Source organism: Pollicipes pollicipes, unplaced genomic scaffold (genome assembly GCF_011947565.3).
Source record: "Pollicipes pollicipes isolate AB1234 unplaced genomic scaffold, Ppol_2.1 Scaffold_3447;HRSCAF=4054_pilon_pilon_pilon, whole genome shotgun sequence".
NCBI lineage: Eukaryota > Metazoa > Arthropoda > Thecostraca > Pollicipedomorpha > Pollicipedidae > Pollicipes > Pollicipes pollicipes.
The window spans coordinates 29,381,003-29,521,733 of record NW_023596297.1 but is presented as its reverse complement, the minus strand read 5'-3'; the positions used below and the strand labels follow the sequence as shown (position 1 = coordinate 29,521,733).

At 57.8% G+C, this 140,731-nt stretch overlaps 5 protein-coding genes, 1 long non-coding RNA gene and 1 other non-coding gene across 11 annotated transcripts in view; 3 read left to right on the top strand and 4 right to left on the bottom strand.

Annotated features, from left to right (window-relative positions):
- toy (paired box 6 protein twin of eyeless) overlaps positions 1–16,680 on the top strand; it is a 49,846-nt gene extending 33,166 nt beyond the window's left edge. For 4 of the 5 annotated variants that reach the window (XM_037213872.1, XM_037213868.1, XM_037213873.1 and 1 more), the window contains exons 5-10: positions 366–591; positions 7,251–7,400; positions 9,258–9,340; positions 11,008–11,189; positions 11,571–11,845; positions 16,192–16,680. In XM_037213872.1, coding sequence (XP_037069767.1) covers positions 366–591; positions 7,251–7,400; positions 9,258–9,340; positions 11,008–11,189; positions 11,571–11,845; positions 16,192–16,283 — 1,008 coding nt within the window. In that variant the 3' untranslated portion in view covers positions 16,284–16,680. The remainder of the gene's footprint in view (positions 1–365; positions 592–7,250; positions 7,401–9,257; positions 9,341–11,007; positions 11,190–11,570; positions 11,846–16,191) is intronic. The other variant, XM_037213871.1, reaches the window with a different exon arrangement.
- Positions 16,681–22,324: 5,644 nt separating this feature from the next.
- Positions 22,325–22,395, bottom strand: TRNAG-CCC (transfer RNA glycine (anticodon CCC)). The gene has a single exon. It is a non-coding gene; the product is annotated as a tRNA-Gly (tRNA).
- Positions 22,396–28,175: 5,780 nt separating this feature from the next.
- On the bottom strand, positions 28,176–38,727 carry LOC119091225 (uncharacterized). The gene is made up of 11 exons (XM_037213867.1): positions 38,600–38,727; positions 36,814–36,912; positions 35,677–36,000; positions 35,181–35,305; positions 34,728–34,884; positions 33,994–34,177; positions 33,266–33,433; positions 32,493–32,648; positions 31,942–32,042; positions 31,153–31,315; positions 28,176–30,205 (listed from the first exon to the last, which is right to left on the bottom strand). Exons 4-11 carry the CDS (start codon positions 35,234–35,236, stop codon positions 30,015–30,017), a joined length of 1,176 nt encoding a protein of 391 aa, XP_037069762.1. The 5' UTR covers positions 35,237–35,305; positions 35,677–36,000; positions 36,814–36,912; positions 38,600–38,727; the 3' UTR covers positions 28,176–30,014.
- Positions 38,728–39,681: 954 nt separating this feature from the next.
- Positions 39,682–75,763, top strand: LOC119092405 (ankyrin repeat and sterile alpha motif domain-containing protein 1B). Its single transcript, XM_037215368.1, has 10 exons — positions 39,682–39,940; positions 41,921–42,001; positions 46,225–46,381; positions 53,575–53,849; positions 56,142–56,241; positions 56,940–57,066; positions 70,159–70,387; positions 74,519–74,852; positions 75,079–75,359; positions 75,751–75,763. Exons 1-10 carry the CDS (start codon positions 39,837–39,839, stop codon positions 75,761–75,763), a joined length of 1,701 nt encoding a protein of 566 aa, XP_037071263.1. The 5' UTR covers positions 39,682–39,836.
- A 612-nt stretch (positions 75,764–76,375) lies between these two features.
- On the top strand, positions 76,376–96,849 carry LOC119092404 (ankyrin repeat and SAM domain-containing protein 1A). Its single transcript, XM_037215367.1, has 8 exons — positions 76,376–76,485; positions 89,227–89,562; positions 91,898–92,406; positions 93,562–93,735; positions 94,175–94,308; positions 94,814–94,985; positions 95,349–95,486; positions 95,768–96,849. The coding sequence occupies exons 2-8, from the start codon at positions 89,337–89,339 to the stop codon at positions 96,020–96,022; spliced, it is 1,608 nt and encodes a 535-aa protein (XP_037071262.1). The 5' UTR covers positions 76,376–76,485; positions 89,227–89,336; the 3' UTR covers positions 96,023–96,849.
- Positions 96,850–132,521: 35,672 nt separating this feature from the next.
- Positions 132,522–139,487, bottom strand: LOC119092403 (prolyl 4-hydroxylase subunit alpha-1). The gene is made up of 4 exons (XM_037215366.1): positions 139,428–139,487; positions 134,079–134,150; positions 133,098–133,160; positions 132,522–132,758 (listed from the first exon to the last, which is right to left on the bottom strand). The coding sequence occupies exons 1-4, from the start codon at positions 139,434–139,436 to the stop codon at positions 132,522–132,524; spliced, it is 381 nt and encodes a 126-aa protein (XP_037071261.1). The 5' UTR covers positions 139,437–139,487.
- A 41-nt stretch (positions 139,488–139,528) lies between these two features.
- Positions 139,529–140,731, bottom strand: part of LOC119092648 (uncharacterized) — a 1,456-nt gene continuing 253 nt past the window's right edge. The window contains exons 2-3 of the long non-coding RNA XR_005093518.1: positions 140,279–140,454; positions 139,529–139,607 (exon numbers count right to left, since the gene is read on the bottom strand). This is a non-coding gene — a long non-coding RNA (uncharacterized LOC119092648). The remainder of the gene's footprint in view (positions 139,608–140,278; positions 140,455–140,731) is intronic.

The window sequence follows — 140,731 nt, the reverse complement described above, 5'->3', positions numbered from 1 at the left end:
GAAACCAGTCGTGGATGATGCCGGACTTTGACCATGACATTAGGAGCCTACGGACAGAAGGCTTGACTGGGTCCACCTCCCCGGAATCAAAGCTGGCCACCACGCCACCTCCTCCGGCCCTTCAACGCAGGCAGGCCGGGCGGCGGCCGCGGCCCGCGAGCTGCCCGACCCCGACCCGCGCCCCACGAGCTGTCCGACCCCGACCCGCGGCCCACGAGCTGCCAGACCCTGACCCGCGCCTCGCGTGCTAACCGACCCTAACCCACGCCCCACGAGCGAACCGACCCTGATCCGCGCCCCACGAGATGCCCGACCTTGACCCGCGCCCTACAACCTGCCTGACTCTGACCCTCGCCCGCCGGCAGGTCTCCTCCATCAACCGGGTGCTGCGCAACCTGGCCACGCAGAAGGACCAGCAGCAGCATCAGCACCAGGAGAGCGTGTACGACAAGCTGCGTATGTTCAACGGGCCGACGGCGGCCGGCTGGGCCTGGTACCCGGGTGGACCGCCGCCCTCGCACCTCTCTCTGCCGCAGACGCCCGGCCACGGCCTGCCCAGTCAGCTGCCGTCCAGGGAGGACATCAAACGAGGTCAGTGCCCGCGGGGTGGCCGCGATTGGCCGTGTCTGGCCACGCCTGACATCGGTTGACCCCGTCTGACCCGGTCTGATCCCATTTGGTTCCATCGGACACTATGTGACCCCGTCTGACCCCGTCCGACTTTTTCCAACCCCAAATAGCCCGTATGACTCCATCTGACACATCCGGCCCCATCTGACCCCGCCCGACACTGGATAGCCCGCGGATAGTGGGCTACTCGTTAGAGGGTTTGGAGCGTGTTCGTGGGCGTGGTGAGTCGCCGTGCGGTAGTCTGATTTGTTGGGATTCATGCTTTCAGCATTGATGAAGCTTTTTTCCTCCACCCTGATTCTTCAGTAGGCAGGAAACACGCTGCTTTATAGATTGACTGGATTTTTTAAGGCAGCCTTGAATGATGAACCAACGACCGGGAGACGGAACAGGTGGTGAGTGAATAAGGAATGCGTAGGAAAAAGGAATGCCACCTACCCCATCATTTTTTTGTACTTGAAAAAGTGAACAGTAGTAGATTCCCATACCATGGATAAATGTAGTGGAAACGTGAGTTGCTACGCACATATGTAGCCAGAAAATGCTCTTTTTTGATAATTTCGCTTCAAAGAACAGGTACCAGATTTGTGGCCGACGGAGAACCATTCTTGAACGTTTTGCTATTGTTCGGCAGCAGGTCAGTGAAGTGTTTTCAAACCTTTTTCAGCAAGTTTTATAAAAAAAGGTGGCGAGCAGATGATGAGCAGATAGCGAGCACAAGAATGCTCTGGCCCTAATTGAAAACAGCAGCCAATTCGCAAGCACACCTTACATGGTAATGTTTGACATTACCTCGTGTTGTGTACCTATGCTACTTGCATTTGATAGCTTGGTTGACTAGAAAGGCTTTGCAAGTTAAGTTCAACTGGAACGAATGTAAAATTGTGGTGCGTGTTAAGGGTGTGCTCTCAATATCATCGCTTACCAAAAGATAACTTAACAACGTAACTTCTGGCTACTTTTACGTTTTTCAGACTTGACAATGTGGCCTAAACTCCACGACAATTGGGTGCCAATACGTGATACTCGCCCCCTCCCCTATCATAGGGTTAATCTTCAAGCCAAAAAATCTCCTGAACTTTGGAATGTAAGCTGACGGCTGGAAGTCAATTTGACCGCCAGTGCTCATAATCATAACTTTGAATTTGTGCGGCATGCTATGTTTGTCACGCGTGATGCAAACCTGCCTTGTGTCGAACAGTATACGATACTGTGCAGATTCGCGATTCTATCGCCTCACGATGGCACACCAAAGACAGTTTCTTGGAATTACCAGGGAACCAAATGTGACCTAGTGCTCTCTGTCTGCTATCGCTGTGTAAAAAGCCACTTCATCATCGATGGTAATCATAAAATCAAACAATTGAGCGCTTCAAAAAATATTCGGCTAGTTGTTGTGATCAAACAGCGATTTCAATATGAAAGTTTCGCAAAGAAATGACCAACTTATTCCGCCATGCTGCACATGCCGTTAAACTCCAACCAATCACATCGAAGTGTGCAGGCGCCGCGGCCGTCGCACATATCATCCATCAGCCAATCAGAGCGTCACCCGCCGCTGGGTGATTTCATCGCTAATTGCAAACTTAAAACATACTTCAAACTAATGGCTTCAAAGTTTAGCAGTAGATCAATCTAGGTACTGCAAACAACACAGTAGCCCCACGCTGTTCACGGTAAGACTACCTCAGCTTAAATCTTGATATAATGCCCTTGGGTACCTATTTGTACCATTGCTGCCGCTATTTGATTTCACCGCAGCATGCGTACGCATTTGCAGTATGTCAAAGCTATGCGATGACTTTGATATCTCTTATCTGGATCAAATGTACGAGACGCCAATTTTTCCGTATGTGACCAACCAAAATTATTGATTATCATATGTCCTGTAGCATATATTTGCTACGTAAATGTTTTACGTGAATCGAATGGTTCTTATTTTGAAAGTGTTATGCACAACAGTGCTGGGATGCCTCTTCAGAACAGTGGAATAACCTTTTCAGCTCCCAAATGTGTAGTGTATGTCATTGATCTAACCTTCATTTTAGTGTGCTTTGACCTTTGGTTGATTTTCGACCATGATGCACTTGAGAACAAAAGGTTACCGACCCGAAACTTACGTACCTCCCAAAACTGCCTTTGATTGAGCCTTCGGTATAGAAAAGTGCACAAAATATATTATGCTAGGCCACTGTAATACCTTTGCCGATAGCAACAAGCCAACATTTCCCATTTCCACCAGCAATCCCGCCGTCTGTGTGATAATCTCTGCCCTGCCGAGCGCTGTTTGCCTTGTTGCTCTCAACGTTGGCGCATGTATATTGGGGCATTACCATCGAGGCGCACGGCAGCCATCCATTGCTGCGCGCTCGGCTGTCGTCGGCGGCGGCCGGGAACGCCCCCGGCACCCCGTGGCCGCCGCCGCGCGCGCCCACATCAATCTCCGATAAAACAGAGCAAAAAATCGCCGCCGCGCCGACCGCTCTCGTTTGCATTGGAAGCGCGCTCCGTGGGGCGGAATTGACGTCATCAGAGTTGCAGATGAGGCGGCGCGCCGCCGCCCTGCGCGCCATGATGAAGTGAAGACAAATCCGGCGCATGATTGATCCGGCTCATTACTGCGGCGCACACACAGGCCGCGCGCCGCCTGACAGACGGAGACGGCCGCGACGCGGCGGAGGCAAACACGCCGCAGAAGGGCGCCGCGTAATCCCGGGCCGAGTGGTCGCGGAGAGCCGTCACCATTGTGTCCGAGCGGCCGGTAAACAGGGCGCCGCGCGGGGGTGCGGGAGGTGTTTGGCTGGGAGCGCGGACCGACGGGAGGGCCGCCGAACACGGCCGGCCGTCACGGCGAATTTGGGCTCCGCTTGCAGGCGCAGCTTTCCAGCGAGCTTGTGTGATCGGCAGATACCAGATGCGCTTTAGGATAGCCGCCTTCCGCGGCCCGCCAATCGAGAGACCACGCCGGCCCAGATAACCAGGAGTGCCCTTTGATGAACGGCAGATAGACCGCCGCCGGGAAACAGCCGGCCATGATTTGATCCTTTCAACTAGAAATTGCTTTGAAAACTTCAATTTCCGATGCGGCGGTTTGGGAATTGGCGGCGCTGTTTTCGGTCGTGTCGTCGCCGCGCCGCCGGCGCCGCGCCGCGTCCGTTCACTCGGGTGCGGCGCTCCGGCGGGGGTCATCAAACGGAGGCCCGGCCGCCGCCGCCGCCGCCGCTGCCCCGACTATTGAGTTAACGACAATCCCATTCTAGTCACTCGTTGGCTGATTACGCCGTGGTTGTATTGTGGTTAAACTAAGCGCGCCGCGATCGTCAAATGAAATCATCTCTCCCAATGACGGAAATAACCACTCGTCCCGCTCGAAATTAGCTCCCCCGCGGTCGCCACGCGTCCCGCGGCGGTGACAGCGGCGACAGCGGCGGCGCGGCGGCGGCGGCGCGGCGGCGGCGGCGGCGGCGGCGGCGCGCGGGCCGTCGCCGTGCCGGTGCAGTGGGCCGGCCTTGGCAGGTAGCAGGCGGTCGGCATGCAGCGATGGCTGCCCGCGCGCCCCGCCCCCGGCCGCCGCTGCACCATCAGATAGCGGCGCGCGCCGTCACGGGATGTGTCACCGGCCGGCTGTTTGTCGCCGGGCGGCGCCCTCTGATCCGCCGCCGCCACCGCACGTATCGCGCCCATCTGCCGGCTGCACAAAGGGCGCGCTCGACAACAGCGCGCGGCGCCACCGCGGCCGCCGCGGCCGGCCAGCGGCCACGAGCTGCGCGTCCCGCGGCTCTCCTCGAGCGCCGGCAGCCCAGCACCAACGGCTGCACAGCTGGCGACGTTTTTGCAGGGCGCGGTATTTTTGGGTCGGCCACGTTTGCAGACGCGCTTTTGTGTGGCCGTACGTGGCTTCTGTTGGCCTTTTGTTCGCGACGCTGGCGCCATTGTTTGCAGCTCCTTTCGGGTGTGTGTTCCACTCGTGTGCTGTGATGAACAGAGGCGTATCAGGTATTCGCTGGAGGCGGTGCACCGCCAAGAAACTCCTGACAGCGGCACAACCAATCATTTTGAGAACCATTTGTCGTGTTTCAGATCACTAATGTAATATGGCGGCAGTAGGGGCGTGATATTTCCGGACATTTTTCGGCTTGTTTTAGTAATTTTGTACAACAGTATTCCAGGCTTATGCTGAAATGGTCAGAATTAATAATTTATTTCCTTATTTTTCTTGTGGCGCTAACGAATTTGTCTCGTAGAAACGAATACAACTAAGAATTGTAAGCCTCTTGTCGTGTTTAGACGTTTATATCTGTGTTGGTCGCCTACTCTTGTAGAACGGCGATGTTGGTGAAGATGGAACACGCAGTCTATATTTCGGTTTCATTATGTCCACAGCACTGTTCATGCCTGACAGTATGTAGCGCCGACTGCATTGTACACGCGCACCTACCATACGCCCGCCGCGAGCTTGTCTGCCGTTCTTTGTTGACACGCGGCTGCGCTGTATTTCGTCCTCCACTCCTGTCCGGCGGAGCTGTCTGCCACTCGGTGTTACTGTCCGACTGCGTTGTTCACCTCTCGCCACCACTGTCCGATCGCGATGTCTGGTGCTCTCTAGCGGCGAATTCCTTTCAGCAGACCTGACCGGCGGCACCCTTTGACAAACAGCGCTAATCGTAATACTTCTGTTGGCATGGCTCACGCATTATCATTGGAGGTGAAGTTATCCGGGAAAATACCGAACAAAACAGCCCTTAGCCATTCACGGCCGCGAACAATGCTGCTGGCTCGGCCATTGAGCCGTGGCAAGAGTTCCCAATCGAGTTTAGATGGCCAGCCCGCCCCTTTCTCAATGCCATCAATAGGTGTAGCTTTGATACGAGAAGCCTTCCAAAGGCTGCCGCTATCCGAGATTATTTGGGGATTATATGCCGGGGTTCAATAGGCCGGCGGCAGGGCGTCCAGTGAATGAGAGAGAGGCGTGGAGCCTAAGAGTAAGCAGAATTGGAAACATTTCAGAGTTCACTTGGTGGCTTGTTATCTTCGCCGTGAGTTTGCACTAGGGATGCCGTTTCTTATGCAGTTAGCGGTCCATCACCCAGCTTTGGCTCCAGCCCCCTTCATTTTTGCGTCATTTTTTACTGCTCAGCATCTGCGAGACTGCATCTCTGGTTCCGACATCGTCTGATAAACTATCGCTCCTGCTCTGAAGCCAGAGACGCTAGGGACACATTTTGTGCGTCAAAACACGCCAATAAATGCTCCATGTATGGGTTGCTGATTATTTGGGTGCGATTGCACGGTATGCTGGAGAGATATCCTCTTAAAACCTTAGACGATCACATCAACCCCTCATCAGGATAAGGGTTGAGTTTATTCAGCACGAATGTTTGACATCTTTGTTCTAATCCATGCTGGTGAAAATTCACGATGGTATGCTACACAATGCAATCATGCGCTAGATAACATGAAAACCGTCTCGCAAAAACGAGTAGCGCGGTAAAAATTACGGGTTCTTAGGTTGCAAACAACAGACCTTCAATGTGCCCAGTTATCTGTTATCTGGCAATCATTGCAAAAACTTGGCGCTTAAAGGCAGTGTTCATGGGCAGAAGGTCTTTCTCGCCCACATCACGTTCAAAACTTCGCCTTTTGCACTGATACACGAAGAACAGTTTCCCCCAAACCGCAAACACGTGTGGCGCAACTACCTCGAGGTGAACGCCCGCTGCATAGGCTGTCCCGCGCGACATGGCCCGCGGACACGCCCGGTACCGGCCTGGTCCGGTTCAGCCCGGCTTGGCTCGTGTGCCAGGCTTGTCGAAGCATGTCGTCGTGAGGGTCTAGTAAACTCCGTCTGCTATGTAGGTTAGTGCGAACTGCGCTCAAAGACGTAATTGTGGACCTGTATTTTGTTGCCGGTCACATATGACCGCTGGAGGCCCCTCGCTGCGCCGCCAGTCGAGGCAGGCTGTCAGGCCCGGGGCTGCCGGTACTGCTGAAAAGGTGGAGCATGTGTCGGAACTTGGCAACAGCTTGTCAGCATTACTTCATCGGTTCGTATTCGTGTGTCCGACTCACCAAAGCCTCTCGCAAAGCTTTCTGCTCGAGTTATCTTGAAATGCATCGAGCACCCCGGCGCTAGAGCCCTGGTGTCATGTGCCTGATTTTAATCCAGCTTAGAGCGTTTTGGCCGGCATCTGCAGCCTCGTGGACACTGAATCCGCATCGTTTTCATTCTCGTCTCAGAGGCGTAAACACGTACCTAAGAGTGGATGGGAAGACCTTTATCTAGGCCTGTTCTTAACGATCATGACCGTGGGGCTAATATGGAACCTTCGCGAAAGTCGAAATAGCCCCGGCCCGCCCGCCTCCCTCTGCCCCTTCCTCCGCCTCGCATCCATTCCCACGTTACTGTCTTGCCCGATAGCTTTGTACCACAACCTGCTGCAGCTGTTGTCCCAAAAAGCTGCAACACACATGAGTGGAGGGCTGCAATCCTAGAAATATTGTACTTGCTACTGCTGCCGCCAGGAAAAGCTGGCCGCCGTCCAGTTTGTCCGTTTCTACTTGGTTGTACTTTGTCCGTTTGCTGAGCGAGCAGCGCGTGCAAAGGTTCTTGATTTTGTCAGCAGATGGCGCCAGCGAGCCGACCTCGGACGGAAACTCGGAGCACAACTCCTCGGCGGAAGAGGACTCGCAACTTCGGCTGCGGCTTAAGCGAAAGCTGCAGCGAAATCGCACGTCTTTCACTAACGAACAAATCGAGTCATTAGAAAAAGGTGAGCCTACGCGGCGGTAAAAGTCCGTGATGTTCGCGACTCGGCCGTAGAGACGAGCCTTGTGTGTTAGCCTTTCGCTGCTCTACGGGGCCATGTCCTCTCCTTATCATCATTTTATTAAGCATGGAGCCTTTGAGCGTATTGCGAGAGACAGCATTAGCAAACGAGGCAATGACGTTTGTATTTAGTTGTTAATTGTACCCCACCTAAAAGGAGTGTCATCTTGTATGGAGCATACCGATGTTGGGATATGCTAGGGTACATACCAAGAAGTACCAGTGTACACGCCTTGACAATGGAATCATATCCGTGTGTTGTTTTTGTTCAAAATGCAGTAGCGTTTATATGGTTTTGTTTCTTACGGCAACCTCGCACTTACATTATCTTAAACTGAGACCCTAGCGAGTCTGATTCATTCGTCGCAACTGAGCTCGAAAGCTGTCACGGCGTGCAATTATTTCTAGTTAATATATGGCCAAAAGACCAATGCCCAATAAACCTTATCGCATCTACCTCATTAGCGTTCGCTGATTGGCCACACCATGATAGCACATGCAGGAGATCTCTATGCGGGTGAACATAACGGATTAACATCACTAAAAACATCTTTGCACGCTGCGGGCGCACTCAGCTTTTTGGAAGGTTCTGAACATGAGCACGTGTTTTCAACTTCTTTCTTTTTACCTGTCTATGCCAATTTTCTAGCTGTAGACAAATACTTCCATGCTTAAATCCCTATATACATACATGCATGTATATGTACATATATATATATAGGCATACATATGTAGACAAATACTTTCATGCTTAAATTCCTATATACACGCATGCATGCAAACCTATGCTGATCAACCACTGCATTTCAAATTACTTCGCGCCGCATTTCACGAAACAAATGTTGCATCATCAGGCAGCAAAAACACACACGTACAGTGCGTACGTACGTACGTACACCATAATGGTTCAAAACACGCCAAGATACAGACAAATTAAGAATACCACACAAGTGAGTGCAATAGCTCACGACCCACCCCGAATTTCACAGCCATATTTCATTTCATCACAGTTTCTAATGGAAATGAATACATCATGTTATTTGGCGCTGGACGGGCCTTAAGAATGTACAAAAACTCTGTTTCATCATTTTATTCTCCAAACAAGCGAGGAATCTTATCATGCCCAGATTCTAAGATTGGAAACCAAAACTGAAGCTTCACATGTAAATAAACATTCTCACATGTGAGCGGGGTCAAGTTTTACAACTAGTTTTCCCGTCCGGGTAAGTTTACCTAGTGCTGCTGAATGCGACTATGCAAGCTCCGAAGTGCGGAACGTTTGTAGGATGTTCCACACGAGATACAACGAAACTGGCGTGCTACTGTCAATTGACGGCATTTCGGTAATCCATCCCAATGTTTGAAGAAGGAACCTCCTAACAACGAACTCACCAAATTAATCTTAGAACCTTAGAATGGATATAATTTTGATAGCAGGTTGATCAACTCACGTTTGAGACTTTTAGAATGTGAGCCAAATTGATGCAAGGTGTGCTTTTATACGTAAATATAACACACACACACACACACACACACACACACACACACACACACACACACACACACACACACACACACACACACACACACACACACACACACACACACACACATATGCATATATATATATATATATATATATATATATATATATATATATATATAGCATACACGCGGGTAAAAATTTGACAAGGGGAACCTGTCTCCAGCGCCCCCTCCCCTAGCTACGCCCTGCCACACGGTGCTGACGCGGGCTGTCCCCAGTACCCACCCCCAGCTGACGCGATATGTGTCTCGGCAGAATTCGAGCGGACGCACTACCCGGACGTGTTCGCCCGCGAACGGCTGGCCGAGAAGATAGGACTGCCTGAGGCCCGCATCCAGGTAATGATGACCCTGACAGGGCTTCGGGACGAGACCTTCAGTGGTAGCGGGACGGGAGCTTCAGTGATCGTGGGCCAGGAGCTCAGCGGCAGTGGGCGGCGGGATGGGAGCTCAGTGGCGGTGGGACGGGAGCCTCAGTAGTGACAGGACGGGCGTCTGTGGACACTTCTCCGGCGGAATGTGCGGCTCAAGCTGGGCGGTGTTCAGAGCCCGCCCAGAGCCATGCTTTGCATACGTGTGTAAATTGGGCTGAAGGTCAAGGTCGCGCGTCGTCGCGAGCACCAGCCGGTTGCCGTTTTCCCCGCGGAAGTAGGAAGCGACGCGAACGACTGGGCTACGCATTAAATAGCTCAGGAAGTGACCTTCCAGGTCGAACAACGCAAAACTTTCGCCTTGAAGAATATTTAAGTAGCTTGCCCGGCACGTGCCTGGTTCAACGCACGACAGGAAGCGTCCAGGCGACGGGCCGCGGAGTTTAGTAACAGCGCGCGAGCTGCCTGAGGGGCGCGACCGGCAGTGGTCGGACCGACGAGCCGACCTTGGTCGCCGCCGCAGGCGCCGTCTTGAGCCGCGGCTCCTGCTGGAGATGGGGGTTGTCGTCAAGCTCTGTCTCGAGGCGCAGTCCCCGGTGTTCGGCGGGCCGGCATACCATTGCAGACCGACGCGTCTGCAGGGCTACTGTTTTGGCTGCCGGCGACTGCAACGCCTCATGACGGCGGGGCTTCGCTGCAGGCTTGTGGTCGCAGTGACGCGGACGCGACAGGGGTTGTTCAGAGCAGTTAGAGAAGAGCTGCGGAAACAGAAGTGCGGCCAGGCATGCAACACATGCGGCACGCCGTCCAGGGCTTCTGCTGAGCTCGAGTGTCATGCTTTCTTTGTTCAAGATGTTTGCATGAAATGAAATGGTATTTGGGTGTTTGTTACGGTATTGCGATCACTTAACGGACTAAATTGGTATCAAGCCTAGCTGCATAAGAAGTTTGAATTTCAGGACAACGTAGTACAAATCAGCATAACTTTACTTGCAAGCTCGTTCAGTTTCCTAATGTGATCATTTTTTAAACTAAATTTGAGCCATGTTTTCTGAAGTAACTAGCTTTATCCATTTGTGTCGTATTTGGACGCGTTCCATTTCAGCTTTCAACTGTATGCACTGAAAAAATAATTGCATGTCGCTCTTTGTGGCATGCACGGCTCAACTGTGAGCACACCATAGGCCTCGTAGAGCTTAAGTTGTAAGGAACTGATGCGATTTAAAAGACTTTTATAAAAACGAAGGAGTTACTTCTTGACGTAAAAAGAACAAAGTGAAAAATAAATCGCTCAGGACACATGCACATGCATAGTTACATGGATTAGAGACATCACCACCTTTGATCTGCGCATGAGGTGGAAAACTAGGTCGAAGTTCCGCCCTTGGGCGCCATTTTTGCCTCTATAAAACTCGTTGCAGCTTCACGCTACCTGGCATGGCCATTGTTCAAATCATTTAATTAGACCCTCCTTGGCTACCGGAGCTAAGCCAGGCGCCTTCCAATTCCATTAGAGCCGCATGCGATGTGACCAGCGGTAGCGTGACTGTTATGCTCCCTCTGATTGGCTGGCCGTCTGCGTCGGCGGCCCTCATTTGTTCGCGTCACTAGTGTCTGACCGTGATTGGTTAACAGGTGTGGTTCAGCAACCGGCGAGCCAAGTGGCGGCGCGAAGAAAAGCTGAGGAACCAGAGGCGTGGCATCGAATCTGTGGGCGTGTCGCACCACGCCTCGCCCGGCCGCCTGCCCATCCAGTCGGGCTTCAACGCAATGTACCCCTCGATACCGCAGCCCATCAGCATGGCCGATACGTACAGGTGAGCCGGCACTGAGGGCCGGCTGAGGCAGGAGAAGGAACGGCAATGCCCAGTACCTCAGGCAGCCGGTGGGTCTGTTGTGTGGAAGTGTCCCGCTGGATAGGTCATGCCTGCCACATGAGCTGCCGGAAATGCGACCGGTTAGATTTTGAAGCACTGCTACATAAATCGATAAGCACATAGAGACTCGTTTGGTGAAGTTATTGCCAGCACTTTTCTGTAATGGCCTCTCGAACGGCCCAAGGCATTTGTCACCACGCTGCGTGCTGCCGCTTATTGGTCGTGTGGGAACGCAGTCGTGTCCTGATGCTTGAATCCGGCTGTGAGCCGAGTCTGCGAACATCGGGTGACCTCTGTTTGACCTCCGCCCCCCTCGCCCAGCTCCATGTCCCAGTCGCTGGGCGGCATGACGTCGGCGGCTGCGGCTGCGGCGGCGGCGGCCGGCGCCGGCTGCCTGCAGCAGCGGGACACCGCCTACCCGTACATGTTCGACCACCTGAGCTCGCTGGGCAGCATGTCGTCCGGCTACGGCCGCTCCTCGTGCAACATGACGCCGCAGAGCTCCGGCCACGTCGGCTACCACGGCTCGGCGGCGGCGGCGGCGGCGGCGGCGGCGGCAGCGGCAGCAGCCGCGCCCTCGTCCAACAGTGGCACCGGTCAGTAGCCCGGGCGTCGATTGGGGTGCCTCCAATCCGCTCTCAGAGAAGCGCCAACAAACTGATATGAAACGCCAGGCGCATGAGGTTTGGACGCGTCGGGTGTTCTTATAACCGAATTTGCCTCAGGTTTTGATTTGAAGACCTGCCGCCTACACTGGTAGACACATTAGGCAACTGTGCTGCCAGGGTGTTGTTCTCTGGACTTCTTATGGCGTCACACGACGACAGTCAATGTCTGCGCACACCCACGCAGCAGTCGTCAGCTCAGGATGGCTGTTGAATTGTTCGGTAGATCAATTTCAGCGCTAAAATCCAGCAAGTAAGTGTGATGGAGGCTGCACACATGCCTGACGCATCGCAAAGGTTATATCGACCATACAACTAGTATTATTGTGAGGTAATGACTTCACGACACTACAGCACCTGGGTGCTATTCCGGGTTCTATTGTTTATTGGAAGGTATCAACGAAATCTTCCGAATGCTCTCTTTATGATAGCTGTCCTTGTTTGGTCTCAGTTCCGTGCTTGAGAACCACGGCTGACCGAGCAAATCTAACTCGAATAAGGAAAACACTCTTTTCCTAAGCGTTCCGGCGTCATTCGGACAAACCCGGACAGGCCCGGGCAGACCAGAATATATTCAGGCTGACCCGAACAGACCCGGACAGACCTGGACAGACCCGAACACGTCTGGATAGATTCGGAATGAACCGGACAGATCCGGACAGACCCGAATAAACTTGAACAGACCCAGTAAGGCCCGGACGGACCTGGACGGACTCAGGCAGGTCCAGGAAGACCTGGACAGACCCGAGCAGGCCTGGACAGACCTTGTCAGACCTTGAAAGACTTGGGCAGATCCGGACAGACTGGGGCAATCCGGCCTGACCTGGATGGACTTGGACCGATCCAGACAGACCTGGGCTGACGACCTAACCTGGACAGACCCAGACCGATCCAGACAGACCTGGGCAGACGGCCTAACCTGGACAGACCCAGACCGATCTGGACGACCATCACGCCTTCTGGAAGCTGATCTCCTTGCAATCGCTGATCGCGGCTTCAAGAAGTTTCAGTGAAAAAAGAAGTATTTCCGTGGTATTGTGCTGCATTAATTTGATGACATTTGCATGAAGAAGATTGATTAGGCTTGATCTTCCTTCTTGGTTGTGATATAAGCAATAAGCATCGTCCCATTCGATTTATATCCGAAAAGTAAACTGGCTGATGGCAAAAACGCTGCACAAAGCGGGCCAAACCTGGGCCCCGACATCGACGGCCCTTCGTCGCGGCGATGCGAGACCAACACCGTTCGATGCAGGAAATGACGGCAATCACACCAGCAAAGGCGTGACCTGTTGTGCCCAACCGGTCACACGTCATCAAACGCAAGCCATGGATCGGCCCATTTTGAGAGCTTTTGAGGACTGGTGCTCGATCTCGGCCACCAGAGCAGATGTAACATGAAGCCGACCCCATGAGGTGCCGCCCACATGTCGCGGGACAAGTTAAACACCGCCTTTTCCTCGGGACGCCGGTAACTGACTGGGAGACTGACGATGACATCTTTTGAGAATTAGTCTGGTCTCGCGCTCGCTGCGACCTGAGAGGGAGGGGCGGATGGGGGGGGGGGGGTCATCATGGAGAGCCAGGAGGGCGCGAGAGGGCCGAACGGCATGCAAACTGCGCAGGAATGAAGACAGTACACTATGACCCTCTTTCGCCCGAGTTGTTTGCGTGATTTTTTTCCGTACTTTGGTTTAAATCATGGAGAACATAGATCATTTCAAACTCATCGATCGACTCGGCTGAGATGATGAAGCCTGGCCTAATCCACAGTCAGCCAATCTTCACCTTGAGTTCTGAGCTAGTGCGCGAACGCTGCATCGGCGTTCTTTGCATGCTGAGCTCTCCTGAAAGACACATTCCGAAGCATTCCTAACGCCCATTTGTGAGGCTTTCCAAAGGCGTCTGGGCTCAAAAAAGCGTACAGATGTCCAGCGGCGTCCGGTGTCTGGATTTGTGCATTATCTGGTCGACTGCAGCTTTCCTACCTGTGCTCATTTCGCGCCACCTGGACGTCGCACGAGGTACCTCGCTGCTTTGTTGGCAATAAGCCACTCCAAAAGGGCAGACACTTTGGAGGCCCCTGCAGGCCACGGCGATGAGGTGATATAAGTACGACTTTAACTGGAGACAAAAGTGCCTGGGAAATGTGCAAGAAACTCGGAGGAAACGACGTCACTTCAAAGGAAACCGTACTCGGTAGCCAAACGTGCCGACCTCACTGACCGTCAAATCTGCGCCGATCGCCCGGGCGCGGCGTGCACCGGACCATGGCCGCCGGTGAGCTTTTGAAACGCCGCATGACAGCGCCGCCAACATCCGGCTTCAGCTGACATCACCATGGGAACAATGGCCGTCGGTTTGCAGCCAGGCCGAGCCGAGCGCAAAAACTGTGCACGGTAGCTCTTTTGACAAGTGGCGTTCGTGAGACCACACGTTGTTAGCGGCCAACTTCAAAGTGCAGGGGCCGTTCATCAAAGGGCGGTGCTTCGCCCGGTGCCTTACTGAGCGTCACGCGCTCTTTAGTAATTAATATCCGAGCACATGGGCGGGACGATCGATCCCCCAGTGCGTCGTCAAAAGACCCCGCCAGGGGGCTCCACAAGTGGACTCCTGAGGTGCTGTTGGGGCGATTTGGGTGGTCCAACAGCACGTAATTGTGGGGTTTGTTAGATGGTTGGCTGTTGCTAGAGAAGTGCCGTGGAAGGACCTCATTAACCTATGCAACGAAAACACTTAGCGGGATTCCAACGATAATTATTATCCGGGTACAACTGTTAACCATGGTTTTTATCAAATGTATCATGCAACTCGTTAAGTATATTATATTCGCATGCAATACCACGTCAGGGTTTGATCCATGTCAACGATATGCACAAACATAGCTATATCGAGGCAGATACATTTTAAAACTGTCTGCCACAAGTCAGGCGACGCGTGGTCAAAACTGTAGGAGCCTGGCCTCCCGATAACCCAAACACGGGAGCAAGGACGACAGGGACATAGTCAGTCGGGCGGCGAACACCGCCAGCACGCCAGTGAAAGCCCAAACCGGCGGCGATGCACGGACGCGATTGCCGAGCGGCGGCGCGCGCCCGGGTCGTGGCTGGCCGCTCCGGCCGCCCCAGTCCCGGTCGCCCGGTGGCCGTCCGGCCGCAGCAGATGCGAGGTCGCACATCGATCTGACCGCGTCAGGTGCGCGCTCGACGGGCCGCCGGTCCTCCCGGGCCCCGCTCGGCCTGGCGGAGAGGGCCGGCCGGCCGCCGGACCGGGCGGCCTTGTCCGGCGCCGGGAGGAGCAGACCGGCCCGGCCCGGCGACCGGCCGCGGCCCCCGCCGGCCCGTCACAAAAACATCAAACATGACGATCTCGCTGTCATTCGTCATTTACAGTCATTTTGATCACAAAGGGACTGCACACATAATTATGTCGATGCGTTTATCGCGTGGGGTTGGGGGCCTCCGCGATCACGATCAGCCGAGCGAACAGCGGCGGGCCCCTTCGTCAGGGATATCCGATTATCATCGTATTGTTCCCAACTGCTCACATCTGCTGTCGCTGAAGGCTTTGTCCAACACCCCCCGGACATGCAGGCGACACGTAAAATTGGGGACACGTTTTTGGCGAGCCGGCGTTGATGATGTAGCGCCGCAGACGTGGCGAATCGCAGCATGCAGCGGAGTGGCGTGAATGACCGAGCATCGCCCGGCGGGCAGGCGATCGATCGTCTCGGATCATGTCGACGCGGCGATGTGAACATCAAAAGGACGTTAAAAAGCGCCTTTACTGGACGGAAGTCCAGTCGTGTCAGTTGCGCGGTTGATTTCTCAACGCATGTTTAAGGAGCTTAAAGAACAGAGAGAACTAAGAGTCTTAAGGACTTCTTAAGCATTGGTGACGTAGAGCGCACGTTTCCAAAAAGTGCGAAATCCCCTTTTGAAGCCAACTAGTGCTGTTAAAGCTAACTAGTGCTAACACTTCAGTGTCTGCCATCTGTACTTGGTAGCCACCACCTGTGTCTAATATTATACCTGACAAATGAGGGCACTGGTAGTGCTTCATTCCTACGCATGTAATACACGATAACAAATCACAAGCTTCACTCATCCAACGCCAGAATGCTCTACCTCCCCAGCAATTACCAGCAATTACACCTCAGCCCGCGACGTGTGACCTTGCCATGCGGATGTCGTGTGACCTTGTGCGTGCCGCGCGCGTGACCCGCGCACAGCCCCGGCGTGTCCTCCGCATGAGTAACCGATGCGTGTTGTCCGCAGGCGTGCTGTCGGCCGGCCTGTCAGTGCCGCTGCAGATCCACAGTCAGAGCCAGCACGACCTGGCCGCCAACTACTGGTCTCGCCTGCAGTGACCGGACCTGCAGTGACGGGATCTGCAGTGACCGGACCTGCAGTGACGGGACCTGCAGTGACCGGAGCGGAGCTGCAGTGACGGGATCTTCAATGACCGTGCTGCAGTGACGGGATCTACAGTGACCGGAGCTGTAATGACGAGATCTGCAGGAACGGGATCTGCAGTGACGGGAGCGTCCTGGAACTTGGTCGCCATACCTCTGGCCACCATAGTCTGACCTCTGTCCAGGACGGGTGCTCGACAGCCCGGCCGCCTGCCTGACCTCAGGCCAGAGCAAGCACGGGTCAGCGCCGGAGGCTCACCCGCGGTGCGCCGCCCCCCGTCACCGTCGGTCGCGCCGCCTCTGCCGGCAGCGGCCGCGCGGCCGGCGGCGCCGTGTGATCTAGATATGGCCGCCCCGCCGCCCGCCCGCCCTCTCGCCCGGCCGGCCGGCCGGCCGCCACGACCGGCCGTCCACGGTCTCTGACCATCGGCGGCCATGCTTGTCGCCGGGCGGGGCCGCGCAGGTGGCGACACCTGTCTGACGGCGGCGGCCGCCCGGCCGGCGGCGTCATGTGGCCGTTTGGCGTTCCGCTGACCCGTCGGTGGCCCCTGGCGATCGCGGCCGGCCCGCGCAGGGCCGTAGATGTACCGGCGCCGCGCGGGAGGGGAGCGCCGGAAATGGCGGGGTCGGCAACAGCTGGCGAGGGACATGCGTTGCCCGAGGGTAAACTGCCTGCCGGCTCCAACTTTCAACGGATGATATTCTCGCGTCTTACTGTTACCGGCCGCAAGTGTGAGAGGCCGCCGGAGCTAGTGCTTGCGTGAGCGCAAGTGTGCCAGTGTAGCTGTGTGTTCTGGTGTGTATTTGCGTATGAATATGTAGGTAGATTTATTGTTGCGTGTCGTTATTGTTCCTATACCGTGCGCAATAGCATGAATGCTACTTCACAACATAACTAGGCCTTATCCAAAACGCTGTAAGCCGCAGCTAGTGTAATGAGGGTAGGGAAGTAGATATCACACCAAACACAACAATGACATCCGAGCATGCTTTTCTTCTATTATTGATAATTGTGATTGATGACGTGGAGAGGATCGCATTAACTGGGAAGATGATTGTGCGAATTCGTAATTGGTAGAGGCACAGTTCGTAGCATGTTTACACGCTGTTGTCCTGTAATATACACATGTTCACAACAAACTGATGTGCTGTTATAGATAGGAAAGTTGTGTACATATACCAGAGCCTGTGAATCAACTGTAATATACTGGGACTCGACAAGGTCATTTCGATTCCACGTTTTGCTCTTGCCTTGAGCTGATGCTCTGATCTGATCTGATCATGCGTCGAAGTGTAAAGTCCATCCATGAACGACACACTGTGCTTTTTTGTATTCGCTTAGCATGTTTATACGTGCGATTGACAGTAATGTCTATGCTGGATGCAATTTGCTAGCCGTCGATACGGCAGGATCGCAGTACGGCTTATTTGTTAGCCGTCAATGTGGCAGAATCGCAATGCGGCTTATTGCAATACGGCTTACTGCAATACGGCTTATTTGCTAGCAGTCGATACGGCAGAATTGCAATACGGCTTGTTTGCTAGTCGTCAATATGGCAGAATCGCAATGCACCCATCAGCGTACGTATGGCCAATCCAAATATCCGACCCACCATACGTCATCAGACATGCCATAAAACAGAAAAATGACACCTTACCAGCCAAGTTGGCGTCGAACAGCACTTCTTTGCCCTTGATAAGCATTCTGACGCACTCCGCAGTAGATGATCACTTTTCGGCGCATTGGTGCAAAGGCATAAAAAACAACACATCTTTTACCGTCACATGTCGCTGAAAAACATCTTATCCGTCACCCTTACTCTCGCTTGGGTCCTGGAGACACGGGCCCGCGAGTGATCTCGTCCATCTCCGCCCCAAGACGACAGAATCGGACCGATGATCATGTCGCAAGTGATTTCAAGCACGTTCTCCTTGCCTATTTGTCTGTCGTATCCATACACCGTGTGAAGATAGCTGTCACAACAGCGACGGATGCAAGTGGGCAGCAGGAAACGCGACGGCCTGAGCATAATTTGTCGCTTACCGCGGTCCTCAGCACATCAGAACCAAAGGGTCCTCGAGGTGAAACATTGAGGGCTCCAAGGAGAGTGCAGCGCTATTCCAAGGTGTTAACCGTCATATCAGCTGGGCTGCCCCGCCACTGAGGCCACCAGCTCTCTTTATCGGCCATCGCCGGCTGTCAAATGCAGAGAGCAGCTATTTCTGAACGGCCGTGATGGCGTCACCGGAACCACGGCTCGGGACTGATGGTGCGGAGATCCTCCGATTCAGTGCCGGCAGGAGCAGTGATGGCCACACACCACAACATGCCGTAATGGCGTCACCTGATCCACGGCTCGGGACTGATGGTGCGGAGATCCTCCGATTCAGTGCCGGCGGGAGCAGTGATGGCCACACACCACAACATGCCGTAATGGCGTCACCTGATCCACGGCTCGGGACTGATGGCACGGAGATCCTCCGATTGAGCGCCGGCGAGAGCAGTGATGGTTGCACACCACAGGCCGTGATGGTGTCACCTGATTCACGGCTCAGGACTGATGGCACGGAGATCCTGCGATTGAGCGCCGGCGAGAGCAGTGACGGTCGCCACCACAACGTGTGTTACGGACAAACGTCGGTGATGTGGACACAGGTGATTTTTGTACGAAAATAGGCCGTCTAAAAATACAGAGTATCCTTTCGCACAGTATGCTATCCATTGCTTTGGTTTTAACAAATGTTAGCTGATGTATTGATTTCCTTACCTGAAACCACTCATTGTGAAGATACGCAATTTTGGTGTTGAGGGCTTTACGATACTTCTGAATTTCTATCACCAGACGCTGCGGATTTTACAAAGGCTGTTCAACTGATAATGCATGAACAGCTACGCAATGTAGTGGGCCACATAAACAATGTCGGATATCATGTTTGATAGCAATAACTTTTTGAGAGGCTTGCGTGAATTTAAACAAAACATTAGGATTCTGGGCAACAGGAAAACAATACGGACAATTTCATAACAAACACAGATGATCTGGAAGCACCAAGACCATTTTATCTTAATTTTGACGACCCGCATGGTTGCAGAATGCGGCCATTGCGACCCGCTGGCTATACCACTGTCTTCGCCAGCCGCGGTCTGACTCCCAGGCCCAGTTGATAGCTAAGGAATACAGTGTTCCAAAGCACCATCACATCTACACCGTAATGACCTTGAGGCAGCGCCCACACTGGTCACGCTCAGCCACCCAGCCGCAAACTCGTGCATTGTGCTGCTACCTGGGTTGCCACGTCACCTCCCATCTGGCCTAGGCCTAACCTACCGTGCCTGCCACTCCTCCAGCGGGGCATCAAAGTGTCCACACTCGGCAGACACGAGGTACCTTGCGGGAGACGGGAAGTCACCTCCCCGTTCTGCAGTATTCACAGTGAGCAAGCGCTTCCACTTCTCTGCAAGCGGCTAGTGCACGACATTTTGCCGCTTTGAGCCGTGCCCATACTTATGACAAGCTGTGCTCTGTCCGGCAGCCTGTACCTCCCTTTTCTGCCATAAAATGCGTTGTCAAGGCCAGATTTCCTTGCAGACGTTTTTTTCGGCTCTGAAGCCCGGCTCCGATAGCGCGCGGCATGAACCACCGTCATGCCATTTTCCTTGTTGCCTTAGTTGATTCTGTTTTTTATTTCTACACCGAGTTTTAAGTGATGTCCGCCAGCAGACTGCAAGGATCCTGCACATAAAACGGATAAATATAGATTATCATCGTTTTAAATATAGCAAATCCAAGATAAGCACTCCCATCCGGCACTAAACTGTATTTGACCACAGGGAGGGGGCCACACTGCATACAGAGCAAAGCGATAAATATCGGCCGGTTACCGGCATCATTTAAGTAAAAGGGTCGTCACAGGTGTCGTCCTTTTGAGTCTTGCCCTAAAAATTGCGAACATTTTTCCCCCATAGAGAGGCGAAATGATGAACGCATCTTACAGTAAAATGTTTTCCATGGGGAAAGCAGAGGGAATGCACAACCTAGAGCAGATCATTCTGATTTGAAAGGTACAAATTAGGCACATATTCGAATATCAAATCTGTTTCTTAATAAATGTCATCCCGGCGTCGAAAAAATCACGAGCAAAATAATTAATTTCGCACCCAATTAGCCGTGTCACGATGTTAGTGCTACGGCAAAAACTCACCGGCAGGAGAGCTGCGACATCATTTAAACACGACATGATTCCTACCGGAAAGATTTATACAAGTCATGATTGCTACACGACAAACTTTGTGCTTCAAAAACTTACATCTGCCATTACATCTACTGCAAACACTTATACAGTCTTTACTTATATGGGACATAACTTCTAATGAAAAAAACCATATACTACATGAGTACTACGTGACGCAACTTATGCTGCAAAAACAAACAAACATATGCCCGTCATTACTTCTACAGCAAAGACTTGACCCAAGACTTTGTTGTAGCACAAATGTCGCGCATAATTCTTTGCAGCAGGAGTGATGTGTATGAGCAATGGCTGTACATGCTTTTTCAGTTGAGGTAATGACAAGTATAAATTTTTGAAGCAAAAGTCTTGTTATGTAGCACAACTGACGCATACAACTATTTGCAGCAGAAGTAATGACGAATATAAGTACTTGCGGTATGAGTTTTATGGCGTAACACTAATATCGTGTGCAAGCATTGACAGCAGAAGCAATATCGTAACACTCTTGTCAGTAGGAGTTTTTGTTGTAGCACTGATGTCGTGCAACCCTAATTAGCAATTTGTTTATTAAATTGAGGGCGAAATGACCTTAGTAGCCGGTATGCTCATAAGACCCTCAAACATCATCATGACGGGATGAATCATGTTGATAAACCCGGGCATGGGTACCCATTATAGGCAATCATGTCAAAAAGCAAATGAAGTAGGCATATTAGAGTGCAAGGACCGCAAGGCTGGGAAAGGAAACTGACATGGGAATCAGCGAAAAATAGCAAACACTATGCACGTGCGCATATGTAACCCCTCACATAAAGATCTGCCTGTGCACAATCTCTCTGAGTGACAAAGTGTTGCAAACCCGGCAAATGCTTGGCACAGATCTCTACCAATGTCCTATCTCTGACTCTCGGTGACTTCACCTTTCCCCAGTCCGCAACGCACCCGGAGATGTGCTGAAGAAATGTCACCTCCGTCATAGATTTACATGAGCATGAGGGGTGTCGGAATGGGATGAGTGAGCTAGGCGAAGATTTGTGTGTGCCGACCCTGAAATGAAAGGACGCCTTCGAGAGCCATGGCAGGTACAGTCGACGTGGTCAGCGGCCGTGGCGCGCTCGGGAGACCAGGTCACAACCTACGAGGTCGTGACCTGAGGATCGATCGATCGATGTCAGGTCGTGACGGTTGAGGGGGTCATAGATGGGAGGAAGGTTCAGCAATGCAATGATCTTAAGCGGCTGAGGGCCACAAGGCATGATAAGGGTCTCGCTCTAAGCGCTGGTCCCATCGATTCCCGGACGTATTTCCCGTCATGAGTCAGAGGAGGTTCCAATCAGGTAGTGATACAGTCCCGAGTTATTTTCTTGCCAAGGCCATCCAAGCCAGAACCTGGGAAAGTTTGCCTTGGATGAGAGAAGGCCATGTCAGGCCTTGTAGTCGTTCACAAATGACGGTGTGTCTCATGAACATGAACATTTGGTTTCTTATCTCCCTAGCAACAGCGAAAAGCTTAAGAACAGCCCAAATGTTATCATAAATCGTCGGAGCGTAGGTACATGACGCATCGCCCACTTGATCGCCATTTTTACCACTTGCAAAATATAAAGGTCACATAAGGCTGGCCTCATCATAGCGTCCTCATTTTTCGGCATCATGACATTTGAAGTTGAAAATGACTCAATTCAGTACGGCAGGGCGTGCTGGTTTGAGGCCTTTATCAAACAGTCACGCAGGTTATGCCGATCACAAAAGTGCTAAACGTGTGCGCCGCCCGGGAATCGAACCCGGGTCGCAAGAATGGGAATCTTGCATGATACCACTACACCAGCGGCGCCGTGGCGTTCCCCCGAAGAGTGAAAAATCAGTTCACCGCGTGTGTTTCTGAATGTGGTGTTTGCATGCTCTATACCTATCTTAATGAGTGCTGGATATGTTCCTTAAACTAGCACCTTGTCCCGGATGAACGAGGCGGTACCAGGCATGGAAGTTGTCCGTCGCTATGAAGATGGTGCCAAAAAACGAGGCAAACGAAGCCGGGCACTTCGGTAACCGACACATACAGCCTTCGTTGGTGCAGTGGAGAATATATTCTCCAATGAGAGTGCAACTGGCAGAGCTTCTATGATAATGTGATCAGTGGTCTATTTTGGATGGATGTAATTTTTTGGATGACTGTTGATTAAAACAAACGGGGCTACATTGTTCCACACGACCCGTGTATCGTCCATGACCCTATCTGCCCTGGTTAAGGCCATGGTATCTTGTACTCAAGATCGATTTCGGGAGAGGTGACGCTGGCCGGTTTCCGGTTGCTTACTGGCGCACCTCTGGCTTCAAAAGCGTTGAGATCCGCAAGGGGGCTATAACTGAGACAGTCAACTACGCCATGCGGTTGGTTTCACGCCCTCATCGGCTCTGGTTACTGAGATCGGACATCAATCTAAGATCGATGTCTTTCATTTACAATACGCCCCAAAAGGAGTGCATCCATGGTTTGCGCACGAGAGCACATGCCGCTCACACACATCAGCTCACAAATTTGTATATTAGATTGCTTGTTTTTTTTCTTCCGTCAGAGTGTGTTTGTCTCTTTTCACTGCGACGCCAGGTCCAGTAGATCTGGACCCCGCTTCGAATCGTGTTAGCCAGGTTTATGGATATTGGAAAATTCTCGTTTTCATGTTAATCCATCGTTGGTCATGACATGGTGGCAATGCTACAATGTTCGGCAGCAACAATGATCAACAATTTCTATTACGATGTTCAGAAACAAGGCATTCATCTCACTCTTGTTACCTGAAGAGCAAAAAAGTAATCATCACTCTTGTTATCTGAGGGCGTATGGAAAAGCTTTACATATTCTGGGAGCCTGGATTATCGCTTCCTGTTCAGTTGGGGAGTGGTAGGAATCGAGCTCCCGTCTCCAATTTTGAAAAGCGAAGGAGTCAAAACCGGTGAATAATCCACTTTTATGCTTTTTCTGGGGGACGTTAAGTCACTTTTCCCGTTCAGCTTCCCCAATTAATTTTGCGGAACTACGTCAGCATTTGGGAGACAAGCAAGGTCCCTGACCTTAAAGGAATACCTTGACGTTAAGTCTTCTACTGATTTCGGGCGTCCTTTTGGTAGCTTCCAAGTGTGAGGTGTCATATAGCTACCTCGTGTCAGGAGCTAGGCTTGATATTTTTTAAACATCGTGCTATGTGTCACACATTTTGATCTTCCGGGTGGTGAGACAGCGCGATCACGCATGGCTAGATATTAACACAAGAAGGGAGTGCAAAAAGTGTACCTATGGAGAGTTTCTTTCCAAATGCTGGCTAGGTACTCAGCTCCCCAGCCGGAATTCGTTTGTGGCGCTCATGCGATCCCGACGTGGCCGGACCTGTGGAATTTGACGGGCAGCCCGACGCGGCCCACAGAGACGTCTGCACCCCGGTTTTGTGTGGGCTCGATGCGTTTGGCGCGCAGCGCTCCAGCCGGGCCGAAGAGTAGGTGAGCCACGTCTGGTGACTGCCGGACAGCAGCACCAGATCCGTCTGGTGGGCTCAAAGCGTGCACCTGCCAGAGCATTTAGTGTGGCCCGCTTGATGAGGCTTGAATGTGATCTCGTGCGGCAGACGCGCATGCTCCTCAAAGGGACGCACTGAGGGGTGCGGGCTATACATACATGCATGCATATATATATATATATATATATATATATATATATATATATATATATATATATATATATATATATATATATATATATATATATATATGCATGTAATATATATATATATATATATATATATATATATATATATATATATATATATATATGCATGCATATATATATATATATATATATATGCATGTAAAATATATATATATATATATATATATATAAAAGTATGTATGTATATAGGAAGTAAAAACTTTATGACAAGGACAGTACTCAAGAGTACCGTTTATGTAGTTTTCAACGTTTCGATACATTGGGTATCATTATCACAAGTACAATCGCACAAGTTCAATCAAATGAAAATAAAATGTTAGAACATTCAACCGACATCGCTCGGCGTGACAGCGGTTACAGTTCCACAAAGAATACGACCTCTCTGCACATAAAAAGAACAGTTTGAAAGACAAAAACACGCGACTAAATAAAAATCGAAAATCGAGGCGAAAATCTAAAGAAACGAATTCATCGTCAGGAAGAGTCTATCAAGAAGTTGGAAGGATCCTAGACCAATGAAGAGGGCCCATAGATATATCGTGAATGTGTCGGTACCTGTGTCGGCACCTGGGTACCTGTCGGTATCTGGGCCCTATTGTGTCGATACCTGGATACGAGTCCTACCCCTTCGGCAGGTGTACGCTTTGAGCTGGGCAGGCGCATCTGGCGTTGCTGTCCGGCAGTCGCCAGACTTTTTATTTTTCAATCTATCCTGTTTATGCGCAGAGAGGTCGCGTTCATTTTGCAACTGCAACCGTTGTCATGTCGAGCGATGTTGGTTGATGATCCAATATTCCGTTTTAGGTTGACCGAACTTGTACTATCATGTACCACCATCCTGATGATGATACGCAATCCATCGAAACGTTGAAAATTGCATAAGTGGTACTGTTGTCTGCTGTCCTTGCCACAAAGTTTTTACTAGGAGGATGTTCCATATATATATATATATATATATATATATATATATATATATATATATATAAACAGCGGCGGATCCAGAGACGGGCCACGGGACCATGGTCTCCCCTGGGCCCCGAAAGGGGGTTCGTAGCCGGCCAAACAGACGCAGTCTTTTAAACAAAACGCAACAGAATTGAACGTCTTTGAGCTTCAAGGCGACCGAGAACAGCCGCAAGCAAAAGTGGAAGGCCCACGAGTAGATAATAACTATTCTTCAATGATTGAGAGGGTGGTGATTGGGAGGTATTTAGACTCATTACGCTGTCCAGAGAACCTGCGCGGTTTCCGGGGGTGTTAATATGTCCACTTGCATGAAGAATCCGATCGTTAATGAGCTTTCTACGTTGCCCCCAATTTCGTTGCATTTGCTCGGAGGGCAAATGTGTTGTTGTTGGGCCTTTCCTGCTGGCGTGCCAGGACACTCTTGTCTATCAGGGACCTTTCACTAATTCTGTCCATTTGCTCGAAAGGCCCTGTAGGCTATAGCCGGGGGCCACATATGTTACCCTGCCGAGATATTCTCGGTTGTTCAGGGGCCCTTCACGTTGATTTTGATCTACCGACACACTTACGATACGCCCATGGGTCCTCTTCACTGCTCTAGGGCCCTTCCAATTCTCTGTCACTTGCTCAAGGCCCCACGCTCTTGTCGGAGGTCCACCTGTTAACCCGCTTGGGCGCACTCGGTCGTTCGGAGCCCACCGAATTAACGTGACCGGTACACTAGATCGCTTGGGGACCCTGCAGGCTGTTTTTTTTATTATTTGAATGTAGAGGCATACGCTCCTGTCGGAGGTCATCTGATAGTCTGCTTGAGCACACTCGGTCTTAGGGGATCACCCATGCTATTAGGGTTTAGGTGCTTCTTATTTGAATGGGGGGGGGGGGGCTACGCTCTTGTCGGGGGCCTGTTCGTTAACCCGCTCTGGCCCATTCAATCGTTTGGGGGCCATCTACATTGTGTCATAGGTGCTTCTTATTAGAGTGGAGGGCTCTGCGCTCTTGTCGGAGCCCCTGTCTGTTGACCTGCTCTGGCCTACTCGATCGTTTGGGGCCCTCCAGATTACGTCTTGGATATTTCATATTTTAACCGCGAGCATTATGCACTAGCCGGGGGCCCCAGCTGTTCACCCTCTCGGGCACAAAAAATCGCTCGAGGGATCGCCTGCCGGCGTCCTACGTGTCAATTCCGGCGATTATAGAAATTACCGCGCCTTTTATGCTTATTCATCACGTTCTTAATACCTTTAAGTGCTAGGATATTTGTACTCCTTCATAGCAAAGCAAAAGCTCTGCATCAGCCACATGACATCCCCTGAGCACATCAACCAGCCGGTGAGCCGTAAGCTAGAAATCAAGTTCTTGCTTGATTTGAATGGTGTTTAGCAGTAAACTTTAACTTATTTTGCATGTTTTTTCCGAAATACCTAGCCTCAAAATGACAGGATTCACCATGATCTGGAGAAAACTAATCAGCTCCATGCGTGCGCATCCGTAGCACGCCTATTTCTTAGAGCCGCGCACAGTAAGATGGGTTCCCGTGAAGAAAACAACGTGCTGAGAAACTTAAAATCTGATGGCCAAAGAACGAATGTTTTCGGGAAGTCCCTAAACTCTGGGGCCCCACAATGTTGCGTGGCCCTCTTCTCTTGACGGAATCCTGGATCCATCCGTATATATATATATATATATATATATATATATATATATATATATACCACTAGATACCAGTACTGTTTCGCGGTACCGTAAAACCTAATACATTCAATCGTTCAAACCTATTATTATCAATCTTAATATCGCACAGGCGAAATGCACGCCAGGACTACCTTCATAACGTTGTCATTGATGGCCTAAAGCATTCAAAAATACTTTTTAATAGACGCCATCGTTTTCGTCCGCCCGGCGACCGCCGCTAATTCTAGCCGCTGGCCGTACGCGGTGCAGCCCAGTGGAGACTGCAATGCCGGACGTCGGGGTTTCGTTTCGAAGGCCTGCGTTCGCGCGTGTCCCATAGCTATCTTACATGATCTTCCTCAGCTGCTTCTTTCCGAACACAGGCTGGACATCTCCCGACAAACATAAGTTGGTCATGTAAATATAACATTTTGACCCCATTTCGAGTAACATTGTGCGTTCACGGCATCCTCAATATCCCTAGAATCCACGCAATACGACAATTGATGTGATTGATGAAATAACATGTCCGGTGATATTTTCTGGAGGGGGGGGGGGCTTTCACCATCAGGAGGCCCTTTGTCAATCATGTGCCCCCTTACCAAGACTACGGCCGCGTTCCTGTCTCCTAACACTCACCACAACACTCTCCTGAGTCCTAACACTCTCACCAGCGTTCCCACACCCACGCTTTACAAGTCGGTCAAGTACTGCTCCCCCTCCCGGTAGACAGCTTGCTGAAGGGCTCGATCGGCAGACAATCCATACCATAGCTGATGATTGGCACCTGTAGGGTTATTTGCGCTAGAGAGGCTGTCAACGCACAAGATCCCATAAAAGAAACGGTGCCGCGAATATTTCTTACCGCACCTTCATATGCACCACCTGGCCATAATTTCCGTACACGTTCACGGACATTTCGTAATTCACTAACATGGAATCAAGCACCCGGAAAGGCAAATCGCTCCATCAACTTCATGCCATCATTTGGCACGACGTACTTTGAGCTGGGAGCCCACTCTCCGAGACAAAATCACCTGCGACGTTCGGTTGGGACAGGTGTTGCAAATCTGGGCTCGCCGGCGTATTCAGGCGTCTTAACCGAGGAGCTGCAGCGCGCGGTCCCAGTGACAACACAGGCCTTACATGCAAACGTTACAACACAGCAGCAAAGGAACGAGAAAAAAAACAGAGACAACTCCCTTTGGACTACAGTGCTGCAGCCTCGGTTTCGTCGGGATAGATTGTTCCTTTCGCGATGTATTACCAAGAGCTCCGCGAGATGGATCTTTGAGTAGCTCTAGATAGCCGTCACGACCCTGACAACTGCTGGTGAGACAGACAGAATATCACACCGTGAACCTCACCTACCACAAGTCAGTCTCTGACCATCGGCCCGAACAGCTCGCCTTTCTCACACATAAATGCGTCAACATCTTGGACGACAGCACCAGACGAGCAGAGCTCCCCAGTGTGGCTTTGGTCGAACAAAACTGCTGTGGCACACCTGTCCGAACATAAAATGCATCACCTCGGACGACAAATCAGACAATGGTCCCATACATCTTCCCCAGTCCGGCATAAGCTGTACCGTCGGCCAAGCAGGCTAAACTGCAACCGTCATAGAGGAAACCAACGCGACGACATACTGCTTTGCATGAACAGACAAGTATAAAAACCCTTACAAGCCACTGTGATATACAAGGCACTATGATATATAATGCATTCTGATATACAACCAGCTCTGACATACACCAATCCCACTACGAAAACCGACACATCTTGGACTCTAAGCACTAAAACGCCTAGGCTAAACGCCTGAAGCGCGCTGAAATCCGCAACGAATCAAATGAATATATCGGCGAGCAGCCGCGTCTTTCGGCGAGGGCAGACTCCGACAGCACACTGCGCACTCCATAACATTTTCGGGTACAGACCACAACACAGTATCCAACCGTGGCGAATGCGTGCCTACATCCAGACGTGAGCCCTGAAGCGTACCGTAACAGATGTGTCAACATGGAGCGTTACGTGCGGACAAACATATCACCTGTGCCGCTTACGAAACGATACGGACACGTGCTGACTATGCAGTTCATTTCTTATGTTCCACATGTGCACCTCAATGTAAGACGATGACATGACTTTTTGCGCTGACTGAGCACGATCCCAACAGCGGAAGACCGCGGCGGAGAAAGGCGTATTGATGACGACGTACCAAAGCGTCAGCACACACACGCGTGCCCCGCAGGTGACACCCGTCCAGCACAGCACGCCTGCATAGCCGACAGGTGTCCCGTGCTATGCACGAAGGCAACACGACCCAGCCAACGACGCTTAGTTATCCAAACTCGCTACGGGCAGCGGGTACAGCTTCGCGTATAACGTAGCTTAACAAGCGCGCAGCGCAGCACACGACCCCGGCGGGTGGCTAACGCCCCACCAAGCCATGCCCACAGCCCAGAGGATATTGTCAATATGGCAGACGATCTGCAAGCGGCGGCAGAGGCTCTGCTCTGGATTCGGTCTCATGCTGGGATCCGGATATCAGGAGTGCGCGCCGACGACTGCGCAAGATCGCATCGAGGAATGAAGCATGTCGAGACCGAGTCCAGGGTACATTCAGCCACAATTTCGCGCAGGAGAAACGTGGCTGGCATCACAGACGACAAAGCTGACTCGGCGAAGAGCCGAGTGGCGTTTGAGAACAGCCCACTCCAGGCCAGCATGCCCGTCACAGCGGCCGGTCCGGGGAGTGGGCGTCACAGCGGAGTGGCTGCGGGGAGTAGCCGTCACAGCGGAGCGGCTCCCGGTGACGGGGAGTGCCCGTCACCGGGAGCCACTCCCTAGTGACGGGAGTGGCCGTCACGGCGGGGCACCTCCGCGGAGTGACCGTCACAGCGGGGCGGCTCCGGCGAGAGTCCGTCATAGCAGGGCGGCTCCGGGGAGTGACCGTCACAGCGGGGCAGCTCCGCGGAGTGTACGCCACAGCGGGGCGGCTCCGGGGAGTGTCCGTCACAGCGGGGCAGCTCCGCGGAGTGTCCGTCACAGCGGGGCGGCTCCGGGGAGTGACCGCCACAGCAGGGCGGTTCTCAGGCGGAAGGCGGCGCCTGGTGACTGGTGCCGTACTGGAGCTCGGCGTGCCCCTCTGGCAGCAGACGTCGTCGCTCGCCACGCCGCTCGGTCGCCGCCCGACCGGCCGCCGGCTGCCGCAGCCACAGCACGCACGAGACGCTCACGGACACCAGCAGCAGAAGGCCGAACGTGAACACCGCCACGTAGTCTGCCGACGAGGGACACCACCGTTACCGGAGAAAGGCAGATGCTTGTACCACAAAATACGACCTGTACATACCTACGAACAGACAGCATGCATATGCGCCCACCTGCAGGCTTGCGAGTCCACAGCTGCAGGTACCGATCTCAGCCGTATACAATTGCCGGCCACGGCTACCAATTTCAGTTGCGCATAATTGCCAGCTGTACATGACATAACTGCACACATAAATAGAGCGGACCGCTTACATGGCGACGTGACCACTAATTGATGGCCGATATAACGTCAGTCATAGTATGGAGAACATTATGGCCTTAGAGGTCTTGGAAAGGGCGCGTACAGTCACCGAGTCGTAAACGGTGCAATTACGACGAGGTTGGCAAGGTATAGGTGTAAGAACCATTATGTGCAGGACATAGTTTGGCAGCGGTGAATTATAAGTCATGAAGACGTAAAGATACGAGAGCTGGTAAAGAGACATAATGATTTTCATACTGTAATTTATTTGAGCAGTTTTGGCTTTCAAAGTGCTCGTATGCAAATATAATACTACTTGGTGGGGGATTTGTCCATACCGAGTGGCCGCAACCAAGTACCACTCCACTCCGGTCAAAGATGAGCATTCCACCCTCAATGAGATGACAAGTCTTCATGGGGAATGCAATTGGAGATATGACTCGACAGCCAAGTTATGCTTGTATTTTTGGTAATGACGTGCAAACTAACATGCTCAAAATCATTAACAAAATACTGATAACGTGACACCCATGACATACACCTGCGTCTACCCAGGATCTCATAACGTCCACACCAGGCCTAGATCACTGCGAGGCACGTCAGACGACTGCGACTGTGGGGCGTGACCAGCGTCCATGGGGAGGGGGAGGGGGGGGGGGGGGGGGGGAGGGGGAGGGCGACCGGCCGGCCGCACTCCAGAGAGCACAAATGCCCACCTTGCGCCAGGAAGCCCATCTGCAGAATGGCGAATCGGAACTTGGGGTAGATGGCGCGTCTGAAGAGGTTGGTGAAGACGTAGTGGGTCATGGAGCTGGTCAGCATGCTCACGGCGATCATGATCCAGACGCTTCCCAGCAGCGACCGGATCAGGATGAGGCTCTGGTGGACAGAGGGCTCCGTTACCACCTGAACACTGAGGGCAAGTTTTTTATCATACCTATCGCCCTGCGGCCGCTCTTCGCCTTTGCCACACCAGGTGAAAGATGTCGAAAGAAATCCCCAATATCTCGAAAACTAAGCAAGATAGAGCTACGGAAAAACGCCACTGAAAACCTCTCGCCGCTCTGTACCAGACAGATGTGGCTGACCGATGGTGAATCCGACCTCTGACAGCTCAAACCAGGTCTTAGAAATGAAATCAACACTGAATAGGTTATCCGTTATCTTAACAACAGAGCAGACAGGACAATGACGGGAACAGCACGAAACATCTCCTATCAGTTGGCACTAGAACACCGCGACGGCTATGGCCCGTGACATGTCATGTCAGGTCAAAGGGGGGGGGGGGCTACTCTATTGCTGAGCTAGCCTGTCTAGATCAATCAATAACTTAAAATGTCACGTCAATGCGAACAACAGCGCTAGAAAGGCCTCCCAAGGCTGCAGGATACGTTCCATAAAATTTTAAATCATACGACCTTCAAAACATCGAAATCTGACCGCGCGGGTCCAAGTTACCGATGACCTGCCAGTCCTGATGATGGTAGGACCTGGTCATCACTCACCACGTCCAGGCTGGGGAGCAGCACGCCGAACGACAGCACGGAGACGACCAGGATCAGCGCCGGCCAAAACACCAGGTCAGACGCCAGGTCGGGGATCTGAACTGCAAACGCGGCCGCGTGGCGGCCATTAGTCACACAAGTCTGCGCCACCGCGTCACCTCGCTCAAGCATGGGAAGGTGAGGGCCGCCGGGTTTGTGGCCGTCACGTCAGCTGTGGTGTTGGAGGGGCTGCGCGCGATGCGGGGGTCGAGTCGATGCGTTGTGATCACACCACGCAGGCTGTGACCACAAGCTGACACACGCCAGACATGGGTCATGGGTCACGGGACTCCGCACACGTGTGTCTGCCGCAGCCGCTCGGCGAGCAGGCCAGCCGCCAGGTGACGCCCCGGCTCGCAGCCGTCCTCGATCGGAGCGTGAGGGCCGCGCTCCCCCCGCCAGTGCCAGACGAAAGGCGTGAGCACAGACTCGCCCGCCGCGGCGGTGCCGGTCAGAGCCGCACCGCCGCGGCGGCATCGGTCCAGCCCGGAGCCGCGACGGCCGCCACTCACGCGCCGGGATGAAGAAGAACACGGCGCCGACAGAGAGGCCGAACAGCAGCGCCATGGAGAAGGTCATGTAGCCGCGCGGACAGCGGCCGGACGTCCAGAGACGGGTGTAGGCGGCGGCGCAGAGCAAGCCGGCCACCACACCCACGCCCAGCGCCGCTGCGGCAGACGGCGACGGTGACTGACGGGAAAGGCGCAGCGGCCAGCGGCCGGCGGCGTCAGCACGGAAAGGGGAAGGAAGAAAGTCGCGTCGGTTATGTAGAAGGTCGCGTGATGGTGGGGATGAATGAGATTCTATGGTGCAGCGACTACCCCATCACAAAAAACCAGCGTGTGAAAAACTGGGTGTTTAAACCACACAAGTAGCTATCCCAAAAACCGAATTCAACATGTTCGCAATGACCTACAAATACTGTCATAAACCATATATCACGCAGGGCGACATGACAACGGGTGGGATCTCACAACAAAGCCCGCGAAGGACTACTGAACACTCGGCCAAACGGCCCACGAGGTCTTCTCAGAAAACCAGGGCCGCTGCAGCGAGACTAGCCGGCAGGTGGCGCCACCAACCCCGCCAGAGCCCGCCGCGTCCTCTCACGGTCGTCACATGCGGTAACACGGACAGGCGCCTGACGTTTGACTTCGCTACGACCAGGGCAGACGCTCCAGCTTCACGCAACCTCTCAGTTCTGCACCGCTCTGATCAGACACACGTCCTCCGCAGGACAACCTGGGAAAAAAGCAGCTTCCAATGGCCAGGCGGCCATGCTCACCGTTGGGTTCGTCCCAGGCCAGCCGACGGAAGAGCAGGGCGGTGAGAGCGGCCACCAGGACGGCCGTGGTGAGCAGCACCTGGACGGCCAGGCGGCCGGCGCCGGCCGTCAGCAGCGTCATGCCGGCGAGCGTCAGCAGCGCAGCCGTCAGGTAGAAGTGCGGCGACACTGCCGACGACCAGACATACGACCGTCAGACGCGGGGCAGACGGCACGAGCGGACGCACAATATACGGCAGGAGCACGCTGAGCGGACAGCAGGAGCACGCACGGCAGACGGCAGGGGCACACGGGACAGATGGCAGGAGCACGCGGGACATACGGTAGGGGCACGCGGGGCGGACGGCAGGAGCACGCGGGGTGGACGGCAGAAGCACGCGGGGCGGACGGCAGGGGCACGCGGGGCGGACGGCAGGAGCACGCGGGGTGGACGGCAGAAGCACGCGGGGCGGACGGCAGAAGCACGCAGGACATACGGCAGGAGCACGCGACAAAGACTACAAGCACGTGGGTCAGCGGCTCCCTGCCCTGGCGCAGCGGTCTCAACAATCACAAGGACGGGACGAAAAACGCAGGCGGTAAGACACTGATCACCGCGCGGCACTCCTGCTCCCACGCCCCAAACGTTACACAACCCCGTACATCGCGCGTCGCCTCACGGCCCGCGCGGAAAGCCGTCCGCCGGGGCGCGAGCAGCCGAGCCGCGGCCGCCGCTCCGTTCCACTCACCCTCCGCCGAGCAGTCGGGGTCCTCGTCCAGACCGAGCACGGGGCAGCTGTGGTGGACGGCCGGCACGTAGGCGGCGGGCATGCACCAGCGCGGCGAGGTCACCGCCACGCCGTACAGCGCCGTGTAGCCGCGGTACAGCGCCAGCGTGTAGCGCAGCGGCAGCGACGGCTCGCGGCCGCTCACCTGTCAACGGCGACAGAGCGGCGCTGGCTCGGACCGCCCGGCGGAAGAGACGACGAGCGGGGGACCGAGCGACGCCACGAGAGCGAGGGCGCGGGCTAGTCCGCGCGGACCGGAGGGGAGCGGAGGGGACGTGAGGGGTGTGAGGGGAAGGGAGGGCAGTGGACGTGAGGGGCTGTATCAACGGCAGAATCAAAATGAATAAAAACGGAGGGTAATAGCAGACTACTGCGATACAAAGTCCGGCGCATGTCACGGTCGCTGAACGGAAACCGAGGAACGAATGCGCCACACAAACTGGACGCCTGAAAAATTTAACAAAGCGCGACCATGTATTTGAACAAATAGTGCACTGAAAGGGCAAAGTGCTCTCAAGCGACACCCAGTCAATTTGTAAATCTATGATTTAATGGAAAAGGCTGCTCGGCAACATATTTCGGAAAGAACACACAACTGCATAACAATGTTATTCGATCAAAATCGCGCCACCATCATGAAGCACTAGCATATTCAACGCGGCCGCACCTAAGCCAGCCCCTCAGACTCAACTAACCGGAATGGCGTGCGCCTTCAGGGACTCGGGCGTCACCATGAGTGATATGGCCTCCTTGGAGCGATTGTAGTCGCCACGCAGGTTGTACGACGAGAACATGACGTATGCCTGATACGTCACGGCCTGCCGCGCCGAGTCGCAGGTGAAGGCCACGCTCCTGGAGGCCAGGGCGGACAGGTGTACAGCAGCGCACACTGACCCCGAGCCGTCACCGGCACTGGCTACCATAGCCATTACGCAGGGCCAGCAGCAGGCTTCGACACTTCACTTACCGGCGCAGTGCTGTTTGACGCGTACACGAGCTGTACTCGCAGTCACGCTGCCATCGGGCAATACGCGAGGCTCCCCATCAACATCTGGGCACGGACGCCCCATGATCAATGCTGTCACATTCTGCAAGACCCATTAAGGGGTTCTCTGCGATACAATGCTCTGAAGTAATAAGGAACGCACCTGTTGATTCCCAGCTGCGCCCTGGGCACAGTGAAGACGCTGACCACATCGCGCATCGACTGGACGCGGAAGAACGGCGCGACAGGCACGGATTCTGTTTGGCTGCAGCCGCCCGGCAGAAGGTGCTGGAAGACACGTGATGTGGTGATGAGCCCATGGAGACCACGCAACGACGACTCGTCGGAGGCAAAACACTACCGTTAGCAGTATGAAACCAATGAGTGAATCATATACAATGAAACGTGCAGCCCAATACAACAGAATGCCATACGCACCCTTATCTGCGCTTCTCTCGTGTTTGCTGCGGCTTATACTGCCAGGAGTTTCACAGCACAATGATCAATATCGGCGGCCACACGCAGCACCCCGCGATAAACGGCACGGTTCACCAGGGCGTCGAACACCACGAAGTGCGACCAAATATGAGCATGCATGCAGACTGTCGCCAGCTCTCTGGCCGGTGAGCCTGCCGCCTGCCGTGACGCGCGTCACTCACTTCGGTCCTGGTAGAGCACGACGGCGACAAGCACCGTGACGCCTCGGGCGTTCGGGTTGGTGACGCCGAACTCGGCGCTCGTCTGGCCGGGCGCCAGCCGCGCCACCAGGCCCACGTGCGGCCCGGTCACCTGCTCCGCGCCGCCGCCGTCGTCGGCCGGCTGCGAGAGCGTCACGTTGGCGCGCTGCACGTGCGCCTGCACGAGCGCGAACTGCGCACCGGCCGGGATCTGCGCCACCAGGAGGGCGTGCGAGGCGCCGGCCGGCAGCGCCAGGTCCAGCAGCGCCGGCGACCACGGTGTGGTCGAGTTGGGCTGCACGCCATCTGCATGGCAACAAAACTGTCACTGCTGAGCAGCGCCAGTGGGAGTGTGGGAGCTTGTTTCAAAAATGGGTGGGAGTACAGGTGGGGGTGGGGGTGGGAAAGGGAGTGGGGTGGACTCAGGCATTTCAAAAATTTGCTGCTTGCATGCAATGCTGTATGCTTGGTATTACACTCCCCAGCATGTTGGGTCTCACAGCCCAAGCACCGCCCATTCCCCAAAGCTCACCATGCTAGTTCCTAGGTCCATGACATCCTGCACAGTACTGTAATGCTGCTCGGAAAGGTCATAGCCCTAGCAGATAATGCACTCCCAAATGCATCTCATGTAATATATATATATATATATATATATATATATATATATATATACATATATATATATATTATATATATATATATATATACTGCCAGGAGTTTCACAGCACAATGATCAATATCGGCGGCCACACGCAGCACCCCGCGATAAACGGCACGGTTCACCAGGGCGTCTGAACACCACGAAGTGAGCCAAATATGAAGCATGCATGCAGACTGTCGCCAGCTCTCTGTGGAGGCAAAATCCTAACAATTACATTATTACAATATAGATAATATATATATATATAAGGATATATAGAGATAGAGATAGATAGAGAGATATACACATATAGATATATATATACCATTAATTATATATATATCGAGATATATGAGATTATACATAATTTCTGAAATGTTAAATGAACCAGAGCTGGGAGTGAAAACATCTGACCCAAATATTATCACATTATATGTTGGATTTTTGCATGCCAACAAAAAGCAACATAAACTCACCAATTGTGATTCCACTGCATTGGCCAGCAATCAGCAGGACCAATGTGAAATACTTCCTTTGCACTGATACCATTGATAAATTCCAGGTAGGCTTCAATGCTGAGGGCACACAACACAAAACATTAGTTCATGCAGATACATGTTACAGTTCACTATCAAAACAATCACTGCTGGACAAATCTGCACTGTTCACAAAATGATGTTTTATTGATTTTGGAAAACAATGAAAATGGCTGGTAACAACAAAAATATGCCATGGTATTTGGGGTTGCAAAAGATCAAAATTATGTCATATTCCCCAGAATCCTAACAATTACAAAAGCATGCAAGCCTTTGGGTGCATTTTCCCTGAATATGTAAAAAAGTGTTATTCTGAGAGGGCATTGCACTGTACAACTGTGATGTGCACCTCACACATCACTTGAAAAGTATGCATTTTTGACATGAAAACAAAACCTTGTGGCACACCACATTCTGCTAAGCAGCATGGTGTTTTTACAGTGTTAGTGTAATAAAAAATGCAGCAATGCAGTAATATCGTGACAGAATTTCAGCACTGTACGGGGATTTCCCCACTCCTCATGCCAGTGGCGTAGCCAAAGGGGCCTTTGAGTGTTACACCCCTTTCCCACAGGAGATGGCAGGGACCACCTAGACCCTGGAGCAAAGTTCTCCACAGATTTATAAAGTGTAGGATGTGTTTAGAACTTATAAACATTGAGAGCAGGTCTTTTAGCCATCAAAATACAACCTTAAGCCTAATAATATTCCATAACCCCCATACCAAGGCCCTGATGGTTACAAAGTGCAGTCACTGGGCTAAAAGGACCCCATGGCACAAACTGGCACCCTTCTGGACAAAGCCTTGGCCATGCCACAGCCTCTTGGCAGCAAAAGAGCTTGCAGAGAGTTGACACAGCAAGGTTGCACTGAAATAAATAACTACTGGCAACTCTTTTTATCTTATTCAGTATTTCACTTATCATGTGGGCAGAATGGTATCCCTTGTTCTAGAGTGCAAAAATACCTGCTACAGGTAATACTAGTTCTTATTTTGATCAATGCAGCAGATTATTTCAATACTTAGCCACTTTGGTGGCAGGGACGGTGATGTTTTTCATGTCATGACACCCTCAGCTTGGGGTTCACTGCCTGTTTCTCCTCCCTTTTCAGAAGACCAGCCAATCATCAAACTATTCATTGTCAACCTGGCATCTAAGCACCTAGGGCTCAGCGAACTGGCTGGGAGGGTCAGATGTCAGGGTTCAGGATCAAATGCCCACAATCACTAGCCAACAAATTTGGGGTGTACAAAAGCCATGGGACTTTAGAGAGCCACAATTCTGGTAGGTCAAATTTGCATTTGCTTCCTGTACCCCTAAATACATGAATTTTGGAGCTCTGGTATGTCATAGTGATCAAATGGTTGTCACCTGTGGTTTGGTTTTAACTGGCTTTCAATGATCATGATGGGCAAAAGCTGAGACCAAAAACAGCAGAGAAATTATTAAAACTTGCAAAAACAGATCATACAAGCCCTGAAAAACAAAATACATTTCATGTAAAACATACTGGAATCAACACTAACATACAACCATTCAGTTTCACATCAACTTAAGTTTAAGCTTTAAGTTACTCAGGGCAGTTTCGTTCTGGTTTAATTGTAAATCTAACGAACTGATAGCATGTCTAGCTGTGATAGAACTCAGCTGCCGGCGTTCATGACCAAATGACGAATTAAGGCCTCGATTAATGTACACACAGTCATTGAATACACCCGACGCACCTGCGCGCACCGACGTTGAATAAGGGATAAGAGCGTAAACACAAAAATATGCGGATGAACAATACAGACATGACACGATTGCGACAAAAGAATATCAGCTGAGCAACAATAACATTGAGATGTGATGCATTGATTGCTGCACACCATACGCTGCTCCGCGAACAAAATGATGTCGCATTAGCGATAGCCATCAAACAGCAGCCAATCAGTCTCGAGATTGATCGCCCACCGCCCCTGAAGTGCGTCATCAACGCGCTACCATCGGCCGGTGGAGCAGCGTACAGTGGAGGTCCGGCACATGAACCCAGGATGCGTATAACATATGAAACCAGGATGCCTTGGCTGTCTCGTACCGAGTTTTTCGCTGGCGGGATTCCCGTCCCTGAAGGCAAGCCGAAACATTTGTCTCTTTGGATACTGCGCAGGACCTGAGCGCAAAGTTATTCCTTACCGAGGCCCGCCTGGGTAATGCCGGCGCAGGCCTCGCACTCAGCAAAATGGTTCGTATCAGCTAAATCTAGATATGCTTCAAATTCATTTCTTTTGATCACCCGCTTCACCCACCTTGCATCCTGATACCGGTCCCTAACATCGCTGCACTTCGATGGTTTAGCGATGCTCCGCCGGCAGGAACTAGCGCGGTTGACATCGAGTTCGCATGCTGCAGTCAACGCGGATGTGCACCGAGGAGCAGCCGTTCGCAGGGCTACTGACTTGTAATTTTGTAATCATAGTCTGAAATAGGGTCTTGGCAGATACGTAAACTAACATTTTCCTGGGAAACCCCAACTAATGAATGCGTTTTCGACAGTGTAGCTTTGCCCAGACCGCCCTACTGCTTCAGGGACCTCCAGGATGTCGCGATTCAAAATGCACATGATTGTCTTGGATATGGTCATAAATAAAAAATAGAGTTTTATATTTTTAAAGAGTTAAGTGATCAAGTCACTTATATTAAAACAACAATACAGCCAAATTTATTTCAATTTCTTTAAACGTGATATTTTTATAGGTGTCAGCACCATCGCACCCGATCGATAAACAAACGCCTCCTCCAGGTTCCCCAGTCGTGTGATATCGTGGGGGTGGGGCGTCAGCGTCCCGCGTGTTATGTTGAGAGGAGGGTAGGTAGATAGAATGTATTGCTTATGGATCTGTGACAGTTTGGTGGTGTGAGCTATAGCTTAGTCGTCCATGTAGATCTTGGTCTGTTTTGTGATGAACCCAAACAACTAAGATGGGAAAGGATCAAGAGCTGTTGGACGCAGCAAGGAATGGCTATTATGCTGCAGTGGAGAAGATCTTGCTGCAGAGAACCAGGCGCTCTGGACCTTTGGCGAGGTATGCCATTTTATCAGACAATAATCAAAGCTTATGGTCTTGCGACACATCTGCTATTAGCTGTGGCATCAGTGATCATGCATGAAAGAAGCTTTTATTGGACAATGCATTTTGTCAGAATTGGATACATTTTGCCTTTCAAATATGTGTAGACATACAGGCTAGTATATTGGAAGTGTACTCATATGTGGGATGTGTGTTGCATTGGTGCTCATAATGTGGATCCTCCAAGTAGTTCCATTCAGGCATGCCTTTTTAGTCATGCCTATATTTCAAAGTAAGGCAAGGAGTGTGCAGTCTTCACAAGCAAAATGCAGCAATTTTTCCATGTCATACGAAAGATGATCATGTTTTTACATGGCTTTTGTAATAAGGTTTGCTTGCATTCATAGTGGAGATATACACAACAGCATAACAATAACAAGCATGCCAAAATACTCATGAATGCAGTCTATTTGGGCATGCTGCTTTCCAACTGGTTACACTATTCTGCTTGCTCCTTAGTCTTGGATAACCCTGCTTAAAATAAAACCTGTGGATTATACCTTTGCTGTACAGAAAGTTATTATCCAAGAGTGCTTACAGAACAATCTCGCCAACTGTAATTAAGACCCTTGTAAATATTGTGACCAGAGGCATTGATGGTGTGGGTGGTTGGGAGTTCCTTTTTTCCTGGAGCTTTGGATTGCTTCCCTGCTGCCTGCATTGATGGTAATTGATATAGTACCATTGTTTTGCCTTACAAATTGATGGTCTTCCTGTCTCTCTGAGCACCATTTTGCCTCCTCTTTGGGTATTTGCTGGGCCTCTGACATGAAATCCTGGTAACATGCGTACTCATGAAAAATCTGGTATAAAAAGCACAATGGTAATGTGCATGGAAATTGTGGAACTCAAAATCACTAACCATAGGCTGGTGTCAGCAGACTTTGACATTAGCCATTAGCTTTGGTACCTGTGCTGTGAGAAACATATAATGCCCCAAAGAGGTCATGGCAGTAAGACCTGCAGGCATGCTGTGCATCAGTAGATATGATTCCTCAAGGCAGTCATTACAATGATAGCTGCAGGCATGCTCTGTGCATTAGTGTTTGGTGGTTTGGTAGTCTGTCGCGTCAGCGTGGCCCACGCTGCCCCGGCACCTTGCTGTTGGCTGTTTGGTCCACTAACCGCCCATCTGACTGCCCAGCTGACCGCCCGGCTGTCTATGATGGCCGGGCGGTCGGCAGCTGCCTGTGACGACCAGCTGCCTATGACGGTCAGCCGCCTATGATGGTCGGCTGCCTATGACAGCTGGCCGCCTGTGATGGCTAGTTGCCGATGACGGTCGGCCGCCTATGACGGCCGGCTGCCGATGATGGTCGGCTGCCGATGACGGTTGGCTGCATATAACGGCTGGCTGCCGATTATGGTCGGCTGTGTATGACGGCTGGCTGCCCATGACGGTCGGCTGTCTATGACTACCCGCTGCCGATGACGGCCGGCTGCCGATGATGGTGGGCTACCTATAATGGTCGGCTGCCTATGACGGACCTGCTGCCGGTAACGACCGGCCGCCTATGACGGTCGGCTGCCTATGACAGTCGGCTGCCTATAACGGCCGTCTGCGTATGACAGCTGGCCGTGACGGCTAGTTGCCGATGACGGTCGGCTGCCTGTAACGACTGGCTGCCTATGGCAGATTGCTGTCGATGATGGCCGTCTGTCTATGACTGCCGGCTGCCTATGACGGCCGGCTGCCTATGACACCCGGCTGCGCTCCGTTACTGGTCCGGAGCGCGGCCTGAGTGCCTCAGTATCAACGGGCCCCGGCAGCAAAGGGCGGTGTGAAGGCGTGGAGAGTCTGTCGAGGGGTCGGTTATTGCCTCCCGTATCCGATGAGCGCCTCCGCGCGGCCTGTTTTTGCCGGTGTGCCGTGCGTGCGCTCCCGCGGACCTGGCCGCCGGCGCGGTCGAGCGCTAACGCCGGCCTGTGTTGCAGCCTGCGACGCGGCCCTGGGCCCAACATCCAGGACACCAGCGGGTACACGGCGCTCCACCACGCCGCCCTCAACGGTCACAGGTGAGCTCCGCCGCCCGCCGCGGCGGCCACGCGGGTCAACCCACCGCCAGCGCCGCGGCCGCGGGGCTCGGTGACCCTGCGCCGCGCCCGGACCCTGGGCTGGAGGCGGCTGTTGTTTCCCGACGTCGCTGCCGTGTGCTGTGCGTGCCCGGGCGGCCGGCGGGCCCGTACTGTGATCTCCTGCCGTGTGCTGTGCGCGCCCGGACGGCGGCGGGCCCGTGCTGTGACCTCCGGCCGGGTGCTGTGCGTGCCCAGGCGGCCGGCGGGCCCGTGCTGTGATCTCCGGCCGTGTGCTGTGCGTGCCCGAGCGGCCGGCGGGCCCGTGCTGTGATCTCCGGCCGTGGTCAGATGTGGCCTCGGATTGACGAGGTGGAGTTGTGTGAAATTTATATGTATGTACATGACCTGGAACTAACGCTGGGGGTGAGGCTAGTAGGGTGATCGAGCCCCTCCCCACTCTCCAACATTAAAAAAAAATAACACTAGGTTTACGGTAGCTTGTGGAAAAAACGACGAAACGCATCTAAGCCCCCCCCCCCCCCCCAATTCTGGACCAACTCATGCACACCTGCTTGACAGACTGCACGTGCGATGGGATCTTACGATACGAGGTATGTGACGCGTGAACGGCTTATGTCACTCGTTGACGTGCCTGACGCAAGGGCATATAGGACCGCTGATCCGAAGAGACGCGACCGCCCACCGGCTGCGACACGTCCGGCGGAAGCGCCCGGGTGACCGTGTGAGGTGTGACAGCCGATCGGGTGAGATCGTGTGACGGCCGACCAGTCACCGGCGGCCGGCGGTGGGCGCGGCCCGGCGCCGCTCCGTGCCGCCTCGTCGGCCGCGCCGCTGAATCATTCATCGCGATCTGGAGATGCGTGTAGCGCCGTGCGGCACGGCCGTCGGGCCGCTGCGAAGTCGCCGCTCCGCAGGGATTCGTGCGCCGATTGCGCCGGCGTGCCGAATGCGGCGATTCGGCCGGGCGCACGGCCCGCTTCCTTGCCCCGTATCGCGCCGCGGATCCTGAGGCACCGCCGGCGAAGCACCTGTGAAAGCCGGCCCGCTCGAGGGTCGGTGGCCGGGGCCTGGCGCGCGCCGCCGGCGTCAGTGATCGCGACGTCGGAGCCTGGCGCACGTTAGGCGGGGAGGGGGAGGTATGCGTGCACGCAGCGGCGTGCGTGTGCGTGCGCTCGGGTGGACGTTGTGGAGTGCTGTGCTTGCGGTCGCGGTGCCTCACCGCCTCCGTCCATTGGCGCGCCTGTCGTGCGTGGATGCCAAACCGTGGCACCAGGCCATGCATGCCACCAGCCGGCAGATGTTGCCCTTTGAATCAGATCGTTATTTATACATCCAGTCGCTTGATCTTCTACATGGTCCTCTATCGGCAGTGGGCCAGTGCCCTTCGAACGTCTAAGGTCCAGGAGTGTAGTTTCCTATTCAATTGAGGGGTGTCAGCCCACCCCCTGCCCCAACTTGGGCTTGAGCTTCCCCCTCCGCCCAATGCTTTGAGAATGACTTGGGCCAAATCCGGGAAGGAATCTCTTTTTTGGCCTTTTTGGACGTAGGTTATGTCATTGTCATTGCTTAGCCCCCTCCCCCTCCTTCAACTCATTTTGCGCGAAAGCACGCAGCTTCCAAGAAGACCATATGCATCAAGGTGTGATAAATACTTAATTTGTGCTCAAAAGTTCACTGAGACACTTGTAATGAGCGTATTTATTATATCAGCCGCCGTAACAATGTTAGAAGCTGCATCGCGTCCAGCACCGTTTCCGCGTTCATCTGGCCGGCTTTGTCTCGCCGGCCATGCTCCATCTCATCTGACGTACAAATGGATGCTGGTCGTCGCCCGTATGTCGACCGTGTCCGACTCTGGCGTATAAATGGCCGCTGGTGACCGCGCGTCTGCTGACCGGGTCCGGCCCGCGCTGAGTGGCCCGACCTCCTTTCGCCGGGTCGCTGGCACGCGGGGCTCGCAAACCCTCCGCACCGCCGCCGCTCGCCGGATCGATTTCCAGACGTGGACCTCGAACAGCCGCCGTCGGCGGCGACGCGGGAGCGCCGTTTTTTCTGGAGTCGCGGCGTGATTTACGGCCCGTCGGCGGAGCGGTGGCGATGACCGGAAAACGCCGGCTGTAATATGTCGTTGCGTCGGGCCGTTACGCTGAGATAGCGGAGCGCCGCGGGGCGCCGCGGCGCGCCTCGCGCACATCCGTCTCGCCGAAGGAAGACGTCAGGCCGGGTGAGACCGGGGCGACGGCAGGTGCCGGCCCGGCGGCGGCGCCGAGCCGGTCGTGCCGCGCGACAGTCGGGTCGTACGGTTGGAGGCTGCTCTGCTCGGTGTCTGAACGGTGGTGGCCGCGCGGAGAGCCGTCGCGGCCGCGCCGGGTGCTCGGCGCGCTCTGTGGACGGACTCTGGAGACGGACGCCTGTCTCCATTGTCCGGCGATGCTCGACTGGTTCCTGAGTGCCGCCCGTGACCCGCCGACCGCAGTCACGCGACGCTTCCGGTGTCAGAGCACGCCGGTCCGCTCCATTGTCCGGCTCGCCTGGCGTTCAGCGTTCGAAGCCATCCGGCCAGATCACTGTTTGTTTCGGTTGACCAGGATGTGCAGTGCACATCAGGGGCGTAGTTTCGTAAAGTGAGCATGTGAGAGCGAGGAGCTGAGCAGGGGAAAAGGGCGAAAGGTTCTCCCAAACAAGACGTTGAAAGTGTGTATTTGATCAACTTTGGCCCACTTCTCAAACAACTTCCGAATGGCCAGGAGCGGATGTGGTGCAGCCACGCATGATGACACATTTCAGAAGCTGCGTTTGACTGTGGAGCAGTAATATAGGCAGAATCTGGCGGCATGCTGGCACGAAACAGGCTGCCTGTTGCCGTGAGATGGCGGTGTGGCGATAATGCCCGTGGCTCGATGTGATGAACGCCGTCCGGTCCCGGCGGGGTAGTACCGGCAGGCTGCACGCAACGCTGTCAGCCTCCGTGGCTCGGTAGTGTGGCCGGTGCTGTGTCTGCGTCACCTGTCACCAGACGTTCGACGCGACACAGCTGCGCACTCGCCCTGCCCGTGCGCTCCTGCAAGCTGAGTCAACCGCACTCCTGCCACTGTGCGCCGAGCTGCGTTTTGGGGGCTGTCTTTGCATTCAGTCGTTTTCGTTTTCGGTCGCGGTTCTGGGACGGTATGGTATACTGTCATGGAATGTGTTGCTTCGAAGCATTCCCTTCAAAAGATCCGCGCCGAATGGGGGCTTGGCGTACATCCGTGGCCGACGAGTGGCCGGTGTTGGCAGACATGCGGACAAACAGTATCCGGCAGCATTTTTCTGTCTCCGAATATTAGCTGTTGCGGGAGTGATGTTTTTCCTTGCTCAAACTAATAATGTTTAAAAGCAACTGATCTTATCCAACTCATTAAGTGTAATGGGAACAGCAGTCAGCGTCAGATGCAAAAACACCATGATTTCATGTCATAATTTCAACTCATCTTTCGTTGCGTATTCTTGAAGATTTTGCTCTAAATTTGCTGTGCCAAGTATGTTTCAAGGATTTCAGACACCGCAGGTGGACGTCTTGGTCAATGACATAAAGCCGGGTGCCTGATGTGACCGGAGATATGACGTATCATGATGATCGCCGAGACGTCAGCGACACTGGCTTGTGATCGGGGAAACATGGGCACAGGCACTCTCAAGCTTTGCGGGAAGCAAGCTCAGGGACATTCAGGATTCACTTACGGTCTTGCAGTACCATAAACGTCACGTTCAGTTTTGCGGAACTTGGTGCACTAAGCACCTTTTGGTCTGCATCAAGAGAAATGGTATCTGGTACTCTGTAAATGTACTCTGGGGCTGGAATGAGTTGAACTTTCCGTCCCGGTGCAGTTCAACTGCCAGCAGAAGAACTGACAACAGCATAACTCCATTTGCAACGAATCGGGCATAACCGGGCTTCTGGCATGGGAACCGGTCCCGCTTATTCCACAAATTGCCGACTCTCTGGTTCAAGCCTGGAGCGGGAGAGGCGCCGCGCAGAGAGCTCGGGAGGGGGGGGGGGGGGGAGGCTTGGCGGCGACACCGCCCAGTAAATGAAATGGAAACCAGCAGGAAATGAACTGACGCTCGTGCCCTGACTGCAGGCGTGCCGTAAGCGACGCCGTGCTGACGCCGCCGGCGCCACCCCAGCGGCCGCTCCGCCTGACGCCGACCCGTCTCCGCAGGGAGGTGGTGGCACTGCTGATGGCCCACGAGGCGTCGGTGAACCTGGCCGACCACCGCGGCTCGACGCCGCTCCACCTGGCCGCCTGGACCGGCAACGTGGAGGTGGTGCGCACGCTCATCACGCACGGACCAGGCATCGCCAACGTCGACTGCGTGGTGAGTGGCCGGGCCGGGCCGGGCCGCCGGCGGTGTCCGTGTGGTGGGGTACCAGGCCGGCAGCGGGCCTCGTCCGTGCCGTGTATGCTGTACTCGCCCGTCCCCGCTGCTGTTTGGAGGTGCATCTGCGGAATCGGACGTCGGTTAGAACGTTGGTTTGTGAGCGGGCAAGCGGATAACTATTGCATGCGTTATCGAACGGAATATGTTGGGGCAATATCTGCGCTTGCTTCGTGTCCTCCCCTTTCAACAGAAGCCGTATAAGCCTGCATACGCTGAGTTGATAGGGCATTTCGGTATACTGTAGGTGGTGGTACTGTCTGCATTGTTGTGGATGACGGCCATGACTGTTGCGATATGACATCAGTGCACACACACAGCCTTCTTTATCTCCGTCTTTGTCCTGGCGCCGCCGCGTATCGATAGCAGGTACTCTCGGCCGGGCTCGGTCCCGCACATTTCCCCGGGCGTGCCGTGGCCGAGCCCGGCGAGCGCCGGGCCGCGGGGCCGCCGACAGGTCCTGCCGTATCTCCTCGTCGGCGCTAATAGCGCCGGACCTGCGGCGCCGGCCGGGTTCGGCGGCGGAGGCGGCGCCGCGGCCGGCTGCGTGCAGGCGCCCGGCGGGGCCGCGCTGTCGTGCGGCTGACGCGGCCGGCGGCTAATTTGCCGAGACGCGCGGTCGATGCCCCAGCGGGCGGGCGGTGCGGCTGCCCAGACGGCCGCGGGTCTGACTCACAGTTGATTCAGACCCCGAGGGCTCGACGGGGGGACACCGGTGTTGACTTGGCGCCGACGCGTCCCGGGCGTGGTCACAGACTGCTTGGCTCGCCCCCTCCCCGCTGCCGCCGCCCTGTTTTGGCTGAGGTCATCGGTCGCCGACGTCGCGCCGGGTGTTGCCGTGGACTGCCGAGATAGGCACGTGGTCAGGGCTGATTCACGCCCCGCTGCGACATCGAACCGTCTGCGGACGCGTCGGCTCCGGTTGGGTGGACAATGGTATGAGTCAGTTCGACGAGGCGGTGGTCAGCTGTCTGATATAGCCGCACGGAGGCCTTGGTTTAACCGCAGCCAAGGTCACCGTTCTCGCGTTCGTCTCGCAATTATATCAACTTCCTGTGGGTTGACTTGACATCAGTCTCCCATATGAACATCAATTTGTTCATTTAATTACCAAACGCTACCATCCGTAGGCGCAAAATAGCCACTGCAGTCGGCGCGCCCTGAAACACCAGTAAACAACAACAAACAACAGCCATCCATCGAAGTGGTGAGAGAGCCTCCAGTCCCGGCTGGATTGTCCGTCCGCGTCGGGGCGCTGAGGGATGGAGTGTTACGGCCGCCCAGTCCGACGCTGGCCATGGACCGGCGCTGCTCCAGCGGGCCGCTTTAGAGCTAGCGGGCCGCTCCCGCTGGCAGCCCGTGAAGCGGGAGCAGCCGCTCGGCCCGGGCCCCCCGCCGGCCGGCGCGGCTCGAGTGAATCACTCCCGTCAGCTGATCGCTGCCGATGCCGTGTCGGCGCGGCCGGAATGCGCCCGCCCGGAGTGCGAAGTCCGCCGCCGGCCACGGCGCGTGCCAAGCGCGCCCGCCGGTGCTGGCAGGGGCTCCCGCCGCAGCACGCGTGCCCTAACGGGACGCGTGGGATCGGCCGTCTGGCAAGGGGGCGCCGGAAACGGCGGCACAGGAGAGCCAGATATGGTCGATCGGTTCAGTTGTTTTCGGGCAAACCTGCCTGTGACGCGAAATGCCATAATGTGAGGACGTGGCGCTTAGTAAAACTTGTAGAGACCGAGCGCAGTTCTACATGTTTTTAATGAAAAGTGCTGACCCGAGCCGCGAGTCCCGACGAGCAGTATTGTGACCTGCGCGTGGTGTTTTCTCTCACGCCCTCCTGGCGCGGCGCCACCACGTCGTCCGTTTGTCACGCCGCACACGCGCGGCCGACCGGAGCGTGCCAGCCCGCGGCTGGCGCCGGACGCGGCGACACGAGCCGTCAGTCCCGCCACACGTCCGTAATGACCAGGTGCCCCGCCCCCCGACCTCCAGCCGCCGACGGTCGGACTCCGGCCAAGCGGAGTGCGCCCTGCCGCCACCCTTGACCTCGGCCGGCGTTTTTGTGCGGGGCCGTAGCCGCTGTTGATCTGTTTTCTAATAGCGCTGGGAATGTCAGGCGGGCGTCGTCACCGCCGGAGCGGCCGTCACAATGCGGCCATTGTGCGCCGGCCGTCTGCTGCTCACCGCCGGGCGGTCGCGCCGCGCTCCGTCAGGCTGAAGCGAGCGCGCCGCGCGGCGGCCCGATGGCCCGAGGCGAGCCCCGCGCGCTCACGCGCCGCCCCGGGCCGCCGCCGCCGCCGGACGGCTGGCTCGGCGGCGGCCGCCGTCTGCCTGTCAAGCCGGCGGCGCGTCCGTGAACGGCGCGATCGGGTGGGCTGCAGCGAGCTGACTACGCCGACCGCCGGTGGTCGGACGGCCGCGACGCCCGGGGACCGTGACGGGCTGGAGCGGGCGCCGAACGAGCGTGATGGCGGCGCCGGGAGGCGGCGTTAGCGCCTGATTAATGGCAGGGCGAGAGGAGAAGCGTGTCCGCGGCGCCGTGCGCGCCTGGGAACGCGCCGCCGTCTTCGTCCTCTGCGACGGCCCGAGCCGGTGGCTGCCAGGGCGACCGTGCGGTTCGGAATAGCCGCCGTCAGCGGCTGCAGCGGCGAACCTGACGCGGCTGGTGCAGGAGCGGTGCTGTCATCGATCGCGCCGTTGCAACGGGGTCGTCGGACCTGGCAGCGGTATGGTCTGGTCTGGTACAATTTTCGTGAATATCGCAAGTTTGATTGCCCTCGCGTCGAGTGTGGTTCGTGCGTGCCATGGGTCCCGGCGGGTCAGACCAGATGCTCTGTGTGATACGGTCGGTATGTGTACACGACACACGTCAACAGGCGACTGCTCTTATCAGCTGCCCGAGGTGTCGAAACATGCCACGGACCATCCATCGGGCGTCTTATCGTGTTCGCATCTGGCCCAGGCGTGGACCCATCCACCGAGCTGGGCTAGCCTAACCGGGTTGTAGAGCCATCCCGTCGGTCCGGTCCGGTCTGACCTGACCTGACCTGACCTGACCTGACCTGACCTGGGTGTCGTGCCAGGCCGCCAACCTGCTCAGATCTGCCTCGGGGTCCGGCGACGGCGCGGCCCTCGTCTTTAAACGCGAGCCGCCGGCCGCCGCCAGCCCTGCCTTCGTGCGCGCCTAGCTGGCCGCCGCCGCCGCCGCCGCGCCGTTGTTTACCCGACAGAGTGGTCACGTGGCCGGCCAGTCACGTGACCCACCGCCCAGTCAGCTGCCGGCCGGTCGACGGCGGTCCGGTGGCGCCGCTCCAGACGGGCTCGGGCGGCTGCCGGCCTCACGTGGCGGTCAGAGGGGGAGGGGAACTGTGCCGGGTCAGACACCTCGGGCAGATCCAGGTCAGGCCGCGGCAGGGGTTGGGGGGGGGGGGGCGGTTGATGATGGAATGCATGTGGGGTCTGGTGGCCAGGGGCTGACAGACTGGTAAGGTGGACCGAGCAGCGGAAGGTTCGGCGCAGCGTGTCGCGTAGATTCTTGCACGTGAACTGGGTACGCCATTGGCTGACGAACTTTGTAGAGCATGTTGCGCGCAGTGTGTAGTTACTAATTGGAATATCACCTTGTAAACAATTAGCTATTCTATCGTAAAAGGTTTTGTCAGAAATTCAGTTGTTAGGCAGTAGCGGGCTTTGGTTCATATTAAACACAAGAGTGGACCTTAGGGCTGTGATCACTGGCCTGGCATGGCTCTGTCTTAGTTCGGGTACAGGTCAAAAACCCGCCTTAACACGTATCTGACCTCAAAGGGCATATCGACTGGAAACAATGTGGGAACCAAGTTAGATATGTTTATCTGGATAAGTTGCCACCTGGTCTGGCTAACGTTCTATCTCGAGTGGATAGGTGGAGACCATAACCGTAAAGCCCTATCATGACTCCCCCACTGTAGTCCAGCTGTGATACCACAGACCAGGGGCCCATGACACGTGCCGGAGCGCGGCTGCTCAATAGAGCGGTCCTGCCGATCGGGGGTCCACCTCCACACCGCTGCCGTCCTGCCGGCTGCTCGGCGCACGCTGCGGAGGCGGTCGTCCTGCCGTGGTTCGCCCGATCGCCTGGTGACGAGCCGGTGTGGGCCGGACGCCGCAGCGTGGACGCCGTCCTGCGCGATGGCCGATCGCCATGTGACGAGCCGGGTGGGGGGCCCGGACGCCGCAGCGTGGACGGCCGTCCTGCCGTGGATGGCCCGATCGCCTGGTGACGAGCCGGTGTGGGCCGGACGCCGCAGCGTGGACGGCCGTCCTGCCGCGGATGGTCCGATCGCCTGGTGACGAGCCGGTGTGGGCCGGACGCCGCAGCGTGGACGGCCGTCCTGCCGTGGATGGCCCGATCGCCTGGTGACAAGCCGGTGTGGGCCGGGCGCCGCGGCGTGGACGCCCGTCCTGCCGTGGATCGCCCGATCGCCTGGTGACAAGCCGGTGTGGGCCGGACGCCGCGGCGTGGACGGCCGTGCCGGGGCTCCCCCGCGGTGATCTATTGCCGGAGCGATCGGTCGTGACGCACCGGGCCGCGGGCCGGCGCAAATTGGAAACAGCGGCGCCGTCGCCGCGGCTGACGGATGGCCCGGGAGTGGCGCCGCTGCTGCCAGTCACCGCGCGCGGAGGACCGGGGACCGGTGGTGGTCCGGCCGCCCGGCGGCTGTTGTCGGAGGTCCGCGGTCCTGTCGTGGTCCGTGGCCGCGGGGATGGCGTTCGCCGCCCTTGTCCTCCTGTTCTGTTGTAGTAAGAGCTGGCGGCGTGACCGCGTCCACCTGAGGGGCCGAAACTGCCTCTTCGTCCAGCCGCGTCCCCCGGGGGCGCGGGGTAGGGCTGCGTCTCCCCGACACAGCCGCCTCCCCGATATCGCCGCCTTTCCGACACCGCTGCCTCCCCAACACAGCCGCCTTCCCGTCGCGGCCGCCCCTCCCCCCGTCATAGCTGCCCCCCCCCCCCCCCCCCGACACATCCGCCCTCCCGTCGCGGCCGTCTCCCCGACACAGCTACCTCCCCATCGCATCTGCCTCCCCGACACAGCCGCCTCCCCGATATCGCTGCCTTCCCGATACCGCTGCCTCCCCAGCACAGTCATCTTCCCGTCGCGGCCGCCTCCCCAGCACAGCCGCCTCCCCGTCGCGGCCGCCTCCCCAGCACCGCCGCCTCTCTGTCGCGGCCGCCGCTGACCCAGTGTTGCCGACGGCGTCCGTCTGGGCCAAGGCCGACCGGCCGACGGTCGATCCGGCGCCGCCCGCCGCCGCCGGGAGAGGCCCGCTCGATCGGCGCCGCGCCGCCCGCCGCCGGCGCGCCGGCACCGCCGCCGTCGGCCGCGCGCCGCCGCTTGCCACCGGCCGCTAGGGACCGTTCCCGGCCGCCGGCGCTGCGCGAAACACGGCCGTGGGATTGTCTGTTTGTCCGGCGGATGGGCGGCGTGTGGGGACGATGGCACTGGGCGACTACGCCAGGCAGTCGGACGGCCCCGGACGGCCTGCCTCCTGAGGCGACCATTGTCTGCGTGGCGTGGCTGCCTGCCGTCGCGAGCCAGCCGGCGAACGGCTGGCTCCGCTCCGTCGCAGCACGGACAGCTGTTTGTCCGTGGCGCGCCTGGCTGCAGCAGGGCTAGAGCCACTGACGGCTGACGGCTGACCGGCTGCGGGCTCTCCAGACCGGGCGGCGACGCCGGACCAGGCTGGAGCCGCTGACGGCTGACGGCTGACCGGCTGCGGGCGCTCCAGACCGGGCGGCGACGCCGGACCAGGGCTTGAGCCGCTGACGGCTGACGGCTGACCGGCCGCGGGCGGGCGGCGGCGCCGGACCAGGGCTTGAGCCGCTGACGGCTGACGGCTGACCGGCCGCGGGCGCTCCGGGCCGGGCGGCGGCGCCGGACCAGGGCTGGAGCCGCTGACGGCTGACGGCTGGCCGGCCGCGGGCGCTCCGGGTCGGGCGGAGGCGCCGGACTGTCTCCTTTCACAGCCAGGGGCTTCGTCCGCTGCCCGTTTCGCCAGGCTGCTGTTTGTTGAACGTCTCGCGACAGATGCCGACCTTTCCTGGTCGGCCGGCCGTGGTGCACGAGTCCGTGCATGCTGTCGTGTGAACCTCCCCGCCAGTGGCCCGGCCGGCGTGGCTGCCCGGAGGTCGATCTGTCCGTCGCCGTCCTGGCCGAGATCTCGCTGTCCGCGTGGTGGTACTCCCGAACGGTGTTTCCCGGCAGTCGCCAGACCTGCCGGCGTTCCGCCCGTCTCCGGAGGTCCGGTCGGCAGGCTCTCTGGCTGGTTGGTCCCGGTGGTCGGCCGGGTGCTCGTTTCAGCTGGCCGGCGGGCTGGGCACGATCTGGGTCGCGCCAGCCGGGTGGCCGGCGTTGACACGGTGTCAGTGGTGCATGCGTCCCTCGCCGGCGGCCGGGCAGCGACAGCGACGCTCTTGCCGGGCCGCGGCTGCCTGGGCCTGCGCTCGGGTGGAAGCCGTGCCGTCAGTCGGGACCGAGATCCGCCGGGGGCGGGGGCGCGGGTGGGCTTCAGGTGTTTGACCTTGGATCCTATCTAGTCTGACTGAACACTGCTACGTATGTATGCTTCACGCTTGGGAAGATGGTCTCTTGTTTAGTTGTCCTCCCGTGTCGAGCCAATGACGCTACAATTTCCGTACAATACTTACTTTAAGTACTGACTTCCGTACAGTACTTAAATTGTACTTACTTTCGGTCATTGTACACGGTTCGTCAACAGTCCCACATTTCCTTTGTCTTTATTGGCGATGGAGCATTTGTAACACCGACGCACAACATAAGGCGTTATGCCACCTTGAATGCTTGCAAAGCCCTTCTCTGTCCTTCAGCTCTTGCGTTTGTTTTTGTAGGACGCTATCGTATGCGTGCAGCCGCTGTCTGGAGTTGTTTGACGCAGAGTCTGCTGCGTCGGTGAGTTTGTACAGCCGCGTGGTTTCACCGCCGTTGAGTCTGCCCGTGTATCAGACGTCTGGCTCTGACGGCGACGACCGGCGTCATTAACCAGAAGCGCCCGGGCTGACCGGGTGTCAGGGGTGCCGGGCCGAGGTGCGTGCCGTCGCCGGCGCTGACCTCTGCCTGCCCTGACCTCTGTTCTGCCCGGCAGAACAAGGACCACGAGACGCCGCTGCACTCGGCCTGCCAGTACGGCCACACGCCGGTGGTGCGGCTGCTGCTGGAGCACTGCTGCGACGCGGCCGTGCCCAACTGCCGCGGCGAGACGCCGCTCGACCTGGCCGCCCAGTACGGCCGGCTGGAGGCCGTCGAGCTGCTGGTGCGCGTGCGACACTCGCTGCTGGAGCCGTACCGGCCGGGCACCGCGGCCGGCGACGACCGGCTGCCGCACACGCCGCTCCACTCAGCCGCCATGAACGGCCACAGGTGCGCACGGCGACCGGCGCGGCGGCGGCGGCCGGTCAGGGAGCCGGGCATGCGGGGAATATCGACGGATCATCAAAGCGAGTGGAGAATGGGGGGGTTGAACATAGTGTATGTGTGTGTGGGGGGGGGGGCGGAGGGGCGGGCATTAGGGAACCAGAAGGGACCGGAAAACGGATGTGTGGTGTGTCACTGGGTCAGAGTCATTACCTCGGGGCGTGTGACTGTGCTGTGACCTCCACGTGATTACGCTGGCATGCATTTTATCCGTACTATGGCATGAGACTCGTTACGTGTGTGCCCTCGCCCGCTCTGTCATATAGGCTGGAGAACACACCCCACACACCACCATTCGAACCATACACCCATGAGCATCTTCATGTGTGACGGAATGCATCGCAGGGTATCTGCTTCCCCATATCTGCTACAGAAGTCACGCCTAATCTCCAGCACCGTGCCCTTCCCTTCCATGCGCCTGTAATCACCGCCTACCCCACCTGACTGCGGCCGCAGTAGGACTGACCTGCACAGCGTCCCACTGGACCGGAACCTCTGCCGTCCCGACGCTAATCCGCTCCCATTATCACAGCTCATCACCTGTCAGTTGGGACCGGCCGTGGCTCGTTCCGCCTAATATGGGCGCCGGGCCGCGCTCGTGTTAAGGCCGGCTGGAGCGCGGCGGCTCCTCCACGCGCCGCCGGCGCCGGCCGCTCGGCCGAGCGGTACGGCACGGCGGCGGAACGGCAGCACCGGAGCGAGCGGACGCGTTGTTGCGGCGTGATTCGGGGCGGTTACGCCGGCTGGGAGGCGGCGCGGCGCCCGCACCATGACCCCGGACGGCGTCGGTCGGCTGCTGCTCACCGCAGCGCCTCCCCCCACTGTCAGGGGAGGGGTGGCCCGCCGGCGGCCGGGCCGCGCTCCGCCGAGGGCGGCCGAGATGAGTTTGTGTCATCGATCCTGCCCCGGGGCGGGGCCGGAACGGGCGATGGACGGCGGGCCGCCTGGGTCGGCGCGGCCGGCTAGAGCACACGGCCGGCGTCTGAAGGCGGCCTTTTCTGGTCTGGTCTGTCTGGTCTGGGTCAGGTCTGGCCGTGACGCCACGGACTGCGTTGGGCAGGCTCTGCGGTGTGTCGCCAAACCTCTTCCACATAAAGCGCCACACTCGGCACAGTCAGATCTAATTATGGACATCGAAGTATAGGGTCGGAGGGGCTTTGGACCGAGACCGGCTAACGTCTCGCAACGGGCCTGGGTCATCACACGGCGTTGCGGGCTCAGTGACATCACGTGACCCCGTCCCCCGAGCTCCGAGCTCCCTTGATCAGCGGTGGGCGGGGCGCGGGCGTGCCGCGGCGCCAGGCTGTCACGGACGCCAGCCGGCCGGACAGCCTGGCGTTAGGACGCTGCCTGTCGGACGGCGGCGTAACGCCAGACGACGGCGCTTAGCCAGCCGGGGCGTATGGCGGCGCCAGGTGACGCGCCGCGCCGGGACGTGTCCGGCAGCTGTCGGCGCCGCCGCGCCGGCCGTTAGCGCACCGCCGGCGGCTCCTTCGGCTCCGGCGGCGGCGGCGACGGCGGTCAGGCGCGTCGGTCGCCGCCGCCGGGGCACCGGGCGTGCCGCCTCTGCCGCGTGGCCGGTCCGTCTCGCCCGCAGGAGACGCATTCCTGGCACTGCGGACCGGCCAATTGTCTGTGATGGCCGCTGCGACTCGTCGCTTGTGATGCATGTCGCTTCAGACATGCCGGCCTGTGTCTGGCCTGGGCACGAGGTCGTGCGATCGTGCTCCGAAACTTGTAGCCTTGGCGGTCCCACACCTCGCGCGATATCCTCAGATCTCGCGCGATATCCTCAGATCTCGCGCGATATCCTCAGATCTCGCGCGATATCCTCAGATCTCGCGCGATATCCTCAGATCTCGCGCGATATCCTCAGATCTCGCGTGTCGAACGTTTCCTGTGATATATGCGTTCATTTTACAGATCTCCCCAGATTTCCCTCTCACATATAGTTGGTCTGTCAGCTGACATCCTGTCCGTTTCCCCTCGGCTCGTCCGTCCAACCGTGCGGCCTGCTTGCCTTCGAGCCTGGCACCGGCCTGGCCTGCCGCCGGTCTGGTCTGGTGCCGGTCAGGCGTGCTGCCGGTCTGGCCTGGCGCCGGTCTGGCCTGGCGCCGGTGAGACCTGGCGCCGTTGTGGCCTGGCATTGACCTGGCTTGCACCGATCTGGTCTGCCAGCGGCCGCCGCTGTCCCGCCGACCGACTGCGTTGGCTGACGATCGGCTCTGTCTGCGGCAGGGCCGTGGTGAAGTTGCTGCTCGACTCAGGGATGGACGTCAACAGCGTGACGCCGGCCGGCACCGCCCTGTTCGAGGCGGCGCTCTGCGGCAAGGTCGAGGTATGTCCGGCCCTCGCACGGCTCGCCTCCGCGCACGCGCCTGGTGGGACAGATACCGGCGCAGCCCATGTGCAGCGTATTACTCCGTAGGGTAGAGGGTTGGTAACGGAAGCAATGGCCATGCGGGATCGTTGATGCTGCGGGGTCGTTTGCCACCTGAGCGCAGGGGACTTTATGGCCTGCGGCGCACGATGCCGGCCGCACCGAATACGTGGGATTGTACGAGTCGTGAGCGAATCAGGATGGACTGAATATCACGATTTAGGCATTAGATCCTAGTACGCTTTATGGCCATGGGTGGAAAATCGGCATGCCAGTTATGACAGCGACCACACCGCCTTTTGTTGAGGTCACGTTTATTTTAATATTTGTCATTGAACGATGCCTGTTTCGGTTGACTTTGTACATGGACTTTTGCCAGCGTTTCCCACCTTTGCCGTCAATATCGTCCGGGGTCTCGCACACCGACGCAGGTCAGACGGCGTCGACACCGGGCGCGGCGCCGGATCCCCCGTGGGCCGAGATAATGCACTCTGCGTGACCGCCCAGTCCCCACTGCGCCGCCGCCGCTGCTGGCCTGTTCCACTGCCCGGCTCGTCCCCGCCGGTCTGGTCCGGTCCGGCGGGGAGGCAGCCCGGTGTCTGGGCCGAGCGTTGCTCCGTGCGTGACTGACGCCCCCCCCCCCCCCCTCCCGCCAGGTGGTGCGCTGCCTGCTGGCCGCCGGCATCGACACGACCCTGCGCGACGGCTACGGCCGGGACGTGCTCACGCTGCTGGCCGAGATCTCGACGCCCGTCACCACGCGCATCCGACAGCTGATTCAGGGTAGGTGGCCACTGGCCGCGGTGGGTCCGGGTGGCGGCAGGGACGGCAGGGTGGGCTGCGTGACCGAGAGCAGGGGCCGCCGGCCGCTGCTCGAGCAGGGGCAGGGGTTGCTGGCCGCGGCAGGTCCGGGTGACGGTAGGGAGGGCCGGGTTGGCCGATGCTGATGACCGGGGACAGGGGCCGCCGGCCGCTGCTCGAGCACGGTCGGTACAGTCGGCAGACGCCACGGAGAGGCGCGATCGCTGACGCGCGGTCGCTTTCTCCGTGAGGTTCGCCGGTGCAACCTTTTCACGATCAGTACACCATCCGGTAACAAACAAGGCCGTTTGTCACACTCAGATGTGTATTTGTGGTTTCTCTTATCAGCCTGCTGCGCGCAAATGGGCCCGTTCATTTAGGGTTAACAGGGTTATAAGTTTGATTCCTCTCGTCGCCGGCTATCTCTTTGGCCTTCCGTCCCGTTTTGCCATGTAAGGATCTGGTAGTCATTCCCGCGCGCTTTCCATAAGTACGTCCACCGTTCTTTTAGTTTCCGTTCATTTCTCTGTCTCGCCGTCATCCTTGTGACATTTTTCTCTTTTTGTTCCTGCCATCTTTGCGTACTGCATGATTCCTTGCTTTCCGCAGCCTCCTTTCGTGTCTCCTGTCGGTGCTCTCACTATTCATCCCACCGTCGCGTTTCGGTCGATAGCCTTTTGTGCTTCTTTTCCGGACTCTTCCGGGCGCGGCACCAAACAATCGATTTTCACTCACTTCACAGTGCTATTAAATCGGCGGAATCTTAAGGAGGAATTCCCTCCTGGAGATGAGGTGAATTCCGTCCAATTATCTGTGCTTCCGTGTCTAAGGGTGCGCTGAATCGTTAATTGAAGCGGGACAAATTGGACACCGCTGCGCGCGTAATAGACCCATCGCCAATCGCCATCTGGAGACGGAGGCGCATCCGCTCTCCATCCAGCGCCGTGCCGTTTGATATATCTGTCCTAAGACCATTCGTCCCAGATATGCCGCGGCGATGTGGTCACGGCTGGCGTGTGCTGTCGGATGGAGGTCCGACACATCACAGCCCCAGCCCGTGTGTGTGCTGGGGTCGGACACATCACAGCCCCAGCTCGTGTGTGTGCGGGGGTCGGACACATCACAGCCCCAGCTCGTGTGTGTGCGGGGGTCCGACACATCACAGCCCCAGCCCGTGTGTGTGCTGGGGTCGGACACATCACAATCCCAGCTCGTGCGTATGCTGGGGTCTGACACAGCCCCTGCATGCTGGGGTCCGATACATCACAGCCCCAGCTCGTGTGTGTGCGGGGGTCCGACACATCACAGCCCCAGCTCGTGTGTGTGCTGGGATTGGACACATCACAGCCCCAGCTCGTGTGTGTGCGGGGGTCCGACACATCACAGCCCCAGCTCGTGTGTGTGCTGGGGTCGGACACATCACAATCCCAGCTCGTGCGTATGCTGGGGTCCGACACAGCCCCTGGTCGTGTGCCCCGTCGGTGGGATCTGGTCGCGCCGGCCCGGCCCGGCGCCGGTCGCCCGCCGTCAGCTGTCCGGCGCGCGCCGCTGACGTGCCGTGAGAAGCGGCCGGCTGCGGCGGCCGGCGGCGGCTCCCGGCCGCGGGCCGGCCGGGCTGTCTGGCGGCCGGAGGCGCTCCTGGTCCAGCAAGCGGCTCAGCGGCCGGCGCCGCCGACGGCCGCTGGCTCGTCGGACCTCGCGCACTGCCGGCAGCCGGCCGGAGCGCTGGTCGCCGGCCTGGGCAACAGAGCGAGTGCGCGACAGAAGCACACATGCTAGAGCCGTATCGTCTCCCTCCTCGGTGCCAGAGCCTCTGCAAGCACCGCCGACTCGCCTGGCTGCGTGCGGGCGCGTGTGCAGGACAGGTCCCCCGGCCTCGCCACTAATATCGCCCCGTGGACAGAAAACAGAACACGGCGAGAGCGCGCCGCCAGGCCCATCTGGACCGAGGCCGGGGCGCGATCTCATTCTCAGAGGCAGCAGTGGCGCCTGGACCACCCCTAGCTGCATGCATTCGGCATTCTGACTGCTTACGCCACGTGCACCTCCATTACCCAATGCCGGTTGATTGATGCGCTTTCGGCTCGCCGTCGGCGTTCTCAGGTCTGCCGTATTTGGCTGACCTCGGCTACAGCTACTCCCCAGCATTCGTTCTGCAGCCAAACACGGTCGGTACCCGCCCGCCGCCCGATGCTGTGCCTGCTGCTCCGGGCCATGCCGCGCGGCGGGTCGCGCGGTCCGGCCGTGGTCGGACGCAGCCCCGTGACCCCCGTCGCCATGGCGCCGCCCGAATGCCGGCCGCTAATCGCCTGTGGCCGGTGTTTAGCGGGGTGTGACGTCGGATGACGGCCGACGCCAGGCCGTCCCGGGCAGACGGCGGCGATTGTGGCTGGACGGCTGGCGGCAGCTCTTGTTCTGCCATTCGCGAAGGATGGCTAGGAACGAGCACTCAGCTCCTGCATTAAACGGCGCCTGTGTTTGCAACGGGTGCGAGCGCGATGCTTACTGTGACATCTGACAGAGGCATCGCTTAACGACCCACAAACAGACTGACGGCTTGGCGGCGGCTGGCCGGCGCGTTTCACGCCTGGTGCAGGAGCGTCGGTCGAGCCGGCGAGGGACGACCTCATGACCTAGCTGTGTCAGCGGCCGAGCGGCACGACGCAGCGGGGCGCCGACACTGTGAGCCGAGTTGACCCGCACGCCCACCGGCCGGCCGAGGTCGTCTGCATCAGAGGAGTGCACCTCGGGTCAGCGGAGCCGACTAAGTCTCATTAGCGCCAGCTTGATAACCTGTATCGCACTTGATTCGTGACTTGAGCTCTCCGTTGTTCAACCGATTTACAGATCTGCGGGATGTCTGAGAGACCCACCAATCAAACTAGGCTTAGGGCGCTTGTTCCATGCCGTGCCAAAATCATCGAACGCATCGTTTACAATCATCTCTAGTTATGCTTCACCTCCGCCACTTTCTTTCCGCTACGCAGCACGGGTTTTGTCTGCTTTATTCAGCCAACCGTTTTCATTGGCGCAAGTGTCGTATCCTGGGGGCTCTGGATCAAAATAAAGTTATCCTTGTGCTATCCTTAAGTGCTTTTGGACTTGAGGAGGTGCTTGGATGCCATCGATCTCGTAAAGTTGGCCGATAAACTGGAGCTCTGCGGCGTCGACGGTTTTTAGTTTCGGAGCTATCTTGCGGGCCACTGCTAACAAGCCAACTTTGCATATCCACACGTATAAGAGTTAGTATCTGAGCCCTGGCAAAACCCTATTCGTGGCTCGCATAGTGTCTGTGGCTCGTGTAGCTATTCGTAGCTCGCGTATCGGCCATCTGCTGTGTATTGCGCTTTCCAGTGATTTGGGCACGTTTCTTGGCTGCGACTCAAGCATTGCACAGTATTCTAACCACACCGAGGCTCTGATCACGGGAAAATTCTCGCTCGGCTTATCTGATCCGTCGTATTGAGGCCGCTATGAACACTCAGCACAGTACTAGCCACATCAGCTGCGGTCCAATTCCAGCAAAGCTTAACTCTATTCGTGGGAGTCCGCGAGGTGGTCCGTGACCTGCCGAAAATCGCGTTATAGGAGACGATGCCGCCGTACGAGAACGTGAGGCGTGAAAAACCTAGACCTGATTACGGACCGTCATCGGGCCATTGACCCCCTTGTTAATCAGATAGCGGCCACATTCACTATGCTTCTGATCGGTCTTCGCCATGCAAAGCACGCTGTCCGCAGCGGTGCACCGCCGGCTGTGGTCAGCGGATTGGTGTGGCCCCTCGTCAGGTGTTGTATCGCCGTGTGAGGGAACCTGAGTGCCACGTTCGCGTCGTGCATGCAGAAGATTATGATGGTATGTGCTCTCGCGTGATCTTAGATCGATGCGAGCGCGACCATGGTCTCAACGTGTTGCGCAATCGTGAGAGGTTACCCGGCCTGATAGACTGATCTTGACGTGCGGGTAGCTGGATGACCTTGTAAGGCACCTCACTGAACGGCAGCCCGTTCGACGGAGGGGCGCCAGGCAAGAGCTCAAGCTGGACATTACCAAAATTAGAGCTGAGATGGGTGGGCGACGAGTTACTTGTCGCGCGACGGACACCTTGAGCTCTCGCCATCGCCATTGACACTCTCGCCATCGATATTGTGCGGAGACCCCAGGGAGTGTTTAAAGATCGGTCTCCCCCCTTCGATATCATACGGAGGTCCCAGGGAGTGTTTAGGGATCGGTCACTCCCCATCGATATCGTGTGGAGGTCCCAGGGAGTGTTTGGGGATGGGTTGAAGCGTCCCCTAATCCCGTTATAGCTCGATTAATGTCTATGTGTACTTGGGTGCGTGACCTCATGTGCCAGTGCCCCTGTTTCTATAATGTTGATACGAGAACATGCAAGGCCACTGAACGGAAGATGGTGCCATATCAAAGACGGATACTGCCACTGATACATCTGGCCACTGAGCCGGACGTCCGCGGATGCCTCGTGCGCATCGCCGCCCACCGGGGCCGCTCGGGGTGTGTGTGTATCGGAGCGCTCGCGCTCGGCTGCAGCTGAGACCGACGACGCCGGCTGTGATGGAGACGCGGCGGTCCAGTAAGGTATTGATCTGTTGCCGCGATGTCCGCTGCAGAAGACACGATGAAAGGGTTCGACGATTGTGAACTTGCGGGACATCGCTTGTAGAAAGCCCGAATCAAGTGTTAAGAGCGACGGATTGGCTCCAATGATCTGCGTGCTGAGGCCGCTGGTGAGCCAGGATTTTCGTAGCATGGACTTCGTTCCATCCTGCACACCTGCTGGCTGAATTTGGAGCGCCGTGATCGGCGGTAACGCACCGTTACGCTGCGCGTGGAGGTGCGGACCAGGCAGTGACAGAGGGCGCTGACAGCCGTGTGACGTGGGCTATCGGTCCCGCCGGGGCCACGTCACGGAATGGGGCCAACGGAGTCGGCGGGGATGCTGCACAATGCGTACCTTGCCGGGTTGATCTACTCAATTCCGCTGATTTGAGTGCATTGCCTAACGCAGCGCACTCACCGCTTATTGGATCATAACTGTCAGATCACTGCGATGGACTAAAGCTGCGGGACGGGTTCTGCGGATGCGATTTGCAGTGCCGCCAGACGAGTGAGACGTTGTGTAAGCGTTTCAAACTGGAAAGGCCTGCTCACCACATGCGTGCCCCCTCTAAGTAACTGAGGCCTCTTTTGCCTCCGCGGATATATTACAGGCTGAATAAATTATTAAGCCTGTTGAGTAATGGGCATCGCGAATCCCTTTCATGCCGTCCTTTCTCGAATATTTATGCTCACGAAGCCTGGACGTCTCACGCGCGGGTGTCGGTGGTGTACACGCCACGCCGCCGTAACTCAGCCGCCGGCGCTGCACGGGCGCATGATGCATTTTCCGCCAAGGCTTTCCTGTATTTGGTAATGGCATTTCATAGTCCACGAGTACCAGGTCGAAGGTGACGGCTCGGAAAGGAAATGTCAGCTGTGCAAGTTGTGAGGTGTACAGGGCACGTCAAAGTGTTTGAAATGCATTGAGCTGAGTCGTAACTGCCCGCCGGAGTGCTTCGTGCTGGCCAATTATTCGTGTTAGCCTATGTTGCCGTGTTATTTTGATCCATTACGTGTGAGTTGGGTATAACTTAACACTGCAGGGTTCAGTTCCAAAGTTATTGTGGAACGCCGCACGTTCTCGCCTTTCTCTCGCCGCACCTTTTCCGTTCTTTAGTAAAAATGGACGTCTGGGGTTGAATTATGAAAGCGCGGAAGTAAGATATGTGTATATATATATATATATATATATATATATATATATATAATATGCAATATCGCTGCGACGTTAAAATGGCTGGCGGCGGCTTCTGCAGGGCCGTTGGGGAGCCGGGCCTCTCAGACCATGTTCTGACACCGTCGTCGCTCAGCAGCGTCGATCGCTGCGTTTAGGCGTCTCGTCCGCGGTTGTGAAGTTGTGAAGTTGTGTTGTGAAGAAGAAGAAAAAGAAGAAGTTGTGGAGCCGGCGCCGTCGCCCGGTGCGGCCGAGCGTGGCCGGCCGTGTGCGGGCTGTGCGCGCTGAAGGCTCTCAGCCCGTCCTTTGTAGTGCTCAGTCGTGATGTTCGCCAACAGCCGTGGTTCGTCGCTCCGCGCCTGTCGTGACGGCCCCGTGCCCGTCCCGCGGAGCGTGTCCGGCGGCGGCTGGACCCGGACGGCCCGAGCGGCGCGCTAGCGAGCGTGCCTGGTCGCGATTGAGCCGTGCTCTGGCTGGGTGCGCCGGCGGCGGCGGCCGGCCGGCCCGCCTGTCCGGGCCGTCGGCCGGCGGCGTCTCGCTGACGCATGGCCCGGCTCATCCATCGGGCGCCGGCCGTCCTCCGTCATCGGCAGGTGTATGGGCGGCGGGCGGACCGGCGCCGCTCTGTGTGGGTTCAGGAGATCTGATGTGGCGCCTCTCTGTCAGCGCTGCTCTGATGCGGCGCTGCTGTACAGCCGCCTCCCTATCAGCGCTGCTCCGATGTGGCGCTGCTGTACAGCCGCCTCCCTATCAGCGCTGCTCTGATAGGCCACCCGGTGGACTCGGATGCTGTGTAGCTGTCTCGTATGGCTCTTGCGTCGCCCGACTGCCCGGGCGTGGTTGGGTGCGCAGGCTGCCCGGGCGTGGCCTCTGGTAGGGTGCGCAGGCTGCCCGGACGTGGCTGGGTGGGCAGGCTGCCCGGGCGTGGTTGGATGCGCAGGCTGCCCGGGCGTGGCCTCCGGTAGGGTGCGCAGGCTGCCCGGACGCGGCTGAGTGGGCAGGCTGCTCGGGCGTGGCCACTGGTTGGGTGGGCGGGCTGCCCGGACGCGGCTGGATGGGCAGGCTGCTCGGGCGTGGCCGGTAGAGGTGCTGACTGGATTCGAAACTTTTAAGTTCAATTTTTGAATCCGGTTTGGAAATTAAACAGAAAATGGCAAAACGCGTCGGGTTTTTTTTAGTTGATATCATGCTGTCCTGGTGCAAGTTTGTGTAGATCTCATTTGATTTACTGCTCGTGTGCAAATCACTTTTTTTCTGGAACATAAACAAGCTGTTGACGGAGCACACTAGAACTTGCGTCTTTTTGAAACATGAGGTGGAACGTTTCTGCAATAAAAGGCATGAATGGGAAGGGCATCAAGGTCAATGTCTGCCGGAAACCCCCTGATACTCATCACTTACCTAGTTCCGATTCGAATCACTCACCATCCGACTACGCCCGTCGTCGGGCTTAGTGATAGCCAAGCGTAGCAGACATCGATGCCCATGGTGAATTGTGGATGTTTTCATTGCAGCCTTTGATACGCATTTCTCTCCTACGATCATTTTCTTTATTTTCATTCGCTTCGAGTTAGGGTATGCAGCGACGCGAGTAGAGGCTGGGGTTATTGGTTGTAGGTAGTAGTTATTTGGTATTATAAAAAAAATTGGAAATTTTTGGACAACCTGATATTTTTGATACTTTTTGCACGGACAGCCGGTTTAGCCTTGGACTTTGGATTGAACTTTGGACAAGAACTTCCGGAAAATGCGACTGGACCGACCGCCCCGGGAATGACCGGCTGGGCCGACCACCCGGGGGTGACCGGCTGGGCCGACCGCCCCGGGGATGACCGGCTGGGCCGACCGCCCGGGGGTGACCGGCTGGGCCGACCGTCCCGGGAGTAACCGGCTGGGCCGACCGCCCCGGGGGTGACCGGCTGGGCCGACCGTCCCGGGGATGACCGGCTTGGCCGACCACCCGGGCGTGGCAACCGACTGCTGGCGTGTGAACCGGCCGGCACCGCCGCGTCGAGCCGAGCCGGGCCGGGCAGGGCCGGGCCGATCGATGCACCGAGCGGCGGCCGGCGCTGAACTGGGCCGCTGCTCCGGAGAGGACTGCCCGCCTCTCACCGCCCGCCTCTCAGAGAACGCTTCGCCCGCCTCTCAAAGAAAGCTTCGCCCGCCTCTCACCACCCGCCTCTCAGAGAGGGATTCGCCCGCCTCTCAAAGAAAGCTTCGCCCGCCTCTCACCACCGGCCTCTCAGAGAACACTTCGGCCGCCTCTCAAAGAAAGCTTCACCCACCTCTAACCACCCGCCTCTCAGAGAAGGCTTCGCCCGTCTCTCAAAGAAAGATTCGCCCGCCTCTCACCACCCGCCTGTCAGAGAAGGCTTCGCCCGCCGCTCAAAAAAGCTTTGCCCGCCTTTCACCACCCGCCTTTCAAGGAAGGCTTCGTCTCCCTCTCACCACCCGCCCCTCGGAGATGGCTTCGTCCGCCTCTCACCGCTCGCCCCTCAGAGAACGCTTCGCCCGCCTCTCAAGGAAAGCTTTGCCCGCCTCTCACCACCCGCCTCTTAAGGAAGGCTTCGTCTGCCTCTCACCACCCGTCTCTCAGGGAAGGCTTCGCCCGCCTCTCTCACCGCTCGCCTCTCGGAGATAGCTTCGCCCGCCCCTCACCGCTCGCTTCTCGGAGATGGCTCCGATCGTCTCTCACCACAGTCAGTCTGGGGTTCTGCCCAGGCCTGACCTGACCTCGTCTGGCCTCGCCTCGTCCCGCCCCTGGTTATTTGCGCCGAACGACCCGCCGTCACCGGGATCGGGTTTCGCCTCCGGCCACGTGAGGCTGCGGACGTCGCGCCGCCGGCGGCGCTGCCCGTTTATCGGCCAGCGCAACGGTCACGATGGGCGTATCCCGGGTGAGGGGCGTAGTTCTGCAGCGGACCGATCATAGCGGCGGTCCTGCGGGCCACGCGGACGGCTCGGCCGCTGGCCAACCCGGCACCGGACGCTCCGCCGCCGCCGCCGCCGCCGGTACCGCTGCACCTGAGGGCCGACCGTGGGAGAGTGATTCGACCTTGCCGCTCCGGCTGCGGCCCTGTGGGAGACTGCCGTTCATCCGCGCTGCGGCGGGCGTGAGAGACTCTGTCAGAGGCTGCGAGTCTCTGCACTGCGTCGGACGTGAGCGAAGGCTGCTGCCGTCCCTGAGAGACTTCCGGACACAGCTCGTCTGTTGTTCCCGGTCGGAGATGTCATCAAGAGCGTATATTCGCAGCGGCCCGGACGACGCGGAATCTGTGCAGTCGACGTCACTCATGATGTCATATCCCATACATTCTGCGCCATTTGGTGTTCGCAGCGACCTGGACGACAAAGATTCTAGGTGACGTTACGTAGAATCTTTGCCGGACAAGCAAATTCTTTTCTTGCGACTCGATCGGTGTGAGAGAGAAAGGGCGCAGTAGATTCAATTATAGATAGGCCGCTGCATGCCCAGGACCAATCTTGAGTGATGAAAAGGTGTTTTAGACGTTACAAGGAGCATAAGTTGCAGGAATTGCCGATGCATGCGCAGTTATTGTCACGACGGTTACGAAGATGTAAACAAAAAACGAGTCGCGCTGCGAAGGTGCCCGGCAAAGATTTTACGTGACGTCACATATAATAGAACATTCCTGGCGCGCTGCCAGTGCACCCCAAGCCCGCCATCGGGGGGTCTCGGCGCCGGAGGCCGCCTTGTTGCCACGACACCACTTCGCCTGCACGGCTACGGGTCGGCTGTAGAGGTACGAGCGCCCTCTGGAGGTTCTGGACCCGTCTCCCTGCCCGCTCCGACGGGAGATCTCTCCTTAAGGCGTGATTAATGTGCCATTGACGCCGACGTTCAAGAGGTCCAGGCTGCCCTTCTGAACATACCGTCCCAGCGTCCCCAACCAGGCATTCTGCGCTGTCCTGTGCTGGATGATTGGGGCGTGGGACGGCGTTTCAGGACCGTTGAATGTTTGCGTTACGCGCCTTCCCCAACACGAGCCTTCATTGTGACGATGCTTGCCCGTTGTTATGGTCACCATTTACTAACCTTCGCCGACACGTGGTTTTGCGTACAACCCTTCGCATGCAACCCTTTGCTCACGAGCGTGTTCCGTAATGAGTCAACATGAGCGAGCCTCGATACGGTTACCCCACTTAGAGTTGAGTTCCCCGCTGCAGTGGTCGTGCTGGCCTGGCGCAGTCTGGTCTGGTCTGGTCTGGTCTGGTCGTGCTGGTCTGGCGCGGTCCGGTCTAGTCTGGTCGTGCTGGTCTGGCGCGGTCCGGTTTGGTCTGGTCGTGCTGGTCTGGCGCGGTCCGGTCTAGTCTGGTCGTGCTGGTCTGGCGCAGTCTGGTCTGGTCTGGTCGCGCTGGTCTGGCGCGGCTCCGGGGTGAGCCTGGTCGTGCTGGTCTGGCGCGGTCCGGTTTGGTCTGGTCGCGCTGGTCTGGCGCAGTCCGGTCTGGTCGGGCCGCGCTGGTCTGGCGCGGCTCCGGGGTGAGGCTGGTCGCGGTGGTCTGGCGCGGCCCGGTCTGGTCTGGTCGCGGTGGTCTGGCGCGGTCCGGTCTGGTCGGGCCGCGCTGGTCTGGCGCGGCTCCGGGGTGAGGCTGGTCCCAGCGCCGATCGGTCGATTGCATCAGCCGCCGCCTGGCATTTGATGTCGCCGGCTGGCTTTGCACAGAGCGGCGGACTGCAGATGAACCAATCACATTCGCGAAACGATCCGATCCGTTCTCCAGTGACAAGATGATAGGGTGACCCGGCTTCAGTGGACCCGACCCAGGCAGCGGGGACGACACCCGCGGGTGGGAATGGCGTCGGTCCGTCCCTGAGAGGCGATGTGCGCCATGAGGCGGTCCACGGCCGGCGGGCAGGTGTCGACTACGGCCGTGGGGCAAAGCCTTACTCCGAGTTATCATCAGGTGATGATAGTCGCCAAGTTCTCCGTGCACACATCTATGAACTAGAAGCATTATTTTTTGTCCCCATAACCCGCTCCAGTGTAATGTCATGGCATTCATGTAGTGGTCATAATGTCAGGATATGGGAGGCCGATTTGGTAGTTCAGACGGCACTAACGTAAGGTCGGCAGCTGCGGGGATCCGACCGAGCCTCGTCCGCCGGAGCGGTCGGATCCGCTCCGTCTGAGCGGCCCGTCCTATGCGGAGCCGCCGATAGCGCGCAGTTGACCTTTGGACTGGCCGTGTCGGCGTCGGAGAAGGCGTGCGACCGCGATCCCCCACCCCTCTGGCGAGAACTGCGCGCCTGCCGGGCGCATTGGCGCGGCGAGCGCCGTTCGAGGGCCGCCTCCGCACGAGGCGCAAATGGAGCGAGCGTCCTAACCCTGCCGCGGTCTATAACCGGCCCGTACTGCGCAGCGAGCGCCGCCGGCTTCTCGGAGCTGGCGCCGCGCACCATGAGCGCCGGCCGGCCGCCCAGCCGTCTGTTTACGGCCGGCGGTCGCCGCTGGCCGCGCCGGCTCGTCCAGGGCACGTCCGGCGCGCGACCGGCCGCGCGCCGGACACCGGGCCCGCCTGCTGGGTGCCGGCGCGTGCCCGGTCGGGATGAGCCTGGGAGCCGCCCGGCGCCCGCCGGCCGAGCGCAGCCGGGGGCGGGCTGATCGATCACCTGGTTAGCGGCCCGGGCACGCGGCGGAGATGGAAAGTGCCCGGTGTTTGGATTCATGGCGTGCGGGACGCGTTGCGTCTGACGAGTGGGTACTCTAGCCGCTTAACAGTTACAGTTCGCTGGCGCCCGGTTTAGAGCGGCTTGAACAAAGGCTTGATCTCGTGTTCCCTGTTGAATCCGGAAATGTATCCTGGGCCCTGGCTGCCGGGCTGGCAACGCTCAGCGATGTGGTGTCAGACTATTTGACATTGGCCACGCAACCGTCGCTGTGCCGAATTGCGGACACCGCCCGCGTCCATCCGCCGCGGGACGCCGACCCCGTACTCCCGCACGTCGTGACCTTTGACCTCCGGCGCGTGCGGCCACCAGCGCCGCTCCCCCGGGCCTTAGTAACGGCGTCACTGCGGTTGACAAGGCGCGACGGGGACGACCTTCGCTGCTGCCACATGCATGCCTGCTAGTTTGGCGGGGCGTGGCAGTCGTGTTGGCGTGAGGCCGTTTGGCGGGCGGGATAGTCGGGCTGGCGTAAGGCCCCGTGGTCTGCATGCTGTCATCTGCGGCCGGCTGGTAACCGTGGACAGCGGTCACCACAGATCACAGCGCTAGAGGACAGCACAGATTACGGAGCTAGAGGACTTCACAGATTACAGAGCGAGAGGGCACCACAGATGGCAGAGCTAGAGGACACCACAGATTACAGAGCGAGAGGACACCACTGATTACAGAGCTAGAGGACAGCGCAAATCGCAGCGCTAGAGAACACCACAGATCACAGCGCTAGAGGACACCACAGATCGCAGAGCTAGAGGACACCACAGATTACAAAGCTAGAGAACACCACAGGTCACAGCGTTAGAGGACACCACCTATGACAGAGCTAGGGGACACCACAGATCACAGAGCTAGAGGACACCACAGATCACAGAGCTAAAGGACACCACAGATCACAAAGCTAGAGGACACCACAGATCACAGCGCTAGAGGACACCACATATTACAGAGCTTAACACCATAGACGAGAATCCGCGAGGATATACGGAAACACGCTTCTGCTACGTGCACGCGGCTGTCTTGGACGGGTCACGGTCGCCGGGCTACAGGGAGTGTTCCACATTTGTATGAGGTTTTGGACTGAAAAAGCCATCTTGAAGGTCGTTCGATGCAGCTCACAACCCTGCCATTTGTAAGAACTCGTTCATTTTAGTTTCTGGACTATACGCCCGCGAAGATGTACGTACTTTTTCGGAGGGGCTCCAAGGTCACCCAGGCATCTAGGTCACCCAGGTCACCCATAGCAACGTCATTCAAATGTCATTCCGTTGGCTATGCGGCGATCAAGGCCAAACAAAATATGATTGTTGTGTCGTTCATATCTGGCGTTCGTTAGCACAATCTCCAGATGCAACGGCCGTGTCAATTAGCTCTCAACCAAGGTTGTGCAAGACACGATGGCGTGACCAAACAATGACGTATTGGAGAGCATGTTTACTTAACAGAGAAATTGTGCTGTCTAGAGTATCCTTTTCTAATTAAAATCATACTTACAGTGATGAGTGAGTGTATTTCATGATAGCTGATGCTTGGTTCAACATTTTTAACTGTGTACCATTCCCTTTCACCCACGCATGTATTTCCGCGTGCCGCCAGGCCGCGACCTGCTGGTGGACGTGGAGCCGTCGGAGCCGTGTGAGTCGACGGAGCCGACGGGTGCGAGCCCGCCGCCGCTGACCATCAGTCCCGGCTCGCCGTACGAGAACGTGCTGCTGCCGCTGCCGTGTCGGACGGCGCCGGACGCGGCCGCCGGCCGGGCCGCGCCCCACTGGCCCATCTACGACGTGCCGGCCCGCCGCCACCGCGCCGCCGCCGCCGTCTCCAAGTGAGTGCCCGGCCGCGGGCGGGGTCGGAGGTGCGGCGGGCGACCTGGACCCGTGGCCGGCCCGTCTTCAGGGGGAAGGGGAGGGGGGTCAGCGGAGTGGCCGACCTGCAGTGGACCCGCCGGCACCGCGCCCGCCTGAGTCACGCGCGCGTGTTGTCACGATGCCGCTGTGGTGTGACCTAGATCGTGTGATGGAGGACGTCGCGGTGCTGAGGGTGTCCCACGACTTCCGTGCCAAGTGGTCATCCATCGGTGGATCCGTGCATGATTCATGTTTCCCTTGTGGACATGCGTCATAAGCAGATATGCGCTGGGAAGCAAACCACATTGAGCATAGCCAATCCCTCAAACTCATTCATTTGTTTTTCAATCACCGACGTAGAGCACGGCGACGCCTCGGTTTCAAAGCATTCAGGCCGTCGGCGAAGCGCCGCAGTTTTCCGGTCGTGTGGCCTTGTGCACAGAAGACCGCTGGCCACGTAATCCTCTTAGCTCGGGCGCAGCGTTTCACTGCCGACCGGTCGCACTCCTTTTCTCTTGACGGACAAGCGATGGGGCTTGCTGCTTCGTTTTTGTTTAGTTTTGTCGAGACCGTTCGTTGCAGAGCTACTGGTTTGGAAGGCGTGAGTGAAACCATGCTGGCATGGTCGGCATGTTAACGAAGCCGAGCCCGGCAGAGATTGACGTCGACTTTTGACCGTGGCATGCTGGTTGTACTGCGCGCTGGCGGAGCGTTCATGCCGTGCTGGCTGGTTGTGTACCGTTGGTGCACCGCGCCGTGTCGTTGCTGAAGCGGTCTGAGCGCTGTTAGCGTACTCGAGCGCGTGACCCCTCCCCGTGATTCGGCATGCCCGCGGCTCCACCGGCACAGCTCTGACGTCACGGTCGCGGAGCGCGCCTCGGACAGCTGGCTATGGTCGGGCTGCGCGGCTGGTCTGAAGTGACCGCGAGCTGGGCCTACTGCGGTCAAGCTGCGCTGACAGCTGGCTGAGGTCGAGCTGCGCGGCTGGTCTGAAGTGACCGCGAGCTGGGCCTACTGCGGTCAAGCTGCGCTGACAGCTGGCTAAGGTCGAGCTGCGCGGCTGGTCTGAAGTGACCGCCAGCTGGGCCTACTGCGGTCAAGCTGCGCTGACAGCTGGCTGAGGTCGAGCTGCGCGGCTGGTCTGAAGTGACCGCCAGCTGGGCCTACTGCGGTCAAGCTGCGCTGACAGCTGGCTGTAGCCGGGCTGCGCGGCTGGTCTGAAGTGACCGCGAGCTGGGACCGGCTGTGACCAAGCCGCGCTCTCTCGTCACCCGAGCCAGTAACGCTAGACAGGGGCTCGCCACACGCACTCGACGCGCGCGGTCAGCGCTGCCGCAGCGGTGGCGCCGCCCGGCCCGGGGGCGGTGTGCGCACAGGTCGTGTGTCGGTCGGCCGCCGGTCCTGCAGTGGTGGTCTGGGGCGGCGTGGCGGCGGCTGGCGACGGGTGACGGGTGACCGGTGACTGGTGGCCGGTCTGCAGCAGGCCGACCCAACGAAGCGGCGCCGGACGTCCGTCCGCCGACCGGCCGGCCAGCCAACTCGGCCCACGTCCGGTCTGCCTGAGTGGCTGTGGAACACGGGCCGGAGCCGCCCGCTCGCTGCCTCCCGCGCTCCCTCTTTAAGAATATTTAAATAGCCGTGCCGTAGGCATTTGATAGCGCTGTTGAAGGGCTTTCAGTGGGCATATAAACATCGTTCTCGGTCTAAGGAGTCTATTTTGTTGCTACGGGCCCCATACAACGGGTCTCACTCCTCTACCAACCCGCTCGCCCGCTGTTTGACCATGTTCTCTGCCCGCCCACTCGCTTTGTCGGGGTGTCCACTCTGTCCATCGATTCATTTTCTCCTTGTCGTGTTCTGTCGGCCTGCTCACTGCGTGTTTTTCTCCCTCCCCGCCGCCCACCCGCCCACTGGTCATCCCTCTGTCCTGTCCACGGGCCGGTTCAGGCCGCTCCTGTCGGTTTAAGGTCGCCCGCTCGCCCGCTCTTTTGCCCTGCTCACCCGTCCACTCCGCCCGTCCGTTGGCCTGGCCCACCCGTCCGCTCCGTCCGTCCGTTCGCCCTGCCCATCCGTCCACTCGGCCCGTCTACTGGCCCTGCCTACCCATCCACTCGGTCCGCCTACTGGCCCTGCCCACCCGTCCACTCGGTACGCCCATTGGCCCTGCCCACCCGTCCACTCGGTACGTCCATTGGCCCTGCCCACCCGTCCACTCGATACGTCCATTGGCCCTGCCCACCCGTCCACTCGGTACGTCCATTGGCCCTGCCCCTCCGTCCACTCCGTTCGTCCATTCGTCTTGCCCACCCGCATACCCTGCCACCGTGCATTTCCCACCCTCGCATTCTGTCTCCAATTACCACCGCTCTGTCCACCTTCCCACTTTTTCATCCCTTTACGTCGATGACCCGCTCACTGTCCGACTTTGCCATCCGCTCACCCTGTCCGTTCTTACGCCCTGTCCACTCGCCATTTTGTCCGCTCCTCTGCCCAACTCGGCCTTCCCCTGCTTCATCCGTGCGTCTGCTCACTGTTCGTCTCTCTGCCCACCTTGACCGTTCCTTTGCTCACTGTCCGTTCCCCCGCTCATTATCCGTCCCTCCGCTCACTCCATCTCTTTTCCCGTCTTCACCATTCTCTTGCTCGCTGTCCGTCCCCCCGCACGCTGTCCGTTCCTCCGCTCACTCTCCGTCCCTCCGCTCACTGTCCGTTCCTCCGCTCCCTGTCCTTCCCTCCGCTCACTGTCCGTTCATCCGCTCACTGTTCGTCCCCCCGCTCACTGTTCGTTCCTCTGCTCATTGTCCGTTTCTCCGCTCACTGTCCGTCCTTCCGCTTACTGTCCGCTCCTCCGCTTACTGCCCGTTTCTCCGCTCACTGTCCGTTCCCCTGTTCGCCCCTATTCGGTTCCACTCCTGAGCTCCAGCACGATGCCGGCAATGCGCTGAAAGTCTCCGCGTAATTCGGCGCGGCCGAGCGCATTGTTATGGAGATCTGGCCCGCCAGCCGGCGCGCTGCGTTCCCCACGTCTCTCCAGGGGCCTGGCATGCCGGGAAATGCAGGCAAACTGGGACGAAGTTGTCGAGCTTTTGTGTCACAAATCAAGGTTACCTCCGTTTCCTGACAATGCTGTCCTGGGTCTGAAGGACGCGCGCCTAGAATACTAGAGTTTCCACCTTTTTTCAATTTTGTAGGGATTCATGCATTCTTCTGTCTTTGCCAATATGGGTGTCATCCCTTTCTTTTAATGCAGCCTCTTAGTACCACTCGCGCACCTTTTCAGGAGCGACTTACCTGCGCCTTAGGTAGTGTTTTGTAGAAAAAAGAACGAAATATATATGCAAGGAAACTTATTAAGTTGCTAGTTTATCAACCGCGGCTTGTTCCAAATCCCATTATTTTGTTTTGAATCCACTCATGTTGAACGCTTACGTGTTTGCCATTTTGCGGCAACGCAACGGTGCACAATGAAGCCTTAGAGCTGGTGTCAAAAGACGTTTTGATAAGATCGTAATTGGGCTCAGGTACGAAGCAGGTGTAAGTAACCATACCCTAAGTGGATTGCTTGGCGCAACATCCCCGAATCGATGGAGACCTGGCAGTGTATTACACGGGATACGGCGACGAACGTATGCTCGCACCCATAAGTGATATCAATGAATTATAAATGGATGAATTCATATCGCGTAATATTACGACATGAACTGGATATCAGTCTCATAAGTTATGCCCAGTCCGTCCCATTCCTGGCCCTGCGTTATCGCCCGGCGTTTTTAGGTCATCACCCAAGCCAGGCCACAGTGTGAGTTCCACGCTCGCTGGTGAACACCGATCGGCGACATATGAGCACGGCCAGTCCTGATGGTCCAGCAGAGAGACAGTCCGATTATCCTACCACGGCCTGCACCCCGGCTTGGTGGCTGTTGACAGAACGTGGGAGCTCAGACCGTGAGCGAGTGATGAACATGGACGTAAGGCGCTTATGGCGTGGTCTTGCCTCCCGTGTGGCGTGCGATCGCCGTGGAGTTTGTTGAAAGCATAGACTTTTTCGCCGTCGGATCGGTCATGCTTCAGCACGCGTTCGGCGGTTCACAATGCTGCTCTTGCCGCAGGTCGTCGGACGAGCTGAACGGGATCGAGTTTGAGAGCCCCGTGAAGAACGGAGGGCGCGCCCCCATTCTCCGTTCACACTCGTACGACATGGACAAGCTCACGGACACCGAGTCAGACCCGCCGTCCCCGCCACCCAAGGCGCGACACCAGTCGACGGGATCCTCGCTAGATGGCAGCAGGCACCAGTCGACCGGCTCGTCGATAGATGGCAGCAGACAGCAGTCGGCCGGGTCGTCCATAGATGGCAGCATTGGCCGGACTTCGGGGCAGCGTGTCACCTCCAGGGTGCGATCGCTGGATAATGAAGGAACCTTCCCGTCAGTGGGGCTCAAGGTAACCATGGTGTTTGATGCGTAAACCTACGCTTATTCGCATATCCGCGATTTCCGTGCGCATGAATTTGATCCATGCAAAATCAAAATAGGCATCTATCATGTAGGCATACGTAGACATACGTTGTAAGTTCGCCGCTACACTACGACCCCATCTGTTGTGCACCGACCGCAAGCGCGCCATTGCCGTACGCCTGCTGCTACGCGTTCTCTCCCGTCTCCGTCAGCCGGTGCCGCCGCCCAAGCCGCCTCGCCGGAGCATCGCCTCGTCGCCACCCGTGCCCGAGGGCATCTACGAGCTGCTGGCCGACGCCAAGTCGGGCGGCGGCGACAGCGAGCGGCTGGCCAACGGGCGGCGCGCCTACGAGAACGTGCACGGCTTCTGGCGGCTGCAGGAGCGGCAGGCGCGCGACGACATCGGCCTGAACTCGGGCCGCGCGCGCGTTAAGGACCGCCGTCGCAACCGCACCAACGTGTACGAGAACTGCCGGCCGGGCGAGCTGACGGCCGTGTGGACACCGCCGCGCGCCGCAGAGGAGGCGGCGGCGCCGGCGGCCGAGCCAGGCCGACGCTCGCCGCGGCCGATGTGCGTCAGCGCCGCCGGCGTCAAGCCGGTGCCGCCGCCGCGGGTCTGCTCCCGTCTCCGGGTGAGTCGACGCTCCGGCCGCACGGTCGCTCTCGGCGTCGCTGGTGGTCGGTCGTGCGAGCGAGTCGCTGTCGCGCTTGGGTGCGGGGGTGCGGCATTGCAGATGCTTGCAGCTCGTGGTCCTCTGTGTCGGAAACATGGACTGGGACGACTCCGGCTTTGGGAGCGCCGCCGCAGTGCGCTTGGCTTGCTCTGTCGCCGGGCTCGCTGTCGGGCGCGCTGGCCTGTACGCGCGGCGTGCCTGTGCGCCCAGGTGCACCCGCTGAGTCCGACCCACTACCAGCAGCCGCCGACGCCCGACCACCCTCCGCCGTCGGCCTCGCAGGCCGAGCAGAGCATCGCCGACAAGATGCGGCCGCTCAGTCAGGTGGGCCGCGCCGCGCGCCATCTCTCGGCGGGCGAACCAACCGCCGGGCGCGCCGCGTTAGGCTGGGCCGGCTCGCCGTCGCTCGGCCGGACAGCCAGCTGTCGGCTCTCGTGCGATGCGCGAGTGCCATCTGAGGCTGTGACCCTGTGACCGTGCGTATGCGCGTGTCGGTGCCGATCGCCTGACCCTGTGGGGCCCGATGTGACCTTGTGTGACCCCTTCATGTATGGGCAGCAGTCGTCCGATCGCGTGGCTTCCTCCCGATGTGTTGGAAGGATGTGTCCTGTGCTGTATGATCCCGTACTTCCTGCCCCTCCTCCCGTGTGATGGGGCAGTGCGGCCCCTGTGCGACCCTTGGTGTGTAGGCAGACGCCGGTGTGCCGCCGCAGCCCCGGTGTCGCCTCGCGTGACGTCGCCGCGCGCGTCGGCAGGAGTCGTCGTCGTCGCCGCCGGTGGGCGGCCAGCGCAGCTCGCGCGACATGGAGACGGAGACGGACGACGACCTGCTGCAGGGCAGCGCCAGCGGCTCGAGCGGCCACTCGTCGCCGTCGGCGCCCGGCTCGGACGTGTCGGCCTCCACCGACAACATCGAGGAGGTGCGCCAGGACGCGCCGTTCGCAGGTCAGTCCGAGGCGACGGCGGCGCGGGTCTGCTGGGCTCGCCAGTTGTGATGTGTGCGCCGGCGAGCTGTGGCCTGGACGCGTGTCTGGGTGTGCCGTCCGGTCTGGTGATATCTGGTCGCCTGTCAGACTGGTGGGCAGCTGACGACGTGATGGTGGCTTTTGAGCCGCTGGCATTGTGTCTTGCGACTGAACATGGGATCGAATGTTGCTTAACAGGGATTACCTCCCTGTTATCTGGGCAGTGGATGCTAGTCGGCACCATTACGCTATTAGTCACCTTTGAGGTGGTGTGAGGGGTCCGGAGGTAGCGGGCGAGCCGGGTCTGAAGAGAGTCGTACTATGTGGGAGGGGTAGCCGGTGAGACAGCGCCAGAGTGCGGCGCCCCTCACCGAGAGTAGGCCGCGCACTCATCTGCGCCAAAGACACGAGCGGGCCGGGCAGGCGGCGATAGCGGCCAGTCGGCTGGGACCAGCGCCCGTTCTCAGGATATTGTAGGAATATCTCGGCGCTATTGGGGTCCGCTTGCTCCGTAGTTTCAGCATTTTGTCCGCGTTGCTTAACTTTCTGTGTGTGAGTTCTGACAACAATCATCTCTCTGTAGAATGTTAGTTGCATTTTCCACAAGCAAGTGGTTCCGTTTGGCGTTGTTCCCTCCGGTCCAGTGAGACAACACTTGGTTCGCATGACAAACCCCCATGACAGTGAGACATGTCATCATCGCGCCAATATTCTCGCTGACCGCTGGGCGGTCGTTTGGCGCCGTTTGATGCCGTTTGATGCCATTTGAGGGCGGCACCTGGCGTGGTGACGACTGCAGGGAGGGTTGCAGCCTTCAAGGCTATTCATTAGGGGCCAGACGGCTTGCAGACAATCGAATGGGTCTCTTCACCATTCGTCCGTGTTCGTGGGCGACCCGGTGTGGCAGAGTTAATTTCTAACGAGCTGTCGGTGGAATATACGACATTGACATCGCTCAAGGAACGTTCGTGTCAAGTTCTTGAAAAAATAAAACATTTGCAATGCATGTTAGTGCAGCGTTTTACGTGCCCTGCTATTAGAGTGCCACATGCACGGCCGCGTAAAGTAGTGAATATGCATGCATTACTCGGAAGATCTACTCCGCGGCTTCATTGCTGGAAAGCCTGCAGCGAAACTGTGCGGTCATGCTCAGCTGTTTCTGGGCAGTATTTTGGTTAAGCTGGGGCGTTTGGTGTCTGGCGTTTGTCCGGCTTACTAGTCCACATAGGCTGCAACTTAGAGCGCAGCCCGGATATACAACCGAGCTGGGTACGGTCGTAGAAATCTTCAACGAAATGTGTGGTGATTTTACCAGCCCCCTTTGGAATGATGGCGTTATTACTGTTAGGTCATTGTCGTCTCCAGCCTCAGTAACTTGTTCCGATGCCATCGGAAGGAATGAATCGCTTTTCCTTTTAGAAGAACCCACGAACCCTTGGGTTTCGATTGTTGCTTATTGCGTGTAAAGCTGCCTTCGACATTATCATAAGGTGTGTGACTTAAGGTTAAGCCTAAAGTGAATGCTATTTTAATAAAACAATATTACTTTCTTAGCAGAAAGTTGTCATATGGTTCCGGCTTCAGATAGACAAATGTTACGACGAATTTAAGCAAGCATTTGCTTCACCCCCCCCCCCCCCCTCCCTCTTTTTGGATGAGGTATCAGTAATTATCACGCGTTGCATTCAGTTAATCAAACCAATCAAACACCGAGATCGTCCTGATGACGTGGGCAGCTGGGCGTATTATTAAGCTGTTGCTGGAGAAGAGCCGCCCTTGCCGCCCTCTCGCTATTACGCCTGCGTGGCTGTGACTGATCGACATCAGTCTGGGAGTGGGCTTCAGGCCATTTCGTGGGTAGCGCCGGAGCCTCCGCGAAGTCCCGTCTCCTGTGTGGGCCTGCCGTCCGACCTCTGTCTCGCGCCGCCGCCGCCGCCGCCCTCAGGGGGCGTGCAGACGCGCTGCTCCGGGCCGTGTCACTCGCCGCCGAGTTAGCGCGAGGTCACGCACGCGACGGCCAGCCGGCCGCGGCCGAGCGCGTCCGCCCCCGGCCGGCGGCCTGCCGTCCCGCTGCCGTGTGCATGGCACGCCCGCCCCGGGCCGCCGAGCACGGTCGCAGGAATAGACGCGCCGTGCGGCTGCATGTTATTGGTCGCGTCGGCGCTGCGGCCGCGGCCAAGGCCGACACCTGGCGCCGCGCTGGGGACCAGGTGATCTGGGAGACTTCACGGAACTGCTCTGGCGGCGGCCGGTTGTGCGATGATCTCGGCGGCGTGGAGCGGCGCGGCGCGGCGTTCCGGGAAGCTGGCGACGTGCGTGGTGCGGACCCCGCGCCTTGGGCGGACCGCGGAGAGTGGCGGCTGTCGGTCGCTAGTGACCAGTTGGGACGGCTTGCTCGAACGACATTGGGAAACCCATCCTGTTGTAAGAGTGATGCAGGCTGTGGACGGCGTGTCCCCTGTCGGGCAAGGATGCGGGAGCAGACTGTTGCTCTTCAAAAGCAGTTTGTCGTGCTGGATTTCTGTACTTCCTTGATAGGTCGGAAAACTGAGATCACTGCTTCGCTGTTTCGCACTCTGATAACGCGACGGCCGGCGACTGCTCAGTGGCGAGGACTAAAGCACGCACCCACTGTGAGACGGCGCGTTCGGACCGCTCCAGCCCAGCTGGCCAGTGGCTAGGCGTCCGTTCGTCCCCACTGAAGCGCCCCCGATGCGACGGTGCGTGTATCTGTTGGTCCTCTGACCGATGTCCGACCCGGTGGCGTCGGACGGCCGTCCCCATTGTCCGGGCCGGCGTGGCCGCCCCAGCCGGGTCCCCCGCCGCTGCCCAGGCCGGCCGGGTGACCTCACGGGCGCGCCGCGCCAGGGGCGCGTCCAGCGTCCGTCCCCGGGAGGCGGCGACCACGTGCTGGCCCGCCGCCGCCGGCCGGCGCGGACGTCGCCGAATCAGCAGATAAGATTATCAGCCGGCCGCCGAGCGGGGGCCGCGCCGCCGGCGCCGCCGCCGCCGCCGGCCGGCTCCCGCTCAGGGTCGCCCCGGCCGTCCAGGCGCGCTAACGGGTCAGCGAGCAGTGCGGTGCCCGGCTGCTGACGCGCGTGCTGTCCGTAGTGGCGCAGCGGCGGCGCCAGCTGGCGGCGGCGCCCGGCGGCGCGTGGGGCCGCGCCGAGTGGGCGTGGGAGCCCAGTGCATCGCGCGACGAGCTCGGGGTGGCGCGCGGCGCGGACGGCGGCCGGACGACCGACGCGGCGTGTGCGGTCCGGCGCGGTTGCGGGACGAGCGGGCGCGGCGTCGCGGCCCGGTCGGCGGCCGCTGTGCGGTGCGCGGGTGTCGCGCCGGACGCGGCACGGCTGTCGGCGGCGGGCGCGCTCGCGCCGCGTTAGTGGCCGCCCAGCGCGCGGCGCCGGCGGAGACTGTGCGTGGGACACTACCGGCCGGAGCCGGCCTCCCAGCGGCGCCAGGTGAGCCCCGTCACGGCGGCGACACGTCGCACAAACAGCTAGATAGCACCTCGTCGAGCCGGCCCGGCTGGCGGCCGCCGCGTGCGGCCGCGTCGCCTCGGTCGGCGGTGCCGCTGAGTGGCCGGGGTTGGTCGCAGGACTGCCGACGGCTCGCTGTCGTCAGTGTTGGCTGCGGTTACTCTGAGAACTCTGATGGCGTCCGGCGGTCGATCCGCGCAGCCGGCGTCTGGCGGGTGTCGGGTTCGCTCGGCATCGCGGAGCCGAGTTCGCCGCAGTCGGCGCCGGTCTGGCGCTGATTCCACACATCCGTGCCTGCGCAGCCACCGTGTCCCCGGTGGGGAGAGGGACGCGCCGGCCGGCTCGGCTGCATCCGGCCAGCCGTGTCCGCCCATCCACCCGAGCTGCCCCGGTGCAGACACCAGCCCCCGGCCTCCGCCCAGTCCAGGCGCCCATTTGGACCGCAGTCTGCAGCGCCGGCTCCAGCGGTGTGCCTCGGCCCGTCTCCGAAGTCACTTCGGGCCGCCGATGTCGATCGTCCTCCCCAGAGGCGGCCCGCCCCCAGACAGATGGGCCTCGGGGCCCCGTCAGTCTCCGAGGCCGCCCCAGACCGCCGATCTCGATCGTCCTCCCCAGAGGCGGCCTCGCCCCCAGACAGACAAGCCCCGGGCCCCGTCAGTCTCCGGGGCCGCCGGCGGCTGGCGGCAGCGGCACAGACCGGCTGTCGGTCGGCGTTTTTCCCGCCGCGCCTGTCACGCGGCTGGTTTGTTTTCGAGCGCGCCGTGTCGGCCGGGTTTTGGCGGGCGCGCGATTGGCGCGGCGGGCGGTCGCCCGGCGGCGGCCCGTCTAGCAGGCGGCACGTGCCGTCCGCCCTCGCCGGGCCCGATCGGCTCGAGCCGGCGCCGTCCGATCGGTCGGCCGGTCGTGACGGGCACGCCGTCCACGAGGAGGGGGGGGGGGGGGGCTGCCGGCGCACCTCTCCACTGTTAGTGGCGGGGAGGGCCGACCCAGCGGCGGACGCGCCCGACCGCGGATCGGCGCCGCTTCCTGCCGCGCCGGCGGGAGCCGCGCACCTCCCCTCGCTCCGCCGCTGGCGACGCGCCCGTCGCTGATTGCGCTTAACACGTGCGCCGCATATCTGCCGTTCCGCAAATCATCGCCGCTCCCGGCGGCCGGGGCGCCGGGGCGCGGCCGTTATTGTCGGAGCCGGTCGGCCCCCTCTCGTCCCCTCCCCATTCCCCAGGCTCCGGCGCGTCTGTCGTCCGGCACTGCCGGTGCGTGCGTGTCGGCAACAGGTGTGGGCGCTCGCGCCAGCGGCGGCGCGGCGTCGTGCTCGGCCGAGCGGGGCGGTGCCGGCCGGCTGCCCGGTCGGGCCGCGGCCGGCCCGTGTTGGCCGTATGGGTCGCTCCTGGGGCGGCGGCGGGCAGTGGCCGAGCATGTCTGCGGGACGGCCACGTCAGTGGGCGCCGATGACGCGGGGGGCGTCCGGCAGCTGCGCTTGTGGCCAGCACGCGGCCGGGGCCGGGCGGCTGAGTCGGCTCAGCCGGCCGCCGTCGGGCAGGCCGCATGCACGGTCGTGCGCGCATGCGGCGCCAATGACTGGAACAGCGCGCGGCCGACGTGGCGTGCCGGCGTCGCCGTGGCTGCCGCTCTGGCCCCGCGGACCGGCGCGCTCTGCGGCCGCCGGCCGGCGCGGGACAGGTCGTGTGCTGACCCTGGGTGACGGATGGCGGCAGGGGACGCCAGCGGTCCGAGCGGGACGGAGCAGCACCCCGGCTTCTGCCCAGCAGAGGCTGCGGCTGCCGTCTGCTCAGGGCAGCTGGCTGAGCGGACCGGCAAGGAGGCGCCACAGGAGAAGCTCATCACCGAAGTTTTCAGTGACAGGCTGACCGGGGTTAACTGCGGTCGCGCCTCTATCCCCGACAGAAAGGCCAGCGGTCGGTTTCCGGCGACGGTGCTTCATGCGGCGACATGTTGGTGCTCGCCCTGCGGCAGTGCCCCGCCCCTGCTGCGCCCCGCTGCAGGCCGCGAGCCCTCCCCCGATCGAGTCCAATGGCGGTGGCGTGCCACGCCTCATTGTCCGCACAGGCCGCGTGCGCGGAGGGCGACCTTCGCTGGGCCATAACTTCCGTTTAGCGCCAACGAACGCCTGTGATGGGCGCGGCGTTGTGGCGGCGCGGCGGCGTCTGCTGCGTCCGCTGCGCACTTTCCTCCGCTGCGAGGAGCGCTATCGCGTCCGGGGGCATCTGGACGGGCCCTGGGCTGTTGCCAGCGCTTCCCCGATGGTGCAGATATTGGGTGACAGCTGGCAGTGACAGATGATTGGTATACAAACTCGCCAATGAGATTGCGCGCCAGATGGAAGACGGTTGGCATTTCCCTGTTTTGACCGCTGCGGATTGGTGGCAAAGAGGTGTTTGATCCGTTTCGGAATGCGGTTGGTGAGCGTTTGAATGCGGCCGTTGAATGCGTTATGATTTCCACCGGAAAAGTGTTATTGAACGCGTTATTCAAATATGTATGTTATTGTTGTTGCATGTTGCTCAACCTGACGCGTCGCCTGAATGGCCGTCAAGTATCATGCTGTATTCATCGTGACCTCTGTTTTACATAGAATGTGCGCTTTGACAGAAGTCCCTTGCAAACATTTTAATGATTGGACCGTCTCCTGGGCTGATACCAGTGAAAGATATGCGCTAAGCATGTTCATAGTTTAGTAGCTGAGTCTCGAGCAAAAACTTGGTGATCATTAGACGACTTCCGTAGCTGACGAAAGTAAGAGACATGCTCTTAAATACGTGCATAGCTCAGTAGGGTGGTCTCCAGTAAAAACTTGTCGGCGCACAAATTGGCATGGAGTTTTTATAACAGCGTTCACGGAAGTGTAAGACCGGAATGTGTGCAGAAAGTTCTCATCAAAAGATAAATACTTAAAAGAAGATCGGAACGTTCAAGTGCCATTACGAACGTCGTGAAAACCTTCCGTCGAACAATATGATCACGGCAACGTACATTCAACAAGATGTTTTACAAGTAAATTGGTCAGGTGACTCAGCTGCTGCTGGTGCTTCCCTTGGGGAAGCATGTCTTGAGGAAGTGTCGGTGCGGAAGGAGCATGTCATGTTCCGTCCATGTCGTCTGTCATAAGCATAAAAGCCACGTGACATTCCGTGATTACGCTGATAGCAAAAGTTCGGGGCGGACGGCACATCGACCGATACACTCCCTGATCCGGTAGGCGCGGTGTGTGTGCTTATATGGGCCGTTGGCTGCGGCCCGCCCCGGCTCGGCCGTCGTCCGTGTAGCGCGGCCCGTGCGCCGTGTCGCCGGCGCTCCGGCAGCCGTCCCGAGGTCTGCTGGTCCTGCGGTCGTGTAGTGGAGCCCCGCGGCGGCCTGCCCCCTCAGTCAGCGCTGGTGCCGCCGGCGCCCCGGCAGCCTCCGTCGGCGGGGGCGGCTCGGCGTGACCCTCCGACCGCGCCCGTCGCGCTCCCACGGCCGGCCGTCCGTCACGCGGACGAGGCGGCCCGGCCGGGGCCGTGTGGGAGCGTTCACGAGCGCGGGCGCGGCCGCCACCGTCGGCGGGCCGGGCCTGAGGACCGCGCCCCGCTCCTGAGACCCGCCGGCTCCCTGCTGGCTGGCTGGCTGGCTGGCTGGCTGGCTGGCTGGCTGGCTGGCTGGCTGGACTGGCTGGCTGACTGGTTGGCCGGTTGGCTGGCCGACTGGTTGGCTGGCCGGCTGGTTGGCTGGCTGCATTGGGTAGTGTCTCATCTCTGCTGCAGCAGCCTCACTATATTTATGGTTAGGCGTTTGTCTTGCTTGAAGGAGAATGTGCGCTCCAGGGGCCCGCTTCGCAGTCCACTCAGGCGGTGCGCGTATATTCCATTTATAGTACGCATACTTCAACGGCCGTCATATTTCCAATGGCCCCGACAAATGTGCATGCACGAGGCTGCGTTATCGAGAGCGGCATGTTGGCATGCTAACGGGCTCCTTTACGGGGAGGGTGTGGATGACATCACTGTGCCGTGTCGACCTGCCCCCAGCCGCGCGGCGCGCACGGGGCGCCCGGCCTGGCTCTCTGGTGGGTGTCTGTCGGCACGATCGGCTCTCCGGGAGGTGTGAATTTTGTGGTGGGGTGGAGGGGGGGGGGGGGGAGGCTGTCGGTGGGTCCGGTGTCCGGCGCTCGTCCCCGTTGGCTGCTGCCCTCGGCGCCTCTGACGTTGGTGACCCGCTCAGCCGAGACTGGTGACACTGGTGACGCGGCCGGTGGATGTCGATGACCTTGGCGGCGTGCCGTCGCGATGTGTGTGACGTGGGTGGCGTGAGCTCCCGATATGGGCGACCTTCATGACGTATCGGCCGGGCCGGGCGGCGGGGACGCCGTGCAGGGCGTCGTCTATGAACGGGTGCGGCCCGGCCGTCAGCCGGCATCACGCTCGCAGCCGCCGGCCGTCCGGCCCGATGACACGGCATGGGTGGACCGCGCCGCCGCCGCCGCCCTCGGCCGCACGGGATCCGCCGACGGCCGGGCTTGGGCCGGCGCAGCGGGGCCCCGGCTCGGGGCGGCGTGTCACGTGACCCGCCCTCGGACCCCGTCCAGAGGTCGCGGGACCGCGGCGCTGGTCACTGCGCCGCCGGCCTCGTTTTGGCCACTTGGCTGGCTCAGCTGTGTACGAGGGCCGCCACCTGGGTCCAGCGGCTCGGCAGTCGGAGCGTTTTTGCCATGCCTTTTGCACTGCCGGCGGTGCGAACGACGGCTGCTGTTGCAGCACGGCGCTGTCGCGCTGCGGTCGAAAAACAGCGTGCAGACTTCAGTTGTGTCGGCTTTCTCGTGCAAGGGCGATGCGCGTTGGGGTGGAAGTGAGTGTGCGGTGCCATCCGCTGGCGCTGAGTCAGCCGGCCGGGCCGAGAGGGCCGCCGCCTGCAGCGTCGGCATCGTGTGTACAGCCGTGCCAACGCACGCCAACAGATCATATTTAATGTCATGCAACCGCACGCTGCCAAACAATTCCGCTGCCGACCGCGCCCGGCTCTGTGCGCCGGGCCAGTCTTCTCCCGAAAGCCGCCGTGGTAACAACAGTGAGCTTAAGCTCCCGCCCGTCTGCCTCAAGATAAACAGCAGGATGAAATGTCCTTGGGAAAATACGCACGATTCGTACCGACTTGCCGTAATGGAGCGGTAGCGCGCGGACGCACGACTAGAAGTGCGGTGGAATGTCGTGAGAGCCTTATCCACACGAACATTGGCAACAACGCCCGCTGTGTGATGAGTTCACTTCCGACTGTTGTTGAAACGACGACGGCTGTTTCCGCATCTCGCTTCCCGGACCATGCGTTGTTTACAAAAGAAAAACGAAATATGCAGGCTTTTCCACGTCACCCTGTATCGCCTGGCAGCTGCAGTAGATGGCATTCGCCTCCTCCGGGGTCGGGCGGTTTGTTTTGGCCGCTATGGCCCGAGTAACATGAAGTGCCAATATGTGCCGGCCGCGGCGCTGTTTGCCTAACGGGACCGGACGGGCTAGCAGGCTGGCCGGAGGCACACCCACACCGAGCTTGGCGTGAGCTGCGCGGCCAGCCGCCCGTTTGTGGGGCGCTGCTCCGCTCTGGCGGGGGCCCTTGGTCTTTATGGGCTGGCAGCTTTGCCGGCATGCAAGCACGGCCCAACCCGCAGGGTGTGACCGGCGAGGTAGGCGTTGGGAGGCCTCTCGCATGTCAGCCGGCCTAGATCACCTGCACGTGGGGCTAGAGATGCGCGGGTTGAAATCTAACGCAAGTATCACGGACGACTGGAAAGCCGTAGGTAGCGATCAATTTTCCAGTAGCAGACTCATGCCTCTCGCTCCGATAAGAAACGGGGTATTTTCGTATGGTGGTATGCCGTGCGCTCTGGGCCGCTGTACTTCCGTGCTGTCGGTTTGTTGATCTACCCCAACAGCACACCAGAGCAGCATGTGAAGCCTGTCACCTGGCGTGTGACGCAACTCCGGACAATCGCGCGACTGGAGAACAAATACTGGGCTGTTTGGGTGCCGACAGTATTGGCACACCACGTCGGGCCGCGTCTTATGTGACGGTCACGTGCGCTCTGGCGGATGGATCTCTGTCAGCTTTCGGTGTGGTGCCACTGTGATCTGGCGTCTGGAGAAGCTCAGTCGTCGTCAGCGGTGACGCGTGGGACTGCGGCAGGCTGGGCGCCGTCCGGAGCGGGCCGGGCCTCTCGTCGGGACCGCGCTCGACACGAAGTGAGACGTGGACGTGAGACGTGAGACGGGGAGGCGTGAGACGGGGAGACGTGAGACGCAGGGAGGTGAGACGGGGAGACGCGATATGTGGAGATGGAAGACGCGGAGACGTGGAGTAGGGAAGATGAGACGGGGAGACATGAGACGGGGAGACATGAGACGTGGAGACGGGGAGACGTGGGACGCGGAGACGTGAGACGCAGGGACGTGAGACGCGGAGACAGAATCGCGTCCAGGGCGCCGCCGCTGGGCGCCGTGCGGCCTGGCCTCCGTCGCTCGCCGCCGGCGAATCACGCGGCCGGATTACCAATGAATGGCGATTAGCGGCGCTGACACGACAGGCCCGGCCGACATCGGGCCTTGCTGTCGACCGGCGGCGGCGTGTAAGTATGTGCAGACGTGTATGCACACGGTCCCGACCGGGGCGGCGGGCTCGCGCCGGCTCCCAGTGGCCGGGGCCGGGCGCCGAGGTGGCGCCGCCACCGGCTGGTGTGTCGCACTGTGCCGTGCGCCAGGGCGCAGTGCATTCGACCGATGCCAGGCCATGGTCTGGCCGTCCGACCGGCCGCCCTCGACGGCGGCCGCGCCCCGCTGCGCCGGTCGCGCCTCCGCCGGGCACGCCACCCCGACGCCACCGATCCGATGAAGACAAACGACGCGGGTCGGCGGCGGCCCGTGACGCGACTCGGGCAGCCGAGACAGGCGCAGTCGCCGCAGGTGTCTCTGTATGCCGGAGAAAGCCGGGCTCGGCCGCCGACCGCGCACCGCCGCCGCTGCAGCGGCCGGCGGCGCCTGGCGCACGCACCCGCCGCCCGATTTGGTCGTATCTCCTGCGCGGCGCGGCGGCCGCGGCCCGTCTCCGGACAGGCGCCTGCTGTGACAGTCGCGGCGGGTTTGGCCTGACGTGTGGGGCGCTCCGCTCGGCTCGGGCCATTGTTGCACTGTCGAGGCTGATCTACGCCATGGTCAAATGCAAACACCTGTCTGGAGACGCTCCGCGGGCGCTGCTGGACGCGAGGGTGTTTTCGACCGTCCGACATGGCAATAGGCGGTCATTGGGCGGCCAGACGAACGTCTGCCGGTGCGTGCGGCGCGGCGGGCGCAGAGGTCTGGTTTATGGCCGCGCCGCCCGTGGCGCCACGCGCTGCGGGCGGCGCCGCGCGGCGGGAGCGAGCCTGGTCCGGTGAGCCGCTCGGCCCGCTTCGGCCGGCCGGCCGCCACACCCCGGCGCCCCGGCGGCGGCGCCGCAGCTCCGGTGAATGGTCGGCGCTGCTGCAGCGGCGGCCAGGCCCGGCCATTGACGGCCGACGCCGCCGGCTGCCTCAGTCAGGTCACGTGCGGCGGCGGCGCGGCCGACCCGGCCGGAGCTCCGTAATGGTGCTCGGTGCACCGGCGGCCAGGGACGCGCACGTGCAGACGCGTGATGGCGCCGATCGCGGCGAGGACGCCGCCTGCACGCCGTGACGCGTCAGTCGGGTCCGGGCCGTCGCCAGCAGAGCAGAATGGGATGGCCGCACGAGAGCTGTTTGACGCGCAGGCATTGTGCGGACAATGCGGTGCTGAGGGCCGCCGTGTGATCTGGGTCGCGCAGAGGATGCAGAGTTGACTGGAACGAACGGACAAAGAGCCTGCCTGCCGGGCGGTACAAGCGGAGCGGGCGGCGATGACGGGCGGTGACTGATGGTCGCCGGACCGTGCGCCGACAAACAGAGCTGGTCGGCACGCGTCGGGGCTGCACCGATCACGCGGACAAACAATCCAGACGATGGGGTCGTGTCGGCGGCCGTGTTATTATGTTTATGCTTGACTGTGGCAATGTGCCCACATAAGCGCTTGGAAAAGTAAGCACGTGAGTCAGTGGGGTTTAGGAGGTGCCAGGCAAATCAGGAAAATTGGCCAGCGGATTCATAAATCAGGAGCGTCGCATGTGTATCTGGTTCCGTGACTAGGACAGGCCGGTTCGTTTTTTGCTCGTTTTAACAAGTGATTCCTGATCGAATAACACACGCCCGGTGGCTTTTGGGACTGTTTATGAAGACGGGTGGTTTGTAAGAACTACCCCGGTGGGCGGCGTCGGAACGTCCAAACGAATCTAACGGCGTTAACGGTTTTGCTGCGGATGTATACGCTGCGAGCGCCGAGTCGACGGCTTCGGCCGGCCACGTCTGCCCCCGCGGCCCGCGCCGGTCGGCCAGGCGGCCAGCCTGCCCGTCGCCGACCGCAGCCCCCACCAGAGAAGGAGGGAGCCGGGAGGGAGGGGAGGGGGCCGACCGTCACCCAGCGTCGGGTCGTTCACCCGCCGGCGTCGCCGCGACTTGATGGGTGACGTCGTTGCCGGACGTTGTCGCGTTGGCGGGTGCCGCCGCGCCGCCGCCGGGGGCGCGCGTCGGCCCGCAGAGGGCGCCGGCCAGCGCGCCGCGCCGTCGCCGGTGGCCTGTTGCCGAGCGGCGCGTCAGGTGGTGACAGGGCGCTGACGGTCCGCTGGCTCGCTCCGTGACCGGCGGGGCGACCTCCGCTGCCAGAGCCGCGCCGCGTGGGCGGCGGAGCTCTTTGACGTGGCGCCGTCGTCACGCCGCGATGTCGAGCGCCACACGCCGCTCGTGCGTGTGGCGTCTGCGTGGGGCGGGTCTCGAGTCGTCGCCCGGTGCTGTGGTCGTGGACGCCGGCCGGCTGTGCAGCGCGGTGCTGCCGCCTGGTGCGACACTGCGCTAGATGGACAGCTGGAACGGGTGGGCTCCGGCGGGTGTTGATGCGTCCTGCTGTCACGCGTCTAACGTGTGCCCGGCAGCCGTGTTTTCCCCGAGGCTGTGTCAGGCTCCTCCTCCCGGTCTCCGCGGTTGTCCGCGTGGCTTCATCCGCGTGACTCAGGCCCGCGTGCCGGTGATTTGTTATCGCACGTGTCCATCCGCCGTGACATGTGTCGTCCGCGGGCGCGTAGGTGTGCACGCGCGATCTCTGTGTTCTGTAATCGTGCGCCTGTGTCCGCCTGTGATGAGATGGCCGTCTTCGCGCCGCCAGGTCTGTACCGGGGCTCTGTGATCGGCCTGCTGTCTGACGCGGCGCCGTTACCGGCCCCGCGCCGGCCCGACCGGCCCACCACGCTGCCCGCCTGCTACGAGAACGTGCGCATGGCTTCGTCGACGCTCGGCGATGGCGAGGAGGAGGGCGTGCTGCGCCGCGGCCGGCCGACCACCGGCGGCAGCGGCGGTGCCGGGGGCGACCAGCGCGTCTCCAGTCTGGTCATCCTCAGCCCGTTCAACGAGCAGGAGGAGTGGAACAAGGTGTACGACATCGTGGCCTCGTACGGCGACGACATCATGACCGAGATCGACCAGGAGCTGCAGAGTCGGCGAGGTAAGCCGCCGTTGGCTCTCGGTCATCAGTGGTGCGGGCTGTGCTGTAAGGGGACCTTCCTAAGGCCTGTTTGTCCCGGCCACGACTCGAAGGGACCCGCAGGTGACTTTGGTGTAGGGTCCAGGTGACTGTGGTGTAGGGTCGGGGATCGGGAGGCCTTCAGAAGGCCTGTCGTAGGTGGTCAGCTGCGTGGAAGATAGCGCCTGGGGTTTGGGCGTGGACGAGTGTAAGCACATGCAGTAGGGTGAGTTTGCATTGAGTCACTACCGTGGACAGTCCAGGAGCCGCGGAACTCGGTGTTTGAGGGGTTTCGCGAGGTGCGATGGTAGCTGACGTTTATGTGTATGTCACAGCCGTATGAAACCGCAACGAAGGCGACAATGTGCGCCTGGGTGGCAGACATTCTGCCATTAGCGTGACAGATGTGCCCGTAGTCCGTGTTTACCCATTCCGAGCACAGTCCAGAATGGTCGGCTTCCTCTTTCCCACCTGTGTAATTGTGGAGCCTGACGTTGTTACGGCCGCACCGTGGGAGACTTACATTATTCCGTGATGGAAGCAAGCAACAATGGGTGGGAATTTTCCGCTTCAGTACGCCGACAGGAATGCGTGTTTCGCTGTTCGAGGGTGTTCACGTGTTGGGTGTTCGGGTAGGCCTGGCGGCGCGGCCGTGCCGCCAACCTAAGCGACTCCTGTCACCCCGCGGCAGTCTGTCTAGCGCTTTGTTTACATGTCTTGCCGTCGGACCTCCGCCTGGCGATGCGTGTGCGGGACCGCTCGGCTCTGTGTCCTGTTTACCGGGTGACGGTTCGCGTGCCCGGGACATCGTCCCTGAGGCCCGTCTCGCATTCCCGTGCCTGCGTGTCCCGCGCGCCCCTCGTCCCGTCTCAGCGCGGTGTGTCAGTTCCGCCGCCGCCGTGGCGTGCGGCGCCCCGTGTGCCGTTGTCCGCCGCACCTGGCTGTGCACGCATGCCGCGTGCGCGCGGCCGAGCGGTGACGTCACGCACCCTCTGCCGTGCCGACACGCTCCGCTTCGTCGTGTTATCGGGGGGGGGGGGGGGGGGAGGGGCGGGGAGTGGTCCCGCGCGCCCCACCTGCGCCGGTCAGACTCTGCGCTCCCGTTTGGCCAGGATCCCTGAGCGCTAGCGTGACCACCGCACTCCCTGTTGTTCTGTGAAAGGGTGCGCGACGAGATGTGTCTCGTACGCTCTTAAAAAGGCCTGCGTCCGCTGAGGGAGCCGACGGAGCGACCAGGCCGTAGGTGGCGGAGCGAAGGGAACGCCGCGGCGGGCGGCCGGGGTCGGGGAGGGAGCGCGCCGTGGTCGGCGATGAGCCCCGCTGTCCTGGCCGGGTCACGGCCGACCGGCGAGCCGCGCCGGCCGGCCGCTCTCCCTCCCTGGGCCGAGCGGGCGGGGCGGCCGGGGTCGGGGAGGGAGCGCTCCGTGGTCCGGCGATGAGCCCCGCTGTCCTGGCCGGGTCACGGCCGACCGGCGAGCCGCGCCGGCCGGCTGCTCTCCCTCCGTGGGCCGAGCGGGCGGGGCGGCCGGCCAGCGCGGCCCGTGACTCACCGCGCCCGGAGGTCTCCGCGGCGGCGGCTCACGTGACAGCCATCCTGTCGCCGCTGAGCGACGTCCGACGGCCGAAGGGCGTCGGGTCACCGTTGTTCGCCGCCGTGGGGGTGGTGGACAGGGCTCGGGGACCCGGGGGCGGCGCACGTGGGGAAAGGTTGACACTACCGTCTTTGGCTTGGGTATTTTGCTCGGTAATTTCGGCAATGCGCGGACGTCTGTGGGCTGCAGCAGTCCTATTTACAAGTGGCGTCGATGTGCGATGCCATTTTCCTTTATCACTGGGATTGGCTCGGAGTTAGGACCACACAAACGCACTGGTGACAGCGGGCTACAGCTGCTGTTTCCGCCGCTGTGTGCGTCAGCGTTTGTCGGTGCGCGCTGCGTGCGCTCCCGCTACTCCCCGTAGCCAGCGGGCCGCCCCGTACTCTCCCGCAGCTCCCCGTCCCCTGTGGGCCGGGCTGTGCCGCTGCCGCTGCTCCCCGTCCCCGGCGGACCGGCCTGTGCCGCTGCCGCTGCTCCCCGTCCCCTGTGGGCCGGCCTGTGCCGCTGCCGCTGCTCCCCGTCCCCGGCGGACCGGCCTGTGCCGCTGCCGCTGCTCCCCGTCCCTGGCGGACCGGCCTGTGCCGCTGCCGCTGCTCCCCGTCCCCGGCGGACCGGCCTGTGCCGCTGCCGCTGCTCCCCGCCCCCGGCGGGCCGGCCCGTGACGCTGCCGCTGCTCCCCGTCCCCGGCGGGCCGGCCCGTGACGCTGCCGTCTCGTCGGCAGGCTACCAGGCGACGGCCGAGCCGGGCCGATGCTCGTCGGGCGGCGTCTCCTCGCTGCTGCGCACGCTGGGCCTGGCGCGCCACGAGCCGGCGCTACGGCGGCTCGGCTTCGACGACGTCGACTTCGTGCGCGGCGTGCTGGAGGAGGCCGACCTGCTGGAGGCGGGCGTCGCTCAGCCAGAGGAGCGGCAGGCGCTGCTGACCGCCGCCGCCCAGCTGCCGGACGGGTTGGGCCGCGCGCGCCGCGAGGCGACCGTCGTCGAGACGGTCGCCGGCTGGCTGCGCGCACTTCGGCTCGACCAGTACGCCGACGTGTTCAGTCGCAGCCTCTACACGGACATGCAGCGTGTGCGCAAGGTGTGGGAGATGGAGCTGGTGACAGTGCTGGAGGTGACGAAGCCGGGACACTTGAAGCGCATGCTGCTGTCGCTGCGGCCGCCGCCGGTCGAGGGCGAGGACGGGCCGGCGGCGCCGCCGGGACCGGACCCCGGCACGGAGCTGAGTGACCTGGTGAGTCCGGCGGAGGTCCTCTCGGGTCCGCCCCGACGCGGTCCCTGGCCATGACTCGGGTCCTGATGCTGTCTGACCCCGGTCCGGTTCTACTCGCTGACTCCGACAGATCTGGCCTGCCCCGTGTGGTAAGTCTGGCCCTGGCATGGTTCCCATCGCTGGGTGGGAGCGTGCTCTGACTTCATTCCAATGGCGCCGTCACCTGTCAGCCCGGACGCGGACGTCGATGCCATCACCGAATACAAGCACCGGGCTGGGTGATTTGTGGACGGAGGCGAAGCGGGTAAGGCAGCCCTGATCCCGACTCAAAGACAGCCCCGACGGCGCCGGGCGGTCGAGTCACCCTCCGGTGAGCACACGCGAAATCCGCAGCGGGCTCGCTTGACCGGAGTGGAAGCTGAGTCGATGATGCCGCGCGTCCCACCCGCTCCCGAGTGTAGCCCTCCGACACACCCAGGCTTCAACGTCTGATCGCGCTGCGTGAGTGGCCGCGAACGCCGTTGAAGGACGCCGGGCCCCGGGGGACTGCGCTCCTGCCGCCGACCGTCCGTCGGCGGGCGGCGGCCCCGGCCGCGGCCGGTGTTTGCCCCGCTCCCGGCACGAGACTGTTTGACCTCGGGGCTCGGAACAATACAGACAGGTGCCAGAGGGGGCCGTGCCAAGATCGCCGCCGCAGCAGTGCCTCCCCTCCGCGGCAGCAGTGCCCCCCCCCCCCCCCGCCGAGGCCTTTCTCGCCGTCCGGGGTACACGGGGATCGGGGTCGGTGTGACGTGCATCCATGCTCCGCTTGTCGGACTGCGGCGGCGGAATGCGTCTTGGTCGCGAGTGAACGACGTGTTTGCGTCCTGCTATGAACAGGCTGAGCTAACGTGCGCTCGGGTCAGGTGGACGCGACAGTCCGGCTGGCGTTCGTGAAGGCTGATCCGTTATGGCTAGTTTGTGGGCCGGCCATGTCACTCCGGGGCGGCGGGATAATATGTTGATAGTGTATCGCCTGTTTGTGTGGGGTTGATAGGGTAATCGTATTATGTTAGGAGTCGTCCAGGATCTCGAACTACATGTATCATGCAACATCCTGTTGTGGGGCCATGGGACGTCTCTGCGAGCATCGAGTGACGCGCGCTCTGACCTGACATTGCGCGGCCGGCCGCTCAGGACTCAACGCTGGCGCTGCTGCGGACGGAGATGGAGCAGCTGCCGGTGTCGGAGGAGCGGGACCGCGACCAGGAGGAGTCGCTCTTCAAGGACTACACACTGCCGCGACCGACCTCCGCGCCGTCCGTCTCTCCCGCGCCGACGCCGGCCGAGCGCACCAACGGCCACGGCCGGCAGCCGGGCGCCGCGCCGGCACCGCCGCCGCCGCCGGCCAAGCCGCGGCGCCACCATCCGAGGGGTGAGCCTGGCGCGGGCGGGCAGCTCCTCCGCGGCCGGCGCTGTCGGGTGGAGGAGCGGGGAGGCCACGTTCTGTTCACAGAGGGGAGGGGGAGGGACAGGAGACGGCTGCGTTGTGCGGCGCTCTCCTGGGTCGTGTGGTGTGTTCCCTGCTTGATCTGTATAGTGCTGTATAGGGCTGGCTGACGCCAAGCGTGGCCGTTTTGTGACGCGGTGTCGCCCTGCACGGCGCCGGAGCCGCCCTGCCGTGCGCCTCTCTGGGCCGACCCTGACTGGCGCACCTCCCCGAGCCGGCCCTGATCGGCGCGGCGCTCCGGCAGGCTCCAGCAGCGGCAGCGAGGGCGGCGGCGGCGGCGGCCGGCCGCAGGAGGACGGCGCCGACGCGCGGCGGCGGCGGGCGCAGGAGGCGCTGCGGATCCGCGACCCGTCCCAGCTGGTGGTGGGCGTGCCGGCCGTCATCGCCACGCAGTGGCGCCACGAGCCGCACCACCTGGTCAACTCCAGCATACAGTGAGTGGGGGGGGGGGGGGCTTCCCCATCCCCGCAGCTGACAGGCTCCTCCGCCCAGTGCGGCCTCCGGGTGCAGTGGGTGGTGATGTGTCGGTTAGCATCTGTACGCAGTGGGGGAGAGGGCGCAATCCAGGCGAAGTGTCCCGTCATGGATGGTTATGCTGGTGGTATCAGTATGTGAGAGCTGCAATGTCATGCAGTTACCACTTCCCGTCATTCAATCTCGTATCGGTAGTTTTTGCGGCCATGTTCTCGGTTCCAGCAAAGAGCGAATGCCCGTCATGCTTCCGAACAACATAAGAACTGAAGCATGTGTTCACTCCTCCGTAACTTTATCTAACAGCGGGAAGTACTTTTCACCTGTATTTTGACTTCGTGACACTCTCGGCCGACCGAGGCGCTGGCAGTTGCGCCTGCGAGCTCCCCGCTGGGCCTCACACGGACGCCCTCCGCCGCCTGCCGCTGCCTTGTCACGGCCGCAGCTGACCGACTCGGCCGCCGCCAGGTACATCGCCGAGTACCTGGGCTCCACCCTGGTGAAGGAGGTGCGCGGCACCGAGTCCACCCGCAAGAGCATCCAGAAGCTGAAGAAGACCAGCACGCAGATGCGCAAGGTGCCGCGCATCGTGCTCTCGATCTCACACGCCGGCGTGCGCTTTCTGGACGCCCAGACGCAGGCGAGTGCGGCCCCCCGCTGGGGCCTCGGGGCGGGCCGGGGCCCGCGGCACGGGGGATGAGAGAGGGGGAGGCGCCGGCTGGGACGTGAGGCCCCGCGCCGCCCTGCCGCGTCCGCGCCGTGAGCTGGAGGCGAACAGAGGTCTACGGTCGGTGTGCGGCGGTGGACCAGCGGGAGTGGGGAGGTGTCTGGTGGCTTTCCTGTGCGGTCGGTGTGCGGCTGTGGTGCTGGTGTTGGAGCGCGGCGGATGCTGTGCTGGACTGACCGACCCGGGACGGGGTCCGTGCCCCCTCCCTCTTCCCTTTGCCTCCGCCTCCGCCTCCGCCTCCCTCTGCCGGCGGTGACGGGCCGTGTCGCCTTCCAGAAGCCGGTCTGCGAGCACGAGATCCGCAACATCCACTGCGCGTGCCAGGACGCGGACGACCTCTCCCACTTCGCCTACATCACCAAGGACCTGGACTCGCGCTGCCACTACTGCCACGTGTTCCGGGTGCAGAGCATGGTGAGTGGACCGCCTGGCGCGGCGCGCGGCCTTCGCACGGACGGTGCTCGGCGGCGGCTCGGCGGACGCCCGGCTGGCACCGGCGCCGCCTACCGGCCATTGTGAAAGCGTCGGCATGGCATGCTTGGGGCATGTAGACAGTTCTGTCGGACTGTCGCGATGCCCTTGTGTGTACGTGTAGGTACGCTTGACTCGGCGCCTCCTGCTCGGTGTGAGAGTGCAGATGGCGCCACTGAGCGGACGGAGCAGCCTGCCGCTGAGGGTGCGCCGGTCCGTTCCAGGACCTGGCGACCGAGATCATCCTGACGCTGGGACAGGCGTTCGAGGTGGCGTACCAGCTGGCCATCCGTGAGCGGGAGCTGCTCAACCAGTCGGACGACTCCAAGCTGGCGCTGACCGGCCACCAGCGCTCGCAGTCGGCCAGTCAGATCGCCCGGCCGGCGGCAGCCGCGCATGCGCGCAGCAGCTCGGCCAATCAGATCACGGCGTCGGCGCCGCGGCCGCCGGACGAGCGCCCGCCGCCGCTGGCCGACTGACCCACGCTGACGGAGATTGGTACCTTTTAGTGACATCTAGCGGTTGCGGGGCCAAGCATAAGTTGATGTGCCAACCGCTGGTGGCGCTAGTTCGCTGGTGGGGCACAGGTTTCGAGCTGAACATGCTAGTCATCCAGTCACCTGTACAAATGGACCAGTCGCGCGATCGGTGGGGTGGTAGAGCTAGCGACGCAAGGCCGTCGCCCCATGCGTTGGCGGCCGCGGGGCCGGCCGGCCGGCCGACATGGCCCGTGTTACTGGAGATGCTCGCTGTTATTCCGTATGATTTAGCCGCTGTGAACCAAAGATGCATGCTGCTCAAGGAGGCGCCGGCGGCGGCGCTCGCCCCCGCGCCCGGGCCGGCCGGCGGCTCAGCCGGAGAATCTCCCCTGACGGAGCAATAGAGTGCGGCCGTGGCGGCGCGGGCTGGGCCGCCTTCCTCCCCCACACTGGCAGGGCAGAGCCCCGCTGGGGCGGCAGAGCCCCGCCAGCGCGGCAGCCGACCGTCGCTCCGGCCGAAGCGTGGTCCGCCTGCTTCCCTTGAGTTCCGCGATGTTTTTCGAGGCAATGTGTCGTTCATGGCTGGCCGCATCGGCGATGTTGTGGCGCGTGGCGCGTTTTAAGCGGGACATGGACAAGAGGCGTGCGCCAGAGGCTTTGTCGCCGGACGTTTGGCCGGGACATGCTATGGCTGGCGTGTCGGGCGCTGCCGGCTAGGCCCCGACCAGTGTTGTTGATCGTCTACCATTCCAGCGTTAATATTTCTTTAAACATATATGCATATATGATAACGTTCGCTTCAAGTCCAATAAATACCTGTGATGAGATACGCCGCGTGTTATCGACCGGTGGGCCGCTGGTTCCGGCCGCTGCGTAAAAACCGTCCCCGGCCCCATTTTCGCCAGCCCGCCAGAATTGCGCTGGCTCGACGAGCCGGCCAATTTCCCCTTTGTGACACCACTCGTCGCCCATTTATATGCTAATTCGGTGTGTTTTATTGTTGAATGAGCAGCCGGGCGCCGGGATTAGGCCATGCGGTGAGGCGGAAGTGAATCGCTGACTTGCGCTCGCGCCCGACGCGCCGACGCCCGGCGAGGGGGAGGCAGGGGGCGGCGCCGCCGCAGACCGCCGGCCAACACCAGATCCCCGTCCGGCCGTATGAGAAATGGACAGCGCCTGATCGATGAAATTCTCATTATCAAGTATGGCGAGCCGTGTTGACTTTGATAAAGCGGGGGGCTAATGGCTCGGATGATTTGCCGGCAAGAATCGGAGAAAATGAGGCCATGAGGAGGCTGGCAGGGCGCCGGCCGATCCGGCGCTGGTGATTGCCTGTCTTTGTGCCCGGCCTCTGTCCGCCAGGCGACGCGTCGCGCGTCGAAAAAGGCGACGGGCGAGCAGGGAGGGGGGGGGTCGTCTGCAGCGTCGGACTCGACGAGACGCCACGCCGGCGACGTCGCCGGCTCGGCTCGGCACAGCGGAGTCATTCTCCGAAATGCCGGGTGAAACTGGAGGCAGGCTGCGGGCTCGGCCACGGTTCTGGAAGAGCGTCGCCGGGCAGCGATCGTCGATAGAAAAACAACGTTTTCCGCACTGATCTGAAATGCGTTCTGCGTTTTCTGCGTGCGAGCCTGGAAGCGGCCTGCCGTCGGACGACAGGCGCGGCGGGGCGGCCGTGTCGGCGCGGCCGGCTGTTGTGACGCGGCCCATCACGGGCAGCCGCTGACGGCCGGTTCAATGAGTCTCATTCAGGCGGCGCCCCTGCCCGGGTCCGCCTCAATATCGCGATTTCACGCCGTTTTGAGCAGGCGTCGGCCGCCGTCAATGGACGCCGCTCAGCGCGTGCCGCCGCGCCCGAATAAAAGTCAAATGGGCCTGGCGGGCGGCGACTGCCGACGCACGGCGACGGCCGCCGACTGTCCGCAGCAGGCTCGGTGACGGGAGCCGAGGCCGCCGAGCCGCTCGGGGCTCGCAGCGGCCCGGAGGTCTCATGCACCGGCCCCGGGAGGAGGCTGCCCGCGAGACGACAACCGGCGGGGGAGGAGGAGCCTCCGAGACGACACACCGCCAGGGGAGGATGCTGCCCGCGAGACGACACACCGGCGGGGGAGGAAGAGCCCGCGGGAAGACACACCGCCAGGGGAGGATGCTGCCCGCGAGACGACATACCGGCGGTGGAGGAGGAGCCCGCGAAACGACACACCGGCGGGGGAGGAGGAGCCCGCGAGAAGACACACCGCCAGGGGAGGAGGCTGCCTGCGGGACGTTGGGCGGAGGAGGCTGCCCGCGAGAGATGACACGCTGCACTCCGCTCGTGATCGGCCGCCGCCGGAGCCTGCGCGGTTGGTTTCCGCAGACGTGGCGGTTGCACCACCCCACCCAACCATGGTTAGATTACGTAACAGGGAGCCGAGCGTAGCTATCAGTACCTACTGCTCCACGCGGACCGCTCCCGCCCACCTCCGCCGACTTCACAGCCAGAGGGGCCACGTCTACGTCATCTGCCGTGATGGGGGGGGGGGGGAGGGGAGGCGCAATCTGGCCATCTGCGGCGGCGGGGGAGGGTGGGACGTGTTGCTGCCGACAGGCCCGCTAATTACCCATTAGAAACCCGTCCCGACCGGCTAATAGCGGCGGCAAAAAGCGGCCGCCGACTGCTGTCGGCGGCTGTGATGTGGGGCCAAGGCCTGTCAAGGCTGGCGGGGACCGGCGGTGTCACCGAGGCCTGCTGACACGCCGGGACCTGCTGAAAAGCCGGGACCTGCTGAAACGCCGGGACCTGCTGACACGCCAAGACACGCTGAAACACCGGGACCTGCTGAACCACTGGGATCTGCTGGAACCCCGGGACTTGCTGAGGCACCGAGACATGCTGAAACGCCAGGGCCTGCTGAAACACAGCTATTAGCTGTACCGCTGGGGCTTGCCGCAGCGCTGGACTTGCTGGAACACGGGACCCGCTGAAACACAGGGACTTGCCGAGGCATCAAGACGTACTAAAACACCGGGACCTACCAAAACATCGGGACCTGCTGGACCTCCACGACTTGCTGAGATACTGGGACCTGCTGAAACACCGGCACCTGCTGAGACCGGCACCTGCTGGGACACCGGAACCTGCTGAAACGCAGGGACCAGTTAAGACACCGAAACATGCTGAAACACCGCGACCGGCTCGGACACAGGGACCAGCTGAATCACCGCGACCGGCTCGGACACAGAGTCCAGCTGAAACATCGGGACCGGCTCGGGCATGCGGGCCAGCTGAAACACTGGGACCGGCTCCGTACGGAGTCAGCTGAAATACCGGAACCGGTGCCAACAAAGTTATGGAGATCTATGGATCTGCCTGACGTAAAGTCACGCGACTCGTTTTCAGGTTTCGAGCTTTGTGTAGACACTGCACCCAAGTAACTGGTGCGTTAAATGTGAAGACTCGTTGTATGACGAAAAAGATGCATGCAGCTAAAGGCAGCGATCGAAAGTAGTGACCCGGTATACAGTTCGCTGCAAGTCTCAGTTTGTTTTTTGCATTGTTAGACCATTGTTTGTACAGTCTTGGTTAGACCCAGTTAGGCCACTCTGATTTTGATTTCCTTTGGAATTCAGAACCCAAACACGTGAAAGTTAGCATGCATCCCTGCCAGGAAAAAAATCAAAAGAAAGAAGTTTCGCTCGTGCTCCCCATGCAGAATGGCATACGTTGGCTCGATGAGCTCAAGCTTCTTACGCTGAGATATCGGCTTCCAATGCACCAACAGGTTACGGTCGGACAGAGTTATAGTGCAAACATTGGTTATCTTGACACGGTACTCGATGTATCAAACTGGGTTGACATGGTTACTGGTGAAAAGGGTTGAGCAAGGTGAAGCAACAAATTGTACCTGAAAACAAAGACACGTGAATCCAGAAAATGTTCCGAATCTGTGCAAACACTGCTGCGCACTTGCAAATTTTTATATTTCCTGCTACTCGGCACGGGCCACTGAAGTCTTTCGGCTTACCCGCCAGTGCTTCCGGCAGCCCTCAGCAGTGCTGTTTGGTAATGCGGCCGCCATCAGAACGTGAGGACCTGAATTCCTTAGATTCTCCTGACCTTTGCACAATGTTCGTGGTGTCTGACGATCGCGGTGCGGTACATAATTTTCTAATCTGCCACTCGGTATGGATCGTAGCTTTTCGGCCCAGCCGCCCGTGTCTCGTGCGGTGTTCAGCGTGGAACCGCGTTTTGGGTGTTGGGGTGTGAGAGCTCGGCATATTTACGATGTCTTACATCTTCTACTCACAATGTCCGCACACCCACTGCCAGAGATGCCCGAAGCGCAGCCGTGCCGAGAGACCTCGGTGACCCTTACCTTATCCCTATCAGGACTCTGGAAGTATATTTGCAAGCGGGCATCAGTCTCGGTACAGATTCGGAGCGTTTTCTGACTTTACGCGTCATGGTTTTCAAGTGTGTCACGAGTAACTTTTGCTTAACCCTGCTCAGCCCCGTTTACTAATGACATAAGCCAGGCTTGTAAGATCGAGTGCTGTCAATATAACTCATGTTTCCACCATACCGTTGTTTATCCAGGCCTGCCTATTGAAATATATACATTGAAACTAGATAACTCACCACAAAAACTCTTAATTCATGATGCCAAAAAAACAGGAGCTAGAGGCTCTTCGTTCTTATATTCACTTGTATGTTTGATTACGGCTGAAGGAGAGACTGCGCCAAAATCCTTGGGACCAACATCGCCGGTTCACGTTAGCAATGGCAGAAGCACAGGTATGCTGCCGTCGTGACATGTAGTTAGCAGAGACGCAGAGGTGGGTCTTCTCCAACGGTCACTGAGTGCGCATTAAGTGTCGTATTTCTAAACAACAGGCCCAAAAGTTGGTTTTAACTCCCCATGCATTCTGTGGGGTTGACTCCCATTTTTGAGAAGAACAAATTTGATACGGGAGCCATCGGTATTAAGCATAGCTAATTGTCTTATAATCTTCATAACGTGGTTGCAATCATTTGGAAAATATTCCATACCTGGCGCCATGTTAAAGCTCAAACATCTTGGGAAATCGAGTTCGAAACCTTTCGTTCATAAAGATGATGACGTCCCCACTGAGAAACTGACGTTTCAGTGCAAAATTTTGTCTGGCTTTAGAGAACAGATTTTACAAATGATTCAGTTATCGCTGTGAGTGGATCAAAACCGCCCCACCCGTACCTATGTCGCGTCAAAACTTATACAAATATAGAAGAGGACGTGCGACACCTCTAAACATGACTCCGGTGATGCACTCGGCTTAAGAATGTGGAACAGAGCGCGCAGTTTCTGAGCCTTGACGTTTCCCCATTTGTTTTGTCTCTTACAGTGCAGCGCAGCTGGCTCGTGCCAAGAACTGGAGCTGTATAACGGACAGGCGCTCCTCTGCTTTCCTATTGCCCGGTCCGCGGGCCGACGCCGCGTGACCTCGCTCTCCGCTGACACACACGGATCGATCGGTGGCTAATGGCCGCTGGGCCTCCCGCCAGACCCTGACGGGCGCTGGTTCTTCCTGGCAGACCTGATGGGTGCTGGTCCTTTCTGGCAGGCCCTGACGGGCGCTGGTCCTTTCTGGCAGACCCTGACGGGAGCTGGTTCTTCCTGGCAGACCTGATGGGTGCTGGTCCTTTCTGGCAGGCCCTGACTGGCGCTGGTCCTTTCTGGCAGGCCCTGACGGGCGCTGGTTCCTCCTGGCAGGTCCTGACGGGCGCTGGTCCTTCCTGGCAGGTCCTGATGGGCGCTGGTCCTTCCTGGTCGACCTGACGGGCGCTGGTCCTTTCTGGCAGGCCCTGACGGGCGCTGGTTCTTCCTGGCAGACTCTGATGGGCGCTCGTCTTTTCTGTCAGGCCCGATGTTTTGGGCCAAAAGAAGTTCTCACAAATGTTTATCGCAGAAACTGAAGGAGTCGCCCAACATAACATTTTTTTTTTTAAATGGCGTCACAGATATTTGTAATGCTTGTAGTTTTGTGCGTATATTTGCTGGCAATATTAGTGTCACGTAATTAAGAACACATTTACGTCAAGACGAATGTCCTGAAACAGCTTTAAACAGCATTCAGTGTGAGCCTGTCTATTTTTTTTCGAAACATGGAAAATATGGTGCATTTGGCACCTAAGTGTGCATAAACATTAATAGAAAAGATGTGTCATTTAAGTAGGCCGATGTTACACACCCATACACACACACACACACACACACACACACACACACACACACACACACATATATATATATATATATATATATATATATATATATATATATATATATATATGTATGTATGTATGTTAATATATGTCCGCAAACGTATAAAATTTTCATCACATATCCAGCCATCCTTTGTTTTGTTCGGTGCGCCCTGCAGCCATACCCACACACCATCTCAGAACTCGACACGGATGACAGCCCAGTGCTCGTTCCGTCGCCGCACAGCTGCTTGCGCCGGTCGGCGGGCCACCGCCCAGCCGCGGCAACAGCGTCAAAAGAACTGCTGACTCCGCCGGCCGGCGAGTTTCGACAGCTGCAGGCCGCAAAAGTCGGAGCGCGGTACCAGGCGCGGTGCTATCACAAAGGACTCAATCATCCAGATTGGCAAGTTTGAGCTCTGGTCCTCTGCGACGGCCCGGCCGGCGCCCAGTCGACCGTGGCCGCTCGTTCGCTTTTCCGAACAATAGAAAGAAGCCCCGGGCTGACGTAAATGGAGGACTTCCTGCAAAGACTTCCTGTAAAGGAATCTGAACTCAGCTGCATTTTCAGGCTTAAGCTCGGATTTCTCGAAATGCATGGCAGCTCTCTGCAAGATGGACAATGCGGTGGCAGACAAACAGGCTGTTCGTGACGCGGCGATGCTTAGCGGGCTAAAGACGACATTCGAAATCACTGGGCGCGGAGGAGCTCATGCCTGCAAGCTCGAACTGTTGTGGTGTTTCCACGTGGCGGGCCGCCTGTCAGTCTGCCGCCCGTCCAACAGGCCAGCAGCGGCCGCACGTGGCCCACTCACTTTCTAAGCCGCTGGCGGGCCTCCCTGCGCCCGTTAGCTGAGGCGCGGCGGCAGCGGCAGCCGCATCCGTCCTCCCGGCGCCGGGGGCGGAGTCGTGGGCGGGGCCTGTTGCCGGCTATTGTTGCTAGGCTCCGCCCCGCGGCCGCGTCTTGCCGGTGACGATGCCCAATCACGCTCCAGTGCGCGGCCACCGCCGTCGTCCCGGCCCGCTAATAATAGCGCTCCGGAAAACCGGCCAGCAGCGCGCCACAAAACTGCCGCGGTCCCAGCGCAAAAAGCGCGCCGAAGGTGCGGGCGCCGCGGCCTCGCCACGTTTGATGTAACCGCGGCGCAGGCCGCACACGCGGGCCTCGGGCGCGGTATCGGTTTCGCGTATGTCTGCGGGAAACATCGCCCGAGATGTCCCTATGAAACCACGTGGTAGAAAGCTGCGATTTGTGTGCTTTTGCAGGTGCTTGTATTCTGTGGCATCGCTCGGGCCCAGTGGCAGGTCAAGAGCTGGTAGGGACGAGGTGAGCCCGCGGGTCAACAGCGGGTGGGGACGAGGTGAGCCCGCGGGTCAACAGCGGGAGGGGACGAGGTGAGCCCGCGGGTCAACAGCGGGAGGGGGCAAGGTGAGCCCGCGGGTCAAGAGCGGGAGGGGGCGAGGTGAGCCCGCGGGTCAAGAGCGGGAGGGGACGAGGTGAGCCCGCGGGTTAAGGCGGGTGGGGACGAGGTGAACCCGCGGTTGAGAGCGAGTGGGAATGAGGCGAGCCCGCGGGTCAAGAGCGGGAGGGGACGAAGTGAGCCCGCGGGTCAAGAGCGGGAGGGGACGAGGTGAGCCCGCGGGTCAAGAGCGGGAGGGGACGAGGCGAGCATTCCAGTCAAGAGCGGATGGGGACGAGATGGGTAGGCTTGTAAATGTGTGTTTTTCCATGCAACGGCAAAAAAGGTGATGTTAAATGCAGCAGAGGTGGGGACCTGACCAGGCTTGCCCCCCCCCCCCATGGAGAAGCTCGTGCGCAGGAGAGATTTGGTATAGAAAATAGGTGCATCATTGATAGACACTTTTCAAGAGTTTAACAAAACGCAGGGTATTGCCTGTCTCTGGTGCTGGCCGCCTCCACCCCGGTTTCACACACCCTGCATAGGCATGTTCTGGTTAATCAGATAGATTTCCCGTCGTATCGTATTTCCAAGAAGGCTACATCACAAGAACAGACCAAAGTATAAAGGATTTCAAAAAATAAGAACAAAGCGAACCGCTGTCGTTTGTACTTGCGGATATCGTGTCTGTTCGTTTAACGAGGAGCAGGCACCGCACGAGTTCAAACCACCGAAGATGATTGGATTTTCCTCAATGAGAAACTTATCACCGACATTTTTTCATCAAGACAAATGTTTCTTCGATGTCATAACCGTTTGGTATGGCCATAAACCTATGACAATTATAAGTATATTGCTATATAATTATTGGGGGCTTCCTAGCTCGGAGCAGGAAGTATTTTACCCTTGAATATTTGGCCAATTCGACTAAATGTTTTTCTTCGACATCGCGTGTTAATGCTCTACACCTACCAACGAAAGATAGACAAAAAACAGGGGTCATCGCAATGAATTTTTTTCAATATTTATCCAATAACATATTTTTTTCCCGCGCTGAATAACTGTCATTTGATGCGGACGTTTGACTTAAGTGCCATGACCCATTAACCCTTTGCTGAGACCGTATGCCTTTAAAGGACTTGGTAGCGCAGAGGCACAAGCGGTGACCCCAAGCACGCGTGATGAGCCGTCTCGGTGAATTCTGCCATCGCGGACAGCACCAGCAGGCGTGTGCCAGCACGTTGCGTCAAGCTGAAAACTACAGTTGCTTTGGCCCAGACGCCCTTGGTAAGAACCTGCCGGTCATCTCAAAATTGAAACCTTAGTTTTTCGCGTTTAGTTACTTTCTGGCTTAGAAAAACCTCATCGGGTCATGTGAGCTGTATACGCACTGCTGCTGACTTAAAACCAGAAGCATTGGGGTTCAAGCCCCCTGCCCCGCCCCTCCACAAATTTATGGAAAGTTCCGTGTACGGATTGGAGATTGTATAGCAGCCGGATAGAGCAGCGTTCGTCAGGCCGCCGCGGCTTAGTGGTAGGTCAAGCCGACGCGGCTTGACCCGCCGAGATGGGTCAAGCTGATGTGGCTTGACCCGCCGAGATGGGTCAAGCCGCGTCGGCATCACTAGATGCCGACGCAGAACTGTCGTGAGCCCATATAATTGTACGGAAGAGAGGACAGGAGACAACTTCCCAACATTGATATTGCATTAGCTCTGAGGCGACACATGGTACGAAATCGACCCAACTCTTCCCACCAAGTTTTGGGAACTTTGCAATGCGCTGGAAAGACGGCAGGTGGGCCTGTTGGAGGGTGATAATTACGCCCAACGGCGCAGGAACCCGCTGTGGGGCGGGGTAGCTGTAGAGCTGGGGGCAGTGGTCTCTCCAGCTTGGGTAAGACTCCCCTAGCTTTGAATCGTGATAAAGCATTAGCCTTGTGCCGCTGGATGGTAAAAAATAAAGCCTGCATTTTGGATCCTACAGCACCGATCACGTGGCATCAACGAAATGTAGGTTATTGGTGCACACTCAGGTGCCTAATTGTTTAAGCAAACTGCACGACAAGCAACTAAGCAAACAGTCCTAAGCGCAGTTCGGCCAGCGTGTCACATATCCCTACTGATTCCTCATCCGCCACCGATCAACAAGCTGGCCAACGGAAAACGGCTTCCCGTGCGACCGGTTACGACGGTACGCCGGTCTTTCGTCGATCCACCAATCCATCTATCCGCCGGCCCGTCCATCCGTCGGTCCATCTATCCGTTGGTCCGTATATCCGTTGGATCGTCTATCCTGCGTTCTTTCTATCCGGTGGTTCGTTGTTCCGTCGATCCACAAATCCGCCGACCCGCTGGTCCGTCGTTGCGCCTTTGTGCCGTCGGCGGCCGTCGACGCGACGGCGCCGGCCGGGCCGCTCTCGCCGTGCCGCCCCCCCCCCTCCCCCCCCCCACCAGCCGCGCCGCCGCTGCCAGCGCGGCCTATCTGAGAACGCCGCAGATGCCGGACCGACGCCGCCAGAGGAGCGGAAACTTTTTCAATGATCTATAGTAATTGCTGCGATGGGCCAATTGTAAGCCTTTGTGATCTGGATGAGAGTGGGGCGCGGTGCGGCCGCCGAGGGAGGAGAGGAGGAAAGGGGGAGGGGGGGGGGGCTGTTTGCCGAGCGCGGCCGGCCGGCCGGCGCTCGGACCTGTCGGCTAGAGCACCGCCGGTGGAGCCGCTCTTTTCGGTCCAGCTTGCGCCGATCGTGACGCTATGACAATGTGGTAATTAACTGGACGGACCGGATCGGCAGGGGTGGGGTGCAGAGGGGGCGAAAACAGAATGACGTGGTAGGGAGAGGACGATTTTTCGCTTTTTGCGGTTGTTTTGTGGGCTTGTCTTGCTGGGCGACAGCGGATATATTTGATATTAGCTTAGCATAATTTATCCAATGCATCTCAGTTGCGATCATTCCGCTGGTGCTCGATGGATGAAAGCAGGAAGACGGTAGTGTGTCAATAATGCGATAAACGGCCTTGCACAATTTGCACGTGCCATATGTATAAAATTTGTGGAGGAAAAATTTTTTCAAAGAGGAACGCGATCTTGTGCATTTATGATCAGAAGGTACCGAAGACGTTGCCTCGAATGCTACCAAAAACCTTAGCAATATATAACAAACATTGGAGAGGAGTACATCTTGGAGAGTACATGTATGTGAAAAGGGGCATGGCTTAAAATGCTGCACTAAAAACAACCTCCGAAATCTTCTAGCTTTTATCTCACACTTTGAAAACGTTTTTTTCAAGGGCAGAGGCGCCAGTTTTTAGAAATTATTTGGAAGACCGAGTCGAGGGTCGCCGATCTAACCTCTCCAAAATTGTCGACGACTTAAGCCCAACTTTTGTTGACGAACGGCAATTTGCATTCTTTATATTTTGACAAATTCATCAGTTATAAATTTAAGTAGCAAAGTGGTCATGACCAGCTAATAATGCTCGCCCCCTCCCTCCAAAAGAGCCTTTTGGGCAAAAATCTGCTTTTTATTTCGGACATCTGCAAGCATCTCTCTTAAATCAAGCTTCTGCAACAAATCACCACCCAAACATTAGCAGGCGTGCCAAGCTAACATTGGAGGGAGTTTCAACATGGGAGGGAGGGGGACGGTTCCTCATAAACGAGGACGAAACGACCCCTGTTGGCATGCGATAACCCTGATGTACAGGGATACCTCAGGAAAGTGTGCTGCGCTCGAGGCTCCTGCATGACGCGCCGTTACCAAAGCCGCTGTCGGGCGCCGTGAAGTACTATTTTCGTACTTAAGAACCGCATTACCTTCCTCCCCTTCCAAGGTTCTGCCCCTGCGTCGATCACGGGAAGACTATATGCGTCACACCATGCACAGCCCTTTCAAAAAAAGAAAACACCAATGGGCCTTCTTTGATTTTCTTGGCGGCGTACTTTGCATCGCCTGCTCAAACTCCCCCAGGAACACGACTCGCTCGCGACACATGGAGGCGGTCGAGTTGCGTTGATTCGGTCGCTTGCGACACATGGGCAGCTGTCGGGCTGTACTCTCCGGAAATGTGCTTATGATGACTTCCAATGGTGGAAATCCTGTTTGCGTCCTTAGAGTGCATGGCTCTCATGTATATGCGACTTTGGCAAGTAGGAAGAATATTTTTTCTTCTGCATTACGCAAATTACAAGCTTGGGTAATGGCTGGCTGGTCATGCTGGCGCTTCGTTCACCCTGGCGCGTGTGGTGGAGGTCAGCACCGGCCCCCGTTTAGATACAGCTCAGCTCAAACAAAGCTGTGCGGAAGAATTGAAACCAGGTATGGTTATCACGGGTGGAATAATCATCTGGACCATCGTCCTCGTATGGTGTGCTAGTGTGTACACGGCACACCAGAGGAATGTGCGCACTAAACACTAGAGCCCCACAGCCCCAACCATCATTCTATTCGTGAGCCCTGTTCAGCTTTGGTCGCGTTCATTAAGCTCTGGTCCAGCTCCCGTCGTTCAGCAGTCGTGCATCTCCCGCCCGGCCCTGGTTCCGTTCTGGTGCATCTCCGGCTCAGCTGCGGTTCGGTCGTGGGCTGCGTTCCGTGCGGTCACGGCTCGACTTCCCAGGAACGCAGGCCGGTCCGGCTCACAGCTCTGTCTCGGTGTGCCCGCTCAGCTCCCTCCCTTCCCCTCCCAGAGGGGCGGGGCCGGCCGGCGCCGCCGTCGCCCGCCCGGTCCTGCCTTCCGATCGGTGATTTTATTAGCCGACAGCCGCTTTATGAGACGCCGCTAACGCCACACATCGGCGCGCCGCTCGCGACGATAATTGCGCGCGCGGCGCCAAATCGGGCACGTGGCCGGCCCGTGCGGTCATTGTGCGTCACGTGTCCGTGCCAGACGGCGAGACGGCCGCGTGGGGACGGGGTCACGCGCCGACTGACTCAAATCCGCTAATAAACGTATCGAATGTGGACTAACGTGGCGTGACATAGCCGCGCAGACCCGCTGTGTGGAGCCGGAAATCCGCTGTCTGGCGTCAGATACCTGCTGTGTGGAGTCGGAGACACGCTGTATGGAGTCGGAGACACGCTGTGTGGAGCCGGAGATCCGCTGTCTGGAGTGGGTGACACGTTGTGTGAAATTGGAGGCACGCTGTGTGGAGTTGGGAGATCCGCTGCCTGGGGTCAGGACCTGCTGTGTGAAGTCAGAGACGTGCTGTGTGTTGTCGTAGACCCACTGTCTGGAGCCGGAGACCCGCCTGTCTGGAGCCGAAAAACCCACTGTGGGGAGTCTTGGGTGCCGATGGTGTAGTGGTCGACACGTCTGCGTTAACCACCGCGCGTCTGGGAAACCAGAGGAACGGGGTTCGATTCCCCGCCGTGCCCGCCCTTCCGGCCGTGGTGAGAGGCGGGCGACGCGACATAGCCTTAGCAGCTGAGTGCATCGTAAAGCCCCAATGACGACGGCGCTGTTTGGAGTTGGAATCCTGCTGTGTGGAGTCGCAGACCCGCTGTCTGGAGTCGGAGTCTAGCTGTGTGGAGTCGGAGACTCGCTACGTGGAGTCGGAAACCTGCTATGTGGAGTCGGCGAGCCGCGGTGTTGAGTCGGAGACCGACTGTGTTAAGTTGGAGAGGATTGCTCATACACAAATTTGCAGTGAAATGGACGAAGTTATTTTTCTTAGGAAAGCCGAAAGACGCAGGAAAAAGCACCGCAAAGTGCCGGCCCGCATAAAAGTCTTGTTTCAAGTTACAATGCAGCACCTTCTACCTAACCATAGAGATGCGCTCACTTCTCACACTGCCATAATTTTAAACTTTTTGGGCTTGATATGGACCCAGTGGTAGGTAAGCGTGCCATGGATGCACTAAAAACAAAAACAAGCATGGCAGTAGCTTAGACCATGGCGTTATAGCAGAGTCATCATTCAGACTATGACGTTAAAGAGAGGTCATAATTCAGCTTGAATTATAAAAGCGGCTATATTTATGTTGGTCTTCGTCCATTCGGGTGCACAGGTGTTTCTTGGGATTACAGCTTCCGCCTCGTTGTAGAAAAAAAAACGTAACTTGGCCTTTGTTTGGTAAGTCTCATTCGTTTAAGCCACTAAAATCCACTCTGTAATTTCTCTTATTTTTACTCCCTTTGTCGTGGCCAGTTTGGACAACACCGCGCCGTTTCTTTGCGGTTGTCAGTCCCTAAAAGTGTTCCGAATCCCACATTCTCTTCCAGTGTTTCATCATACGTAACGAGGTACTCGGCAAAGTCAATGCAGGCTAGAAGCCATGAAAGGGGTAAAAGAAAACGACTCCAGCTAAACAGGGAGCGCATTCGTTGACAATGGGCTGCAGGCGTGGAGGGGGAGGGAGAGGGGCGGCGAGAGCGTCGAGCCGCGAGGCGCGCTGGGCCGCGCCGGAAGTATCTGACAGGCTCGAGCGTCCGACGCCGCTCCCCTTTTCCGGCGCATTGTCAAAGCGTCGCTTCCGACGGCGTCTCGATGATGGCCAGATTTGAATCATCGCGTTCGACGGCGGGCGTCGCTCGGCCGGCGCCGGGAGCTGATGACGCCCGCCGGCCGTGCGTGATGACGGCGACACGTCACCGCCGGCAGATGACGTGCCGCCGCTGACGGGTGACCCCCGGCGCTTCACGCCCCTGCGGAGAACACCGAAGCCTGGCACCTGACCATGCGTCCCTGGGAAAAGTCCTGTCTTGTCAGCCAAACGTTTGGATCAACGCATAACAGGTTACGCCAGTCCCATTCTGCAGAACTGAACACGGATGACACGACCATTGGCGTAGTCAAGTCTCATTTGTTTAGGCCTAAGAAGTGGCCTAAAATTTAGCCAGCGTGATCTTTCGAATGAAATGAGGCTCCTCACAGGCTTCAGAAGTGGTCAAGTTTCATTCGCTTCGCGCCGCGCTGCCAAGAAGACCCTCAGTTTGGAGCTGCGGCTGCTGCATCCGATAGCAGCTTATCGTGATGGGGAAAGGCTTCCTGATTTGTCGAGGGCGCGAAGGGCACGGAAGCCACACAGGGTACTTATGGCATAAAAACGTCTCTTGTGCTTTTTCCGGTACCAATACAGGATCAAGTGCAAAAAGCCTCTGGTAAGTATGTCAAAAGGATCCCTTAGACTACGGAGGCGGTTTGAGGGTCGACTTTTTGCAGCATCATGAATGTAAGACCGGCCTAAAATGCATACTACGTACCTGGAACCCCTCAAAAAGATCCCGAGATCTACGATTGGGATGATGTCATTGAAGGGCTATATGGGTTCAGTTCAACTTTTCATATTCACTTACAAGTCCGCTGAAATTCTCATCCTAGGTGTGTGTTGTCGGCTAGTTCGAGAAAAAGGGCGTCGAATATTTTAATGAATCTCCTAAAAAAACTCGAAACTTAGTGTCGTGTTTTTTCGACACTACGAATTAGAAAATAGTTGTTTTGCATAGGTCATGCACTCGCACTGTATTATCACCAGAATTGCGTCCGGTGCCTACCGACGCCACGGTGTGGCAAGCCTCAGCCAAATGGGCACCAAGGTGGCCGACGTTTTCTATATTTGCAATATTTTTGCCAAAATGATTTGGGGTTCGCGGTCCACTGCCTCTCCCCTCGCACAGGACCGACCAAGGGACGAGCAGGTCAGAATGTGAGGGTTCAGGGTCAAAGGACTGGAAAAGGTCTTCCAACTTCACCACGCCTCCCTTGTCACTAATGCAGCAAAGCAAGTGCGACAAGCATGGCGGTGGCGGAGACAAAGGTCTGATAGCATGCATTCATAACGACCTACATAGCCCGCAACTGGATGCACTTTGCCGCGCTGTTCCGCCAGCCGGTGAATGATTGGGCGGACCACCTGCTGACCGTGGGACGGAGCAGGGTCAAGCCGGCCGGCCGGCGCGTGTCACCCCGCCTGCCCGCGCCACCCCGCCGCTGACTCAGGTCATAGTGAGGCCGGCCCCCGTCTAACCGTCTGCTGACCGTTGGACGAGCAGGGTCAGGAATGAGCAGCCGGCCCGTGCCGCCCCGCCGCTGACTCAGGTCGGAGTGCGACCGGTCCCCCGTCCGACGTCACCACCGGCCGGTCCTTGTAATCCGGCCGGCTTCCTGTGATCGTCGTCCTTAAGCATCACTGCAACTTACGCCGTCTCTGATTTGTGCGGTCCGGACGTGCGCATCATATCAGCTGCGCATTGACAAACTATTCCTATTTATCAATTAAGATGCATCGAAACGGCTAGCATAATTTACCTGTTTTCCCATCCACAACCTAAAAAGTGTGTTATAAAATGGCGTAAGTCGTGTTTACGTTGCATGAAATTCACCTCACATGAGATAAATGGCCATTCAATCGCTTACTTTATATTATCTGGAGTTTTGAAAATATGAGCTGAATAAGGAGCTTAGAAAGAGTTCCTTAATAAGGGGTAAACATAAGCGCTCTCTCATTGTTGTCCCGCAGATGACGAACCTCTTCAACAAGGAGACAAATTGGGGATTGCAGAGTTTGCGGCTGTATGACAACTGGGCAGTGCATTCAACTTGAATTCAACGCAACGACCAGAAAGCTTATGTGCAGCGCAAAAAACAAAACATCTTGAAAAAACACCTTGAAAAAACATTGGCCGGGGTTTTCACTTGGGTTCATTGGATTTAAGGATCGGGAGATTTTTTTATAGCGTGTTCACCCAAAAATGAAACAGGAGGATGAGCTGTTGAAATATTCCAAACTCACTCTCAGAGGATTTTATGTCAAATATCATTATATTTGGCAATTCAAGACTGGCCATGCTTCATTGGCAGGCATGGCATGCCGAGTGGTCATGTTTCGTTATTAGTTCCACCACGATGTTCTACAATGGAAGTTGTTTTTCAGACATTAAACTGAGCGCCCACCCCAGGGGCGCGCCACCATCACCCGATCGCCATTTGCCGCGCGTCCCGAGCGCCCACGTACAGCGACAGCGCGGACCCGTCAGGTGCACCTCTTCCCGAGCCTGTCAGCGGCGCTGACATCGCTCGCCGCCGCCGCTGAGCGCCGCTCCTCGCCGCGCCGAGGGCGGGGAGCGCTGCGATCGGCTCTTCCGGCTGGCTGGCAGCGCCGGCCCGCCGCCTGCGCCGGCCCCGGCCCGCCCGCGACCCGGCTCTATCGAGACTGCCATCTATCCAATCCTGGACCTTTCGCCCGGCGACAAAGAGGAACATACGGCCGCCGTGGGTCTTATCTGCCGAAAGCTGCGCGCTCTCTTTGTAAAGAGATTAGGGGCTCAAATTTGAAACTGATACAGTCGCCCGGGAGGAACGTCTCCGGGTAAGCAGCTTACGCAGCAGTGCCTCTCCTCCCGTTTCTTTTATGCGCTGGTGGGGATACTCGAGCGCTTTGCCCAGCCGATTTCGCCGCAGCGTGGCGGCGCAGGTGAGGCGGGGCCGAGCCGGTGCCACCCGTGAAAAGGGGGCTGCGGGCGCGGCGGGACAGGCCGCACACAATGGCGGCGACGAGCGGCGGGATTCGTCCCGACCGCAGATGACGCCATCGCCCGATCTCACCGGCCGTTCATTTGGTGAGCATATACACGTGCTGACTAGCTGTGTAAGGTAGTGAGATATATAGCACCTTCTAAGTGTTGATGAAAGCTATGAGGAACCTGAGAATCACTGACAAATAAACGCGCTCTGTTCTTCTTCCAGAATTTATGTAGAATCAAACGTTTCTTCATGCAAAAAGCCACCCGTAAATAACTATGCTAAAATGATGCGCTGAGCTACGGCGACCCCAGGTCTTCTCCACGGCTTACTCCGGGCTGTGCACAGCCGGGTCAGGTCTTGGATGGAGGGCAGGGCGGCGTCATCGTTCAGCTCTCGCAGTCCAGCCTGGTCCCTTCTGCACAGCTTCCTGTCCCTGTCCGCAGTCCTGCCCCGCACCAGAGGCCCTGCCGTCAGCGAGCTTCGGGTCCTCTTTGTTCTCGGAGGGCCGCAAGGTCGCCTTCGACCCTGCCTGCCGTCAAGGGAGGTCAGCTGGCGCCGGGGCAGCCCCGGACGCCGCGGACCGCGCAACGCTAACGACGGCCGCCGCCGTCGGCAGGAGCGCCGACCACTCCTCCCGGGGGACCCCGGCGGCCGCCACGCTCCGGCGGCTCTCGAGCAGCGGCGCTCTCCGCCGGCGGTCGGGCCGCACGCCCCGTCGAGTCGGTTTCCTGGCCGCACATATAATGCCTTCCTGCGTCGGCGGCGCGCCCATTCGGGCCCGGACGGGCCGCGTCGCGCGCCCATCAGAAGCCGCCCGCCGCCTATTATCTCCGGCGCGCTCTGCGATCGGCGCAATTACCGGCCGAAGCTGACGGGCGCGAGGGGAGCGGCCCGCCCGATCGGAACGAAAGTGGCAGCAGACGGAGGAGACGCCGCCGCACGGCCGGCGCGGAGGAGGCGGCGTCGCGCGACGCGCGCTCCCCGGCCGCCGGCGCCGGCTCGGCTCGGCGCGGCTCGCCGGATGACCGCGCGCCGCTGGTCGGCGGTGTTTTGTGACGACGCACGCTCCCCGGCCGCCGGCGCCGGCTCGGCTCGCCGGGTGACCGCGCGCCGCTGGTCGGCGGTGTTTTGTGACGACGCACGCGACACGTGTCGCAGGCCGCGACGGCCCGCCCAGCGGCGACGCGTCCGGCCGGCGCGGCGCCGCCGCCCGTCAAAGGCAGGTATGCGGCCGGCCCGCCTGCGACAGCGACTAAGCCCGTGTCGCGGCCATAAAAGGTGCCGACGCCGGCTGTCGTGCCGCGGCCGTCGGCACGGGAAGCGGCGGATCAGCCACCGCTGCTGCCATCTGTGGACGAGTGCTGCAGTCACCGCCGGCCAGCGGACTTGACAGCCGGAGCGGGAGGCAGAACAGCAGTGCCGTTGGAGGCATGTGGCGTCAGAGGCCTGCCCGATCAGCTTATGACGCTGCTAAGCCCACTAAAGTGTTGCTGAAAATCTGCACAACCCAGAGGCATGCTAGGAATATTAACATAGAGCAGCTGCATACGCCCAGCACTGCCCTGCTGAAACCAAACGAACGGGATGATTAGAACTAGGAGCGGTGGCGTGAGCTCCTGTGCTGGCCAGAAGCATCTCGGCGGATAAACTCAGTCTGCAGCTCGGCTGCTGCGTCTACCGCCCCTCCCCCCCCCCCTTCCCTTGCTATCACCACTCGACTCAAGATGGCAATGCTTCAGCTTCAATACGCGTCAGTATGCAAACTCTTTGCCTCTCCCTCCCGTTATGTCGTGTATTCCTTTGTGCTCCGCGAGTCGTTGATCCATGAAAGCAAACGCAGCCATCAGCGCTCACTGGACACGGCCCGTGCCGTAATCTCCGGCGCACTCCCCTGCTGCGGACGCCGCCAGGTCGACGCTGCACGGATGTGTCCTGTGCAGCTGTGGACGGAGCCGTGACGTGTGCCGCTGTGTGTGACGTGTGCCGCTGTGTGTGCCGTGACGTGTGCCGCTCGCCGCGAGCGATCACATGGCGTATCGTCGCATCTGCAGAGACGGGCAGGCTGAGGCAGGACACGCTCACCTCCAGCAGACACACGCTGACTCACGATCACCAGCGCAACGCCGCCTGAACTTCCCGCTGTCACCTCTGCCTCGCGTCGGGAGAGATTCCTCCCGGCCGGGGCCGGGCGGGCGGACTGCGTGCCCGGGCTGCCGGGGCGTCCCCCATTTTACGCCGGCCGGCGCGCCTCCTCGCTCGCCAATCAATACTCGCCATCGTCTCAGTCCTTCGGCGCGGAAAGCTCTCGGCTGTAGCGAAGAAATCGCCCCAGGCATTCCACGCCGCCGCCGTCCATCATACCAGCAGTCGATTCCCCGTCCCACCCTCAGGGCGGCAAAGTGAAGCGACAAACGTTTTTATTCGCTGGGGAGGTGTCATGCATGTAACCGGGCCACTGACTGCAGTTTCCGTCACTGGCTAGATGGCTTCCAGCTGGGGCGAGAGCTCGTGGCTGGGATCGCGTGCTGTGTGGCTGGTTAGTGTGCATGTGTGCGCTTGCGAGCACGCTAACATGCACATTCGTAGGTGTGTGCGTGCTTGCATGTGTGTGAGTGTGTATGTGTGTGTGTGTGTGTGTGTGTGTGTGTGTGTGTGTGTGTGTGTTGTGTGTGTGTGTGTGTGTGTGTGTGTGTGTGTGTGTGTGTGTGTGTGTGTGTGTGCGTGTGTGCGCGCGCGCGCGCTTACGGGAGTCTGAGTCAGCCAGGACCAAAATACAGTAACTGATGCAATGGATCATTTCCATAAAAACCCCAGTCCCCAGCGAGCCGACGGGAGGGGAGAGCTTGTTTGACGACCGCCAGTTATCGCTAATTGGATGTTTGCAGTTGCAAATATGATTACTGGGGGCAGGACGAGCGAACGGTCTGGAAAATGGCGCGTAGCTGTGCACTGCGGCTCCCGGTATTTCGCGTTCGCCAAGCTTCCTGATCGGTGTGTGCCAGACTGATGTGCTGTGTGTGCCAGACGCTGTGAGTGCAGAGCTTTCTGATGTGCTGTGGGTGCAGAGCTTTCTGATGTGCTGTGGGTGCAGAGCTTTCTGATGTGCTGTGGATGCAGAGCTTTCTGATGTGCTGTGGGTGCAGAGCTTTCTGATGTGCTGTGGGTGCAAAGCTTTCTGGTGTGCTGTGTGTGTAGAGCTGTCTAATATCCTGTGGATGTAGAGCTGTTTAAGGTGCTGTGGATGTAGAGTTGTCTGACGTACTGTAGATGTAGAGCTGTCTGATGTACTGTAGATGTGGAGCTGTCCGATGTACTGGGGATGTAGAGTTGTCTGATGTGCTGTAGATGCGGAGCTGTCTGTAGATGAGCTGCAGATGTCCTGTGTGCGTCAAATGTAGAGTTGCATGAAGTTTTACAGGTGTAGAGATGTCTATATCCTACGCCTGCAGAGCTACCAGACGTGCTGCCAAAGCAGAAGTGCATGATCTCCTGCGGCCACGGAGCTGTGTTCTAGGGGTACAGAGTTGTCTTGCCTGCGGATGCCCGGCAGAGCGGTGCGGTGCAGTCTGCAGGTTCTTCTGCCGGCGACTCCCACGGATACAGTGGTCGCGGAGACGTCAAAGTTTTAACCACGTCATTAGTATTCAAATTGAGAAATTTTATCCCGGTTAATTTATGTGCGAAGATTCAATTAAAGTCAAGAGCGGCGGGCTTTTATTCCCCGCCCGAGGCCGGCGCAGCACACCGCCAGACGGCGGTCGAGGAGGGGCTCCGACCGGAACCGAGGCACGCGAGCCTCATCGGGCAGTCGGGCGGCCGCGGAGGCGCGCCATTTTTCAGCGCGCGCCGCCGCTTTCGGCGGGAGATCCGTTGGTCACGCGCGGTGCGTCTCTATGCGTGGCGCGTGCGGCGTGTTTTAGACGCCGCGGGTCCATTGTCGTCGCCACCCTGGGAAAACGACACATGAATATAGATGGGAGGATCGGATGTGCGACGAGTCGTCGTCGTCAGCGGCGGCGGCGGCGGCGGCGGCGGACGTCATTAAGGGCCCACACCGGATCCGGCCGGTCGGGCCGCTCCGGGCGGGGAGGGGGAGAGAGGCGACCGGCCCATTGACCGCGCGCCGCTCACGAGACGTGTAACGACGCGCCCCGCGCTGTTGTGACAATGGCGGCCAGATGATGACGAATGCAATCGACCGGGCCGGCGGCGCGCGGCGCGGCCCGGAGAGCCGCCTTATTAGATTGTGCGCCGCCAAGCGAACACGCGAGTGTTGGCTCGTTAGCCGGAGCACGCTAACAAGGCGGGGAGGAGACGCGGCGGCGCACTTTAACCGGATTAGAGCCGCGCCGAGGCCGCCGTCGGCGCGCAGGAAGCGCCGCCCCGCCCGCCGGCCTCGGCCGGGCCCGGATCCGGCCCGCAACGGATCCGGAACGGGCAGGCAGTGCACGACGAAGGGAAACGGACGTGGTCTTAGTCTGGTTTTGATGACGTCATTTGCAGTCGACACCCTGCGGGGGTCGTCTCCAGGCCGACCGTTCGAGAGCTGCGTCTCCGAGTAGTTTTAATGGCCTGCGCGGCCCCAGGCATGGACTCAAGACTGCCGTCGAGTGCGCCTCCTTGTTGGGGATTTACTGCCTGCCTGAGGGGAGAACGAAATGATGGCGTAAACAGACGCAGTCGGCCAGAAAGCATGCTGGCGGAAAAGCGGAGCTCAGTCGTTGAAACGCTGGAGCGACGAGGCATTCGCTTCGCGACGTGTTCCAATAAGTTAGATAAGATGCATGGGCTGCCGACGCTGTTGTATCTGGATTTTCAACTTATTTGACTTTGTTATAAAAAGCAAGGCAAGGAAGAAACAGCAAGGAAGAAACAGCGCATTGGGTATTTTATTCATCCTTGACTTGATCATACAGTGAAATCAGCATGTAAATCACCAACTAGCTCAAACTGTATCAAGTGATAAAATACCACACAGATTTTGCATGTCGGCAAAAGAATCTGCAAACCATTGCTTTATTTTCATCCTAGACTCCCGTGGACTATTCTTGAAGTTTTTCTTCATTATGGTTTCGAGATCCCTTCTCCTTTCACATTTTCCAGGACAATTCCACATCGGCGTCTCAGCACTTATCGACGTTCCAGTGATGCATGACAGCCAATAGCGATTTCCAGCAGTACAGAACCTTATACGAACGGGAGCAGTTTAAGCCTCACCACGGACCGCGCTCCCCCCCCCCCCCCCCCCCCCATAGCGACGCTTACAAGGCGCAGAGCTGAACAAGAACCATCAGCTGCTGTTGTGCATCGTTATACCACAATGATAGCTACGCAGCAAGACTAAACTTATGCTAATATAGCTACCATCTCAGCGTATATGCATTTTAGCTCTTTTGATGGAGTGCTTTCCTTGTTTTTAAGCAATTCTGCAAGGTAAATGAGAAGTGTGGGCCTCAGGCATACAGACTGTGACCTCAGACCAGAATCGACTGTTCTTTTCAACAGGACGCACAGCTGAATGATTAGTTGCCTCAGGAGCCACCTCCCTGATGTTCATGAAAAATGAAGAAACCATACTCCATGCATTTTACTTTGGGCGTGGCCTTGTGTCGGACTGTGGCAAGAGATTGACTTGCCTCACACCTGCAATTTTTTCCTGTTGTGGATGAACGACCACACATACATTTACTCTTAAGGGTATCTTTCTTACCGTTCTCGTTTCATTACTATTACACATTTACTGATGCATGTTGCATACAAGTGTCTATCAGGAGTGAAAAAGTAGCCTTGTAGCCCTAAGCGGGTTTTCCAAAAAAATCCTTGCGGGACTGCACAAATGTTCGAATTTGAGCTGACAGAGTTTCGGAACCTTAAGAAGTAGCTTGATATGTGCGAGGCCGATCTTGCCATTGTATTCTTGTTATCTTGCATTGGCCATAACACCATGCTGGCTGGCGTTCTTTGCCATTTGCGCACAATGAACAATCACGCTACTTCAACAGCTGGCGCGCGTTCATTAACCGCGCCTGCATTAGTTCATGCCCCGCCAATACCTTACCGCGTCTGAACGCACAGGCATCAGACAGCGGTGTCGGTATCAGCAGGAAGATTAGTGAGGATCTGCCCCTGCCACAGTCCTGCCCCTGTCTATACCGGCCTCTGCCGCAGCCCTTCCCCGTCCGTCCTGCCGTACCTCCTGTCTGCCCTGCCCCTGCTGCAGTCCTGCCCCTGTCTATACCGGCCTCTACCGCAGCCCTTCCCCGTTGTACCAGCCCCTGTTTGTGCTCGCCCCCGTTGCAGCCTCCCTCTGTCCATACCGGCCCCTGCTGCAACCCTGCCCCGTCTGTACTGGCTCCCGTCTGCCCCGCCCCCTACCGCAGGTCTGCCGCTATCTATACCGGCCCCTGCTGCGGCCCTTCTCCGTCTGTACCAGCCCCTGTCTGCCCCGCCACCAGCCACAGACCTGCCGCTATCTATTCCGGCCCCTGCTGCAGCCCTACCCCGTCTGTACCAGCCCCTGTCTGCCCCGCCACCAGCCACAGTCCTGCCGCTATCTATACCGGCCCCTGCTGTAGCCCTACCCCGTCTGTGCCCGCCCCTGTCTGCCGTGCCCCCAGCCACAGTCCTGCCGCTATCTATACCGGCCCCTGCTGCAGCCCTTCTCCGTCTGTACCAGCCCCTGTCTGCCCCGCCCCTGCTGCAGGCCTGCCCCTACCAGCCCCTGCTGCAGCCCTGTCCCTGTCTGAAACAGCCCTTGTTGCAGCCCTCCTCAGTGTGTACCAGCCTTGTCTGCCCTCCCCCTGTCTATGCCGGCCTCTCCTGCTGCCCTGCCCCTGTCTATACCGGCCTGTGCTGCAGCGCTGCCCCGTCTGTGCCAGCCCCTGTCTGCCCTGCCCGCTGCTGCAGGCCTGCCCCTGGCGCTGCCGCAGCCCGCCCAGTCAGTGCTCCGATGATCGTTCCCGTGTGGGCGTCGCCGCCCGGTGAATCAGGCGTGAACCCATCGCCAGAGCCCCTCTGCCCTGGTTCACGGCAGTTCATGCCCAGTGAATGTCAACGCGGCCGCGTAAGTAAAATTTTCAACTCGGCTAGACGTGAAATTGGAGCTCGGGTATAAAGACCGTGTGGCGGCGAGCGGTGGCTCAGACGTGGCCAGAGCCCAGACACTGACGCATCCAGACACCCGCCGACAGGCGTGGGATCAGACAGACTGACAGACAGATCGAGAGACGGCGCGGCGTGGGCTGACGCAGCAGCCGACAGGGCAACTGACTCAGCTGCAGTCCGGCAAAGAAACATAGCATCAACGACAGGCCAAAACACATCAATTCTCACAAACTGTCTCACCGAGTCAATAACCTGCATACAGGCGTACAGGTACACGGACAGTCAACCACACGCACGGTCTGGTCGAGTGCTGCTGAGACGGTGTGTACGGTGCGAGACTGTGGTGATCCGCTCCCTGTGCGACGCAGCCACCTCGATAGTAGAGGTCAGTGGCAGTGGGAGCAGCTCTGTCCGGAGAGGTCCCGGCAGTGGGAGCAGCTCTGTCCGGAGAGGTCCCGGCAGTGGGAGCAGCTCTGTCCGGAGAGGTCCCGGCAGTGGGAGCAGCTCTGTCCAGCGAGGTCGCGGCAGTGGGAGCAGCTCTGTCCAGCGAGGCCCCAACAGTGAGAGCAGTCCTGTCCGGAGAGGTCCCGGCAGTGGGAGCAGCTCTGTCCAGCGAGGCCCCAACAGTGAGAGCAGTCCTGTCCGGAGAGGTCCCGGCAGTGGGAGCTGCTCTGTCCGAAGAGGTCCCGGCAGTGGGAACAGCTCTGTCTGGAGAGGTCCCGGCAGTGGGAGCAGCTCTGTCTGGAGAAGTCCCGGCAGTGGGAGCAGCTCTGTCTGAAGAGGTCCCGGCAGTGGGAGCAGCTCTGTCCGGAGAGGTCCCGGCAGTGGGAGCAGCTCTGTCCGGAGAGGTCCCGGCAGTGGGAGCAGCTCCGTCTGGAGAGGTCCCGGCAGTGGGAGCAGTTCTGTCCAGCGAGGCCCCAACAGTGAGAGCAGTCCTGTCCGGTGAGGCCCCAACAGTGAAAGAAGTCCTGTCCGGCGAGGTCGCGGCAGTGGGAGCAGCTCTGTCTGGAGAGGTCCCGGCAGTGGGAGCAGCTCTAGTCTGGAGAGCCCCGGCAGTTGGAGCGTGGTCAAGCCCTGCTAGTGTGGTGAGGCTGGCGTGCGCAGAAGTGCTTCAACTATGAAGCAAGCGTGGCGAATACCGTTAGACAATGAGGTGTGTCGTCTTTTTGGCAGCGTCAGGTCTTTGGGTGAGCCAAGGACAGCACATGCTAGTGTGTCATAGCAGCAGGCAGATGTGTTACGGACGCAATCCTCACGGCTGGCACGTACTCAACCAACATGGTGACCTAGCGCTTCATATTTGAGTTATAACTTGTTCAGAACTTAAACCTGGAACAGTAGCAACGCTTGCCCACGATGCACAAGCTGCTTTGTCAAAGCAAGGGGAGCCAGACGCGTGTTAGTGCAGCTGGGAGTGCATTGCCTGACATTTGAACTCGTATTTTGAGCCGTGTGTATCACCTGACCATGCCAATGACAGTGTGACAGTGCATGGTGTCGCGTGTGCCACGAACGTACATCTTTGCATTATGCTTTGGCACTCGCAGTGATCGCAGTGATTGATGATATTATAAGAACAGCGGTCTTTGAATGGTTTCAATATCTTGGTTTCACACACTATTGGTGCAGGTGCCGGCAGTAACTTTGCAAGTGTCATAAGTGCTGCTTTCATAATGCGCTCTTTGATCTGTGGTGTTTCTGCGGAGTGTCGCTTGTGCTGAAACGTTACAATAAAGGTGTTAATAGTGTGAGAACAAACCATGCGTATAAAGCTCGTGCCTGACGCATGCTTAAACTGACATTTGACCCTTGCAGGGGCTCGTCAATCCATAGGTCGAAGAAAACACGCAACAAGCTCGCACGTCAATGGCACATAAGGATCGCAGAGTAACTATTTCCTAACGGATGAATGAATATCTCATATATCTTCAATCGCTAGAATTCTGTAACAGGATACATCTGAAGCAGATGAAAAATAAATAACATGTAACAACCAAGACAATGCCACTTTTCACTCGCGAGGACCGCTTGGAAGAGATATGAACAGTCTATAACGGCACCAAAATAACGACATTGTTTTCTGCTCACCCCAAATGTCCTAGCAAACCATCTCTTATAACCACTATCGGATTTAAAATGGTCTTAAGGAGGGAGGTCATAACCACACAACCCTGCGCTTCACAGACCTGCCACAGGTTGTAGGTTTTATATGGTCCACTCACTTTTACTGAATCTGCGACGGTTTTTGGTTCAGTTGTGGTCTGCTCGCCCGCCTTGGGCCCGTCCCTGGTTAAACTCACGCGAGTTCTGATCGCCTGTCTCAGATCTGTCCTTGGTTTAGTTCCCTGGGGACTGTCTGTTCTTCTTGGATCTGCCACTGATCACGAGTCGCTTAAATTCTTCCGGTTCTTACTAGATCTACTGCTGTTCCTGGGACACTTAGCATCTTTTCGCCTTCTCCTCCCCCCCCCCCTTGGATTCGCTACTGGTCGAGATACATAAGTTGCATGCCGAATCATTGCTTAACCTCCTAAACTGAATTCAATCAGCATCTGCGGGATCATTAAATGACGATAACTTCCTCATGCAGATGCAGCAACGGGTTTTTCCAAAGAGAGATTAATCACTCGCTAACAAGTGAATGAGCCGCGTTTGTACAGTGATGAACGCAACCCTTTGTGGGCATCTCCACCGCACCGTGATAATGGGCGTCTCCAGTTCATCGGTTATCAATGGTCTCCAGCCAATACGTCACGAGGAGGCTTCCCGCTCAATGTTAATGACTCGTTTCCATTATGTATGTGTAATGGCGCCAGCGGGACGCGTCGTATGGCGGGACCGATAGGCTGCGTGCCGGCGGGGAGGGGCGGCGGCGCGCTTATCACTGCCTCTGCACTCCTCGGACGCCGCCGGCCACAGCCGATACCCGCCAGCCACGAGCACGTGCCACGTCCCCGGCCGGGTCGGCACGTGGCGGCCGGCGTGGGAGGTGCAGCGAGCCGAACGTCGGCCCACCGGCTGGGCCCCGGCGAGGACACGTGGGGCTTGATCTCTCTCCCCGAAAACGTGTCCACTCTGTCTAGCAGTGCAGACGTACGCGCTTGCTCCCCTTTGAGAATGGGGATTTTCTGCACGCCTTAGCTTGCGCTGGTAGCGTGTTAATGTGTCCTGTACCAAAGTTTCGATAAGTACAGTCAATTAAATGAAATATACAGTGATAAGTGCAGTCAATCACTAGGCGTTCATCTCAAAGGGATTAAAAACTCGCATTTCAAAATGCCGATGTTGGGTGACGCGCCTTAGGTCTAGGCCCAGGCTGGTTCGCTGTGTTATTGTACACCATTTGCATGTGCGTGTGTAATCTTGGCATGTAACTGCAGATCCAATGTACTTAAAATATATTCCTATTCACCTTTGTAAGTGTACACCGGGCTTTGCACATTCTGTTGCAAATTTAGAACATTTATTAAAGTCATAGTTCGACTCCGTTCTTTCTTATAGCATTGTGTTTTAAAATATCGTATTTTTTAGTATACTTCGTAGTAACGTGCATCATAGTTTGTTTTTTTTGCAACGCGTTGCAGCGAGTGAATGAGTGTTGCAGCGAACCGAACCCGGCAAGCGTTGTAACGAGCCAAAGACCTGAAAAGCCTCCTCGTGAATGGATTTCAAGCGAACAAATGCAGATGCAACTTCAGTTAGCAGGGTATAACCAGCGAAATAATGGATCCTGGTACAGTAAGCACGGCGTGCTGACCAAGCACAACCACAGGCCGCTGGCTCAGGGCCTGTAGCGTAATCGAGAGAGCGGCTTTACGACCCGGCCTCCAAGTTGGAATCGTCTAGCACAGGCAGTGCAGCATACACGAAAAACTAAATCGGAATGTCTCTTCCCTCCAAAGTCTTGCCTTCCGTATGCGTCTCAGGCTGGCGAGGGGTCCGACCAATGGGTCCGTTTCTTTGCGTCGTCGCAACTCGAGGACGTGGCTGGAGGTAATCGGTTGCACGTCATGTGAACATTAGCGTGACTGACATGCGGCAACGGCTGGACATTTGGCCATGGTCCCGCTCTGTAATCCAACAATAAGATAGATGCTTCGTTCACGCCCGGTTGACTCCGAGCGCTCAAATTGCTTGTCAGAACTGTCATGTGTACGGAAAAACAGCAAAAATGGTTGAGACCTGCCTTGCGGATTATACTTGGTCACAGCGATTATGTCTTAACAATGCCGCTCCAATGTGAAAGTATGGCGACTAAAAAGGGAAAGACCAAAAGGATGTGTAGAAGCAGCTGATTGTGCCGTATTCAGCATGTCATAAGCATGTTCCATGCATACAAGTTGGTCTAGTTATTGAAACCCATGGCGGTGTCAGGGATGAATCAAACTGTACTTTTTCATCCCAACACCAACGGAACATGCACGAGTTCTACGAACTATACGAGGCAGAATTCTTATGTACGTAGATGTGTAGATACACGAACTTATAGCAGCCAGCTGCACACGCTCCTGTGCCTGCAGCAGCCGACATGCGCTGCGTCCGTGCATCGAATTCAACCATCACAGCGTTATCTGCAGGTGACCTGTCAGTTTCGTTGGGAGGCGAAGCAAGTGACACAGCGCCGTGTCGGTCTGCATTAGCGAAGCGCAAGCCTTGAGATGGCACCGATGCACCGGCGCCATCTGCGGCGTCCCGTGGTATATGTCCTGCAGCGACAGTGCGCCTTGGCAGTCCTGCTCGCCTGGTCGCTGGCGATACGCTGAGGACCGCGGCGGGGGGGGGGGGGGGTCGGCAGTGTGATCCGCCGAGCACCGACCCTGTTCAGCGCTGTGCCCTTCTTCTCTGCCTCTCTCCCTCTCCCTTCCTTTGTTTAACGCCCCCTTTCTCCAATCTCGCTCCCTCTTTCTTTCCTTTTTACTCCTCTTCCTCCCTCCTCGCCCCTTCTTCTTTCTCAACTTCTCTCCTATCACAGACCATCCCTCCCTTTATGCCTCCTCGCCAAATCTCTCTCTCTCTCTCTCTCTCTCTCTCTCTCTCTCTCTCTCTCTCCTCTCTCTTTCTCTCTCTCTTTCTATCTCTCTCTCTCTCTCTCTATCCTCCTTCTCTCTCGCTCTCATCGCTTCTCTCTCTCTCCTATCTCTCTCTATTCTCTCTCTCTCTCTCTCCTTCTCTACTTTCTCTCCACCTCATCTCTCTCTCTCTCTCTCTCCTCTCTCTCTCTCTCTCTCTCTCTCTCTCTCTCTCTTTCCCCTCTCTCCCGTTTTCTCTTTTGTTTGGTTTTCTTTGCTTTTTCTCCCTCCTCCCACCCTCCTTCCCTCCCTTCATCATCCTAACTCTCCCGTCCCTCCGGCACCGACGGTGTTCCTGTGATCACCGAGGCCGGCGGCGCGGCCCAATGGTTTTATTGGGCCGGCCCCGGCTGATCAAAGCCGGGTGTGATTGGAAATTTTCTGCCCCGCTGCTGCCCGCCGCTCACGCCATGCTGCACACCGCACAGCGCTGCCAACTACAGAACATTGGCCAGACATTCACACGCGCTGCCGACGCCGCAGACAGTTTGTGTCTGACGGCCGGCGGCGTGCCGGCCGGAGCCTGCTAATTGGGCCGAGGACGCGCGCTGCTGATGGCGGCCCTCCACCGAGCTGCGGAGGCCGACTGGCTGACGCTGATGCAGGCGGACGGGCCTTGGCGGCAGCGGATGCCGTGGGCTTTCACGCAGATGTCGCCTGCTGCTGAGTGTGGACGATAGATGCGGAGCTGCTGCGCCTGTACGCATTGGGTAGCCGGTTTTTCAGGTCACTGGTATACTGTAGGGGCAATGTCACCCTGTAATGCCAGCCAACGCTCATCAGTGGCGGGGACGAGCTGCTGACGTCAGCGACGGCTGAACTGCTCACACTTGTAAATGGTGCCTTTAATGGCCGATCCAAAGGGGCCAACCAGGCATGGGCAAGTCCATGGCGATAAAGGAAACAAAATTAGATCCTGCTTCAACAAATTCCACTTGTCTTAACTCTTGGGAAATGGAAGCTATGTTTAGTTTACCAAGAACTTGTGCTGAATCCGCCCAGGGGCTACATCAGCTGTGAATAACTTTGGCCGGGACACCAGACTCCGGGAAGCCTGGCGGTCTCTGTTTGTGTGGATGATGCTTTATTACACGTTTCCTTCACACGCACAGAACTCCTAGCACGCAGAAACAAGTGGCCATGTAAAATGCATTCCTTGCAATATTCCGCGATCACCTCACACTGCGATCAGCGCGCGGAAGCACAAAATGTACATCGGCCTGCCACCTAGCGGGAAAGACCGAAATATCAGCCCCTCCTAAACCCTAAACGATAATAGGTGGCGCAAGTCTCCGATAGTGCATGATCAGGATTCAGAGGAATCGTCTGCGTTATCGGCTTCATATTTAACACCAGCTAGCCACCGATCAGGTACTAAAAGTTGCGACATCAGCTGTGAAAAATCTTGACATGAGCTGTTTATATTGGAGTGTTTGTATAGTATTATATATTGGAGTGTTTCGGAGACAGGTTTTCCCTTATGCTTCTGCTACAGGCTTCATATTCAACATCAGCTACCTACCAATTGGTTACTGAAAGTTCCGACATCGACTATAAAATAATCTTGACATGCAACATGTATAACTTGACACACACACACACACACACACACACACACATATATATATATATATATATATATATATATATATATATATGTATATATATATATATATATATATATATATATATATATAATATATCTCTCTCTCTCTTCTCTCTCTCTCTCTCTCTCTCTCTCTCTCTCTCTCTCTCTCTCTCTCTCTCTCCTCTCTCTCTCTTCTCTCTCTCTCTATATATATATATATATATATATATATATAATACATATATCTATATATATATATATATATATATATATATATTATATATATACTATATATATATATATATATATATATATATATGTGTGTGTGTGTGTGTGTGTGTGTGTGTGTGTGTGTGTGTGTGTGTGTGTGTTGGAGTATTTCGAGGGCAGGTTTTCTCTTATACAATGTTGGCTGCATACCACAGCAAATTCCGCGTTTATGAGCTTCTTGATGATTTGTTCAAGATTTCGTATCGTACGTTTGCCGTTATCGGATGTCGATACAGAATGTTACCCTAGTTCATCTATTTCTTCAACATTTCGGACAGTTTCATGGCTATTTGCGAAATAATTCTTACACTTTAAAGATGCAGTCACAAACACAAAACATACACAAAAGTCCGGTTTCATCAAACTCAGTAGATTCAGTAACCATGATCAAAGCCCTACAAAACACATGCCCAAGGCATTTGAGAAAAAACGCACGCTGCACGCTTTAATTCCAGACGCACTTCTGTATGGCTGAAAGTTTTACATTTCGTCATATCAACAACATAGAAAAGAAACGACTCACACAACTATCAATCAACGAAATGCTACTGATAGCACAGCTCACCCCGCAATGCAGATCCACCGGTCCAGAAAGCTTTTAAATTCGTATCGTGAAATGTAAAACTTCCAACCGTACAAAAGTGTGCCTGTAAGAAGAGCATGCAGCATGCAAATTCAGTTTTTTAGATGTCTCGAACATCTGTTTTGTAGGGATTCGATGAAACCGAGCCTTTTTATGAGTGCTGTGTTTGTGACGAACATAGTGAAGGTGGATAGTGCTGGACGTAGATGATAGTGAACGTAGATGAATGTGAATACAGATGATAGTGAACGTAGATGATAGGGCATGTAGATGATAGCGACGTAACTGACAGAGAACGTAGCTGATGTGAACTGGACATGGGAGAGGGGGGAATTGGCCCACCTAAAGGGATACAAACCGTCACACGTAGCAAGAGGGCCTCGTGCATTGGTCGGGACCACTGAAGCAGCTAAGGACCCACAGTGTCTAACACGGGACCCTGTGTCAACAATAAGCTCAAGGAAATGGCTAGGGGCGCATTTTTTGAAAAGGCCAGTGATGCGACCTCAAACGTCAAAGAGCCTCCTGCGGGGGCCCTTCAATGAAAGGAGTTATGATAAATGACGACGCAATTGTCAGAATAGAAGTGACGAAACACGGGGATTTTTGTGAAGGTCACAAAGTTCTAGGGGGAACTATAGTGAAGCATGGCCCTTTCTTTGACGAAATCCTGGATCCACCCCTGCGCCCGACCATATCAATGTTATTTGGTAAGCAATCCTCCCCGCGGAGCGGGGCCACTAGCGCCATCTATATTCGTCTTGTGGTAGTCACATCACGCACAGTGCTTGCGACAGGTGGCGCTCGAGCCGCCCACCAGATAATGTCCATTGCATGGCGCTCTCGTCAATCTACATTGCCCCGTTGTGTAACCATCAGGGAACTGGTTCGGTTCGGTCAGACTTCAGAAGCGGCCTGAACCTTTGATATAGACGGAAAGAAGTAAACACAACAGGCAATCGACCGAATTAGTTTGAGCCTCTCTTCATTGCCAACAGATTTGGTCGCATCCCTCCAGTTAACGCAACAGCAACACTTGACTGTGAAAAATTGAACTGGAAAGCTTCAGCAGTAACCCTGGACATTTTGAGTTAATTCTTTACGCGTGCTGTCATAAGCCTAGCGCTAAAAAAGCTTTAAGCTACACGGAGAAAACACCACCGTTTAACGTAAAGGCTCGTCACACGGCCGGTTAGTTACATCTGGCAGCGGATACCCTGCCACGTTACCCGGTTGGGGCAAGTGAACCAGACCCAGGCGACGTGGACACCTCCGATGAACTGGAAGCATTCGGCGCTGTTGTTGCGGCGCTCACAGCTGGCATCCGTGACGTCATCGCGCTGGACATACAGCAGATCAAAGATGCTGCTCAATCCGGTGAGTAATATCAGCTCCTGCAGCAAAGCTTGTCGTCAGCTGGATTTGCATCTACGCGGGCCCAATAAACCCACAAGTACGCAACTTCTTCAATGCGAAGGACTGACTTGATGTGGTCGACGACCTTTTCACGTGCCTTGTCGAAGAGAAAGGCCTCAGACTGGAGGACATTCCAAGGAGCCCACGGCGACAGCTGGCCGAAATCTTTTCACCGCTCCCCAGAGTGTGACGTCATTGCTGTCTTGACCACGACGGGCCATGTACTGGCCCAGATTGAACAGTGACGTCCAAGATCATCGGGGTCACTGAGAGCAGTGCTGATGTCATGCTCAATCCCAGCGGAGAGAGCCGCCACTGAGCACTGTTATGCCCGAGTTACTCTTTCAGCGAGTCGTCACCAGCATACGTAAACTCGAAGGCGACCTTGATCTCAGCTTCAGCAGCCGTCTCACCGGCTGGCTGGAGATGGACCACTTCAAGTCATCAGTAGCTTCGGAGATGATCTGCGTTGTCCTCCGCCTCATATTCAACAGATGGGACGCACCAAAGGGGCTATCATCAGATGATGAATCAACCTGGTAGGTAGAGGATTTTAGGATCTACTTTGGACATGAAGTGTGACATGGGGACTCTTATCGGCCTAATATCCCTCGTCAACAGGACGGACAGATTTGCCCAAAAAACAGCCAAACGCATCAGCCATGAAAACACGGGAAGAGGAGGATATCTGAACCTAATGATGCCACCCAGGCACCACTGATGTACCGCAACACACCGCCGCGAGATGGAGACCGGTCCCCAGCACAACCAGCCTAAAGAATAAACCTCAGGGATGAGATCCCACTCCCTTTACATCACTACAAGCTTAATCTCCAGTGCTACCAGGACATCCGCCGATGTGAACTCTCATGGTATCAGAAGGCAAGGACAAAGGCTATCTATGATAAGGGCACGCGATTTCTCTCACATCTTTCAGATGCCGACCACGTTCCTGTGTCAGAATGTCAGGAGCGAACAATGGGACCGCGCGCGCCAAACTGCGGTCCGGAAATGTACGGTAAGAATGCGGTGCACCGACCGCTTCACAGCCCGGAGACGGCGACACCTGCAGCTGGAGGTGCGGGAGCAGAAAACTGTACGAAGTAGTCGTGGCCCTCCAACTTGGAAGAGGGTTGCTGGCTACCCAGCGATAGATATCACGAGATTGCTCTCGAGACTAGGCAAGCTGTCATGGTCTGTTGATGCTTTTTCGGGACGTTCCAAAATTTTGCATCGTTTACAGAAATGTAATTAATTCGCAAATATTCAACATTGGTGTTGTCTTGATGCGTTATATTCCTATAGTTTCACTCATGAGTTTCATTTTACACAAACGATGGCCTTTCGACCGATCCAGGGCCCTAGGCGTTTCTGGGGACATCGTTACAAACCTAGGTCCGGGCATGTTCGAAGCTTTCGTGCGCGCTGCTCCAAAACGCTCGGGCGGATTGCAACACGGGTGGCGCCAGCTGGTGTGTCAGTTCGGCGAACTGGCTCTGGCACCAGTTTCAGGTAGATCAGGGCGCATGGCATGGCATGCCCTCAGCCGGACTTTTGTGCAATTCATACAAATCACTGGTACAGAGAAAACAGAGGTTGCAGAACACGGGGATATACATAAGGCCGGGTGACAGCCTGGGTTCCGTTACAGAGAGCGTGCTTTTGCAGTCGGCAGCCGTCTGAGGTCAACGGCGTGACCTGCAGGCACGTGCGGTATTTTTTAGTGCTTTGAGTGCCCGACACACTAACCAGCCTACCGAATTACGACCGGAGGAGAGACTACCGCCGGTGCTATCAGACGGTACCAAGCCTTAAGTCTTCCGTGGCAGGACGCTCTCGCGGCGAACGTGTGCATCTTTTGTACCCCTGTCCTTGGGGCCAATTGCAGGGGCTCAGACGGCGCGTTATGGTGCGGTGATGGGCTTAAGATCGAATCCAGCCAGTAAGAGGAAGTTCGACGTACGTGGCGCGTGCCATGGCATCCCTCTGTCGCTGTTGCCAACCGGAAGCTCCGCCAGGGCGGTTAAATTTGGCGGCTAGGATTGTGACATGCATGTCGGACGATGGGCATCTCTTTTGTGTGACCCGATAGCTTCAACCCGCGGTGTACGGGACGGGCGCGCTGAGCGGCATCCTTCCACCGCGGAGACCTCTGAATTGGTAGCCTTAGAAGCTGCAGGCTTCAGACTTTGGCGATGTTTTCTGTGACACGAAGGCTGCCAACGCATACTCAGATTTGGGTGATCCATGACGAGGTGTGGTCTGCCCAGGCGTGCTTCATGTTGTACTTAGCGCACTCTGCGTCACAGAAGCCATGGCCCAAAGGCCCGTCATTTGGTGGACGGGGGATCTTCATACAAGCCACCCAATTGCGCCGCTTCAGGTTTACAGGCATTAAGGCTGCGCATGCGATGCAAGAGCCTTTTAATCGCCATTCGCGGCTGGGTTGCGGTACGACCGCGGGTCCCGACTTTGGCCCCAAGCCTATGTTGTACCAGTTTAGACCGCACTAACTTGATAATAAGTGACAGCGTTTCAGCGGTACGTTAAAATAATATTTATGGCCGGTGTGACTACCAAACCTTCACACAGCCCGGATGGTCATCATCGCTCACGACGAGTGACCCATATGACATTCGCCGTCGGGCACAGTGGCGCTTATAAGGGACCTTTCGTCTGGCAAATATAAACGCATTGAAAACCTGCCTCCATGGAAAACTACGAGCATGACAAAGCATTATGTTTATTTACCCCTCTGCAGCCAGCTGCTCACTAGCAAGCAGCTAGAAAGCAACATCACAGCACATCCGCCCTAATCAGATGGAGGAGGACACAAGGCATCCCGTTGTCCACGACTCCACAATACGGGCGACGAGGTTGACAGGCGCGTTTTCACGTCCAGCATGTTTTTTAGCACTCTCCATAGTGCTGGGCTCCGGCGCACCCCGTCACCATTTTCACGCAGCAGCGCTCTCTGCAGCTTCACAGCCCACTGCCCTCCGTCGTCTGAGCACCATATAACCGTCCACTGCACCATTGGAGGCCGGCGGTGTCCATAAATCACCCGTCGACGTGCATGACAGACCAACCCGCGCAATCACAGCGCTGGCAATGGGATCCCTTGACATAGGAGGTCATACCACCTACACGCAACGTTCTCAAGACAGGTCACTACACCACACAAGTCACCGCAAGTCTCCGTTCGCCACAGCCGGACTCCACCTCGCGCGGCGTGCCCGGGCCTCACTGGACAGGGTCCAGAGTGCACGTCCGGGCGTCGTGCCCGGATCTCACTGGGCAGAGTCCAGCGTGTACGTCCGGGCGGCGTGCCCGGGCCTCACTGGGCAGGGTCCAGCGTGTACGTCCGGGCGGCGTGCCCGGGCCTCACTGGGAAGGGTCCAGCGTGCACGGCCGCCGCAGGAACTGGTTGCGCTCGCGGACCCACTTGTTGGCGATCCACTTGGCGCCGTACGCCACCGGACAGCCGCCGTGCAGCGCGCGAACGTCGCCGCGGCCGTTGCGGCGCAGGTTGTACCAGAAGGCGGCGGCGCCCCGCTCCGGGAACACGGACACGCCCAGCTTCGGGAAGGCGGTGGCGCCGCCCCGAATCACGTCACTCAGCTGGGGACGACCGGGCGGGTCAGGGGACACCGTCACTCAGCTGGGGACGACCGGGAGGGTCAGGGGACACCGTCACTCAGCTGGGGACGACCGGGAGGGTCAGGGGACACCGTCACTCAGCTGGGGACGACCGGGCGGGGCAGGGGACACCGTTATCCGGATAAGGATGAACGGAGCGGAGATAGGGGGCTACATCACTCGGCTGGACACGATGGCAGGCATACCAATCTCGGAACCAAACGTCCTCTTGGTATGCCGCACAAAATTTCAAGGACTACGTGCGAAATCTCTGCACTGATTGATGACGCCATCAAATGCTTACACAGATGGATTACTCACGTAGAACATAAATGTTGCGATGCGATCCCCCGAGTTGAGATAGTCAGGAGTGTGTTCGAATTGCTGAAACCATGCTGCGCGTAAACAAAATGCTCGTGATCAGCCTTAAAGCCAACGGTACCATTCCACAAGCAAATACCACGCTACAGATCTGGATGCAGTGAGCAATCAGAGCTACGTTTTGAAAGAGCATGATCGTTAAAATGCAGACAAATACCAGCCGATGGCTAAAATCACATTGGCACAACAAAATTAACTCCCGCTGCCTGCATAAGCTACTCGTCCATTTCACACGCATATAAATGCTTACCACATTGGCTGGTACAGCGGCCGTGGGATCGATTTTCGCTTATGTTACTATGTTGTTGTTTATTATTGTATTGTGTGTATATATATGTATATATATATATATATATATATATATATATATATATATGTGTGTGTGTATTATGTATGTTGTTCACAAGTTATGCTACTACACATGTAGTCCCTATAGTCGATATCCTCGCATGTTAAGATGGCGAGACTGGTAGGGGAAACCAAAAGATAATATTTCAGTGCGTCAAAGAATCAGCGAAATGTGAGTTGAAATCATCGCATGAGAGTAGGCCAGCTTGAAGCGCCACCGTTTTATTACACGAAATTCATTTCCACCTAGATCTCTCGGTGCCTGGATTTTGTCATTCGTGTTTCGCTCCTACAAGTTATATTCATATACATGTCTTAAATGTTTTCAAGGCGATACAGTCCGAACTGAGGCCAATATTGCCCATCTGACTTCGAAGAGATGTAGAGTAAGGGAAGAGTGGCCTATCTAACACAGTGAGAAGTTCTGTCCGGATTGCCAGCTTACACTGTAGTGGGCTGCTCCGACACCATGCGAACGACAATGGAAGATGAACTCACCCATGCCGCTTAAACAACGGTGACCGATATCACCAAGACATGACACACTGGGCGACGCCTCCCGATACAACTTACATGCCTGGTAGCATCTTTGTAGAGAAAGTCGTCGTGGTAATTGTAATGTCCACCGATCCCATAGTTAACAATCTGCAAGACACCGGGGGCATCATGCCGTGGTTGCAGGACACACCGTCGAGCGGTACTAAGTATGTAAATCCGAGCGGGACAGCCTCCGCCGGCCGCCGACGCTCGAGTCAACCCCGCTGGTTGGCTGCTGGAAGATTCTGACAATCGGCATGCACCGCGCCACCCGGAGAAAGGTCAACCGTCGGGAGGTCAACGGTCGAGAGGTCAACGATCGAGAGTTTAATCACCGAGAGGTCAACCACCGAGAGGTTAACCATCAAGAGGTCAACCGTCGGGAGGTCAGCCATCAAGAAGTCAACCATCGGGAGGTCAACCGTCTAGAGGTCAACCGTCGAGAGGTCAACTGTCGGGAGGCCAACCGTCGGGAGGTCAGCACGCAACCCCATCCACCCCTGGAGCGCGGCGGACGGGGTGCTGAAGCTGGGTGTCGAGGCTCGTTAGGGCATGCGGGGTATCAGACGGACACGGTTCAGTTTGGAGCTGGGTCGGCTCAGCAAGCAGTAGTCCCCGGCGGCAGCACACGCTCTGGTCATGCAGCAGGCCCCGGCGGCAGCATATGCTCTGGTCATGCAGCAGGCCCCGGCGGCAGCACATGCTGTGGTCATGCAGCAGTCCCCGGCGGCAGCACATGCTCTGGTCATGCAGCAGGCCCCGGCGGCAGCACATGCTCTGGTCATGCAGCAGGCCCCGGCGGCAGCAAAATGCTCCCGGGGGCATATGTCTGGTCATGCAGCAGTCCCCCGGCAGCAGCACATCTGTGTCATGCAGCAGTCCCCGGCAGGCAATGCTTGGTCATGGCAGGCCCGGCAGGCAGCACACATGCTCTGGTCATGCAGCAGGCCCTGGCAGCAGCACATGCTCTGGTCATGTCCGAATGGCGCGATCGCTCTGAGACGTGTTCTGAGACGCTTTCGACATTCGTAAAAATGAAGCAGGGCGAATGTCATAGCAATATCTATTCGATCTCAATCGGTTGGGCTTTTGCAGGATAAACATGAGATGCAAAAATGGGAGCCACGAACCTCATGAATAATATGTAACATTAAACTGAAGCCATTTGATTGGAAATAAGCCAACGCAAGTACCTTTTCGTCGAAGAGAGCCGAAAATTGGGAACAAAACTGGTAGCTACGTTACAATGGAGTGCAAGGAATGTGCTTTGAAAGAACGCAGTAACAAAACCAAATATTGAAAGAGCGATTATTTAGCGAAATGGGAACCTGAAGCTCTTCGTTGGCATGTTCATGCGTAGAACGCCTGGTACAACTGTGCCGTTAGAAAACCAGACAATGATATGCTATCAAGCACAGATTCCTGGCCGCATAGCGAAATAACTTTTCATCAATGCGACCCAGAAGCAGGTCGGACATAAAGCCCGAGGAGGATGAGTCTAAATCCGAGAAAGCCAAAGATCCGTCTCCGGCAACCCTTGCCTCGTGACCGTAATTTATGGAACAGGACCCATCACTTTGCCAAGAGCGCTCCCAGACATTAGACAGGCACCGATGCAATGGACAGTGACTCGGCCGCAACAGCAGCAATTCGCAGCCATCGCGCCGACTCCGGTGGTTTTCCGCGCGGCCCGCGCACCGTTGCCACTGCCGTTCCGGTGCGTCAGGTGTGCGCAACTGCACCGCTCCCCGTCTCGGTCCGCCGCCGCCGCCACCCGGAGGGGCCCGCCGCCCGGCGGAGACCGTGTCAGGACCGTTACCCCGGCCGCCGGCGCTGCCCCGCCGCAGGCTCAATCACCAGCCAGCTGAATATTCCGCACGGGAGTGCTAACCGCTGCAGCACAGCCATGGTCCGCGGCCAGGTGCCGCTATATAGCCCGGTGACTGGCAATTCGTCCAGTTTCGGCGCGTCGGGAGCCGTTGCCTCATGCCCGTATCGCAGCGCCGCGCGTGGCGTGCCCCAGATGGTGCACCGGAACTCTGCATGGCTGCGGCATCCGTTTTGTCGTCTTTTCCGGTGAACTTCGTGGGTCGACTAGCGGCCAATGCATACGATGTTCTTCAGGACTTTTCCTTTTCGAGATCGTCGGTAGCGTCACAATTAAGATCGTTAGTCGGAGCGAGGTGCCGACAGGCTTCGCGAATAACACTCCGGCGCGGCCAGCCACTCAAATCCGCCGAAACTTACCCGCCGAAAAGCATATTTGGTATCAAAATGCAGCATGTAATGGCCTCCGCTGGAGTATCGCGATATCTGCAAAGAACGCAGCGTTCCATGAGCTGGTCTCCCCGGCCAGCTGGTGATCTGTAAACGCGGCCTGTGCCCGCCGCTGCGGTGGGCCGGCGTGGGGTGCGGCGCGTGGCGAGTGGAGACTGGTCGTCTGGTGAAACGGGGGCAGTTTTTCCCCCGGGCTCGTGACGCGTGACAGGAGGGCCGTGGCCCGACCCCGGGGCGGGGCGGGCGCGTCTCCGAGACGTGTACGGCTGGCGGTTGGTGACGGAACTAAGGTCTGCTCTACATGTCATGAATGTATCAGCGGGGTAGCCGCAACGACGACCGCGAGCGCCGGCATGGCGCCGGTAGGATCAACCACGTCACGGCCTTTTTCAGGACATCTCGCGCCCAGCGCCAGCCACGACGGACATGTCCGAAGAAGTCGCCACAATGCGTGTGGAGTCTCGTCCAGCTTGGTAATCATCACCGAACTTTGGGCGGTGGCTTAGAACATCAAAACGTAAACTAATAGGAAATCTGAACTGTTCATTTGGTAAACAACCATTAAACACGCTAAGGTTTTTGGCCTCAATATAACACGGTGACACAAGTATGACTGGTCACATAAAGGCGTATGTACCGGTGGCCCATGTACGCTTCTTAGATGCTTGTGGTGATAATCGGTTCCTACACTGCCATCCCATGCTTGCTGTAATGGCGCGTTTGGTTTTACAATTGGAAAACTTAGTTGGAGAATATATTTTTTATTAGAATTTCTGTATGAATTTCTCCACCCATGACGCTAATTTTACGCCCATGCTGGCGTCACCGCCGGAGTGCGGCAGATCCAGATGAGCTGGGGGGGGGGGGGGGGGCTGCACCTCCACCCTCCGTCCGGAGTGCGGCAGGTCCGGACGGGAGGGGGGACGCTGCACCTCAGTCGCCCTCCCCGTCAGCCTCAGGTGCTGGCGGCTTGTGAGGCGCGCTCCTCGTGCCGCGTGTGCTGTGCTGTGGTATGTATCGCCAGTACCCCTAGGATAAACAAACTGGGCGCTCCTTGATTGCTCCTTGATTTTGACTGATCCTGTCGACATTTGACGCATGTGTAGAAACAAGCGTTGTCATTTATTAGAAAACTGCGAAATCCAGCTGTGCAAAAATGCGATTGATGCTTCCTATGAGCGGTATGCTAAATAACACACGGAGTTGAAGAACATAGTGTTGCAGCGCATAACCTGCCACTTCAGGCATGTTCACTTTTTTGCCGAGTCTTGGCTTATGTCTAATCACAATGCACCACCTGAAGGTAACCACTCTTTCTAAAATAGTCTCTTTTGGTCTGGAATGATCGGCAAGCAGCTCTGAAAGAGATCAGTTAACTGAAAAAGATACTGGCGCCATATTCGTGCGTAGGTTAATTTAGGGGAATAAAGCTCAAGGACCTCTGCTTTGGGGTTGTATGCATATTTTGCATTCTAGTTACAGTGACTTTACTTTCACAAGAAGCCATAGGTCCCTTTGCGTATTTATGCCTCACCGGGATCAGTGATTTAATTCTCGTTCAAACAGCTTAAGCACACGATAAGGTTTACACAGCATTTACTGCCTTTACCTTTGGCAATAGCTTATTTCAGGTGCTAGCAAACTAAGCACGTAACAAAGTCTAGAACAGGTTAATACGGTACCAGAAACTTTACTGTAACTACAAAAATGTTCCAGCTTTATTTTCCAAGAACGAGTATGACCTCCCAACTCAACAAACCGTCCCAAATTCCACGAGTGGCAAACGCTGGAAATATCATAGATTGCACGCCGTTTGTCCAACCGTATCATCCCAGACCGGAACTATGCCAAATTGAACCACACCAGGTGATTCACCGCCTTCAGTGGGCCCGGGCTACGCCTGGAACTAGCCTTTGAACACATGGCACATAAGATCCCTCAAAGTAATCTCATCCAAAATACCGATTGCACTCCAATTCCAAATCTCTACAGAAGTAGGATAACTTCAATTGCAAAATGTGCGCACGCGCTCAAAGTTATTATTTCAGTTTTGTATGCTGCCATGTCTGAAAGATTTTATAGGAAGTCGTTAAGCAATTCAGACGTATGATACCGCGACCAAAGACCCCGAAGGCTGAATAAGGGTCAAACAGTTCACTAGGACATATTTTTCAGTCAGCCTACTCATTTTTAGATGTGAGCTAAATAAGGGAAAGGGTGAACCTGTTCTAGTGACCGCAACACCCAATGCTGATCAAAGGCGCCGCTAATGATAAAAAGAAGACTGCGTTTTTGCACAGCTAGATTTCAACATTTTCCAACCGCAAATGACAGGTTTTGTTGCTACAAACGCCAGGCATCGAAACTCACTACTTTCGAAAAAGATAACATGTTTCCCCTCGACGCCAGCCTTACTGCGGGGTGCGCGTCTAAGCCTGAGCAGCACGCGTGCGTGAGGTAAGCGTCCAGCGCGTGGGTGAGTCAAGCAGGGTGAGCGTGGTAAGCGGCGGCTGTGAGCGCGTGTGGCCATGCAGCTGTTGCGGTCACGAGGCAGGCGTTAGTCACACCGGTACACACTAGACTGCGGAGCTCCGCACTACACTACACCACACTGATGCCGTACACTACACTACACTGCGACGCTCTATACAGCGACAGGACGCGTGTACCACATCCACCGCCAACTAGCCAAGGTTACTAAATGTTAAAATGAGTGTTATCACTATTATTAATGTTATTATACGTCATCGCGCGAGCGTGTTACTTAAGCATGGACACCGTGCAACATACTATTCTTTCTAAACAAAGATTTCGGTATAATGACGATGATATGAAGGAGAGCCCAACGAGTACACATTGCGCAGGACCGAACAATGCCTGAACACATTATTTCTGTCTAACCCTACACAAACTGCGGCACTGATCATCATAGCGCCGCTGTCTGGTGCACTTGATCATCTTGAACAAACATTAGCATTATTTAATTATGAATCATGACATGGTGCCGTCGAACCACTGACCTGGAACGTCTCACATGGCGCAGGTCTGTGTATGTCTCACTCGGGACTCTGACCCGAACCGCCCCAGGCAGGGCAGCCGGGCACTGACCTGGAACATCTCGGCCTCCGCGCGGGCCACGTCCGTGACGAGGCCGGTGATGGCGGCCACACGCTGCGACAGCGCCTTCACCGCGGGGTGGCGCGTGTCGTCCAGCCACGCCGTCTGCGAGATGCGCGACTCGCTGACCGCGTCGCCCAGCCTGCCGCCGACCACCATGGAGCGGGAGAGCTGGCGGCGGACGCGGCCGGAGCCGGAGGGGCGTGACCTCATCGATAGGGCACGTTAGCCCCGGACATGACGTCACTCAGAGATGGGCGGGTCAGCTACAGGGGCACGTCTGTACTCACTCGCCGCGGCAGGTCGACATGTGAACGATGGTCAAACGTCATCCATCTGCGTGATGGCAGAAGCGGACCAAGAGCTAGGTATAGAGCACGTCGCTGCTACCACCAGTGAGGACAGGTTTGCTGGGTTTGTTCGCCAGGACAGGATGGTTCAGCATGTACTGTGTTCTTTGACTCACAAAACAGGGTCGGGTTCCAACATAGGCGCAATACCATAGGAGGGGAAGGAGGAGGGGGAACAGAGTTCAGGCATTTTATTTTTTGTTTGTTTTAGAAAGCTAACGCCATGTCGAGGGCAGAATTTCACTGATGGTAGGGATGCAGTTGTTTTATCAGAGATGAAAAACAAACATCACGCCACGAGTTTGCGGGAGAGACTGGAATCACAATTCTCATTTAGTCCGACGCTCCCTTTCTCAGGTAAGGCAAGCGTTAAATAAAAGAAATGGTTCACTTACGTAAAATATTACACAGTTCATACCCGAAGCTTGGTTAGAGCTCAAGTATCTTAACAGAGGACTTACGTGCTGACAAGCCAAAGCAATGCAAGCTTACCTCTTCCGTGCAAAGACTCTTTATTATCTCGATCTCTTCGTCAAGAATGACGTCATGGAAAACAAGCAGAGGTGGGTCCATATGCTTTTGCTCCACCTTGATCGGTCCTCAGTTTGAAGTAGGCAGATCCTCGGTCAGCGTTCCAGCACTTTAACTTGGTCCACTTCCCTCGGGTGCTAAAAAAAATTGAAGACAACGTAACAACCCCATCAATACAACAGCATGGTGGAGCTTCACAACAAACAACTTACCTCAAACAGGCACGATACAGGGTTCCACGCCCTTCTTCCCACCACTTGAACCGTCGCCGGCGGGCGTGGACGCCGATGCACGCATCTTCACAATCCTCACGCCGTTCCAGCACGCAGCCTCACGCAGCCAGAACCCACCCGTGCGACGTCTCAGTGCCACGACCTCGGGTTAAATCGCAGGGCACGCTACCAGGCCGCGGCG

Coding starts and splice junctions, on each gene's coding strand:
- LOC119091225 (XM_037213867.1), bottom strand. CDS start 35,236: ATGCGCGATGTGGTCAGCGTCTTCACTGTGCCCAGGGCGCAGCTGGGA. Junction 34,885..35,180: donor GCGCAGCTGGGAATCAACAG/GTGCGTTCCTTA, acceptor CCTGGCCTCCAG/GAGCGTGGCCTTCACCTGCG. Junction 30,206..31,152: donor GATGGGCTTCCTGGCGCAAG/GTGGGCATTTGT, acceptor CCTCGTCGGCAG/ACTACGTGGCGGTGTTCACG.
- LOC119092405 (XM_037215368.1), top strand. CDS start 39,837: ATGGGAAAGGATCAAGAGCTGTTGGACGCAGCAAGGAATGGCTATTAT. Junction 42,002..46,224: donor GCCGCCCTCAACGGTCACAG/GTGAGCTCCGCC, acceptor CCGTCTCCGCAG/GGAGGTGGTGGCACTGCTGA. Junction 53,850..56,141: donor GCCGCCATGAACGGCCACAG/GTGCGCACGGCG, acceptor TGTCTGCGGCAG/GGCCGTGGTGAAGTTGCTGC.
- LOC119092404 (XM_037215367.1), top strand. CDS start 89,337: ATGGCTTCGTCGACGCTCGGCGATGGCGAGGAGGAGGGCGTGCTGCGC. Junction 93,736..94,174: donor GCACCAACGGCCACGGCCGG/CAGCCGGGCGCC, acceptor CAGGAGGACGGC/GCCGACGCGCGGCGGCGGCG. Junction 95,487..95,767: donor TGTTCCGGGTGCAGAGCATG/GTGAGTGGACCG, acceptor GGTCCGTTCCAG/GACCTGGCGACCGAGATCAT.
- LOC119092403 (XM_037215366.1), bottom strand. Junction 133,161..134,078: donor ACAAAGATGCTACCAGGCAT/GTAAGTTGTATC, acceptor GCATGGTTTCAG/CAATTCGAACACACTCCTGA. Junction 132,759..133,097: donor TCGCAACATTTATGTTCTAC/GTGAGTAATCCA, acceptor GGTCGTCCCCAG/CTGAGTGACGTGATTCGGGG.